The 122,998-nt window shown below is 40.2% G+C and overlaps 5 protein-coding genes across 7 annotated transcripts; 3 read left to right on the top strand and 2 right to left on the bottom strand.

Moving 5' to 3' along the window:
• Positions 1 to 1,409: 1,409 nt before the first annotated feature.
• Positions 1,410 to 13,089, bottom strand: LOC128381157 (WD repeat-containing protein 49). Its single transcript, XM_053341108.1, has 16 exons — positions 13,003 to 13,089; positions 12,710 to 12,856; positions 11,353 to 11,416; positions 11,036 to 11,266; positions 10,888 to 10,934; positions 10,650 to 10,787; positions 10,362 to 10,550; positions 9,036 to 9,227; positions 8,380 to 8,853; positions 8,091 to 8,240; positions 6,454 to 6,638; positions 5,757 to 5,896; positions 4,955 to 5,103; positions 4,657 to 4,868; positions 2,387 to 2,523; positions 1,410 to 1,701 (listed from the first exon to the last, which is right to left on the bottom strand). Exons 1-16 carry the CDS (start codon positions 13,087 to 13,089, stop codon positions 1,544 to 1,546), a joined length of 2,700 nt encoding a protein of 899 aa, XP_053197083.1. The 3' UTR covers positions 1,410 to 1,543.
• A 4,199-nt stretch (positions 13,090 to 17,288) lies between these two features.
• Positions 17,289 to 42,052, top strand: LOC128381903 (myoferlin-like). Its single transcript, XM_053341921.1, has 53 exons — positions 17,289 to 17,468; positions 18,399 to 18,454; positions 19,046 to 19,137; positions 24,226 to 24,334; positions 24,462 to 24,555; positions 24,724 to 24,890; positions 25,594 to 25,722; positions 25,882 to 25,944; positions 26,037 to 26,087; positions 26,190 to 26,220; positions 26,377 to 26,492; positions 26,673 to 26,799; positions 26,989 to 27,092; positions 27,198 to 27,266; positions 27,371 to 27,414; positions 27,959 to 28,041; positions 28,299 to 28,337; positions 28,678 to 28,802; positions 28,887 to 29,000; positions 29,238 to 29,415; positions 29,514 to 29,638; positions 29,807 to 29,916; positions 30,169 to 30,361; positions 30,564 to 30,719; positions 30,898 to 31,029; positions 31,220 to 31,383; positions 32,250 to 32,364; positions 32,561 to 32,663; positions 32,936 to 33,078; positions 33,302 to 33,472; positions 33,707 to 33,800; positions 33,939 to 34,016; positions 34,187 to 34,368; positions 34,740 to 34,898; positions 35,146 to 35,247; positions 35,336 to 35,497; positions 35,911 to 36,076; positions 36,149 to 36,225; positions 37,411 to 37,509; positions 37,692 to 37,820; positions 38,037 to 38,192; positions 38,286 to 38,377; positions 38,494 to 38,664; positions 38,786 to 38,934; positions 39,568 to 39,707; positions 39,801 to 39,889; positions 39,975 to 40,070; positions 40,311 to 40,452; positions 40,591 to 40,690; positions 40,788 to 40,981; positions 41,255 to 41,364; positions 41,550 to 41,697; positions 41,834 to 42,052. Exons 1-53 carry the CDS (start codon positions 17,381 to 17,383, stop codon positions 41,870 to 41,872), a joined length of 6,165 nt encoding a protein of 2,054 aa, XP_053197896.1. The 5' UTR covers positions 17,289 to 17,380; the 3' UTR covers positions 41,873 to 42,052.
• A 431-nt stretch (positions 42,053 to 42,483) lies between these two features.
• On the bottom strand, positions 42,484 to 49,261 carry LOC128381268 (alanyl-tRNA editing protein Aarsd1-like). Of its 3 annotated transcripts, XM_053341229.1 has the most exons (17): positions 49,141 to 49,261; positions 48,878 to 48,991; positions 48,649 to 48,715; positions 48,437 to 48,535; positions 48,073 to 48,162; positions 47,866 to 47,925; positions 45,549 to 45,677; positions 45,216 to 45,375; positions 44,890 to 44,947; positions 44,617 to 44,773; positions 44,395 to 44,511; positions 44,127 to 44,257; positions 43,962 to 44,028; positions 43,395 to 43,486; positions 43,181 to 43,235; positions 43,007 to 43,101; positions 42,484 to 42,924 (listed from the first exon to the last, which is right to left on the bottom strand). In XM_053341229.1, exons 1-17 carry the CDS (start codon positions 49,248 to 49,250, stop codon positions 42,786 to 42,788), a joined length of 1,740 nt encoding a protein of 579 aa, XP_053197204.1. In that variant the 5' UTR covers positions 49,251 to 49,261; the 3' UTR covers positions 42,484 to 42,785. The 3 variants fall into 3 exon arrangements, with proteins under 3 accessions (XP_053197204.1, XP_053197202.1, XP_053197203.1); XM_053341227.1 differs by lacking the exons at positions 47,866 to 47,925; positions 48,073 to 48,162; positions 48,437 to 48,535; ... (1 more) ...; positions 48,878 to 48,991; positions 49,141 to 49,261 and adding an exon at positions 46,154 to 46,251; XM_053341228.1 differs by lacking the exons at positions 42,484 to 42,924; positions 43,007 to 43,101; positions 43,181 to 43,235; ... (6 more) ...; positions 45,216 to 45,375; positions 45,549 to 45,677 and adding an exon at positions 47,530 to 47,703.
• A 2,686-nt stretch (positions 49,262 to 51,947) lies between these two features.
• kat7b (K(lysine) acetyltransferase 7b) lies at positions 51,948 to 59,153 on the top strand. The gene is made up of 14 exons (XM_053341167.1): positions 51,948 to 52,118; positions 53,078 to 53,228; positions 53,330 to 53,578; positions 53,743 to 53,825; positions 54,421 to 54,504; positions 54,694 to 54,792; positions 54,932 to 55,042; positions 55,246 to 55,437; positions 55,672 to 55,761; positions 55,967 to 56,107; positions 56,230 to 56,323; positions 57,138 to 57,284; positions 57,474 to 57,580; positions 58,053 to 59,153. The coding sequence occupies exons 1-14, from the start codon at positions 52,101 to 52,103 to the stop codon at positions 58,152 to 58,154; spliced, it is 1,668 nt and encodes a 555-aa protein (XP_053197142.1). The 5' UTR covers positions 51,948 to 52,100; the 3' UTR covers positions 58,155 to 59,153.
• Positions 59,154 to 113,459: 54,306 nt separating this feature from the next.
• dlx4b (distal-less homeobox 4b) lies at positions 113,460 to 116,673 on the top strand. Its single transcript, XM_053341519.1, has 3 exons — positions 113,460 to 113,781; positions 114,718 to 114,911; positions 116,419 to 116,673. The coding sequence occupies exons 1-3, from the start codon at positions 113,460 to 113,462 to the stop codon at positions 116,671 to 116,673; spliced, it is 771 nt and encodes a 256-aa protein (XP_053197494.1).
• Positions 116,674 to 122,998: the final 6,325 nt, after the last annotated feature.

Here is a 122,998-nt window from a genome sequence, read left to right as displayed (position 1 = left end):
TAGAATTCTTCCTTCTTTTATCCCTCTTTCATTATCCCATCCCATCAATCATGTTTTTTTTTCTGGGGTAACTTCAGCTTGAAGTCGAAGTGGATGGCTGCAGCCACGAAAGGAAGCCGTCACATTCCTTCACAATTGTTTGAGCCTTTTATAGTCGCCTGCACTGACCAGTGTTTTTTTGCTGGACGTCCAAAAGAACAGAATTACCACAAACGACAATTAACACTCCCACTACAGAAGGATTTACATAATACGTTAAAAATAAAATTGTTGTGACCAGAACGAAGCAGAACGCACCAGCATGACGGACTGTTTCCTATCAAGTTGAAGGCTGAGCTATGTTGAGCGTTGGCGGCTTTGCACGTTTTACATTTGTTTGCAGTTAACACTACTGTGATACACTTCTCAGACTTATTTTAGTGGTTTTACTTTAGACCCTGGCTTTATGGCCCATGCAGGCAATCTGTTGAGACCTGTGAAACTATGATAGCAGTTTGTGCTATTAGTTGCATATATATGACCGTCATGCCTTACACACCCTAACCCTAATCCTAACCCAAATAGTCTATAAGTAGTAATGAAAGTTAAAATCATAGTGATGTAACAGTTCAACTTTAAACACATTACCTGACTCATCTTGTTGTCTCTGTCCCTGCCCTTTGTCTGTTATGTTTTAGTATTTGTGTAAGTTGTCAATATGTTTTTTTTCTCTAACATGTTGTATATTGTGAATTAAATGTATACAAAAACATGAATGGAAAAAAAATAAAAGACATGGGTCATTGGATTTGTATTGCATTCCTGGGCAGTGATTAGACATGGTGGCTTAAAATGTTACTTTGAAAACACACCAAATATTTAAAATCAGCATTTAAAAATGAAAGAATTATGTGGGGAAAATTGGTACAATTACACACAAACAATATAATTAACCTGTCACGTGAGAACAAGAGTGAATATATTGAAAATAACCAAAACAGACCCACACAAGCTGCTGTCAGTGGAGGTGGGTTTTGTCTGTCCAGAGCTCACAGGGTGATGGGAACATCCAAAAAGAGATGGCTAACTTCTTTCAGGAATATGAAAGGTGATGGAGAACTTTAAAATGTACAAGTTTATGTAATGCACAAACAGATGAGGAGTGGACCGCGCTCACATGTATCCTCATGTAGTTTGAGATGCAGGTCTTATTCCCATTGGCGTTTGGTGCAATCAAGACACACACACCCTTTCTATATGGATTAGTTCATTTCACAATAACAAAAGAGATAAGTGCTATGAAAATAAAGAGTCATAATTAATTATATGTTATTACAGTCCTGCGGGCAGTGAGGGAGCACACAAAACAAGTTTTCATCTGCACAGCCAGAAGGAGGAAGAGAGGAGGGGAAGGATCCAGAAAGTCTTTATGAAACTCACCTGCAGAACCTGTGTCTTAATCCTCAACAGTGATCGCAGTGGTCAATGTCATCAAACAGACATCTCCTCTGACAACATGCAGCTACTGTCTGGCGGAAGTCCTCGCACAAATACTGATGCACAGTTAATGGTTAGATGGATGTGCGTGCATGGAAGGAAAGAAAGAAGACAAATGAGATGAGAAAGACAAATATGTTTGTGTATGTGTTATTGTGTGTTTGCAGGTTACCATGGGCTGCTGAGGCTGGTGGAGGTCACTCTCTACTGTGCTGGCAGACGAAGCTAAAGTTGGTGACAGGAGACAATGAAATGAGTGTGTGTGTGTGTTTGTGAATGTGTGTGTGTGTGTGTGTGTGTGTGTGTGTGTGTGTGTGTGTGTGTGTTTGTCTGCATGGGTGTGGTTGCAGAGACAGCACAGCTAATCGCTTATTTTGGCATATGCTGAGTAACAGGCAGACAGTGAAAGGAAAGTGTAGGAAATGTCTTGCAGATTCACACACATCCACACTCACATAAACCTTGAGCATTTCTGCACTTTTAAGAATCTGGCCTGTGTCTTTGGAGCAGAACATTGCCCAAATGTTCCCGAGCTAAGCTCCAGACTTCAGAGGAGGAGAATGTGAAGAATGCTCTGACTCCTTTCTTCATAACGTGGTGAAATTGGACATGATTGAATCAGAGTATCGGGTTTAATTAACTTGGAAGTCCATCCTGACCTCCAGATTTAACTCATTCCCATGAACATCATGAACAGCAGCAGCTACACACACCTGTACACACATGCAGTGGGGTTCTGACAAAAGGGGCAATTACTGGAGGGGACATTGCCAGTGCACAGCCAAATGTGACTGAAGCAGGTCTGGGTCAGGGAGAGACCATTGTTGTGTGTGTGTGTGTGTGTGAGTGTGCGTGCGTGCGTGCGTGTGCGTGCGGCACCTCAAAACACCTGTTTGCACTTAATAGTTACCTTGAGAACAGCATTCTTCCTGTAAAATCTTGCCACAGCTGGTGAGGTCAGGTGCTTTACTTTTGACCTTGTTGGATCCCACTTCATCACTTTCAGCCCTCTCTACAGTGTCCTCTCTGCGGTTACTCTGTGTCTCTCTGTGGGTGTCAGAACCAAAAAATGAGAGGATACATTTGTGCAAACAGACAGCTGTTTACTTTAGATATAGTTTTCTCTTTGTTTCTCATCATGGTTCTGAAACTAGACAGTGACCTCTGTTGGATGAGAGTTTGTCAGAGAGTGTGAAATTTGTGAGGATGTTTGTTGTTAGATTTGATTTAAACCAGAACTGTAACTGTTCTCCATCTCTGTGGTGTAGTTGGCGTGCGCACGAGTACTCTGTGTACTTTTTCATTCCTGTGTGTGTGTGTGCGTGCATGCCTGTGTGTGCTTTTCAGGCCTGCTTCATTGGCTAAATTGAAACTGACAAACTTTAAACATATGCAAGATCTCAACTCCATGAATGTACAAGCTAATAAGAGATCCCAGAGCAATTATACACAGCTTAGTTGCTTGAAAGACATCTGAATAGTTCAAGACTTTTGTGGTAAAATGAGGCAACAAAGAATTTAAAAGTTAAAATATTTAGTCATCTTGTACATGTGGAATTCTTTGATGACAATTTGGGATGTTTACTCTGGTTTATGCATCATTAAATATCTGACAGTATACAGTTTTGAATACTTGGTTAAAAAACAGGTATTTGAGTTTTGGAATAAATTAAATTTTGACCTGATATTGGCACTAAGTGAAAAGTCAGGGAATCAGCATATTAATAAAAATTCATCCGTCAGCTGTACCAAATTCTGTGGCAAGCCTTCCACTATTTGTCGAGACATTCCACTCAAAACCACAAATATCAACCTCATGGTGGCACTAAAAAAAATGTCAGGGGATCTCCAAAGTCAGTAGGATACTTTGTGTGTGTTTGACCTAAATTTTGTGCCAATCCGTTAAATAGATTTTGAGATATTGGACAGGACAAGTGAACATTTTGACCTTCTGGTGAAGCTAAATGAAAAGTAAGTACAGAGCCACGAATGGCTGCACTAAATTTAAGGGTAATGGTTGATGAGATATTTCAGTCTTCGGCCAATTGACCAACCAACATTGCCATCCCTAAAAAAGAAATCCAAATTATCCAAAACTCAGCTACAGCAGAGACATTCATATGTTGATTTGCACTCTGTGTTTGGTTGAACAATCAGAAGTCACAAAGGCAGTGAGTGGCAGATAGTGGGGAGATTGAGGCAGAGGATTTGATTAACAATATAATCAACTTTAAAACCACTAAATTGGACTTTTTCTCACTCACTCTCTTCCTTAAACATATACACTAAATCACTCCCCATAACCAGTAATTGAAGTCTCAATTAAATCATGTATGTGGTATGTTTTCATTTAGAAACCACAAGAAGCCACCAGCTGCACGTCTTGACAATAGTTAAACCATACTGTTCAACTGCGCTATGATTTTTCTTCTCACTGAGCTTGATCCATGCAGATGTATATTTATATATCAAAGCTATGTGGCGACTTCATCTTTCACTTTAACTGCACTTTTTCATCCTCTTCAATTGCTTCAGACAGCTCTCTCCTTTATGTCCCATGTTACCCAATATGTGACAGAAATACAGACAAGCAGACGGCAAAGAGGACTGAGCCAAGCCAGAGTTTGTGACCTTCAACCAAACTGAGCTTTCTATTAAAGACTCAAGCGTCTGTGGAAAGAGCGAGCGGGAGCTTTTCTTTTGGAAGAAGCGCTCAACCATGACGCATTCTTCTGGAGTACATTCTCTATATTAGATTTGGCACATGTAAGTTAGTCATCAGTACTTCATGTCCTGTATCTGATACTGGCAGTCTTGGTAAGCTAGGTGTTTGTTCTATTTGTGTGCAGAATTTAATGATCTAATCCTGAAAAGTCTGCCATTTTTATGCACGTCATACTTAAAATTTGGACCGTATAATCCAATATGCTTCACAGCACCATGTGGGTAGTCAATTTTAGCATTTATGGCCTCCATGGTCATATTGCACTATCCATGGAAGAGTTAGCACACCACGAGAGACACAAGGAGTTCTTAACTCAGTGGGCTCAGAGGGGTTGTCCGCTTAAAAAAAATGGCCCTTGACATATATATTTTTGTTGTTTCTCTACTGACATTATTTGATGCATTGAAATACTGTATAGTAGATGTGCTATTGTAACATATAGTAGACAACCTCACCTCTGGTATGTAGCTGGGTCAAAGATACTCCACATCGCTTGTTGCCCAAAAGAACCCACATGATCTCCTTCATTTGTCCAAAGTCCAGCAGAGCCATCAGCTGAACCTGTGAGGACAAACAGTCTGTCTGCCACCTCGAGGACTTCTACACTTACCAAAGCCCTCTTATGAGCCTTCCAACAGTGCAGCAAAGGAGGACATTCACAAACTGGCTGCGTAGAAAGAGAATACCTCAGATACATGGCGATATTTCATTTCACACCAACCCACACATAAAAACATGCATACAGCTATTTACCTCGTGTTGGATGTCCAAAGCATAATGAGAGATGTCCCAGATCTGAAGCTGGCCTGTTGTGTCTCCTGAGACCAGGATGGTGTTTTTAAGCTGATCTGAGCTCAGACTCAGCACACGCTCACCCGGCTGCTCTGGAGCATAGAACTGGCCTGTGATAAGGAGGGGGACACTGAATTGTACACTTGCAGTTCAGCAAACTCAAAGAAACCGATCACTCCTATCATGTAAAATCTAGATCAGTTTTACCAATATGCTCTTGTGGATTTGTGGAGAAGATCGATAGGGAGTGCAACTGGTTCATGCAGGAAAATCAGATTGTGTGCCAATTTAAAGAATACTGTTTTGACTCAAATGTCAAATGTACTTTTGAGACAAATTGCTACCCTTTAATGCTCTCTGTTATGTCACATTGTCGAATTCCTCTCTGCTAGAAAAATGCATGGCAACATATACAGACTAGTACACACACAAGTGCACACTGACTCGCTCAGACATGCACACATATGCAGCGGTCAAAGTGCATGAATCCCACACCACTAAACACAGATGGGATCTGGAAAGAGACATAGCTGTGGGCTGCCAGGAATGGTACAGGCGGGAGGCCAAGGCGACAGTTCAGCCTGACTGTCACTGCTCTTGCTGTTTGTAAATCCATCTTACGAGAGGATAATTAAAACTGACGGCTGCTTGTCAACCGGCCATACAATGTTGTGCTTATCCTCCCTCATACATGTATTTGAAATCCAAATCTTTTTATTTTTTCTGAATGACATTCTCTGGATCCTTCTTTACTTTCATTTACCATGAATGTGTGCCTGTCCAGTGATGCTCCAAAAGCAGAGACAGCCGGCCTGTGATGACACCAGGACACCTCTGTTTCTATATGTCCTGTTTCCAGCACGATGCTGCAGGAACAAGAGGCTGTCCACACGAAGCGCCGCTCTGCATAGAAGCAGAAAAAAACATGTAAAAAAGGACATTCAGAATTCTTGATATAAACGTTTGGTGACCACCAGATTATGATGGAAAACATGAAAGTGGAAGCTTACCACTCTGGTCAAAACATTTTTTAGGATGTTTGACATGGACTGGATTTTACTGATCGTAATATTGGTAATTAATGTGCTTTGTTGCCAGTGTAATGTCGCCCAGTCCAGCCTAGACTCTTGTATGGCATCAAGTTTCATCATATCTGCTCAAAAGTGTCGACACTACGATAATACTGTGCAGGTCTTTTTAACCTTCAGAGGTTCACAAATGTTGTCCTAGGTCACTTTTGGGGACATTACACATTACCCAAACCCTCATAACCACAACTTACCCAACCCTAAACCTTTCTTTAACCTTAACCACTGACCCAAAAATCTGCCTTTTCACAATTTTGTCCCTAGTTGGACAATCTGTCCTCAGTCAACTGGTCTGAAATTTGTCCCCAAAAGTAGCTACACACACACACACACACACACACACACACACACCACACACACACATCCTCTTACCCTGCCTGTGTCTCTCTGTGTAGGTGGAGCAGTGGTCCTTGTGTCTCCAACCTCCAGATAATGACCTCTCCGTCATGGCTCGCTGTGGCAATGACCCCCAAGGAAGAACACTGACCCACAGCCAGGATGTCAGATTTGTGGACGCCGTTGGATTTCCATGACATATCTGCTCTCACATACAAATCCTACATTTACACAGATTGAGATAATAAAGATCACTCTTAACCTACAGGCTTGCCTAGCTACAACAGCACCTGAGCTCCATTCTAAGACCAGTGTTTTACATTCTTACCAGATGTTGAAAACAACGTGGAAAATGCTTCCTTACAAGCATTTGTTTTATGTTGTGGTATTATTTATACAATATATCCAAGGGACATTTGTATGCAGTAATAAGATTGAATTTCAGCAGCTACAGCAAATAAAATACAAACTTTAGGCCTTATCATGTGCACAGGCTTGTTGTTGAAATTGTGAAACTCTTTGCACATGGCTTCTCACTGTGTGACAGTTTACAAATGGTCTAAACCAACATATAATTGTTTGTGTTGCCTTGCGGAAAAGCTGCTCCATTTCCTCCCCTGGTTTACTGATTTTGTTTATACCTCTGGGCTAAAAGGTTGTGGTCAGCTCTTTAAAATGGACTATCAGGACGCCATAGGAACACTGGTGCAGATGTATTGCAAGGCACAGGCTCATTTTAGGTCACCAGATGCATGTATACATATATTTGAAATTTACGTCATTGGCTGATATCATTTACTACTAAAGCTATTCATCAGCAGCTTTTTTAGACATTAAATGTTTAATTTTTTCTAAAAAAGCCGAGTGGTTCTGCTGAACCAGGAGACTTCACAATGAGAGGCATTATGACTGAAGAAAACCAGGGTTCAGAATTTGCTGGAGAAGCATGAACGCTGAATGTTACTACTGTAGTCTTCAGGAATGAATGTACCCACAGAACAGATGATAGTTTTAGGTTGAGATGTAAAAGGTAACAGAAGAGTTTGAGGTTGAAAAACCTGCACGTCTGCACACCCAGACTTTTGTCTCACTTTGCAGTTCATGTGTTTATACTGGCAAATAATTCATCTAAACTTCTTTAGACCTTAGTCAGTGTGTATAACTGTGTAGGTGGATACGGCTGTCTGATTCTAGACAATTTTGAAACCACAATAAAAACATATAAGGGGTCTGATTTAGTGATATCACATATTTAGCTCTGAATTTACTGGATATTTTTTGACAATTGCAGGTAACATTTTCCGAGTCTAATTTGGGATAAAGTTTTCTTGTTAAGTGTTTTAAGTCCTTATCAGATTAGTCACTCCCGTGACAGTGTGGGACTCCATCCATCCTGTATTCAACATCTGTGGAGGAACTTGTGGAAAAGTAAAAAATGTAAGGACTACGATTCTTCACCTTTCATGTATGTATCATTTACGCTTTTTGCAACATTGCTTTTTTGGTCTTGAGTTGAATGTTTTAATGGGTGGCACTATTCTTGTCTTTCCTGTAATAAACTCCGTCACAGTTAATGTCCCATAATTATTCCTCTATTTTTCCACAGAGAGACATTTATTTGTATATACGTGTATATGTTCTGAATTCATAATCTAAGGAATCTTTGGTTTTACCTTGGCACCAGTAATGTTGTACTGAGCGATTTGTCGGCTCCACCCCACAGCCAGCAGCTGGTTGCCATGAAGACAAGTCACCGCTGTAACTTCAGAATTGGTGACAGGCTCCAGTTTGTGCAGGTTAAGGCCGTTAAGTAAGCTCCACACCTGCTCAGTAGAGGTCAACAAGAGGCTCTTCTCATTACCAAACACTTTTTAAACTTTCTCCTAGATATAAAATAAAGATGTATGCCACTTAATGTGTCTAAGGTGAAAGTTTTTGTGCAAACAAAACGTGCTGTTAAACCTTAATAGTGCCGTTGCAGGCCCCAGTGATCAGTCTTCTGTGGGAGGAGTCCAGTGCCATGCAGGTGAGTTCATCTTCTCCATGAACATTGCAGATTTGAAGCCGTCTCCTCCCTGTCCCAACATCCCACAGAGACACTGATGAGTCTGCATGTCCAGTCACCACCTGTCTCAGGGTGGGGTTGTATAGTGCACAGGACAGTGCTGGACCATTGAGGATCTTTGGCTCAAGTTCCCTTGCTTCATCTGTCAACCATCCTCCCCCTCCCCTCTGTCTTTCAACTAGATCAAGCAGTGCCAGATAATCCTTACATCCCACCACTAAATGAGGCTGAGTCTGTTCAGGAAGAGGAGGGCTGAGCAGCAGGAAAGGGAAGTTGCCATGCTCTGGGATTCGGCCTGGCTGCAGGCAGGGGAACGGCAGGCCGATAGTTTTCAGACAGTGATGGGTGGAAATGTCCCAAACCCTCAGCTCCTGATAGAGGAACAAATATTGATCTATTAGTAGTAATTTGTCATGATTCATAAAAATCCCACAGTATGAACTAAATTGATAAACAATAAATGATAGATAACAATTTGGTGGTTTCAAAGCTCTACATAGACCCATTATCAGTCCAGTTTCCTGTCTTTAAGGCTTCATGTTTCATGACTTACAGCATCTCTGGAGTAGCTGAAGATCTGCCCAACGACTTGATAAATTGCAATATCCAACACAGCGGTGCGGTGACCCACCAGCGTAGCGACAGGACTTGTAGTCACGAAACGGGTCCACAGTCTAACCATTCGGTCACAACCACCTGTGACCATCAACTGCAGAGATGCGTTGTAGTCAAAACATTTGGCCCCCTGCAAAAAGAGACAAAAAGATGGCACACAAAACTAAAAACAACATGCTTTAGTGTAGACAGAAGTGTACTGTTTCAATTGTCCTTTGGAAAAAAAGACATGACTACTTTAAATGCTACAAATCAAGTTACAGTAGCTGGCCTCATTAGTTTAACACTGGGGACTTTTTAAGGGTGGTTTTATTGTAAAATTGTCAGACATTTAATTGGCCCTTAAAATGAGTTTGCCTGTTAAAAAAAATACCATAATAAATAACAGGAAGCATCACCACCCAGTTTAATAGTGTTTTGAGCAACAGTAGTCATGAGGCTGTCTTCACTGCATGGAATGAAAGTAACTTACATCACATCTGATATTTGTTCTTGTGGCTAAAGTATAATTCAATCAAAAGGTTACATAATATGGCAAGTGAGGACATTCCATGCTGTATAAACCGATTCTCTACAACTACACAGATTTAATGGAATGAAAGTTGATTTTAAGACCTTGACCCCCACAGTTGGGACAGGGTCACCCAGACAAGAGCACAGTGATAGAGCGTTGTGTCCGTCTGACCTCAATATTATTCAGAAGTGGTGTAATGTCCCTGAATAAAAATACAGCGGATGAGGGGAGTAACAGCGATGTTATCCAGGGAAAGACAAAAAAAACAAGGTAAACGAAATTGGATAAACACAAAATGATTTTTTATTTAAACAGATAAACAAGGTCACAGTAATGCCAAAATAACTACTTTCTCAAAAAAGAGAAAAACAGTAGATATGTACCTCTTGCTCTTTTTGAATTCTACTTCTCATACTACTGTTTTATTTGATTGTATTTAACAATTTATGGTCATTTCAAATATTTATATTCCATACTAGTGTTAATCTAGTTTTCATTTCATTTAGTTAATTTTCTAATTAAATGGGTTTCATTATTAGACTTCATATCTTTTTCTTCCCATGTGCATTAGTCTCAATTTGTTTTACTGTTTATATTTGTACTGTCTTATTATCAGATTTCTGGTCATCTGTGAGGCACTTTGTATAGCACTAACCTGCATAAAGGTACAATACATATATTGGTATGTTATCCAAAACTATGATGGACAGTAATCTTTACTAATGTCAGCAAATTAAACAAAATAATTACCTGCTTAAATTTCCAGATGTAAGGCTCCTGCTTCAGTGACACGCTCATAAAGACCACAGAGGTGTTGTCACTCTCTGATGATGACATGATGACGTTGGTACTGGGCTCGAACATCAGTCTGTTGACTGGTTCCTGGTGGATGTTGGGGATGTAACGGAAGGACACCATGCTGGAGTGTTCACCAAGGTCCTGATGTCAAGACGGATAACAACAAATTAAAGTGTTATTGGAAACTGGACTGTAGCCAGACATTGAGCTCAGTAATTTAACAGAGAAAGTCAGGCTTGCCGGGAAGAAGATCCTCTGTGGCCCGTTCTCCTTCTTGGTGGGATTCTTAAAAAGCCCTTTAGATGAGTTCAGGAACCACATCAGGTGGATTCCTCCTTTTTCATCCCCTAGTAGCAGTAAAGGTGGTCGCTCTGGAAACTTGGAGAATAACCACATGGATTAAAGCGATTCACTTATTGCTTTCTGAGTAATTTCATCCAGTTCAAACAACAACATCCCGATAGAGACAGGTCAATACCTGAATATCATGCCAGTAACAAAGTGCAGTCGGCACACTCCGAAACCCTTGGAGGAATGATGAGAAAAAAAGTGAACATTTAAATTTTTTTTAAATCATTATACACTTATTTTCTTTAAATAGGCTACACTTAAGAAACGTAGTGTACCAAACAGGTGGACATCTTCAAATACACTTGTTGTGGAGACATCTACAAAATGCAGGTCCCTGCAGTCAGTTGATATGGCAACCTTGTGGACATTGCTCATGTAGACAGCATCAGTGGTCCAGCCTCTGAACCGCCTTGTGTTGGCTACTTCCTCTGTTGGGTCTCCGGCAAGCTGCAGATTATTGTAAAAAGAGTGAGAGTGTGTGTGTGTTATACTTGAACAGTACCATGTGTATTAAATATCATGATGTCACTCACCCCTACAGTTTTGAGTATGTGTAGGCTGCTGTTCCAGACAGTGATCTGACCCCCCTTACTGACACTAATATAGCGGAGTGGAGGAGGATGGGAAACAGCAACCACACGCACTGTTGGCTCCCGCTGCAGAGCAATGAGCACAAATATAATTAATACAAAAGGTTATTTGATGATTAAAAGTACTAAAAAATAACATAAGGAGAATACAGAATAGAAATATGCGGAGTGCTAAAAGCTGAAATGTTTCAATCTTCATTATAACATTTAGTATCATTTGTAAGAACTGTATATGTATAATCATACACCATTCACTTGTTAAAACTTATGTGAAGGATTTGCCCAAAATTAATGGGTTATACAGCTACTATATAAAATAAATGGGCTCAACCACTATCCCACATTGAATATCAACTGCAGTATAGTCCCTAGATATCTCTCAGATATTTAACCTGGGGACAATGAATAGACAGAGCATTTCTGATTTTTAGACAACTTTACCCCTTCAGTAGATAGAAGTGACAACAGCCTTTAAGTGTATATCATCATTCTGCACAGTGAAACTCAAACATCCAACTCAACGTACAAGAAGAAAAACACATTTTCAGGGGAGAGGGGACAAACAGTAAAGTAAACCTTTTAAACTAAAGTTTTAGATATGAGCTAAAATAAAAAATAAAACTCTCTGGAGCTGATGGTTGACAAGTTGCGAATAAGACCTTAGTAATATGATTCAGTGTTATTTGACATTCAGCTTTAGTGTTTGAGATGGTTGAGGTTAAAGGTTTTGTTTTGTTTTATTACAATTCATTGTCAGGAATGGCGCTTTCTGACAGTTCCAGGAACTGCTGCAGGAAGTACCCCCTTTTTATCGTGTCCACACTGAAAGGAACTGGGAAAGATCGTAGTTCTTCCACTGCCATTTTGAGGGACTTTTTAACTCCTACATCAGGGTACTTTCCCGCCTCAAGAGGAAGTTTGAGTGACATAAGTGTATGGTGACTGGTCCAGGCGTAAGTGTATGTTGATTGGTCACACATGAGTCAGCACTGATGCAGCACCAGAAACCACCACTTAAAAAAAACAAAAACCTGTATAAACAATAGCTCTTAATACTAGCGTTTTCCTTCAAACATTGCAACAAAACACATCTCCTTTCCGACATCATTATGAACATATGAACACTCAGCTCCGATGACAGAATAGTCCATCTTGTTGTCCAAAAACTTTAGAAAAAAATCCCTTTAAGGAATCTCAGGGGAGTGAGTAGGTCCTCTCAGGGAGTTGCTGGAACAGTTTGGTCTGAAAGCACCTAAAAGTATGAGGTTTTTGACTGTAATTCAGTGTAATTGTTTAGACATCCTACAAAGATGCACCAAACTTATACAATAGACCAGAGTTATACCAGTGGATTCCTACCTTGTTGTGAGAGCAGTGTCTGATTTGTAGCTTTGAGTCCAAAAGAGCAGCTCTGGGGATGGAAGCACTCTCTCTCTCTGTGTATTCAAGAAGCAGGTATGAACACAGCTGCTGCCACTTTATCTGTCCTGTACAGCAGATATCTACCTGAATACGGAGAAATTAAGAGAGTCACAGTGGCCCTACAACAGCATCTAGAAGCCATCTTTATGCCGATGGGATGTGCTGTATCATGTTTATTTTTATTTTTTAAATCAACAGTGTCACAAAAACACCTCAGAATTTGTCTATACCTCACTGAAGAACCTCTCAACCCAAGCACCCTCAACATCTGGACCAATAACAGACTGTAGAACTTCCCGAAACTCTTTGAACCCCATTCCACGTTCTTCACTTCTTCCTCGGTTTCTTCCACTCTTCTGTGTCTGTAGTCCAGCTTTTGAACAGGTAAATGCATTTCTCAACAACTGCAGGTGTTCTGGACTCAGTTTCTCTGCAGGACTGACTCCAATAGCTGGATCACTGCACAGAAATGAAAGAAAATATTTGCAGAAATTGCAAGGTTTCCAACTTGCTCAGTAAGTGAACACCAATTAAAGACGACATAGCTGCATTTTCCCAAAGGTCAAGTAGTCTTTGGTGTTATTACATTGTTTCTGTTAGCTGGTGAGATGTTTGCAGATGTTTTTCTCCTTTACTCAGTTGAGTAAACTGGATTCAGACAGACCTCTCACAGATGCAGATGTTGGTGCTTTTACTTAAATGTTAGTAATAAAATTAGGACTAAAATTCACATTATTCTTTGGAGTTGGAATATTTGATGGCAGCCTCTGATCCCAATCCTCAGGAGCCATTTTTTATTTTTTAAAAGAGTTTTAACTGCTCCATCCAGTCTTTGGCATCTGATAAAGGGTTCATTGCAGAATGAATGCAGCGCTCTCAAGTGGCCGCTTTGGGAAAACACACTGCTTATGTAAACAAAAGTTTAAAATCACATTATGAATAATAATGCATATTTATCTGGAACAAATAAATAAGAACAAGCAGTAGGAGGTACTTGTAAATTCAACTGTACTTCTCAATGTTTGTACTTGGTAAATGTTGGGGGTGGGAGAATAAGTTTGGTTTGGGGGATGCATTGGAAAGATCAAGGAGTTTCTCACCACCAGCAGCTCCTGTGTGGCCCTGTTGCTCAGGGAGACTACAGGCGGACAACAATGAGTCACATGTCCCAGCATTGTGAGCTCTTTTCCAGGTCCATTAGGACATGGATGAGTGGTCCCTTACATAATGTACATTTCTAACAATCAAACAATACTAAATGAACCATAAAATAATTAAGTAATAAAAGTGCATTACTTTGGTGAACAAGAACTTTAAAAGGCCATTTCCTCTAAAAGAGGCTGGAACTGTGTGAGGAGGAGGATTCCTGTTAATGTTTGGTATGCTTCAAGTGGAGAAAATGTGTAATCAAAAAGGGTCACTGAACCATAGAGAAGCAAATGTATCATAGAACACTTGACAAGTTATTTTAATTTTACACATATATGGATAGAGGATGACAAGAGTACATGTGAACATCTCGACCATAACGTACAAAAAATAAATAAATAAAAAAACAAGCTTTTGTGTGCTCTAACAGGTCATAAAAAAGTTAATTATTCATCATGATCAAATGCATAAGAGCAAACTGAAGAAAACTCACCAAAACCTACTGTGGGGAACCTCTGTCTCATAATACATCCATGGATTTTTGTTGTTTCTCAAGGTATCCATATTGATAACATGAGCTTCACTATTTGAAACCCTCTTTACATTCTTCCAAATACCAGATACTGCTCCAGATGTTAAAATTTTAAATCCATATTTAATCCAGACTGGTCAGTGGTTCATGCTCTTTAAGTCCAAGATACGGCATCCACAATTTCCTCTCACAAATGCTGAGGCAAACCTGAGATCTTCACTCCGAGCTTAACATGCTGGGCTTTTGTTTCCTTCTCATCCTCGGCCTTTTCAAGCAAACACAATTTGCTCAAACAAAGCTTGTTGTCTCCACACAGGGAAGGAATGTCCAGGTCGATGGATCGAGAAGCCACCCGTCACAAGTGTGAGAAAGCAAAGTCAACGCATAACTGATGACAAGACCATGGTGAGATGAGAGTTTCCAAAATAACTGCAAGTCTGCTGGGGGTAACAGAGTGTCAAACCCCACAGACAAGCCCTCAGAGGGTTAATCATTTAAAGAGGCAAGGTTGGTCAGGACCCAGTGGAGTTAAGATTGGTAACTTTTGCTCAGGGACAGTTCAACTATCCACACACAATGAGGATTATACAGAATTATTGGGCAGTTAATTACAAACTAACATATGCCATGTGCAAATAAATTATAAAGTAAAAAAAGCAACAAGCAATGATACTGTCATATTTTAATAGCCTTACAAAACTCTGTAACTAATGCAGTTTCATTACTGCCAGGCAACCCACAGCAGTTCTGCTTACCACTTCAATGAGCATGAGCTATCCAGAGTGGCCTTACACTGTGTTTAATGAAGATACCTATGTCCCAGTGGATTCTGGCCTGCTGGGCAATATCTTCCACCTTAAAGAATCAGCTCTAATATTAGCCCTATCCACATCAGTAACAGTAGTACTGTCTGCAACTGTCTACATAATTCATCTGATATATGATGAAATGACATGAAATTTACAACAATAACTTCTGGCTCAAAGTGAAATACCTTTTTTGACTTATCACAGAAACTAAAGCACAGGTTGTCATGGGTAGCAGAGCAGTTGGTCCCAAATGCTGAGACCAAAGGCAAAAGCTGAGCTGAAGAAAAAGGTGTTTATTCTTGGAATTGAAGAAAAAACACACACAAAAAAGCTAGCTGAGCAAAACTAAATGCAAGGCAAAACAGGGCTGAACAGAGGATACAACAAACCTGAACTGCAAACCAAAACTTAAATACAGACAGAACTAATAAGTCGATGGGGAACAGGTGACTAGTTATGGCCAGGCTGGGATTTGATTTGTTGGGAGGACATTGGGGACAGGACAGGGCTCATGAGACTGATACAGGACAGGTGTGAAAACTGGGGAAAAACAGTGAGGGCAGGGCAGGTGTGGAGGGGAAGAGGGGCTGGGGATGAGTGCACTCCTACACAACTGAGCATACATTAAACCATCCAAGAGAACCCATAAACCCAATTTAACATCAGCTAACCAGTGCAGTGCAGTGCTTCAATCAACTCAACCCTAAATAAGCAAAACCAAATGACCAAAAGAACTGAACAGAAGTAGGCTGTTCACATTGGAAACCAAGAGAACACAACAACCATGAGGCAATGGCATACATGGAAGTAGTAACAATAATAATCAATTTCAGTAATTAGTGTATTAATTACGCCTAGGCTTTTCCTGCTTTCGACTATGTGGAGAGGGTTTTTGATTGGCTGGCAGACATCTTTTAATATGTGGACACCTCAAATAGTTACCAGCAACAGTTTAATCAATGGTGTAATCATAAAACCATAATCACAGTACTACTTAACATTTATAATTAATGTGTTAAATTATTAATTATTAATTTGTAAGAAAAAAAAAAAGAAATATATATATATATATTCCTTTTTTTGTTTTTATAAATTCACAAATGTATCTGAATTATCATAAATAGGTCAGCATTGTATAAACATACTAGTTTTCAGATGTTGTTTAACTGTTTCTGAGATGATCAAATACCAAGCAAAATAATCTATAAAGATTCATCTTATACAAATCCCAGATTTGGATCCTGATCCTGGTTCCTGTCCTTAAAACATTGAAAGTTGTCTCTCTTGGTTAATTTCAGTCACCTGGACACCCAGGTGTAAACAGCTTCTTGATTTCATGATTAGAGGAAAAACAACAGAGCTGCAGGACTGAGGAGAACCACTGATATAAAGCAGCAACAAGACAATGCAGGGTAATATAAGATCATATTTCAGGATATATTACATTCAGTGTGGGTAGTCCTAATGTTTGGTACTAAATGAAATGTGTAACTAACAACATGATACATGTTGTTGCGGTGCACTGCCACTAGATAGAGCCACAGCAAACTATGACATAAATGCTCACACCAACTGAAATATAGTGAGCCAGTCAATAATTAACATTTAGCAATAAACATTTGATGACATTAAGGCCCACTAAATTAAACAACATTAACTTTATCAATAATTTTCAATGATTTTTTTTTTTTTTTTTTTTTTTTTTTATTTATGTTTGGTCAATATATAATGAAAAATCACGGTTGCCATCATCGCCATTCTTGTATTTCAAGTATAAACTATCCCGTGGAGTCAATATACTCGTTAAGTTATATAATTTGGTCATTTAGGCCATGCAAACTATTTTCTTCGCTGATGTTGCTGCAGTTCATGTTAATCCAGTCAACCCCTCGCAGGATGGCAGCAGCAGCTCGCGGGTTTTCATTCAGTATAATTACACACCCATGATCCGCCCTCAACTCCCCTCATTCCCAACAAAAGAGACTTTGGGAAATATCTTTCCTCCGCTCTGCCTTGACTGCTTCAGTGATGGGGTGGTAAGGGAGAGGATGCCAGAGTGCCACAGTCCAGTTGAAACAAATTCATTTCACTGATTTGCTTTTTATTTTGATTGTCACCATGTTGCGGGTTGTGGTAGAATCGGCTCAAGGTCTGCCTAAAAAGAAGGTTGGAAGTCCTGATCCGATTACAACAGTGGTTTTTAAAGGTCAGTAACTTTTTTTATGAAGTCTTGCAGCTCAGGGAGAAAACTTACAGGCTAATATTAATTCATATCATGATGTAAAGTCTATGTCTATGCCGCTAAATTATTTTATAGTCACTTAATTGGTACTTTTATCCGGAATGACGTCACCAGACTTGATCGTTTTTGCAGTAACATTTATTATGGCAGCTTGTGCTAAAAGAAAGTATTGCTCTTCTAAACATGTGCGTTCATAAGATGTGTTTCCCCTAATTTTCTGATAGTTTGCTGAGTATTCAGAAGGTCTAGGTCTAAATGCAGCATTCTTTTTAAAAACTGGAGATTTTACTATCCTGTCATGACATTTCCAGATGCCAAAACAGCTGGGTAAGGATCTTACTGGATTCTGTAGGATATATGCACATGAATGACCTCAGACAGAAAAATGGGGAGAAAAGTTTGAAATTGGCCTATAGCTACTGAAATCCAATTATATCAGACACAGGGTCCTGTCAGATTGGCTGATCCTGGCAATCAGCCCTAGTTGTTGGCAGCTGTTGTGTTTGTACCCTTGTCGTCATGGCATACAGGTGTGGCAGCTTCCCTTTCTCTCTTTTTTCCATCTTCCCATTAAAAGTCAAAAGTGCAGCCTGCTGGCACCACTGTCCACTTGGGAGAAATATGCCAGTTTAAACAAAACACAGGAAACCCCAGTTTGTTAGGGAAAGGACTGCTAAACTAGCATGTAACATAAAAAAATGATTGTCCTCTGAATTCCATGTACCTCAGCAAAAACAAGTAGGAAAATGTTTTTCAATACACATTAACTTATTGGCTGATCTATGTGAGTCCTTGTCTTAACAAGCCATTAGTTTCTTCATTTTGAGAATAAATGGGTGATTTATTTACAGATTGGTGTCAATCAGTATTCACATCAAACTGTTTCACTTTCAGATGAAAAGAAGAAAACAAAATCGATTGACAGTGAGCTGAATCCTGTATGGAATGAGGTAAATCTCTATTACACACAAACACATGCAAAAAGCTAAAATCCAGCCTTATTCTGCAGATCCTTGCAGTTGTACATATTTTAATCGCCACAGTATAGCAACAGCCGGCAAAATACTCATGTATATACTTGCATGCATTACATTCCATTAAGATGAATAAAATGTGGAACACGGATAAAATGTAGTACATCTAGAACAACATGTGATCAGTGTAATTCTGCTTGACTGTTCTACTTTGATTTTTTCATCAAAGATAGTTTACAGCAGCTGCCTAGGAATGCGGGAGTAATTGATTTTGTACTAGATATGTCCACTTTTAATACAGTACTGGACATCGTGTGGTAATGTGATAATCACCACATGACTGTCAGTATGCGTTCACCATGTCAATAGATTATTCATGTAAAGAAAGAGTTATTGTGTCTGTCTTGCAGTATATTATGTCATACAGGCTGAGTTGTCAAATCATTGTAACCCAGCTGATATTGAATGAAAGGCTCTGCTCTCAGATAAAATGTTGCTTCTTCTGGACAAAACAGTAGTTGCATCATCATATCTGCTGGACTGCGTGTCCAACTTCTTGTCTTGTAGGTGCTTGAGTTTGATCTGAAGGGCAACACACTGGACTCCAGCTCCTACCTAGATGTGATTGTGAAAGACTATGAGACGATTGGGAAAGATAAGTAAGTACAGTAAAGCTCCAGGAATTTAGCTCCCTGTTAGCTTTGGCTTCATGCTCTGTGCAACCGCAGGATCATAGTGACAACAGGCAAGCTGTTTGCCTCACCTCACTTCAGTGAATCACAGTGCAAACCTCTTCTTGTCTGAACGTAGACCTTCTTGAAAGTAAGTCTGTTTAGTCAAACAGCAGATTTGCTAATAGGAACTGAGTTGCGTGTGTGTCTTTGTTTTACATTAAAAGGTGACGTCCATGACATTCAGGCTTGGCTGCAAAATAAGCATTTGCACATGACATTGCTACCACCAGCTGGTTAGAACAGACCTTATCAACACTGACACAGTAGTATACAAGGAAGCAAAGTCGGATGCCTTCATAGTAACCCACTGTTTGAGTTATGCTGCTGACTCTATCTACCCCTTCACACCCTGCTTGCCATGCTGAGACTTGCTAGGATGTGTGGGATGACTGATCCTGCTTGGGCAACAATGGATAGATGAATCGTTGTTTGTGTTCTCTCTCTCCCTCTCTCTCCCTCTCTCTCCCTCTCTCTCCCTCTCTCTCCCTCTGGGACTTGTGTGGCAATGTATCAATGAGGAAAGGGGAAATTCTTGAATATAGTCAAATTTTGTTACGCTGATGGAGTGATTGCAGTGCACATTGTGTGTACGAATAGCTTTAATACTGTGTGGGGAAAAAACAAGTGCTGTAATGTTTCTACATTGCTCCAAAACGCCTCAAGATTGTTACTAGAATCACATATGGGACCAATTTAGACCAACCACAAAGAATGTCTCCTCAACATCACTAATTACTGCGATCAAAGTCTCATCTAAAAATGAAGCATATGAAGTGGTTCTATCTTATGAAATATGTCAAGCAAACTACATACTGTGATTTGTTTCTGTTCATATGCTTAACCTAGTAAAAGTTTCCCCTGTGCATCGAACAGTCATAACTGAGGGAGGAGCTTTTAAAATGTGTGTCTCCAGCACATGAGTCCATATTAAACTGAGTAAAGTTTTCCACTGGGCTGGCCTGTCTGACACACTCTCTCAAGATCCCTACACAGTGGGAGCAGTGAGGGGACTTCTTCTCTTGTTTAAATAGTTTCCCAGATTTTGTTATGGGAAATTTGTCATGGCAACCAAAAATTAGTGGGGGGGGGGGGTCTGTGTCTCCACGACTGATTCAATTTTACACAGGAATCAGATGATTGCTGCCTTCATAGGAGTACAGTCTGAATCATAACATGTGGGAATCACATTTCTGTCTGCAGTGATTTTTATGAGTTTAAACACTGACAAAATGCTGCATTTCTTTATACTGTGTAACAATAGATGGTGGTGGAATGACAAATTATTTAGGTAGATTTTTAAGTCTTCTGCTCTAATTTCAGTGTTTCAGAGACTATTTTGAAAAGATAAAGCTGTACGTATTTGGACAGGCCAAAACTAGAGTGTTTACAGCAACACTTGCAGATTTGTGAGATTTTACTGGTACAGTCACACAGAGAAGTTACAGTCTTGTGTGCTTTTAGCTAAATGGTAACACCAGCATGCTAACATTTACAGTGGCAAAGTACAACTGATGCTAATGGCAATTACATTAGTTCAGCAGGTATTTAGTCATAAACCAAAGTACTGAACAAATTAAAACTTTAGCCTGATGATGGTGCTTGACAAAAGATGGAAATGATAAATTACAATTAACACAATTAATCATCTGGGGATGTTGAATCTGTAGCAAATTTCTACGCAACCACTGCAAAAGTTGCTGAGATGTCTGTACCAATGTGGTGGACCAACAGAATGACATTTCCATTCATGGAGCCAAAGCACAAGTATGGCTAAAATGAATACAGTCAGAAGTATCTTGATAGGCGATTTATTAAAACTAGCTCATGGTTGAAAATTAACCTTTGTTAAACCTGTTTGAAACTGGTTTTGCCTGGTCTGCACCTGCTTTGCATGTCAGAACTTTTTTATCCTACAAATTTAAACATTAACTAGAGAGATGCACAGTCGAGATCTAAAACAGAACAGCAGACTTTTAGAAATCATATTGCGATGACACTACAATAACAATGGAATGGCCACTATATTAAATAATATCTTGTTTTACACGAACAGACTTGGGAATTTGAACTGAGGGGGGGAAAAATTGCTCTTGCTTCACATCAAATCAAATTGGCTCTCTACCCAGAGTGTATTGTTCCATTTCCAGTCTTACAGTATAAACATAGCAGAGTCAGATGTCAGTGGGTCTGTCCAAATATTTCACCTACTTTCAACTATCTTGTCTGTGAAAACATATTTCTGGACTCCATAACTTTGCAGTGCTGAAAACACGGATGCAACCAAAATAATCATGGAACTCTACAACCCCAAATTTCACACTTTAATCATCCAAGATTAGCTGTATCACTTCAGTGCTGCAGTAAACACAATCAACAATTCTAACAATTGTGTGAAAGGAAATGGCAGGAGAACGAGGAGTTAATGTTTTGAGCTGAAACGCAGCCATGGACACTCAGAGCTGCTTGTGTCATTTGTTCCCCTTCAAGGATAAGTGATCACTGATGGAGATATGTGAAAATTTTATTATACCATGTAATGTTGAAAGACCAGAACAAGTCTGGTAACAAGGAGCACCACCATCTGTTGTTACACTGGTTATTGAATACTCAAAAATCCTGACAAAAGGCAAAAAACTATCTGCATTCAATAATAGCTCCATACGCATTATATCACAATGTTTGTGGGTAATTATAATGGCATGGGGGATGTTTCGCTGTGACTCACCAGTCACAGCAAAATATGTTTTGGTCATTCAGCTTTTTGTTTACATGGAAAACAATGGGAAGGTTGTCAGTGAATGCATGTCTTTCCTATTCTGTTCACAAGATGGACAATACCATTGCTAGTCATGGTTTGATACCATATAATCACACAGTGTGACTTAATCTGTTTTATATTTGAATGCACATATCAGAATGTAGTCAAACATAAAACTGAGAGATGCAAATATTCTTGAAAAAGTTTGAAGTAGTTGGTAGAATTTTATGAGGAAAAACTCTACACACACTCCCATCACATTTCATGGAAGTGTTGGATAATGGTTGCATCCTTTCTGAAGCTAGTCTTTCATCAAGTCCAAATCCTGTTCACATTATTGTTGAGATTCCATTAGAAAAAAACACATAATGATTGTTGGGCACTGTTGGGTTTGAGGCTACATACCGGGTTTATGGAGTCACTGAATCCCTGGAGAATCCCTGGAGAATCCCTTGTCAGCCTCCTCCCTGATGAAGAGCCCAGAGTCCTGCTGAAATAATAACACACTATCCCTCCCATTTCTGTCAGACCATTTGTGTGGTGACCTAAGTGGTGTAAACCTGATATATAGCCATTTAAAACAATATTGCCTAAGTGATAGAGTACAACATGCAATTTGTTTTGTTACTTTGCTCTGTTTTTTGGAGAACAGTATAACTGCATTTAGTTTTAATATATTGAAAGTTTTTTGATTAGTTTTTAGTGCTTTTTATGTTTTAATACTTACACATTTCTGACTTTGTCTCTCACAGCACATCAGTCAACATTTCCTACATCTTAGCCCAATGATATACTCCATCCAGATTAATGAAAGTTATCAAAGGATATACAGTTGCAGATCCATTTTAAAGCTGTACTTTTTTTTGCCCTTGGTGTTGTCATTGGATAGAGCGTCTATAGTGAATAAGTGTTACACCCTATCTTGAGGAAATTCCTTCTCTTAGGAATGCTGCCAAGATAATATTACTAAATTCACCCCAAATAAAGATATTAGACATTTTACATGATGTACTGCATTCCATTACCAAGTTGTTATTACTTTGTGCATGATGCATTGTGGACTATTTCATCCAGCCAAATAATGGTTGACCTTATCTCAACCTCTGTAGGTGTTGTAAAATTGATCCTCCCCCTTCCTACAGCTAATAGTGTTATGTTGTAGCATAAACAAGCGGCACATTAAGCTGTGTGGTTATTGGCAACACACCAAGCACACCACAAGCAATAACAAACTGCTTCCGAGTGTTTTTTTCACTGAAGTAAACATAATCTGATGCGTTGTTGTTATTCACTCAGTTCAACTCACACACATTCTTCCTTGATGACTGCATTTAATCATAGCTCCAAAAATTATTCAAACATAGTCGGCCAGTTTTCCACATTTGGTTTCCCTTCATTTCGTCCATGAGTTCTCTACATGCCAAACCTAAAGCCATGCAGCCCTCTCACCAACTCTAGCTTAAATTTATTTGCATCCTTTAACCATAGACTGTATAAAAGAAACCTTATCTTGACAACCATTTGATTGATTAGACAGTTGTCTTGGCTTAATTATTAATATGTTAAATGATCACATCATTTCTAAGGGCAATGTTGTCATTAAAGTTCCATACAGAACATGTTTGACTTGTTTGCAAATTACTTAATAGAAAAACTGGTTCAAGGGCACATATAACAAATTGGATGTTTTTTTTCAAGGTAGCAGTAGACTATAGAGTTTACTGGGTTACTGTGTGTTTACTATCCTTTTATTTGACCACTGACAAAGTAGAGATTGGACCAGTTTGAAAGTCTCCAATATCATCCTGGTTCATAGCTGATATGCAATAAATCAAATGGAAGAATTATTTCAATTCAGTTTGCTGTGTAGGACATCATAAGTGATGTAAACACTGTGATTCACTGCTTAGTAGCTTCCGTGTGGTGTTGACTGTGTGCTGGCTCATGGGGTGCGTTTATTTGTCTGAGCAAGGCAGGGTTTGTTAGCTCTTGGTGGTAACCTTCATTATTCCCATATTGTGAATGTGACGTCACTGAACATACATAACGCAATTCATTTCTGGGTGGACTGTAACTGATATGTTGGCTAACTTGAATGGCAGCCTGAGTTTTGGTTGACATAAGTCAGGAAATCAGTGCATAATTGTCAGAGGAAATTTCCCCCAATGTGTATCCCTGTCATATGTTGTATGATGTATAAAATTATAGATCTGTTGTTGAATTGAATGGTTTCCTGCTGTGTTTTTTCCTGACAGATTCCTTGGGTCAACCAAAATCTCTTTGAGAGACCTTGCCTCAGGTCAAGTTAAATCACTACCATCTAAAAATGTGCCTTTGGTCAATGAAAGTGGACAGAGTATAGGAGTAAGCTTTTTTTTCTGTCAGTATTAAGATTTACAGCAACACTACCTTCATGTTGCTCAGGTTAAATATGGCTACATTTCAAAGAAGTTAAAAGGAATTCATAGAATGACTAATCATTTTCTTCCAGGCTACAATCAACCTTGTAATTGCCTACGATCCTCCAGCCAATGCTGTACCAAACCCTAATGACCCTCAAGCAGGAGATGCCACAGTGGATGCTGGTATGTTTTGTATAATTCTTAATCATGCAGTTATTATAGCCAGCTGGTATAGTCAGCTGCACAGGCTTTTTACCCTGCGCTGAGCATGTCAAATTCTGTGGAACGAGACAGATTCCTACAAACACTTGCTGTAATAAGTAAGGTGTTTCATCATCATCTTCTGAATAGGTGGTGATGGTGATGGGGGTGATGAGACCACACTTGATGGGGCCCAGAGTGGCTCTGCAGGGGTCGCCTCATCCCCTGGTAAGACCGGTAAACCTGCTAACCTACGCCAGCGGCTGGCCAGGGCACAGAATCGCCACAGGCTAGTCAATAAACCTCAGGACTTCCAGGTCAGTGTGTGTTTCTTCTTCAGTGCTACATAGTTCCTGTTTAGATGTAAATCAAGCCACTATGTGTTGGACTTGTTATGTGATTTAAGTATCTTTTTAAAGGACTCTAATGGCATACATTTTTGCTTGTTGAAAGATGAGTCAGTCCTTGTGAAAAAATATGCAGTCTGAATTGCTTCCAGCCCATTCTTCTTGTTTGTGAGGGAAATGGATTGGTGGCATGGATCGCTGTCTGCCACTGTGTCATTTTTTAATACCACTGGATAGTTAGAAATCTTCAAATCATACACATAGTGGCTTTCACAAGGAGTACAAAGTCTAACATTAATATTAGTACAGATCTGAAGTTGAGCTTTGTAAATGTAAGTATTGTAACAGGAATATGTTTCCTCTGCTCCTGCTGACATTAACTGGAAACAAATGAATTTCATACACTGGTAGCCCACTAAAAACATTTGAAATCATACAATAAATATTGACATTTGAAATGAAATCATGAATGAAATGATAATAATCAAGCAAAATCTCCATTCTTAATGAAGCAATAATAGTTTCTGTTGGTGTAGCTACATCATTACCCAGTATTTGGTGTGTCTAAGGTTCCCAAGTATTCAAATAAAATATTGACACTGTTGGTCTGAATTAGATGTTCACCTACAGATTTAAATACATTCATTCATGCTAACTGATCCTGTGCTGTCAGATCCGTGTCCGGATCATTGAGGCACGTCAGTTGCCCGGCAACAACATCAAACCAGTGGTGAAGGTCAATGTGTGTGGACAGACCCACAGGACCCGGATCAAGAGGGGAAACAACCCTTTCTTTGATGAGGTACTCTTATTTGTGTGTTCCTCTGTGTCTGCAGACCGCACAGAGTTTAAATCTAATAAAAGTCTTTCTTCTTTTTCCATGACACAAGTTCTGGTTGAGCTGTAATTGTCTCCTATTTTCATTTAAGCTTTGTATAACTTTTTTTTTGTATTTTTGCAGATGTTCTTCTACAATGTCCACATGCTACCATCAGATCTGTTTGAACAGAACCTCAGCTTTCGGGTAAATGCAGTAAATGTCAATTATGAGGTCCTGTCGTCTGTCAATATGTGTGAACGTACGAAAAAATGAATTTGCTTCCTTCCTCCCTGCAGGTGTATAACTCCTATTCACTGAGGGCTGACAGTCTCATGGGAGCATTCAAGGTACCGTGTGTAATATCTACCCCACATTGTCGGAAATGTGTGATAGTATGAGGTAAATGTGTTTGTCAACAGTCTGACTGATCTCTTTGTTCTCTCATACAGCTGGACGTTGGTTATGTGTATGATGAGCCAGGTAAGCTTATCACAAACCACAGATTTGTGTGTCATTTACATTTGTTCAGAGAATGCCATTGTTTATTTTGTAGAACCATACACTGGGTTTGCATTATTGCAATTAGTTTTCATTTTACATTATGGCATTTAAAAGGGTGTGTGTTTCTTATTGCAGCCCACTGTATCATGAGGAAGTGGCTTCTCTTAAATGACCCAGATGACTCCAGCTCTGGGGCTAAAGGCTACCTCAAAGTCAGCCTCTTTGTGGTTGGGGCTGGGGACGAGCCTCCGGTATGACTGACAAACTTACTGACAGATTTTTACTGGCTCTGGCTGCTTCTCTTTCTTCATGTAAATCTTCATGTAAATATGTTGTGTGTCTCTCTCTCACACTCTCTCATTCTCACACACACACACACACACACACACACACACACACACACACACACACACACACACACACACACACAGGAGGAGAAAAGGGGATCTAATGACGACCAGGATGACATAGAGAGTAACCTGCTGATGCCAGCTGGTGTCACGCTGCGATGGGCTACCCTGTCACTGAAGGTGTTCAGAGCTGAAGACATTCCCCAGAGTAAGACACACTGTAGTATAATCATGGTTTTGTATTTATAACAGTAATATGATGTTTAATTTACACAGTGTGTACATTTATTATTTCCTATTTAATGGCTGGAAAAACGGATACAGACAAGAAACATATATAACCATACTCCTAAATAAAATATGACTGATTGATTCCTCCATTGTTTGCTCATTTTAGTGGATGATGCATTCGTCACAACAATGAAGGAAATCTTTGGAGGAGATGGAAACAAGAAGAACCTGGTGGATCCCTTCTTAGAAGCTCGTTTCGCAGGCAAAAAGGTTTCTGTTAATCTTCACAGCATTTGCATTAGCAGCATTGACTGTAAGCAGTCTGATTGCTAATTATTATATAGGACAGGCTGACATATGTTGCTGTCTCTCCAGCTGTGCACTCAGATCATCGAGAAGAATGCAAACCCTGAGTGGAACCAATTATTGAACCTCCAAGTGAAGGTAACAGATCCTACGGCTTGATACTGTTGCTGTATTCTGACCTAGCACACAAATTACTTTCAGTCTGACTCTGATTAACCTGTTCCTTGTATTTTCTGCCGTAGTTCCCCTCTATGTGTGAGCGTGTCAAACTGACCGTCTTTGATTGGTAAGTCGAACAATTGCAATTTATATTCAATAGCTGAAGTATCTAGTGTCATTTTGTGGTCAAGAAGGAAGGAATGTAAAGAAGTAGTGTTCATCCTCAGATTTACTTGTGGTTTTGAGAGTGAAGCACAGTAGTCCTGCAGATGGTCAGCTGTATTTGTGTGCATGTGTCCATGCCACATCATCAACCATATGAGAATAATGTGGCAGTCTGACTCAAACTGTGCTGGCCCCTCCCTTCCCCTCAATAACACACTCTGGGATCCTGTTGGCACCGTGTCTCAGCTAATATTCATTACTGCATGCCTCTGGGAGTATGAGTCAGGCAGATAAGTCAAGTCCAGGAAGGCTGGTGGGAAATGAGTGTAAGAGGAAAAGGTCAGAAAAACTGTGTCACCTTAGTAGGTGTTGAATAGATCCTTGGGTCCCAGAGCCAAAAGATGCATTGTTTCTGCTCCACATCTTTCCACCACTAGGTAGTGTAAAAGCAGAGCACACCAATTCAACTACACTATATGATTTGCATGTTAATCACATGATTGCAGGGATCGTTTGACTGGAAATGATGCTATTGGTACCACATATCTGAACCTGGCCAGGATAGCCTCCTCTGGTGGAGAGATAGAAGGTATGCTAATTGTTTTGTGGTTTTAAAAAACAATGAAACATTAGAAAATATAATTACGCCCAATAAAAATGCCCAATAAGTCTGTCTTATGTGAAAACTCCAGTGCTGGAGTTGACAGCCTTTGCATCTCAGCTAGATATACAATAATTGTTGCTATATTAAAGTCAAAAGAAAAATACAGTTGAAAAATATTGTTATGTGTCTGTTTGTACTCACTTCTAAATGGTACTTGAATTGTCTTTTTTTTCCTGGTATAGAGGAACATGCGGGAAATGGGGAAATACCATCGTATGAAGGTTCAGCTGTGCTTTTTTTGCTCTGTGTTGCATGAGATGTGACGTGTCAAGCATGTTTTGCGCTATAGATTGCTGAATAAGTCTGAGTGCTGTGCATATAACAAGTAAAGCTGTGTTGTGTTCTGCTGTGACACTAGTATTAGGATTTAAATGTCATTGTCAATGTTTTTTTTTTTTTTTTGTGTCTGTCACTCTCTTAACCAGCCTTCCCTATTTTCACCTTGGTCTATGCATAACCACCACCTCAAATACAGCAACACTTGCATACTAACCTGAAAGCTTTGCTCAGATGAACACGCATTGATTGAAAAGAGGTTAAGCCGTTTCCATTTCCCCACAGCAAACACAGGAGAGTCTGAAGTGGGTTTTCTGCCCGTCTTTGGGCCTAGCTATATCAACCTGTATGGCAGCCCCAGAGAGTTCAGCGGCCTGCCAGATCCCTACGAAGATCTCAATTATGGAAAGGTAGTGGTGTAGACATGATTGGACTTGTTAGACTCTAATAAGTAGCCTACAATGTTAAACTTCCTGGTTGTGGTCTTTGCACAGGGAGAAGGTGTGGCCTACAGGGGCAGGATCCTTGTCGAGATGTCCACTAAGCTGGAGGGGAAAATGGACAAAACAGTAGACAGCATCCACAGTGATGACATCCTGGTGGTACAGGTAATTTTGACTGTTTATCCACTGTGTGGTATCTGGCAGTGTGGTTCAATTCACTCTTATTGTGGATTTATGGAGACAGGTTGAGACAAGAAGCCCTTTAGGGAAGTTTGTTAATGAATACAAATGAGCTAGTAGGTGCTGGATCACAGGATATGATCAGCATAAAACTTGTCCATGAACTTCAACATGATGTTGTTCAGTTAAAACTTCTCTCCTCTGTTTCCTTCCCTCCATTAGAAGTACCAGAGGAGGAGGAAGTACTGTCTGTGTGCAGTCTTCCACAGCGCCACCATGATACAAGAACCTGGAGAACCAATCCAATTTGAAGTCAGCATTGGTAACTACGGTAACAAACTGGACACCACCTGCAAACCACTGGCCTCCACGACTCAGTATAGCTGTGCTATGTTTGATGGTGAGCGATGCTACAATCTCATGTGATGCTTGGTCTGTACACTTCCGAGGCGCTTTCGTGTCAAAAGAATTTGTTCAAATAGTGTGTTATTTTTCAAGGTAACCACTACTACTACCTTCCCTGGGCTGGCACCAAGCCGGTTGTTGCGGTTATGTCATTCTGGGAGGACATCAGCCACCGTCTGGACACAATGAATATCATCCTCTACATTACTCACCACCTGGTAATACAGCATAATTCTCTGTAATCCTCATAAACATAGATTGATTGCTTTCATTTGAATACGAGTTTGTTTTATTGCCTGTGGTGTTTGTGGCTATAAAAACATAGTCCATTGTGCAGATGTTTGGAATGTGTGCGTACATAATCTTTTTTTTTTTTCTTGTTGCAGCAATCCAACCTGGAGGCATTTAAAACTGCTCTCTCAGCCAAAGTGTCTGACAACCGACTTACAGAGGTGTGGCTTACGTTGCTCAATCAGCTGATTGAAGACTTAGAAAGGTAAGCAGAGGATATGGTGTTGCAGAAAAAACTGCTCAATTGGATCAGTGCATTTTAAATGTAATAAATGAACCCATGGGAGTCAGGGAAAGGGCAAGGAAAAGTTCCACTGAATAACAAATAAACCAAAAATGGCTATATGTAGTAAGCCCATAAAGATGTAAGAGTTTACAGGGTAATTCCTTGGTATAATCCAAGTTTGTGTATAATTTAGATTTAAAAGAGTGTCATTATGTCTCATCTGTCCCTCAGTTACCCAACACCTGAGCTGGAGGGCCGACCCAACCTGACATCTCTGGACATCCAGTTAAAGAAGATGCGAGACAGCGCCTTGACCACCATCAAGGAAGGAGCCAGACGCATGAGGGACGAGGCCAGAGAGATCAGAGACACACTCACTGACATTGAAACCTGGTTGAACAAACTTAAACTGCTGGCTGAGGAGGTACAAACACAGCAAGCAAACGCTCTCACTTCAAACTGCTTTTCAGTAACAATTATTTGTAGTTGAATGTAGAAAAGTATATTTTCACTGACTGACGCTGGCAGGACGTTGAATCTCAATTAATGGATCTTATTACTATTGCTAATAATGTTACATTATGGATAAATTATGTTTTTTTGCACTTTTTATTCTCATCCTCCAGCCTCAGAACAGCATGCCTGATGTGATCATCTGGATGCTGCGGGGTGAGAAGAGGGTGGCCTACAGTCGCATCCCTGCTCACCAAATCCTCTTCTCCACATACAGTGAACAGGCTTGTGGACGAGACTGTGGCAAGACCCAGACTGTCTTTTTACAGGTACAGGCCCATAGTTCAGTAAATAGAACTGAAAAATGTATTATGTTTTTAGATTTTGTCCGAACATGTTATAGTGTATGTCAGCTAAGTTGCAGTTGGGTATTTTGCTGAAAGTTACCGCAAAAGACTCCATTTATCTGGACTCAAAATGCTCCTGGTGATATTTTGTCTCCCTCAGTACCCCATGGATAAGACCAAGGGCTTGAAGGTGCCAGTTCAGATTAGAGTGAACATGTGGCTGGGTCTGTCTACACATGAGAAAAAGTTCAACTCCTTTTCTGAGGGAACCTTCAGTGTGTTCGCTGAGCTGGTATGTTACTCCAAAATATAATGGTCATAACAAAGTATGAAATCACTTTTTGTATTTAAGTATTTTTGGAAATTGTTGAGGCATGTATTAAAGTTAAAAGAAAATGCTCTAATTATAAATCTCTTTGTTGTTGAAAGCCAGTAAGTCACGTCAGCACCTAAAATTAAACATGTCATTGTTTGCGTTACAGTATGAGAACCAGGCCCAGGTATTTGGGAAGTGGGGAACCACAGGACTGGTGGGACGCTACAAATACTCAGATGTAACAGGCAAACTGAAGCTGAAACAACAGTACTTCATTCCCCCCAGAGGATGGGAGTGGGAGGGCGACTGGTTCATTGACCCAGAGAAAGCGTGAGTATAATTAGTATAATTGGAGACGACCTAACCATTTGGCATTCGTCTCCTTGCAAAATGTAAAACATTTGACCAAGGAGAAGACCTTGTGACTTGTTATATTAGGATTTAGACCAGTTATAACTTTTGTTTCGCTAGTTGAAGTGCTGGTTATAGTGGTTGAACATAATTCTTACATTCTTTGTACTGTGTGCACTTAAGTAGAGGAAGTGGACTAATTCTGCCTTGTGTGTGTTTACATTCCTCTCATGCCATAGACCACAATTTAATGACAAAGTGCCAGGGTGTGCTGGGAAGCTGGAAGTTATGTACACTTACTTTTCAAATCTACCTTTGTCAACTTAAGAACAACCACTCTCTGCTCTTCAATCCTGGCTCTGCATTTACATCTATAATGGCTGGGTTTACCATGCCAACATTGTCAGTACATTTCTGGGAGCAAGTAACTGCAGACAAGTGACAAAATAAGGAACAAGTTGAATAAATAACATTTTTTTGTTGTTTTTTTCCATTTAAGTTGTATAACATAGTTGAACCATTATAGTCAAGAGGAACACAGACCATAAAAATGCCCCTCAACAGTTTTATTTCAACAAAGTTTTAGCTGGAGTGCAGCCAGTAGTTGGGTTACTCCCAACTTGTAAACATGAAAATTGTCACTTCTCTTTGGTTCATCAACTTTATCCTGGAAAAGTACGTTTGTTTGCCAGGGTGTTTTTGATACGACCACTGGGGAATGCCAAAGTGTAGAATTTCAAATTCTGCACATTGTGGGTTTAAGTGGGCTTTGTGAAATAAATGTTTTCATATTTCTCTCACACACACACACACAAATATAACATATGTTTGACTTTATGTTTTAGTCTGTTGACAGAGGCAGATGCAGGACACACTGAATTCATGGATGAGGTGTTCCAAAATGAGACTCGGTTCCCTGGTGGAGAATGGAAATCTGCCTCCGAGCCCTTCACCGATGTGGTGAGAACAGCACGCTTATATGCCAATAATTTGTAGGGTGGCTGCAAGTAAAACACGCCTCTGATGGAATTGCAACACATAACCTATCGTATTGTATGAGTTGTAATAAACCTCTATGGTAAAAACATGTTAAATGAGAACATCAATAAATGAGTGAATGAATGTGTGCAGTTAACTGAGATTTTATATTGTACAGAATGGGGAAAAGAGCTACAACCCTGGCGAGTTTGATTGTCCTCCAGGTTGGCAGTGGGAGGACAAATGGACTGTTGATGTCAACAGGGCCGTGGATGATCAAGGTGCGGACATTGATCTAACCAGCTGAAATCTAGGGAGGAGCTATTTGTTTTTCAAGCTGGCATTATGTAGTTACTCAAAAAGGCAGCATCTCTTAATGGTTCTTGTTTATTTTCCTCCTGTTCTGATGCAATGTGATAATAGTTACAATACATTTGATTGTAATTTTTAAACTCACAGGGTGGACTTCAAACCAAATGTTCTTGTATCTGAACTAAAGTGAAACAAAGTAAAACTCATTGTGTGTGCTTGTGTCTGTTTGTGTATTCTACAGGCTGGGAGTACGGGGTGACCATTCCTCCTGATGACAAGCCTCGGTCATGGGTCCCTGCAGAGAAGATGTACCATGTCCACCGCAGGAGAAGGCTGGTTCGACCTCGCAAGAGAGCTGCAGTCCCTGCAGGAGCAGGTGTAGAGGTCGGTGTGCTATACTGCACTGTAGTGTCATTCCTAGTTTGATTTCACCTAAACGTTCTTTTAATGTGATACTGATATTTGCAAAACTCTATTTTGTTCATGTTACAAAGACTGATATCCACGTGTCTCTGGATACCAGTTTTATTCTTCTCTAGCTAATTGTACACCATTTTTAGCTTCAAGTTAGAAAAAGTTTGAGCTAAATGTTTCTCTTTGCACACAGAGGCGAGACCAAGGAGACCCCGAGGGCTGGGAATTCTCCTCACTGATTGGCTGGAAGTTCCACAAGATGGAGCGTTCTTCAGATACGTTTCGTCGAAGGCGCTGGAGGAGGAAGATGGCACCAGAGGACCGCCTTGGAGCATCAGCCATCTTCCAGCTGGAAGGGGCAGTGGTGAGTATGGACAAAGAGATTATTGTTATCCTTCCATGTATACATGTATAAGTAGATGTCATGTCATATCATGTCATAAATCATGAACCGGACCTGAGCTGACTGAGTCACCAAACATCAAATATTTTCAAATATTTACTTGTGTATTAAATGAATCTTCAGTGCTACAGTGTGTGTTCATCTTGCTGTGTGGGAAGCATGAACATGTAAAAGCTCTGTTGGTTCCCTCTGCAGGGTGTTGATACTGAAGAGAAAGAGAAAGGCTCCAAGGGCGACGCCACAAAGATGTTTGGTGCCAACACACCCACTGTGTCCTGCTCCTTTGACAGTAAGTGATGTGAAAGCAAATACTCACACATACTGTATGCATGAATAAATGTGACATCTAGATGACTAGATAACAAGATAACTGTACCCAACATGCACCATGATATTGTTATATTTTAATGTTTTTTCCTCTGTGTAGGGTCGTATATGTACCATCTGCGTGTCTACGTCTATCAGGCGAGAAACATGGCATCTTTGGACAAAGATAGCTTCTCTGGTAGGGTGCTACCCTGTGCTCAAGCACTTCTTCAGATGCTTAGCTTGAAAGCTCAATATTAAAACTGCCAATGGTTTTCAAGTTTGAAGCAAGGTGTCAATGCAGTTACAACAGTTGCTTTCTCTAAATGCAAAATAATAACCATTAAAGCACCTGTTTTTCCCTTATAGATCCGTATACACACGTGTCCTTCCTGCATGTTAGTAAGACAACAGAGAAGCTGCGAGCAACACTGAATCCAACCTGGGACCAAACTATGATTTTCAATGATGTGGAGATTCATGGAGACCCACAGACTATTGCTCAACGCCCCCCTGATGTTGTACTGGAGTTCTACGACTACGACCAAGTGGTGAGCAAATGAACATAGAGAAAATGTTTTTGTAAAGCCAATTTACGCTGTATGAGTGCTGGTTTTTTAGCAATATAATAATAATAATAATTGCTGTAGGAAATTCACTGAAAAACACTTGAGACAAAGTTATGTCCTCTTGTTCTCTATCTTTAAATTTCCACTTGCACCCAAACTTGTTTTTCTTAAGCTTATTTGGTTTATTCATTTCCTTCAACTTGGCATTGTTATTCCAAGGAATATTTGCCCCATTTTTATCTAAATGGTCTGGATTTGTATCTTGCTCTTCTTAATATGTGCATAATGTAGAAAGTAAAGTTATCAGTTAAAAGACTTGATATGTAATTCTCAGCATGTTATTCTCTGCACAGGGAAATGATGAGTTGCTGGGCCGCAGTGTTTGCACCCCACTGGTGAAGTTGAATCCAGGAATAGATCATACACCGAAACTGCTGTGGCACCCCATCTTCCAGAAGGGGCGTCAGGCAGGGGAGGCACTGGTGACTGCTGAACTCATCCTTAAAGACAAGGTATTTCCTGAAAGTAATGTACTTTCTTTCTTTTTCTTTTTTTCTTTTTTTTTTTACTGATGGTGACTACTTAAAGCAAAGTATTACCTACTTTAAAAACCTCCATCATTTGCAGACTGATATGGACCTTTTCAGTTTGTTTGCAGTAGAAAGGTTTTGTGCATATTAAAATATCTCATGATATATAAAGCATTTCCAAGATACGGCAGGTAAGGTAATCCCTTCTCTCCTGTCTCTGTCTCTGCAGTCAGGTGAGTCAGATCTTCCCCTGGTTCCCCCAAAGAGAGCAGAGAACCTCTACATGGTTCCCCAGGGCATCCGGCCTGTTGTGCAGCTCACTGCAATAGAGGTAGTAAAACAACCTTAAATGCTGTTTCTCTCTGAGCTGACATACATGATATTTCTAATGCCTCATCTGTTTTTATTGCTGTGTCCAGATTCTGGCGTGGGGTCTGAGGAACATGAAGCCATATCAGCTGGCTGCGGTGTCCTCACCCAGCCTGGTAGTGGAGTGTGGAGGGCAGAGAGTGGAATCAGCTGTCATCAAGAACATTAAAAAGAGCCCCAACTTCCCCAGCTCTGTCCTCTTCATCAAAGTGGTACGTGTGTGTGTGTGTGTGTGAGTGTGACTGTGAGTGTGTGAATATCTTTCTATCTGGGACAGAACCAATTTCAGTCGAAAACCAGCATTGTGAGAAGAAGTCTGCGCTGTAAGGACATTTTGACCAGTCCTTACAACTTCAAAGGGGTTCTTGAGGGTTAATAGATAGGTTTAGGTTCAGTTTAAGGTAAAAATTGGATTTTAGGCAGTTAGTTTTGATGGTTAAAGGTATGGTAAGGGGCAAGGGAATGTATTATATCAATGGGATATAAAGACAAACATCTGTGTGCTCCTCATACATGGAATAGTACAAGTGCCCTACAAAAATTTACAACTGGTTACAACTTATGGATACAGTATTTCCATAGAATTTATTGATTTTCGGACATCTTCTCTGCATCCTATTTCCAGCTCCTCCCAAAAGATGAGATGTACACACCTCCCATTGTGCTGAAGGTGATTGACCACCGTCCATTTGGCAGGAAGCCCGTGGTGGGTCAGTGCACCATCACGTCTGTGGAGCAGTTCAGATGTGACCCCTACATCATCACTGCCGAGGGAGCCATGTCTTCTAAAAGTAAGGAAGGGACGCAGGATAAGCATCCAAACAGAATTAACACAAAGGCCTAACTCATGTTTCCTCCCACAGTGCATCTCATGATGGCAACTCCGGTCAAAGATGTCTCTATTAACATGGAAGAAAGCAGACCACTGCTAGAAGCTCAGGTAAACTTCTTTAGACTGACTAATTCCTCATTTAGATTATAACAAGTAAGTGTACTTGGTTATGTCTTTCTAAAAACACATTACGTTTTCGTCATGAAGGAGTGCTGAATTTGACTTTGCAGTCAAATTTGACAAGCTTTATTACTCTGGCTTACAGTTTATGTACAGCATGTCAGCTGCCGTCAACAAAATGGCTTCACCCACCTCCCACTTTGTATGTATGGTCAATTGTTATAGCTTTCTAATTTACAAGGCTGGGCACCAATGACACTGGGAGGCTGAGATCACTAAATCCACGGCAAGCTCGACGAAGTCCTCATAATAATGTCACAATGCCATTAATCTACGTGTGTATGTTCACAATAACTGCGACTGAATGTAATTGAATCATCTCTGATTTAATGAGCACATTAAATTCATGCAACTTTTCACAGCAGGGGCGTAACATATAAATAGGACCTGGAACAAATCAGACCTAACTTGCATAGAATCTAATTTAGCTATTGAACAATCACCACCCATGATGTAGCTCGAAATACAATTTTAAATATTCTGTTTTAAGAAAGACAGAAAACACATTGTTGGTTTGAAATTAAACCGAAGTCTCAAAGTTGAGATATCAAACCCTCTACTACCAATGCTATGTTGTGGTTGAGAGGAGATTTGTTCTGCTCTATTGTTACTGAAAATGAGATGGAAAACATAACATTGGTCATGTGTAAACGCTAGGCCTCACTCAGGCAGCCAAGAATGCCAATTAACCACCAATACCATATTGCAAGTGAAGGGGAACAGTTGTTGTAAGTGGGCCCCCTAGTGGGCTTCTTGGTACAATTGCACATTTGCAGGTACATTTGCAGCACTCTTTGTTACGCCCTTGTCTCACAGATTTGTGACCACCTGTGACGTTGCAGCTGTGATCTCTTCTCTTTAATTTACTAGCTTCTTCTTACTTTACTATTTTCACTGTCTTGTCAATATTCATAGCCTACTGTACTGTGTGTGTGTGTGTGTGCGCGCGCATGTTTGCACTTATAACTGCTCTGTTTTATCTGTAACTTTTTGCCTATTTTCTTCCCCAAAGCATGTGGAGAAGGTGAGAGAATCGGACATCAGATTTATTTATTTTATCAAACGCAACAAATTATGTTTGCAAAAATTAAAATCATGCAATTCAATCATCAGGAAAAAGAGACCGTTGATTGGTGGAGTAAATTCTACGCGTCAACTGGAGACCAGGAGAAATGTGGCCCATACCTCAAGAAAGGATATGACACTCTTAAAGTAAGTTTACTTCCTCCCGCAGCACACACTCAGTACGAATTCACTTGTGTCTTGTTGTAAATGGTAGTAATCACAATTTGTGATATGTATACTCAAATATTTTCATTACTAAATGTCACAAATTGAAAAGATGCTTCTCTTTAGGAGCTGTAGATAAGTTATATGTGACTGTGTGTTTGCAGGTTTACGATTGTGAACTGGAGGATGTCCTAGACTTCAAAGGGCTAACTGATTTCTGCGACACTTTCAAACTGCAGCGAGGCAAGAATGAAAATGGGGATGATGACCCCTCTGTGGTCGGAGAGCTCAAGGTAGATTGACGCCAATTTTATTAGTGCCTTCTATGTTTTTATTACAACATACTTTACTACTGGAGGATCAACATGTAGAAAGTAAAGCTTTAAAATGAGTCTCCTCTGCTCAGGATCAAGCCCAGTTCTTAAGATTTACTGTTCCAGACACTCAAATAAGAACAATATAGAAAAATTAAACTCTGGTTGTGTTTGGATGTGTTCTTGCACCTGCAGGGTTCATTCAAGGTCTACCCTCTGTCAGACGACCCAAGTATTGCTCCTCCTCCTCGTCAATTCAGAGAGCTGCCAGAAAGCGGGCCTCAACAGTGTTCGGTCAGGATTTACGTGGTCCGGGCCATAGACCTGCAACCCAAAGACAATAACGGCAGTGTGAGGATGAATCTATATTACCAGTAATAAATTCACCACATATGGACCAGTCAGCACTGTCTGTTTGAACTTGTTTTTCTCTCTCCTGCTCAGTGTGATCCATACATAAAAATATCACTGGGAAAGAACACGGTTGAAGACAGAGACCATTACTTGCCCAACACTACCAACCCTTTGTTTGGAAGGTATTTGCTGTGATTGAATGGAATAATTTAAACAATGTGGATTATATACCTTATCATCTTTACAGGGTAGATGGAAAATCTATTGCACCTTCTCACTTTTCCTTTGTTTTGTTTAGGATGTTTGAGATGACGTGTTTCCTGCCCCAGGACAAGGACCTTAAAATCTCTGTGTATGATTATGATCTCCTGACACGCGATGAGAAGGTTGGTGAGACCGTGATTGACCTGGAGAACCGCTTCCTGTCCCGGTATAACGCCTACTGTGGTCTGCCCCAAACCTACTGCATGTAAGGAAACTGTTGGCTAATCTTAAGGCTGAGGGGAAAATGCCCTTGAATGCCAAAAATCATTAATGCTTAAGAAAAACATGCAGTCAGGATATTTACTCTCATTTTCTTTTGATCTCAGTTCTGGTATTAACCAATGGCGTGACCAGATGAAGCCATCCCAGATCCTGGAGAACCTGGCTCGTCTAAAAGGCCTGTCCAAGCCCAGGACTGAAGACAATGGCACATCACTCACCTTCAATGGCAAACAATACACGCTGGCTCAGTTTGGTAATGTCAATGAGTATAATAGTGTAAATGAGTGTGAATGAACCTTATATGATTTGACTGTTGGTTAGTGACAGTTTAATGAATTGCAAATGGACTGCTTTTATGCAGTATGTTTCTAGTCTTCTGACCACTCAAACACGCCAACATTCATCCATTCACACTCACGCTCACACTCACATACTAATGGCTCAGCCTTACACCAACTCGAGGTTCAGTATCTAGTCCAAGGACACTTTGACATGCAGACTGGAGGAGTGGGGGATCGATTTCACATATCTTCCAATTAGTGGATAACGTACTCCACCTACTGAGCTACAGCTACTCCCCCTCCTATACCAATTACAATGTTGCTTTTCTCCTTTTCATACAAACCTTTTCACAACTTTGTTTTTAGAAAGGCATTAAGTTTCTTTTCTTTAATATTATTAGCAAGCCTATTAAAATAGGTATTAACAAAATGTGAGAATGTTTAGGGACTGGAGCATCTCGAACTTATAATATGCAGTTTTTGTTCTATGTTCAGAGTGTGCTACACAGTAAAAGTATGTATTGCACTTTTCAAGTAGTAATATGTTGACTGCTTGACATTACCGGACTGTGTCTTATTAAGGTGTAACATGTTTTCCCATCTAGAGGACAACAAGGAAATTCATCAGCACTTGGGTCCCGCCCGGGAACGCCTCTGTCTGCATGTGCTTAGAACACAGGGACTTGTACCTGAACATGTGGAGACCAGGACCCTTTACAGCAGCTTCCAGCCAAATCTCTCTCAGGTTAGATGTCACAGACAAACAAACTATAGCTATACAATCAATGCATGGCTCCTTCTACCCTGTGTAACTAACTTGTATGTTATATCAATACAGGGAAAGCTTCAGATGTGGGTGGATGTTTTCCCTAAAAGCATCGGCTTGCCTGGACCTCCCTTTGACATCACACCACGTAAAGCTAAGAAGTAAGTGCTGTGCAGATCCTCAGTGCTTCATCACCGGTCATATCATATGCCACTGAGCTGACATCCACTGTGTCTGAATGTTCAGGTATTTCTTGCGTGCCGTCATCTGGAATACCACAGATGTGATTCTAGATGAGACCAGCATCACCGGAGAAGAAATGAGTGACATCTATGTCAAAGGGTATGCTTTAATTGTTCATTCAAATTAACGTTGGCATCTGAATTTTATATGTACTGTTTCTTCAATGTGTTGGTGGAACTGTGACGTGAAGCTGACACTGTAGTCTAAACTATTTCTAAAATTCGTTTTAGCGGTTATATGGATTTTAATTAAATTTTTTATTGAGTACCTGCAGAGGCAAAACTGTATAGTAGACACTAGTACCAGGACAGTGACTGATGACTTGTCTTTTTATGCCAGCTGGATGCCAGGCATGGAGGAGGACAAGCAGAAGACTGATGTCCACTACAGGTCTCTGGACGGGGATGGCAACTTTAATTGGAGGTTTGTCTTTGACTTCGACTACCTGCCAGCAGAACAGCTCTGCCTGGTGTCCAAGAAGGTGAGGCTTAGCTGATGTATCTGCCATTGGTTAATAGAAAAAGGAGAATTTTAATGTTGTACAGATATAAATAAATACGACCACTTTTGCTGAAATTTATAATCTATAACATGGTTTCACATGTTCTTTATTTAACAGGAGCATTTCTGGAGTCTTGACAAAACAGAGTTCAGGATCCCCCCCAAGCTGATTGTTCAGATATGGGATAACGACAAATTCTCACTGGATGATTACCTTGGTAAGACTCTATAAGAACACTTTTTCCCACTAGTTTGATTTGATCTTTAAAACACCAAATCTGACAGTTGTAATGTAACCCTGTGCTTTGATCCCAGGCACACTAGAGTTGGATTTGCGTCACCTGGTTCCTCCTGCAAAAACCCCAGAGAAGTGTTCTCTGAATATGATGGATGTTTTGGAAATGGAGGTTCCACAGAAGATGGAGAATGCTAAGTCTCTGTTTGCTCAACAGTCAGTCAGAGGCTGGTGGCCCTGCTCCATTGAAAAGAATGGGAAGGCGTCCCTGGGTGTAAGTTGAAAGTTCATCTATAGGTAGATGGATGCTTTTGTTAATTAATACTGGCTTGTTCAAACTTAAATGAGCAAATAAATTAACAATAATATGGTTGGAATCAGTTTAAACCCACAAAAAGAATGACACACCCCTATTTTAGGATCCAGCTTAAAAAGTAACTTGTTCTCACTGGTCAATCACATTTCTACAACATTAAAATATTGTAAAATTAAAAAAGGATTTCATTGTTAATGCTTTATTGTTATAACATGGTAATTGTGTTTAAAGGGCAAAGTGGAGATGACATTGGAGATTGTCAGTGAAACAGATGTAGATGAGAGACCTGCAGGAAAAGGCAGGGACGAACCCAACATGAACCCAAAACTGGACCCTCCAAAGTAAGATCCCACAATGACAAACACAAATTGATACATAGTCAGTCAGCAAAACATGTCGTCTTGTGCATTTTTGTAGATGGGACCTCTTTTTTCATATCTGCATATTAAATTCATCCCTTTAGTGGAAGGTAGAAATTAAAAATGTGTCTGCTATTAAGAAATACCTTATTCTTCGTAACCAACAGGCGCCCAGAAACATCCTTCTTTTGGTTTACCAACCCCTGTAAAACCATGAAGTTCATTGTGTGGCGAAGGTTCAGGTGCCTCTTCATCGGACTCATCATTCTCTTCATAGTGATTCTTTTCCTCGCTATCTTACTGTACTCTTTACCGGTAAGGGTCATCTGGGAATATTATCCTTTTCACAATCTGAATAAGTTTTAAGTCCGTAAAACCCAAAGTGCATGCAGTACTGTTTTGCACGACTAGAGAGAAGCAGTGTTTTGATTGTTCTTTTCCCTTTTTCCAGAACTACATCTCCATGAAGATAGTGAATCCACTAGGATAACTCAACAGTGGAGGAGAAGCCATTGACCCATTAAGGAAAATGAAAATATCGACAGGATCACAATAACTGGGCACAACTACTGCTTAACAGTCAATATGTTTTTATACTGCCTATAGTGTTTTATAAAGGTATAACTGGATGGGACAGACTTGTGAGCAATACAATAGAAAATAGGACCACACACACACACACACACACACACACACACACACACACACAGTGGTCAGAAAATAGAAACTTCTTATACACTGTGATGCAATCTAATATGTGCACATTATTGTAAGGGGTTTCTATAAGCACACTTTATATAAATGAGGTGACAAATGACTGACAGGTTTCACAAACTCAAAGTAATCCAGCAAATACCAGTAAAAGATTTAAACATCCAAGTAAGACTATTTTTGTATATTTTCATGTATTTTATATTTAAATAAAATATTAAATGTCATGTGTTGATACTCTTAATTACTTTGCAGGATGTTTAATATGTTAAATAAAGGAGTTGTATTAACAATATGAGCAGTAGGAATATTACTTGGATTTTCTCCAATAAGAACTTTATTTGTGCAGATTGCAGACTGATGTGTTCTTGAGCCAGGCAGTTAAATCAACTCTCTCAGATGTAATTTTATTCCTCTTCTTTTCACAGAAAATATACATTTTTAAAAGTGGTGATTTTTAATTTAAAAACATGAAAATCATATGTACAGCCCATGTTGTACAGAAGTATCAATTATATACAATTTCACATACATGTAATTTCTCTGGGGAACAATTTATGCATTTAAACATGTAGTGACAAAACATGATTCTTTAGGACAATCATTAGGTAAACTCTCCCTACTGGCTTTTAAATGTATTGATTCCCTTTGGAAATATGAAATATTTACTTGTATTGAAACATTTGCTGGCTTTATTCTTCCCCTGTGGTGGGTTGTTTGCAGTGTTGCTGCAGTAAAGCCTCCACCTCCCCTCTTTTTGCCATATTGTTAGCTTTGCCTTGGAAACGTCCATTTTTTCCTGCCCCCTTGCCTTGGAGCAGCTCTAAAACCCTGGAAAACACAGATACATACAGTAACTTACACAAATGTTTGTTCAGTACAGTTTTAAAAAGAAAAAGGTGGCGTCTCTTACCGTGGTCCCATCTCAGTCACTGTTTGACTTGGTCCAACCAGCAGAAACAAACCAGGTCCCTTCTCCTCTCCAACAGTCAGGAAAACCAAAGTTTCCTAAGAAAACACAAAACAAGGCTTTTGAAAAATATTCAACTGCTAATACTAAGAACTAATCACTCAGGTATATTATTACCTCGGTATTTATTTCATTGGCGATGATGTTCATGAACTCATTGTCTCCCTCTTTTCTGTCAGGAGGAGAAAAAACATTTTTATCTCAAACACTCTAATTGATACTCGTCTTTAAATCTGACATGGTCTCCCTTGTGGTGTCTGTCACGGAAATGTGTTTTCTTCAAGATGCTTAACAGCAAACCAGACCTTTACCTTGAAGAAGCGTCTCTTACTTGTAAAAACTGAAGAAGTTGCCTCTCTGGGGGTCATTCTTGAAGCTCTGCGCGATGAGGACAGCCATGTCTCGTAGCAGGCTCAAGTTAGTCTGCCAAACACATTTTTATGTATTTTATGCGTGTACCTGAAATATGTTCCAGTACTTTGCAGCATGTATGTGATAACAAAAAGTCTGATTTGAAGGAGGCTCTTTGTAATTAATGATAGCTAATGGGAATTACAATGTAGACCAATGAAGCCCGACTTTCTGCAATAACTGCTGTCCTGGTCTAATTTCAAAAGAATTAAAAGCTCTTTAAATGGTTAGAAAAACATGACAGTAATATAGGAATAGGAAAATAGAAAGAAAAGTGCTCATTAATGAGCATCTGAAGAAGAGCCAGTATGGCTCGAAACGTCATGCTGTTATGCTTCATTAAATTCTAACTGCAAGGGAGCTCCTATGGTGTGCAGACTTTTTTCTATTTTCCTATAATTGTTTTTTTTTTGGTCCAGCACCCACCCCCAAGTGGGTAGCAGATGTGCGTGTTGTTTTTTGTTAGCAATATAAGAATAACACTTACTTTCTGTAGTAGCTTAACAGATTTCTGCAACTTGTCAACTGCCTCAACATGCTCATCAGGTCCAGTTCTGTTTAACAATGGCAAAGGAAGGTTATTTTATTTTCAGCTCTGTGAATAAGTGGAATTGACAATGGTGATATTTGATGATTCAGACCACTGACTCACTTCAGAAGAGAAACTAAAGACCGTTCTGTGCTGAAACTTTTCTCAGCATACTTCCGCACTCTATTTCCTGCCAGGAATATCAGGTTGGTTTTGTTTTTCTTTCCTTTCTCAGTGCCAAGAAGCTTTATCATCTAAAATCCAGATAAGAGAAAATGAAAACACACTGATTCATTTCTTTCAAATCATTTGAATTTTCATGACATCAGAAGTGTTTAAAATGATACAAAAGTCATGAGACACTTGTGTGTTTATGTGAGTGAAGTTGTACCTGTAAATGACTGAGGTTGGACACATGGGTTCCACAACACATGTTGGCATCGATACCCTCTATATCAATAATCCGAATGGGCCCCGCAAGGTCATCTGGCAGCCCGCGACTCCTCACCTGGTTCACAGACACAACTCATGTCACATATTGCACATGTAAAATCTTTAAATATTTTATTTACTTGTTTAGCACCAGTATGTTCAATATCTACAGTACACAAACCTTTTCCACAGCAGGATCATCGATTGAGAGGAGTTGAACAGTAACAGGGACGTGGGCTCGGATCTTCTCATTTATGACTTCTTCCAGTTCCTGGAGCTGGGCAGGTTTTACACAGGGAATGTCCAGTTCAATGGTGCTTCTCTGACGTCCCAGCTCCCTGAAAAAAAACAAAACAAATAAGATGGGTGAGTCCAGGAGTTTTTATGTTGACAGAGGGCGGTGAAATAATTTTGGTGAGGTGTAAAGTATATAATCTGTGCAGTGGGGATGTACCAGGATGTGGTCTTGTATCCAAACATCGTTTCAGCCAAAGCTGAGATCAGATGTTGACCTAAAAGTAACGAGGAGAGCAATCATAGTTGACGGCCAAAACAAAACAGATTTTTAGATGTATCGACTGTCAGATGACGATCACGCTTTCATGGTTCAGTTTTGAAAACAAGTCACTTCGTACTGGACACACACACACACACACACACACACACACACACACACACACACACACACACACACACACACACACACACACACACACACACACACACACACACACACACACAAGCCTGACCTCAACGGATCCTCAAGGAAATGGTTCTCACCGGAGTGTTGCTGCATATGGTCGAATCTTCTCTCCCAGTCCACCTTCACAAGCACCTCCTGACCCACCTCCAAGGATGAGCACACAAAGTGTATGGCGTCTGGCCCCTGCCTCGTCACCCTCAAAGCTTGGACATCTCCAATCAGCCCGTGGTCATCTGGCTGATGGACAAAACAGCAAACAGAGTATGACAAACAACACAATACTTCTGTGCCCCTCCTGATGCACAAGTGCCTCATGCAAATATACTGGTGGATTGGATTTATAAATTAATTGCAAAAATTAAATATGGAAACTGAAAATAGATGAGTAACATTTTGAAAATCCAACTCACTTGGCCACCTCCCTCAGGAAACAAGATGGTGTCTTGGAGCTTCACATTAAAGCCTTTAAGAGTTTCTTTCTTTCCATTGATTTCACGTTTGAGCTCAGCTGGGCTGCAGGAAACTACAGAGGTAACAAACTGAAAGGAAAAGAGGAGAAGGAGGGGGAGGAGTGGGAGTAGCATGCAGCTGTTTAAGGGTTTAGGATTTCAGTCTCACATAGATCTGTACTGCGTTCTGAAAAATGTGTCAAAGTGATAATCTATACATATCTTACTGTGTAAAGTGTAGTCAAATGTTGTTTCCACAACTTGACTCAACTGTTAAAACGCTGTATTTTAACTGTATCTTAACTCTAGTTTCAGACTGGCAACGTGAATATCAGTATGTGGCTAGAAAATACAAATTCTGCTATTGTATTTGTCACAACATTAAAAAAAGCAGAGAACTCCACACATATTAAACAATATAGTCCTTTAATGTGACAGTGAGTAGCCCGTACTTTAGCAACCATGCTAACCACTTCTGCAGAGAAACAATGTTACATTTCCGTTAGATGTTTCCGCGGGCTGTTGAACAGTTAAACATTGCAAAACTGACCGAAACACTTTCATACCTCTTTCAGATAGCATTCCCGCTGACACTGAAAAGCCATGCTGGAGGATTTCTCTTCTAAAGCCTGAAGTCTGTCACACGAGAATAGCTCTGCTTCTCTTCTTCTTCGTCTTCTTTTTTCTGGGTTTTACCCTACCAGCGAAAAACAAACCAGGCGCCACCTACCGTTGTATAATATATGGTGCATCCCAGCATCGTAAACTATCTTTCAACACCAGATTTTAGACCCTTTTTATGGGTGTTCAAGCACCCGTAAATTTGATCTAAGCACCCTAAAATAATTTTTTACAACTTTAATTATTTCGCGAGCCTGTCTGTTAGAGATGGAACAAACACTTATCCTGAATTGAACACTTGCAGGGCATTGTATGTCAAATTCTCATTAAGAGCTGATCCTAGAATCGACCTTGCTCAACACATTTTAAGACAACACCTTCAAACTATTTACTATTTACTTTATTGCTTGAGCTCCGTTCTCTGCTTTGGGTTTTGAATTTCGTTGTATTCTATACAATGACAATAATGGAATCTACCTATCTATCTATGATCTGAACTCCTCTTCTGCTACTTTTCTCCAAAATCATCTCCAGTGAACCACAAGTCAAACTAGCAATAGAACCACCAGCATTTTCATTTAAAAGCGTGTTCATCCTGTTCCTATCAGTGACAGCCATGCTACCTCAGCATTCCACAGCATCAAACAAGACACTGGCCACAAAACTCTGAAAGGGAAATTGTAATGCACATATAGACACACATACTACACTTACACATCTGTATACAAATCACACACACACACACACACTGTCTGTTAAACAAACAAATAGATGCTTATATCTATACATAATTAAACAGAGAGTCCACTTTTAAATATCTGCTTACAGTATCTGGTTTGCTCTTGAAGTGAATATCTGCCCTAAAAGGTGTTTTTAAAGCCAACAAAATTAAAGATTAAATTTGGCAGCAGTCATATCTGCCTCCACTGACGAAACATCCACTGGCCCTGTACCAATGGACCTGAATGACGCTGTTTCAGCTGACCAAGGTTCAGCATTCACCATCATAGTAGCCAAAGTAGTGAGTGACTGTAATAAATAGTAGCTTTATAGTAGTTTTTCTCCTTTAATAGGCTGCATAAAACAATAAAATACAGGAAATATAGTATAAAAGTACTATACTTACTACCTACATAGGCCTACATACATATATCATTATAAAAAACCACCACCTACCAACTGTTTGTTGACACAGTTGACAGTACAATACACTTACACATCTGCACAGACAAGCCAGTGACAAAAAAACTGCACCCAAGCTTTATAATATTATGACTGTCAGACCATGGTTGATAAAGGTTAGTTTTTATTTGTTAGTGTACAATGGATAATAATGTGTAAATAAATAATCACATAGAAAATATTACATGTCTAAAATATTTTGGACAATAACACGTTGAATCATCAGCAAATATTACAAACATTCAGCAAACATAGCATTGTCTGCAGTAGTGGCCTGGCCTCCAACACAGAGATACTGTGAGTCTCAGTCAGACTGTAGGGGAAGAAAGAAGAAAGTGGTCAGTGTCCATATTTAGATTATCAATAAATGTTTTCCCCTGTGCATAGAGCCATACATCAAAGTAAACCAATATTGTCAGTAATAATCTAGAGGCAATAATCCATATTAAATTTTAACATGGGACACTGCACTTACATCACTGAGATCACCCATATCTGGTGCTCCTCCTTTATTATTAGACATGTCTAGGATCATCTGAAAAAGGTAAGCCACATATTCATACACTCAAATTCAAACCCTCAGAGAAATCCTTTTAATATTACAAAAGTACAAATATTGTGCACAGTTTCCAAAGCTCTTGAATTGAATGTCAGCATTTAATGGTTCAGGGACTTGACTCACATCTGCGTATCTATCGAACTCTTCCTTTCCTTCGTCTTCTTCATGCTCCCAGTCCCTCCAGTTATCAAAGTCCACAGCAAGCCAACTTGGCTAAACAAGGAAGGAGAAACAACACAGTTAAAGATTTTATTTACCAAGGTAAAACTGAGAGGTGTTGCAGTAGAACCTTGCTTCATAATTATACAGTTACACACCTCCACACCTTTTTAGCTGATGTGGGGGATTAGTTGAGCTGCCTGGGTGATTTAATAGCTCTGGAAGTATATGTCAGGCCATCTTAAAACTCTGATGTTTCTGACATGATGAGCATTTTCAGAACTTCACTGTACATCATTAAAACTGTGTGACTGACATACAGACTTACCTTAGCGGGATCCTTCTGGAGACGAGGCCACGCAAAATCAGGCGTCACCTTCCTTAGCAAAACATTGATGGTGCGGTCATAGACTCTTTCTCTGGAGTCCTTTTAAGTGATGAAAGAATACGAACACACTTGTATTTAACAACACGATGACTGCATATTTCATCATACAGCACAATTCATTGGTCTCATCATGCCTGAAAAGTGGAGCTTACGTAAATTTGGATTTTATCGTAGAAGTACAGTTCATTATAGAACACATCATCCTCGTCGTTTTTGCAGCTGTTGTAAAGAAAGAACAAGGCTGTCAAGGGAACATTTTAGTACACACACAAATTGCAACACTAAGCCTATATAGAGATTTTCTACAAACTCCGTTATATGTTACAAAAGACAGAGATACAGAGCTAGTGAGATTTAAGAAAAAACATTTTGTAAACTCACCATAAAATCATTTTGTCTGGCTGGATGTCAACCTGGACATCTTTAGGTTTTTGAACCTTGAAGTTCATAGTGACATATTTCTTTCTGTCAAACCACACCGCATGTGCTGGCTGGCTATTAAGAAAAAGCCAAAGACAAACTGTTATACTTTTAAATCAAATATACAATCATTTACATGAGTTTTTTGTAATCAAAAGGATTAGTAAAAAGCATGTGTTGGTCACTTTTAGTAATGTTACCCTGAATAAACTGGCACCACTTACCATTCCTCTGGTCGAACAATTTTGGGTTTGTTCATTCTGATTCTTGGGTAAAAGCTAGAACAGAAACTACTATATCTTAGTCCTTTAACAGAGAGAAGGTAAAAAATCATGCAGCAGTCGAATGGTCTGTGTGCCCTAATGGAGTACACATGGCTGTGTATGCTATTTATAGAACAGTTGGTATCAGCTGCTCAGGGTACTTGCCTTCCACAGCCCCCTCCCCTGCCCTTTACGGACTGTCCTCGGAAGTCTCTGGAAAACAGATGCTTTTTCTGGGTTCTGCAAAACTTCAGCCTCCCCCAGATGGTTGCTTTACAGGGTGGAGGTGGGGGCAGGGACATAGAAAACAGAAAAGTATATTTCAACAAATGGGACATATGAAAGAGTAGAAACTTCGAGGTTGGAACAATGACAGTCAGTAATCACCAATAGTTAATTCAACTTAGAGCATTTGTTTTGTTATTTTCACTTTTTCATGTTTGTGGAGGAGGCTGAACTTTTTTCATCAAATAGATCATTGTGTCCCCAAGTAGTTGAAATATAGTTACAGTCCCCCCCCCCCCCCCCCCATTAAACAGATCTTGTAAGACTTGTACAATATTGATAATTAGGAACGTACAAATAATCCACTGGATCATTTGGTAGTAGTAGTAGCGGTGGTAGTAGTAGTAGCTTTATTATCATTACATTGAGGGTTAGACAATATAACACAATTTAGATAGCACTCCCTGAGCCATAAAACATTTAAGAAAATTAAAAACAATTTAAGATATAAATAAAACATTGATAATCTATAAGAGCAATAAAGTGCAATTTAAAAAAGTGCAACCACAGCAAACACTAGCAATGCTTGTTGTAACAGTAGGCCACACTCCAGTGAGTGTGGGTGAGTGGGATGAGGGGATCAGGCCGTGTTCATTATTTTAACAGCTTGGGGGAAGAAGATGTTTTTCAGTATTGTAGTGTGTGACTGAATTGTCCTGTATCGCCTGCCAGAGGGAAGTAGTTGGAAGTGGTGGTGGTCAGGATGTGTCGGGTCACGGATGATATTTAAGGCCCTGCCCTGACAGTGAGTTTGGTAAATGTCCCTGATTGCAGGAAGCTGGGTCCCAGTGATGTATTGTGCCATCTTGATGAGTCTTTGCAGAGCCCTCTGGTCCTTCTTGGTGCAGCTGGTAAACCATGCTGTGATGCAGTATGTGATGATACTCTCCACAGTGCACCGGTAGCAGTTAACCAGCAGGTTCTGTGGCAGACCGGCTCTCCTCAGCTTTCGCAGGAAGAAGACAGGCTGTTGTGCCTTCCCAATGATGGTGGATGTATGTGCAGCCCAGGAGAGGTCCTCAGAGATGTTTATCCCTTGATATCGTTTCCTACGATAACCGAATAGAAAATTGGTTTTAGACAAAATTTTGTTGTAAAAAATAAATTAAAAAAATAAAAATCTCACGGCCTCATGGTCCATCTCACGGTCTTCCTAATCAAATGGAATTCACACTGTAAACATAAACATTTAAACTTAATCCCCTGAGAACTTCAAGATGTGGTTAGAAGTTTAAAAAAAAATTGGATTAAAAAAACTTTCTCTTCATGAGTGTTATAGTGGTATTAAGTAATAAAGCTCAATTGGATTTTTAATGTAGTTATATCTTCAAGTAGCGCCAATGTTTAGGTCTAATTAAACTCACAGTAAATAAATTAACTTTGAGACACACACACACACACACACACACACACACACACACACACACACACACACACACATACACGCACACACAGGCACACACACACATACACAGTACACTATACAAGTTAAGAATATCTTGTCTATAGGTAGTAAAGATAGTAAACCAGATGTGATAGTAAAGCTTGCATGTTTTCACAGCTTGTTTGTTAGTCATGTACATTCAGCTAAAGAAAACATGTAATGTTTAATTTAAATAATCAACTCAGATATGTTATATTAATTTTGATTCATAAATAGCCTATAAATTTAGACAAAATATCTAGCAAGTTATAATGGAATAAAATTGTGAAAAGAATTTTCTGTCAGATTCAGTGAAAGAAACAATACATTATTAGCAAAACAATGTGACAAATTACTTCACTCTTGTTTTTTAATTAAGACCAAAATGCACCAGGGTTTCTCTGAGCTCCCCGCAGAAGGTTGCCTACTGCTCACATTGCCTAACTAATAAGCTGAATTAAGTTAATCAATAGGTCATATAAAACCCCAAGAAAACTCAAACTTATGAAACTGTATAATAATTAAATTGGAAAAATACAGTAAATGTAAATTAGGGCTAATTCTATGTTGCACACTTGCACTTTTGAAAAACCTTCTATATTTTGACCTGGACTAAATAAGAATAAGACAGTCATTAAAAAACAGCTCTAGATTTGTGAAACTATTATTCTATGTGTGAAAACAGAAAAAAGTCTCATGTGGTCTGGATGGGAAAAAAACTGTGAAACATTGTAGGAGGGCAGCAGTGAAAACCATAAGCAAAATAAAGTTTTCACAAATCTGAAAGTGGGTTTAAGCAACGTTAAGGCTTTTGCTACGACGTCTTACACTTTTTTTCTAAGTGTAATTAATGAAAAGCTGAGAATCCACCGCTAAATATCGTTATTTATATTTCCAATAACTTTTCTAAACCGAATAAGAAGCTAACTTCAGCGTCGTATTGGTTACCATGGCCGTAGTGGTTACCATGGATATAATGGTTGCTAAGGATGTATTGACGGCTCACTCGACTTCTCACCGGAAATGCAATTCACTCTACTGTCTGTTTGGGGAATGTGGCGCGATAGATCCAGGCAAAGCTGTGTACATACAAACTTCTGCCTGGATCAAGATCAATACATTGCTTTCTTTCGTCACTGTATATAAAGTTTGTTTGAGTTTTGCCCGCTTCGTCTCTTCAAACGCACATGAATCGGGGCCCGTCAAGCTGAAAATGCCTCGTAGACGACAGGTAGGAACAAATGTAGGTCGCATGATAGGGTAAGGTTAGCTAGGCGAAGTTAGCACCGATGTGTTCATTCTCCGGGTGATGACCGTGATCCTACATGCACATTCACATTGCTAATAATTCAACACGCCAAAACACGGCATTAGTAGTGCATATGTGCAGCAATTAATTATTTCACTGGTTTTCAATTGTATTAGTTGTCTTATTTTGCTTTGGTGGATAGTAAGAAGCGCCTGTACCAAATCTACAACTTTACCTGACATATACTTGAAACAAAACAGTATTTTGTGGATCATGTTTGAGCCGAACTCACCATAAGACCACAACTTGTATTATGTCAAGAATATTTGAATAAATACAGGCTGGAATGATCATTAATAAGCACAACTCTTAAACTGTGAGATTTGCTAATGTAGTTTGGGTTAAGACGATTAGCCGCTTAAAAAAGGGGCAGCGTAGCTAACGTTAAATGCTAACAACACTAGCTTGGCTACTTCGTCGTGTAGCCCCATATAATACTAGCAGCCATTACGTTATTTAACTGAATACTCTTGCAAAAGTACCAAATGCTGGTTAACTTTGGTAAAATATGCTTTTTTGGTAAGCCGGTAGTCTCAGCTGTATAGCCTAATCAGGCTGAAAACGCAGCGAGCAGCAAGCTAACAGCTGTCTGTGGCCTTTCTCTTAAAGCATGATTACAGAGGAGGTGGCTGGATAAAAATAGTGGGTAAACTCTTAAACGGCGTTTGTTACCCAATCGTATCTGTGTACCAGATTTTGGTTTACTGGTATTATGAATTAAAAATCCAGTTATTTGTAAGCTAACCTCATTGATTGTGCTTAAGACTCACCCCTATTGTTGTCATATCAAAGTGACACCACTTGCAAGGGCACATCAACTGTTAACTTTTTGTACCATGATTAAGGATGCCTCTCATTGCACTTGCTTGTTTCCATGATAGAGACATATGGCTGGGAGTGGTTCAGATGGGACAGAAGACTCTGACTCTTCTGCTGAAAGAGAGCAGACCAACAGTTCAGAGAGTGATGGGAACATGTCCAAGAGGCAGCGCCTCACCAGAGCCTCCACTCGCCTTAGCCAAAGCTCACAAGGTTGGCCTATTCATTCAATACAATATATTATTTACAATATTGACAGTGTTTATTGTCTCAGGTATTTAATCAGAGTGGCGGTTTGTCTCCATTTGGTTCAGATACTCCTGACTTGAAGCGAGCTGCGGACCATGATGAATCTCCACCACTGACACCCACAGGAAATGCCCCCTCCTCTGAGTCTGAGCTGGACATCTCTAGCCCCAATGCCTCTCATGATGAGAGCCAGGCCAAAGATCAAGCCAGCAGAGATTCAGATAAGGACCTCTCCCATCGACCCAAGCGCCGTCGCTGCCATGAGACCTACAACTTTAACATGAAATGCCCCACCCCTGGGTGTAATTCACTCGGTAAAATCACTGACCTTTTGCATATTTTACACATATGCTCATCAAGGGCCATCCTTATTGGTTATTTGAACGTTTTGGAATTTGATCTATATTCAGTGACGTCTTCTCCCATAAGATATGACAGTATTAATTCATAAATGACTTGCTTCTCTTTATTTACCCAGGTCACCTCACAGGAAAACACGAACGTCATTTTGCTGTATCAGGTTGTCCTCTTTACCACAATCTCTCTGCTGATGAGTGCAAAGTGAGTGTATTCAAAAACATCTTAGATCTTTTTTAACTACTAGTTGATGTTCTGATGATGTGCGTCACTTTCTTGTCTACTTCCATTGGCTTGCATGAGGATTGCCAACACTGTTTATTGTATAGTCATTATATAGTATGTAATGTATTTTTATTGTTGCGCTTGGCTACCCTACACATTTGTCCTTCATCTTCCATGATTTATTTTTCCCTTCATGATGCAAACCCTTCTAATATGTGCCATATCTACATAGATTTTACATGATGTTTTGAGCTGTCTGCATTAAGGTTACATCAGTCAGTTTTATTGGTTTCATTGAGTATTTAATATAATTGTCAGACACAACAGTGTAAAACTTCTGGTCAACTAACACTGCACATATTACAGCAATATTGATTTTAATGTCTCTGTCAACACTTTTTTTGTTTAAATTGAACCTTTATTGTAGCAGGAGGTCCTGCAACATATGAAAAAAAATAGTTGTCATTTTGAATCACATCTCATCTCTCTCTGACTTATTCCAGTGAGTTGTTTTTGTAGTTTTTTTTTTTTTTTACTGTAAATTATAATCCATTTATAATTCTTCTATTTTCAGGTGAAAGCCATCAGCCGCGAGAAACAAGAAGAGGAGATGAAGGTGCAGGAAGAAAGCAACTCGCGCCATGCAACTCGACACCAGGTAGTCTCTTTTTGCAATGATTGATGTCACATTAATTGGTATAACATTGCATGGATGTTATCTATGGATGCAGAATTAATTGTGTACAAAGTTTCCACCGGGTCTGGTGGCCCACCTCCACAGACCTGCTGATAATGAATATCTTATTGCCAGTAAGATGTAACAATGTATTTCCATTTTGTTTTTCAGACACCAACATCAAAACAGAGCAGATACAAAGAGCAGGTGGCTGAGATTAGGAAGGGGCGTAACTCTGGACTGCAGAAAGAGCAGAAAGAAAAGCATATGGTACATCACTGGCACTCCACTGGCCCTTGTTCACCTGACACTGCACACTCTTTCTCCATGTGTCACCATTACAAGTGGCTCTGCATTACGTAGCTGAAGTGTTGTCTTATCCCTGTTTCTCATTCTGTCTGATCCACAGGAGCATCGGCAGGCACACAGCAACACCAGAGAACCTTTGCTCGAGAACATCACCAGTGATTATGACCTGGAGCTTTTCAGGAAAGCCCAGGCCCGTGCATCTGAAGACCTGGTAATGTGCTATTTCACATCCTTAAGATAATGAGCTATAAACACCACTTTATGGAATAGGAGTATCATGCTTTTAAAACTAAACTCAACTATAAATAATGACAAAGATAATAAGCAGTGGAGCTCTTTTCTCATTTGTTACCTCATTAGGTGTCGGTTGTGAGGTGATAAGATCAGCTGTGATATTATGTTTTCCTCCTTTAGGAGAAGCTGCGTATCCAGGGTCAGATCACTGAGGGCAGTAACATGATCAAAACCATACTGTTTGGCCGCTACGAGTTGGACACCTGGTACCACTCACCCTATCCTGAAGAGTACGCCCGCCTTGGTCGCCTCTACGTCTGTGAATTCTGCCTGAAATATATGAAGAGCCAGACCATCCTGAGGCGACACATGGTGAGAGTCTCAAAACCTGTGATACACCACTAATGTTATGCCAAATACTGTTAATTATTAACTACAGTTTCTTCTATAGTATATTTGTTGTTGTTTTTTGAGCTTTTAAGATATCCACTATTTGAAAAAGTCTCATACCTGACAGACGTACTAATGAAAGAGTAATGTTAAAGAAATGTGGTGTAATTATGTTTTTATATATTGGGAATAACATGGATATGTGTGTGTTTTCAGGCCAAGTGTGTGTGGAAGCATCCCCCAGGAGATGAGGTGTACAGAAAAGGGGCTATTTCTGTGTTTGAAGTTGATGGTAAAAAGAACAAGGTAGGGGGACTTGTAATTTTAATTTAAAAAAAAGTGGAGAAAAAAAGCAAGTTAATATTATTTTGTGTCTTTATAACATTAGCTCATGTAGTTATTTGGCAGTTGTTTACCTATAAATCTGTAAAGCAAGTATCACAGTGACATCTGAATTTGAAGGAAATCACATAATGCACAAAATAGAGTAAAGATGACATGTTATCCCCAGATCTACTGCCAGAACCTGTGTTTACTTGCAAAGCTCTTCTTGGACCACAAAACGCTGTACTATGACGTGGAGCCTTTCCTCTTTTATGTCATGACTGAGGCTGACAACACCGGCTGCCATTTAGTGGGATACTTTTCAAAGGTAATTAAAGAATACACTTAGATTCATGGTGTATTTATACACTAAATACAGATCTTGTTTTGTAGAAAAATTTTTTTGCTCTTAATACAGAAATAAATAATGTTTTCTTTTATTATTTAAAGGAAAAGAATTCCTTCCTCAACTACAATGTTTCCTGTATTCTGACGATGCCGCAGTACATGAGGCAGGGCTTTGGCAAGATGCTCATTGACTTCAGTATGTATATATTCACTCATTTTCTCATTTGGTCAATTTGTTGCTATGCAAAATTGCTGTTGTCTGTTCTAACAGTAGGATTTATCAGTTAATCAGAACATATAATTCTATAACATTTCCCTGCTCTAGAAAAAGACCAGGTAAAATACATGAATTTAAAAAACAATTAAAATCCCAACTATGAAGGATTTAAATGTAAGTTACTGTTATTGAAATACGGTTGAATCATAAGCAGTTCTAAGATGGCTAAGGTAAAAAATCAGATTGTTTGCCCAGTCTGAAAAAACCCTGTTAATATTTGAGCAGTTAATAGAAAATAAAAATGATGGTATGGTTTGGACCTCTGTAATATCGTTCCTTTTAATGAAAATGATTGTAGCTCCATAATCACTGAATATAAAGTTGGCTGCTTTAAACTCAGCATCCTTTTTCATTCATCAGTTATGCAAATTCAGCCTAATTTTGGAGTCATTTTGTAGTGCCATAATTACCCTGTGAATAAAGTAGATTGTTATTACTTGTTGTTTAGTCAACAAAATGTAAAATATTTGAAATACATGATTCATTAAGTAGTATTCATGCAGGGATATTGCATTTGATTATAAAACGATCATGAGCCATTTCATTCCAGTTCTATTCTTGATGAAATTATCGGTTTTAATTTAAAACACTGATCTGTTTTTAAATGGAATAAATCAAAATTATTGAATTAATATTTTGGTCTATTTGCAAATGATAATAAAACAAAGATTCTTAAAAATATTGATAGTTCTTTTAAACTACCCCTGCTGACTGTCCCCTGTGCTGTGTTAAGGCTATCTGCTGTCCAAAGTGGAGGAGAAGGTGGGCTCACCAGAGAGGCCTTTGTCTGACTTGGGCCTCATAAGCTACCGCAGCTACTGGAAAGAAGTGTTACTCAGATACATGTGCAACTTCCAAGGCAAAGAGATCTCCATCAAAGGTGAGTGACGGCACAGAATTCATATACAAGTTATCCACTTTTCTTTTCTTTTTTTTTTTTAAATTACCATTCAGATAAAATACAAAATGTTTTTTTAAGACACTTTAACACTTGAAAAAATGGTCTTCAACAATTTCAACAAAGTAGACAAATATATTTACATTTGTAATATATTTACTTGATGCACAGAGATCAGTCAGGAAACTGCTGTCAATCCAGTGGACATCGTGAGCACCCTGCAGTCTCTACAGATGCTCAAGTACTGGAAGGGAAAGCACTTGGTGTTGAAGCGACAGGTAAGATGTCTGTCCATTGACCTGTTTAGTTACTATTTCAATCACTGCTTAGTGTGCTACAGTCTCTAAGTCTAATTGATTTTTTTTGTATCGTGTATGTTTTATTTATATACTTATTTTAATTGATTTTCTTTTACCTTGTGTTACCTTGTGTCTTTTATTATTATATTATACTAAACATGATGCCCAGCCCTCAATGATTTTTAAATAATAGTAATAATAATTATACTAATAATAGTGTAATTTTGCATCTCTCAATATGATTATATTAACATTTCTTGTTAATATAATTAATTTCAAATAATGTATGTTTAAGATAATGCTGCAATAATTAGTTTTCCATAGCTTTCAGTACCAATGCATTTTCTCCCTGTTGAAAAATGACAGTAATTGAGCTTCCATTAAAATGTAATCATCAGCATCAATCATCATCATTTGACAGTGTGGTTTGTTACTTTTCTCTTCCTCATAGGATCTGATTGATGAGTGGAAAGCAAAGGAGATCAAGCGAGGCAACAGCAACAAAACCATCGACCCGAGCTCACTGAAATGGACCCCCCCCAAAGGGACATAAGCACTAAGATCCTCAGGCTACTGAATGAACTCACCTCCAGCCTCACCAGCCACAAGTAGCCTAGACCTACTAACTGTCAATAAAGATCAGTGTTCTACATTTCTTTCATTTTTTTTTAACCCTGCTTATTTGTGTCATGGAACCATTTTTTAAAAAACTTTTTATATTTTACTTTCGTTTATATTTTAAACACCATACATTCTACGTCAAAGTGATTCTTGACTAAAACATTCTCAAAAAAAAGAAAAGAAGAACGGTAGAGAATCTGTTTGTCCTTTTTTTATTTGACATCTACTAAGCTTTGAATGTTAAATGATACATGGTCCAGTGTGGTGGATAACATGAATGTTTCGCTTTGCTCATGCAAAAGAAAAAAAAAGAAAAGACATACCTACATTTGGCAGCATTTGCAGGCTGTTATTTTTATTTCGTTCAAGAAATGTGTATTTTGAAGATAATAGTTTTTCTTTTTTTTTCTTTTTTTTTGGGGATAAATACAGTAATTGTCAGCATGAATTGAAACTGTAAGCAGAGTGTATTGAGGACTATGATTTATGGTCATGTATTCTTTGGTTGGTGTAAAATTGTATAGATCATGATATAATGTGTGCTTCTTTTTGTAGCTCCATCAATACAGGATTTGGACCCATTCTTCTGGTAAACCTGCCAAATAATGGAACAATAAATTGAGATATTTTTCAATTTGCTGCAGATATAAAAACTGACAATACCACTGTAAGAATGCACATAAAAATAAAACAACCTCAGGTTTTTATACTGATACAATCATACCTTGCTTGTGTGGTTTCTCTGAAACATCGATTGCAGTGGTCGTTGCAGGTGGAAATATTCTGGTTAAAGATTCTGTTGATGAACAGAAAACATTTTAACTCAACATTTTAAATGGGACTGTGTCTGCCTTGTACGCCTTGTACTTTTTAATCATAGTTGTTAAATGTGTATTAGCAATTGGATATTTTTAATATCAATAAAGCTGCCTTGATATTTTCAAATGATAAATATTGTTTCTTGGTATTTGTGCTCACCACCACTGGAAGTACTTCTTCCCATCAGGCCCACAAACATTTCTCCTTTGTTTCCTGAAAATGGAAAGAAATCAGATGTTGATTAAAATGTGATGATGAATATGCTGTAAAAGAAACTGAAATGATTTAGATTGAAAAGTTTATTTTTTATTTTTTATCAAGCTACTTACGTCTATTTACTTTAAAAGGTGTCTTTATTCCTATGAGTGAAGAAAGCAGTATATTCACACACCAGTCTATTCATTTTCATTAACACAGATACAGATATAGTGGTACATACTGAGAAAAAAATGAATTATAAACACAAGCAAACAAAAAAACAATAGTTGTATGCTATGTTTTTTAAGTGAATAAGATGTTAAAGGCCACCTGAGCGTTTCCCCATGAGTCCGTAGAAGCGAAGGGCTTTAGATCTTTTCATCAAAGTGGCAATGGGTCGGCTCAGATCTGTCTCCAATGATTCATCCTGCCAGAAAAATGACACATTACACATTTGATTTGTTGTGGTAAAATCAAGATCATCAATTGAATGTGTTTTTTTAAATGTATAAATAATCCCTACACATATGCCCTAATTCGTTGATATTTAAGGTTGACACATTAATAAAACAGAGGGAGATTTGAGAATATGTTTTGCAATAAAACAAACAGCTGTATTCTCTCTCATTTCTGATGCTCACCTGCCAGTCTCTGGATAATGCTCTCTCCTCTTCCACACTGGAAGACAGTCCCTGATGCACCAAAGCAAAAAAAGTAACAACCACAAATTGAATCTTCCAATTATCCATTTCTAGGTCACAGAGAAATATTTCAGTTTGTATCTCTGTAATAAAAACAATAGTTTCAAGCAGAAAAAGCTAGAAAAAAAGTTTGAAACAATGTCAAGCAGATGGGATGCAGCATTAATGTGTCTGCTCCAAACTGCATCCAGGCGGCATTTATACCTCTATACCCCATGCTGCCAGACCCCTCCCCTCTAAACATGATTACGCACTTGCCTCCAGCAAATTTGAATTCTGTCAAATTTCAGTCACATAAAAATTTACAATTATAATTAATATTTGTTCCAACTTTTCACCTCAGTGATGAAGTGTTTTGTAGTCATTTCTTGTTAAAGATATGCTGAGTCCAAGATTCTGCTTTCAGTTGAACAGACTGTAATTTAAACCAGACATTAAATCATGTTAAAGCTTAAATATTTACATTTGAGATGGTCAGCTTTCATTTCCATTTTTATTAGACATCTGAATTGCTTTTGGTCTAAAAATATTCTCTTGTTGATCATTTGTGACCTTGTGATGTGCACATGCTTCTTTGATATCACAGAGGAAGGAGGCAGGACATGCAGGCGCATTGGGTCTTTGAGCAATGCTCGGCAAATAAAACCCTCTCCTTTGAAGGTAGTACTTTATAGGTTAGCCATTTGACTTGGTGAACTACCGGTAGACCTGAATTAATTTAGTGGGACAACACAGATGTGACCTCTAAGATCAAGTGAACTTCATGAGATGTGCACTGATTTATAACGATTTAATATGAAATACAGATGTACTGAAGGTTGTATGAACTTGTAATCATCAGAAGTCAAGCAGAGAATGATGAAAAAAGTACTCAAGTAGACAGTTGACATTTCAAGTGTAATGAAATATGAATGAATCATGCTGCATCTTATAAATATACTAGAACACTGTGGTGAATCATGTCAATATTTGTAACTTTTTGATTATGTGATACGTCAGTAGGGTCATTTATTTTCCATTTCCTGAGATAATTACACTGTTATTAAGCCTTTTCATGATCTTTACTTACTTAGCCATTTAAATGCTCTGTTTTAATGAAAGGTGAGCTCTTTTTTCAACACTCTGGCCATAGAAATTTCTGGAGAGGCAATTAATTGACAATCTGTGCGCTGTAAGGACACCCACTTGAAACAAAGCTGACACATCAAATGCTTTGATCCATGCACAGGTGCTTCTTAAAGCAAGAAAAGCCTGGGACAATTAGGCCTGAAAGGCAATTACACCTGAACAGCCCTCATGTGCACATAGTCTAACCTACTGCTAACGTGGAGTACTGAATCAAAAGAAATCAGAGGCACAACATTTGCATATGAAATGGTGAAACCACAAAGAGCTCCCGTAATGACAGAACACTGCATTTCCATGTGACGCAGGGTAGCAGTCGGGCAGACTGTTTCAGGATTTTGGACCGATCGCTGTTTGTGACTCATTGCCAGTACTGAGACTCAGATGTTAACATCCATTTCACCTTCAAATACAAGATTCTTCAAGTGTAACCTGTTAAATTATTAACAGTTTGTCTTGTTACAATATAAACATGCATTACCTGGAGAGGTTTGAATCTGATAAGACAAGAACCTTGCTACCTTGATTTGTATTAATGTTGTTCATACAGCTGCATCATGGGATACAGTATATAATTGTTAAAATGTAGTGAAATTAAGTCAAGTTAAGGAATCATTTTATTTCATGTCTTTATGTAGCATGAATGGTAAAAAAGTAAAACTGTGCTTAATTTCACATTGCAGATTGTGCCCATATGAACAACATTAGGAGTTGTATTATATTGTATCGTATGGTTTTTATTGGGTTAGGATATAGTCTAAAGTCAAGCTCATGTCCCCTGCTTTCATACAATTGTATAACAGGTTGTGTTCTGATCTAGGTGGCTCTGTTTTGAGATGCTGGAGGTTTTAATGCAGGCTTCAAGTGGTTCACCCAGTAATTCCAAGGGAATCCCCCTTTATCTGCTTCATCTCCGTGAGTTATTACTTGTGTCCAAACATCTTTCATGAACAACAGCCTTTTACCTTGATCCAGTGTGTTAGATTTAGTGGCATTTAACTTTGAGGTTGCAGGTTGAAACCATATGAATACCACTCCACACACACACACACACACACACACACACACACACACAGACAGACATACACATTGTTCTCCTACACAACGGAGAACAACGGTGGCTGTGAAACTCACAGAAAACATAAAAAACAAGTAAGCCCTCTCTAGAGCCAGTGTTTGGTTTGTCTATCCTGGGCTATTGTAAGAACATGACCATGCAACATCTCCTTGTGTAGATATAAAAGGCTCATTGTAAGGTGATGAAAACATAACTATTCTTACTTTCAGGGGATTATACACTAATGAAAACATACTCATAATTATTATATTCAATTTCTGCCATCAGATCCCCCTCAAATCTTACACATTGTTCCTTTATAGGCCTGACTGAACCAATACAACTGGGTATTATTTGCCACTGAGATGCAGTATTACACTGATCATCATCCCGGGGGAAATTGTACATGGCAGATACAGTACACAGTATCTGTGTATAATTTCTTTGTGGTCTGAAGTAATAAAAAACATCATCTTGTCTGTTCTTGTGAGTCATGTGAATAAATGCTTTCATATGGTGTTTGCTATGCACCACCATATTGTCAGTGTATCAGTCTCACTGCTTTTCTTTAAAAAACTGTTACATGAATTAGTCTAAAATGATCTAAATTTCATATTATCTTTTACCTCACCTAAGAAAAGTTACACGTATAGATAAATGACACAGGGTGGCGCTACTTCATTGTTACAGCTGAGGGCTATAATCTCCTGTTGACAGATACTGTGTTATCAGATGAGTCAAACCCCAAGTATGCTCCAGTGTGGTGAGTTTAGTCTAGCGGACTGATATCATCACCTCTTTAGCCTGACAGAGCAGCTTTAAGGCCGACTTTTAAACCTGCTATCTCCACACAATCTGGATCCATCTTAACACTGACAAATTAGTCCATTCATTGAACTAAGTGGGCTTTACTGGAGCTGGTCAATCAAGTGCGCAGCAGAAGAAAAGTGACAAAGGGTAGCCACTGTGCTATGTAAATTTATTGTAATATGCTGTAAAGGCTATTAGGCACTTAAAGATCCCCTTCAGGCATGTTTTAAGACTTTGTGTCTGACGTGGCTTTATTAAAAAGTGAAATAGATACAATTACTTAAATCATATTATTAGTACTTCTCCTTTATTGGAAAATCCAGAATCTATGACGCATTTTTCATGCTAGACCAAGATGTGTCATGTTTCACTGAAGTCCATTCTCAGTGTTTGTGCACTGGAGCTTCAAGTTTCAACATCACACTTTTACAAACTGCAAATTTGTCCATTATTGGCTTCCAATCTTTTGTGATATCATAAATCATGTCCTTAGGTACTCATGTTAACTCTGATTTAAGCTGAACAGAGAATGTGAAACTACCCTTCTAATGTCAAACTCTGTATATACATCATTCCACACAGGTAAGCTCAAAGATCTAAGGTGCACAACAAAATAAGAGGGAGCTGGCCATTAATATAAGTGTTCTTGCTATCTTGTGAGTCAGATGTATGATTCCAGTTTTATCTGCTGTAATCTTGTTGAGTGTTAATGCGAGTGGATACAATGTGTATCTTGTCCAGCAGGTGGCAGTGTTCACCAACAGATGTATTCACAGTACCAAAACCTGAACAGCTACTGTCTCACCGTTTAAATGTTGCCACCACCTCACTGGAGGCATTGCATGAAGACTTTTAAGTTCTCATGATGCATTTGTTAATTAATTTTCTTATTATTACATGGGCTTTTTTTGTCTGCATGATTCTGCCACATCCAGAGAGGACAGAATGTGCAAGTATTGTCTTGGTAAGGGACAATGTGACACGTATGATTTTTTTTGGACCATTTGTGTTCACTTTGTAAGTATGAATGGACAAAGTCAATTGTCAGCACACAACATTATTGAGACCACAAAGAAATCTGGATATTTGTTCTTGCAAACAGCAGTAAATTATGTCAGTTGAAACCTTGTTTTTGTAAAATGCTTTTTGCATGAATCAATAAAAACTTGTGTAACAACAAATGCTCAGAACACACTGATTTACAATATAATGACTTTAATGTGGCATCATAATACCATCACTCTGCTAAATATTGTCATCCACAGCATTTCTTCACAGTGCCATTATAGCACAGAACAAAGGCTAATCTAGATAATAAATCTATATTTATTTATGCAGTATATTACAATCACATATCAAATAGTGCTGCCTTAAGACAGCTACTGCCCATATTACCTTAAGTAGAGTGACACTAATAGTTTTCCATGTTTGAAGTATGACACACCAGAATAGATCAGACCTTATATGATGAAGACTCCATCCATACAATGGTAGGCGGTATAACCATACACTACTACATGAAAGTATAAATTATCTTAGGAGTTTTCACTGTTGCAGTTAGCCTGAATGCCTCCTAACTCTCTTGTTCTCTAAGTTGTTTTTCCCGTTTGGTGCCCTGTGGCACTTTAGTGTGGTTTCTCTACAGAGGCATAAATTTGGCTCTTCAAGGCTCTCTGAGAATGAAATACCACTGTCTGCCTTTGCATGCTTAGACTGGGTGCTTTAGGCTGGTACTGCAGTGGTTCTGTCTCCATGTATCCAGAAGCGTGAGACAGGCTGGTGGGATTGGCTATACCAGTCATAAACCAAGAAGAGCATGTATTTTGTGTATATATGTGGGTTTGTATCTCCCCACCAAACACCAAAACAACGCCATGTCGACTTTCTCTTTGAGAATGGCTGATGAAATGCAGCCATGCTCGATGGCAGCATTTCATGCCACCAGCACAGTGAGTGGGTTCCAGTGTAAACACACTGTAAAGAACAGATGTCATCACTGATAGATGATAAAGGCATTCCCCCACCTGCACACTCAGACATCGGCAGGTTGTGTGGATGTCTTATCACAGCGGCACTGGTCACGCTTTTTAGAGGTGATGTCAGGTGGCGGAGGTTCAGTGGAGCATCCTTAAACAAAAACAGCAGCAATCAGATTCACCTTCAGATTTCTGTGTTAGAAGCAGCTGAGTCTTGGCTTTGAAGTCATTTAGAGTCACTGTGAAGGGTCTGTGTTACCCCATGATTGTGATGAAATGTAAAATACCTTAAATACATTTCCTTGTCATTTTTACTTTGTTGGCATCATTCTCAGTAAGAATTCCTTTATAAGCAAATGGCTCGAAGCTGTTAAAAATCTGCATATAGCTAGGTCTACCATCTCAAAGTCACATTACAGGTTATGTTAGCTGCTTGCACGATTAGTATTTTATCACCATTGAGTGGTTGTGTAATTACTTGTGGTATTCATTTGCTGGTAAGAAACAAGCATTAGCTGACCTTAAAATATTTAGGTTGTGTTAAACATTTAGCTTCAATCAAAATGATTGTGTTGTAAGTCCCTGTTTATTGAGGTGGCTAAACATCTTTTGGCATCAAAGAGTAGTTTAGTGTTTGGGTAGATGCACTTATTCACTTTATTACCAAGAGTTATTGAGAATATTGATGCCATGTGTGTACAGTAAATTTGAAGCTAGTTTAGTTTTGCATAAAGACCGCATGGAAATGAGGAAACAGCTAGCCTGGGTCTGTCCAAAAGTGACAAAATCCACTTACCAGCTCCTGTAAAGCTCACAAATTAACACATTATATTGTTTGTTATTTCAGTAACTTCCTAGAGTCTAATTGGCAGGACATAACTTCCCATAAAACAGCTAATTATTTTTTAGACTTTAGTTTTTGTACAGATTTAAAAAAAATATAGAGCATGTCCATTTGTTAGTTTTAGAGGTCCTGGTAGAGTCAGACTACTTGTTTTCTTGTTTCCAGGCTTTTTGCTTAGCTGAGCTAACGAGCTGCTTGTAGTAGCTTGATATTTATTGTACAGACATTTGAATGGTGTCAAGCTTTTCCTTGAATCTGGACATATATGTATATAATATGTTGAATCTCTCTGTCTCGGTATGATTGTTTGTTTTCTTTTCCCAGCCTTACTACAGTGCTCATCTGTTGGTTCTTAGGTCAGAACCCACGGGTCCCCAGAGGCCCATAATTGGCCCTGTTACTGATGTTCTTGTTTGCTGGGCTCTTGTGGCTTCTTCGACACTCTCAGCCTATGGCAAGGCCTCCTTCGGTCAGATGTGCTTACTTTGTCGAGGAGCCAATCACCAATTCATTCCCAAAGCCTCAGAGGTTCAAAAGCCAAGTGCATAATTGCTCCTTAAATCAATCTGCAAATTTCGTGGTATCCAAGCTGCAAACAGTTGGCCTGGAATCGTTTATTCATAAGAAATGACTGTCCATGGTATGTATTTAGAGTCAGAGAAAATACTACAGTATCATGGAGAAAATCACATTTGAATCAGAGAAGATACGTTCAATTATGGGCCTGTGGTTTTCATACATTTTAGCTCGGTACAGCTCATCCCATTTGTTCAACCTTTATGGTTATCATTGTGTTTTTTGTGGTTCTGATAGGAGAGAGGCCACACAGCTAGAACTGTATCCCAGCTCTTCGTGTAGGAGGTTTTCCCCATAGTTTGAGAAATGTTCCCTCAATCCCTCTTCCTAAACTTCAGTCAGCTGCTGTGAGTCTGCTTGTGTGTGAGACAGAGAGACGTAAGAGGCAGACAGTGTGGTTGCAGCAGTGTCACTTTAAAAACAGACAGGACTCATCTCTCTTAGTCTCTCCACCTTAATAACAGCTCCTCTCCACACACACTTTGATGCCCAGGGCTTTACAAGTATTGTTTAATGCACACCGTCCTGTTCACTGCCTCTCACTCTGTCTCTCTTTGGACTTTTCTGTCTCTATCTCCTTCTTCCTCCTTCCCTCCCTCCCTCCTGTCTTTTTCTCTCTGTCTCTTCACTCCTCCTCCCCCTCCCCCTCCCTCTCCTCCTTCTCCTCCTCCTCCTCTCCCTGCTGTATTTGCAGGCAGCTTTAGTGCCAGACACCCTGAGGCAGCGGTAGCGCCAGCGAGTCTTCCCACCTCTGTTTTTGTGGTGGGAGATGACATGTCGAAGCTTTGAAGGGCAGGAGGGGAGGGAGAGGGGGAGGAACGGGAAGGGAGGGAGGGAGCACATCACTCGGCGCAGAGGAAAAGCAAGGGACCCAGAGAGAATGTCATGTGGCCTGCAGTCCGCCCAGATATTCTCTTTCTCTTGCTCTTTCTCTGGCTGTCTATGTGGGCAGGCAGGAATGGCGACAGGAAGCAACCCCCCTCCCCTCTCCTTCCTCCCTTCATCCCCTCCTACCCTCCTTCAGCGCTTCATTCACTCACTCCTCACGTCCCCCCTTCCTCTCCACTACCCCGTTTTCCTCTTCCCCTCCGTCACCCTCCGTCACCCACCATCCCACCTTCCACCCCTCTGCTCAAACTTCATTGCTCCCTCTCTGGGCCCAGTTTCAGAATTTCCTTAACTGTGTTTTTCTTTTTTCCCCCCTTCTTTCCCCTCATTTTCTTCCTCCCTCACCCACAGGCGTGCCTGTGAATCATAACTCACTTGGTGTTGAAGTGTGCTGAGGTGAGATGAGGTGTGCTGAGGTGTAAACTGTGACTGACTTGCAGACAAAACATGTTTGATTTCAGATCCTCGGGCATTACTCATCCTCTTATGATAGAGAGGGAAGAGGCAGTACTTTTCCAAAAGTGTATGTTCCCGAATTATTTCCTATGCTTCATATATTGTTGTGCAGGAACCTGCCACTAAAACAATGATAAATGTCTCTTATAAACACTCTATGACAGAGGTAGTCTGATATAATACCTGGAAGTGTGTGCTGCTCTTTTTGGTATTTAGGTGTTTATATTTCCACTGGGAGAATGCTGGGTCTGTGAACTAATTTGTGTATCAGAGCAGCGGGATTAGCATTGAGGCAGACAGGATGGGACCACACAGAAATGATCAAACACACTCTCTCAGATATGCTTTGTTGAATGTATGGGGCAGTCTGAGCTTTGTTTGGCATACAGAGAAAACCCAAGACGTTCACAGTGATTTTTCCCAGTCAGGCAAATAAAATGATGAAAGGCAAATAGGAGCTTCCACTGGGGTATAAAAAAAGTTTCCACTGACTTTGATATGGGCCTCTGATGGTACTTCAACCGTACCTGCCTGTTCTTATGTGGCTGCCTTCTCACCTTGTTCTTTCAAAGTGAAAACACTTTGTATCCATCCTCAGAAACAGAGACTGGGACTTTTTAGGTGGGTATTTTTCAAAGTAGAGACTGAAGATATACAAGTCAGTATACAAATCCTTTTTAATTTTATCTTACTCTTGCACTGCCAAATCACCTAAGGCAATATCGGACTGTTTGTAGGCAAATAATGTGAAGATAAAAAAACAAAAGACCTGTCTCTTGTTGACCAAAGTAAGTCACCCTTTCTGGCAAAGGTGAGCTCACTGGAAGCCGTATGTTTTGGTGCCCAAAGATGTACGCAGTTGTATTTGTGTCACCATATGACAGACTATTTGTGTTTGTGTAGATTGTATCATGGAGGCTAGTTTGATATTTCAAGTCATTACCAGCGTCAGAAAGGGAAGAGATTACAGGGTACAGCAGCAATAACACACACTATTAGTAAGACAAGGTATTATTATGCCTCTGGTGTCAGGTGAGATGTCAGAGCAACTAGTCTATGTCATGCTTACAATTGCTGGATCAGCAGGCTTAGACAGTAACAAGTGAGTAATATAAACACAAGAGGAAAAGTATATAAATCTTTTCTGGATGGAAGGGCATATGATCCTCTGCTTTATATTGTATTTTTTTGCATTACCGTACAAGTTAATGATTTTAACTGAAAAAAATAAAAAAAAACCCACACACATTAAATTTAGTAACATTTTCAAACATCTGGTTGTGTAACTAGTCATCATATTGCGACATAAAACATAACTTTTGTTTGGATACTTTCACAAACTACAGTTACAGTGCAGTTTTTTCTTTCACTTTCAGATTTCTCTGAGAGTCCTTTACAGTAAGTGTGTTAAAAGCATTAAGAAAAATGCTCACGGCCGCAGATGTGAATGAGCACATAAATTTCAACTGCCTGGTTTTTTTTTTCCTCTGTCTTTCTTGTTGCGTCTAAATTTTCCGTGCCTGGCCTTCCTACTGCTGAGAGTGCTGTTCCTCGAAGCCGCAGTATATTTTGAAGCAAGGTCGGGAGAGAGCCAGAGGCTCCAAAATCAGGCACAAGACTCCCAGTGTTCCACTGTTCGGCTTGCTCTTGGCACCAGTTCCTGACCAGAGAGGTCTAGCTAACCACAGCCACTGTGTGTGTGTGTGTGTGTGTGTGTGTGTGTGTGTGTGTGTGTGTGTGTGTATGTGTGTGTGTGTGTGTGTGTGTTTGTGTGTGAACATATATAGCCCTCCCCCCTCCTAGCTTCTAAGCCTATATAGAAATAGCTTTGGTTGACTCATTTATGAGCTCTCCCACACAGAAACAGTACCTAGGTGTGAGTCAGAGAGGCGCGTGAACAGTTTCTATTGGAAGAATTTTGTCGGTTTTCAGTTTTTGTTTTAACCCCCCCAATCCTAACCCCTCACACTCCATCTCCCCAACAGTAACATGTAACAGAAGTGGATGTGGGCCCAAATGTCCTTGTTTTGACAAATCTGAACACACAAGCGATTCAGGGGAGCTCCTCTAAATTGGTTCCATACCTTGGCTGACAGTGATGAGGTCATCTCCCAAAGAAAAAGAGCCTGAGCCGGTGATTTTGACAATGCTCAAATTTCATACTTTCCCTGCTGCTGTCATTATAGACCATCGTATGAAATGTCAAGTCTTAGCAGGAGGATAGTCTGTCTTCAACCATAACCTGTTCTGAGAGATAGACCTACAGGATTTTGTTTTAAAAAAGAAAAAAAGAAGGTGGTTGGGGGATGGGGGTGGACCACACATCAAAACCTCACACTCGATTAACACATATGGATCTGACATTAATCCTGAAGGTTCCTTTAAGTATGTCAATGGAAAGCCATCCATCTGTCTTCGTCCTCAGACGGAATATCCACCCGGGGTCTGGAAGTCTAGGACGCAACACGCAAAACCACAGCGAATATAAATAAATGGCTGTATTTCTCTCCCTGCTTTTGTCTGGTCAGGACACTCCGTGGAGAGCCTGCCAAGTTGAGCATCTACATTTGGGTTTGGCTGTTCCCCTCTCCCGACAGCTCAGCCCGGGCCAAACCACAGGAAAAGGAAGCGAAAGGTCCTCTCTGAAGGGCTTATAAAATATTGTCCTGGGTAAAAATGGCCGACGTGAATGGCAACATTCAGTCCCTCCACTACAAACAAAAGGCCTTTGAAGGAAAGACATGGGGCAGTCTCTGTTGTTTTTGCTGCCCAAACCCTTGTGTTTTACTGTTTCTCATAGTTCATTTGTGTTTCTAGTAAGTGCTTTGTGTTTCCTGGCAAAGATTTTGTGCATGATATGGTGTAATAACCTTTGAGAACAGTACTTTAACTGTTTATTGGCACTGCTGTGGCATAGTCATGGCTTCAAATTACCTGGAAACATCGTTTAATACATACTATAGGCTAATCTAATACTGAAAACTAAAATCTAATATCTTCAAATCAGATTTAATGTCTTGGAAATGTGGATGATAAAATGTTCTATATCTGTGAGTATGTTTGAATAATCTTCCCAACCAAAGATTCTTGTTACCTACTATTTTAACTACCACAGTTTAATTTGATATCTGTCAAGTGGGATAGGAACTTCCTTGGTTCAATTCCACAAACCGCTTGGGAAAATCTTAGTTAGGGAGAGGAGATAGAAATACACGACCCGGTATCAACTTTACGCTGATGTGCCTTAAAGCATGTATTCAACCCCCCAACTTCTCCAGTAGAGCTGCTCAGTTGTCAAACGTTTAATTACTGTGTGGCTGCCTTGGGAGTTCTAAGTGTGGAAATGTGTGAGAATCGACAGAAGAAACTTGAGATTCTATGTGTCTATCTTTCAAAAGGAAAATGTATTATTCTAAAAAACTATATTTTAAATATTACTGCAATAGTCCTAAGCTAATTCATTACACTAAATACTCATTTTTAGCTCCACATTAATATTATAAACTATCACCACAGTCATATTTTGAGTAACAGATCATTTTGAAACTGTTGGAAGACACTTCAGCATTTAAGTGCCAGTAATCTGAGCTCTTCGATTTGTTCCACAACAACTGCAAATGGCTCAGTTACAATTTAACCAATGTGCTGTATACCTGCAGTGCAAATGCTTAGCCGTGAAATTGAACTGATATGTGGTGGTGGTGGTAAGAACCTCTTCCATTTCAGTGTTTTTCCATCTCTCATCTGTTGAGTTTTGCCCTCCTGACAAACACACAAACACACATACTGTATATAATACAAACCAATGTCACAAATACTTAAAGTCAGACAGTAAAGCAAACTAATCACCTCCCACACATACACATACACACCGCACACATCCTCCCATCTTCCCACCCACTGTCTCACTCCTTGACAATGTCTGTGACAGACTATAGTTGCATGGTTCATGGAAGTCTGTGGTGTTCTCATGCATTCGGCTCCTTGTACGCACAAAAACTCATTACAGTACAAGAATGTGAAGAGATGCATGAATGCATGGCGAAATGCACCGGTGCATGCGGTGTACGCACGCATGAGGTGTGTGTTAGGGCTCGGTGTGTGCATGCGATGGTGTACTGAGGGCCATCTGGTCACCCATGCCATGCCGTGGTCCCTGTGAAGTGCTGTCAGCGTGGCCGTTGTGGTCTCCCGTGGCGACTGGAGGTTTGCTGCACAGCACTTCCAGCCCAGGCAGCCGACCTCAGAAAAGGAAATTTGGGTCGCTTAAATGGAGGGGTTGCTCCAGAGCTATTTACAGAGCCCTCTACCGGTCCAGCGCCACCCACGATATTCCATATGAGAACTAGTGTGTGTGTGGTGCCTGCGGTGTGGTGTGTGTGAGTATTGGGGGTAAAGGGGTGGAGGGGTGGTGAGGGAGGGGGAGGACAAGGAAAAGGGGGTGGTGGGGTTTCTGTGTGCCTATGTACATGTGTGTGTAAAATGCAACTGCTTTTATGAGGAAATGCATAAAAGAACTTTATACTTCAGCCTGCAGGCATGTGTGATGTGTCCTGGCATATAAATGCAGGTACATTTAATCATTATTGAAACAATTCTTTATCATATTATCAGAAACTATCTACTTTACACTTCAATTATAATCTGCTGCAACAAAAATCCAAAAGCCACCTGTATATTCACCCATATGCATTGACTCACTTGTCACATGCCATAGATGAAATACTTCTCATTCATATACGATCGCACTATAAGAATATAAAACCACAAGTCATATTCCATGAAACACAAATCGTAAATCACTGTCAGATTTACGGGTATTGTATCTATAGAGTGCATACCGGAGCTGAGATTAAGCCAATCCTTTTCTAACCTTGTCTGTGTAAACATCTAGGGCGTCATGGTTGCTGATGATGGAAATACGATGAGGATACATAGACTAGCGGAGCCTCACATTAATGAGAAACCTGCCTGTAGGAAACTTTGGTTCAAGTGAGATCATGGGCACTTCTCTTTTGATGCCCATCAATTGGGTTTAGTGGTTTTCTGGTTGAGCTCTGTAGACTTGGGGAATAATGCTGAAACAGGACTGCGGATATGTGTGCCAAGACGCCAAAAATCTGCTGTGCATTCACAGTATTTCAGTGATAAACCACATCACGCCTACTGGAAGCAAATGTGACTTGTATTGAAGATTGAGAAAAATCAGTTGACCAGATCTGCAGTGGGTACATTGAACATGTTTACAGCCATATCACAAGCTGTGGGAGGGTACGTTTCATGCACAGGAGCTCAAATGAGTACCTCGCCTACATGCTCTTGATGTATCTAAGAGAGGTAAGCAAGTAAACAATCTCTTAAACGCCTACAGCCCGAGGACAGTCCACCGCCACCCAAGGGGAGACCTCCAGCGTCTCTCAAAGTCTCCCTATGTTGTGAATATTAGGTTAAGGTTATTTTAGGCCGACCCGCTCCAGAAGCAAATTACAGTGCAAGAAAGGGGGTGAAAAACCAAGTGGGCTGTCCACCGTGTAATTTTCCTGTTTCTCTTTCAAAGGATGAGGTATTCCTCGAGGAAGCCCTGTTAAATTTACAAGCCATGACCCCACATCAGCGGGGAAGGAGGCTTCTCTGGCGGGGAAGAGGAGGCATGGATGGAGCTTGGTTCAATTTTATGTCTAGCACTTGATGGAGCTGTGACGCTGTTTTTCAAAGTCTTTCCCCTCAGTAGAAGTGGTTTTAGACTGACAGATTCAGGACAAGCAATCAAAAGTTGGAAATCTCCCTGAATGTTCTGATAGCTTTGTGTTTGGCTCGGTATTCAAAAGAAGCGAACATGATAAATCATTTCACTTCTGTCACTGTTTAGCTCTAACGCGCATGCATACCAAACTTGGTTGGTATAAGATTCCTGAATAAGACCCTCTGGCTGATTTTAAAGAAACCTCACCCTGAATAAAGGTCTTTCCTGCCTGAACAAGAGAGCAGCCTTAGAAGAATGAGGATGATCACTGCTTACTCCCCAAGTGTACCTCCAGACGTCTCAACCATAATTATGCCAGTCTGGGAGAATTACAGGTACCCTGGCATTACTTCTAATACACACTAAGATGCATACACACACACTTACCTCTTCTTTATCAAAGGGTACTATACTTTTGTTTTCTCGTGCTTCAAGTTCATAAACTCTGTGGAAAACCATTCAGCTTTGCGACTTTGCCAAAAAGGCCTTCCTGGGGTGTAATTATGTGTTAAACATCACATGCTAAATGGCAACCAGGGAACTCATGACAGTTAAAACCAGATTATTGAGAGTGTTGACACACAGTGCTGTTAATACATATATATACATCATCAATATCTTCCAGAGCATCCGTATCTACAAGCTGCTGTATGAGGCTTTATATTCTCTCTCTGTGTTCCGAAAGGGGGCCCTGCAATAGTGAGGGGAGGGGGAGGGGATGTGCGCTGCAGTGCGGCTTGCTGGTTAATTATGGGTCGCGAGCTGCAGCTCGGCTGGCCTGGGCGGGTGTTGGAGCCAGTGGGTCTGGCACAGGGAGGTCTGGCCACAGACCCCGGCGGTGACGGCATGAAGTCTGGGACGAGTCAGAACACCAGCCCGGGGTTTGGAGCATTCCTCGCATTCCCTCCTCCCATGGCTGCCTGCCTGTATGTGTATATCTGCAAGAGCAAGAGGAAGAAATGTGTGAAAGATACAATGTGTGCATGTTCATAAAGGCATGTATACAGCATGTATGCATGTTTTACATCCTGGCTGTATGGATACTGCATCCAGGCTTTAAAACAGGGCAGCATCAATGCAGAACCCAACAAGAGTTATCTGTCATGATATCTGAGCTGAGAGTGAGCATGGTAGATAAGTCCTTGATGAAACTGCTGTCACTGAAAATACAGATTTCTTTGGCACACTTATATAAGTGACTCTTTAATGATTTTGACACACAACCAATATGATATCTTGTAGACTTGTTTAATGCAGTGAAGCACAGCAATCTTGAAGTCTGTCCTGCCAAAAAACGAGTGTAAAATATGTAATTTTCAAAAAAAGCAATAACAAACTTCTTCTTCTTCTTAGAAGGGAGAATCTTTCTCTGAAACTGGAACTTGATTTAATAAGAGATCTATCAAAACAGAGAACAGAGAAGCACCCATATGCCTAAAAATTAATCTTTTTGCAGTTACACAATCTCCATGTTTTCAAGTTTCTTGGAAGTTTACTTTAATGTGACATGGCTGACATGAAGCAGGACAGGACATGCTAGTTATAAAAGACAGCAGAAAAATTCATTTTCATCATGCAAGAGTCACAAGTTTACTTTAAATTCAGACGTATCCTTCTTTTGAATGCTTTTGTCTTTCACACTGAACATACATTTTTTCTTTTTTTTTTGCAATAATATGCAAAAATCTAATTGAATTAACATGAGGCATTCTATTTACAACCAATATTCTAAACATTATGACATCACTGTGTTTGGTAACACATTTTTACCAATTTGTTTATAATTTCTTGAAAGTTTCCTGGAAAGAACTATGTGATTTGGTTCTACTTACAGGGAAAACAGTGAAGTCTTGGAAAGTAAAGCGGTGTAGACCCAATTAAGTATTCATACGTTACTCATTGAAAACTTTTCCTGCTCTTGACTAGCTAGAAACCTCTTTAAATGAATTGATTGCCAGTGTACCAGTTGTACACTGTCTCTATTTTCACTTTCATTAGCATCAGATGATGTAGTTCTTTCCCTTAAACTTCTAGGAAATCAGTAAGACGTCAAATATCCATAAATAACAGAATAACAGGGAAAAAATCCCTCTGTTCTCCAATCTCAGTGTGAACTGTACTGTATGTGTATTGCAGTGATAGAAAATGCTGTATTCATAGAGGGTTAGGGTTATGAATAAGTCCCAATACAATCTTTTCTCATGACACACTTCTTTCACTTCAGAGCAAGAATTCTAAGTCTTACTTTGAAGTGTAGCCAGTTTCAATCATTCAGATGAGGTAATTAAGAGAGGAAGTTTTAGTTGTCAGTCTGGTCAGAGGCTCCGCTCAGCAGGTGACAAAAGCGTTTTTAAAGCATTTTTGTGTGTGCTCAGAGGAGACAAGGTGCACTGTAGACACAGACAGGTGAGTGGGCTGCAAAGAAAATGAGGAAGTCTCCACACACTGAAAACACAGATCAAAGCAGGCTGCATGTCAACAGGCTGCCATGTGTACATAGCTCAGGCAATTCTTTACACATCTTACAGATCTCTGCAATTCTTCCTCTATTCCCATGTCAAAAGGATGTAAGCCTCTTTCTACCCAGCCGTATCAGCTCACCTGTGTGTTGTAATACAGTCTTCTGTGTCAAATATGCTACAGTGTCTGTGTCAACATATTGACATGTAGTAACTGTACTCATTCAGCTGCTGAAGTTTCACAACTTTAAAAAAGAAGGCCGCTGACTTATTTTTAGCTCTCTTAGATGTTGAACTATGCTGAAAAAGAAAAAACTCTAACAAGGAAGGAACCTCCTCAAAATTTGTCTTCATGTATCATACTCAAATCTTTGCAGCTTCACCCAAAGGTAAAGGGTTAGCTTGCACAAAAATAGCTCCAGAGTGGGGGAGAGGGCCACCAAAAAAGCCCTATTTCTTTCTCCCCACACAACCTTTATTTTGACAAGGCTGGGAGAATGGTGTATTTATATATGGGGCTGTGTGCTGTGGTTTCTCCACAATTACAGAGTGGCAGTGCATAGACTGGGAGGCGTGCTCGAGGTTTATGGAGGGGGACATGAGGGAGCGGGGACATGATGGGACCAGCCCTCCTTAGCCTCTTACAACCTGACATATAGACTCACTCAAACACATTTGTACGAATAACGCAACGTATAAACCTAAATACAGTCAAGCACCCATAGGAAATAAACTGCACAATCATCAGAGGTTCTGGTAAAAAAAAAGAAGAATAGGTCTGTTAATATGAAATTATATTTTATGCAAAGTATGAACAGAATTTTTCTAGGCTGAGCCAAACCTCCGTAGCCTCAAACCTTTACATTGCAATGAGGCTCAATTTCAGTGTTTAGAAGGTGGTCAGTAATGTTTTGAGTGGTTCTGGCGTGGGCTGGAACTTCTCTTTGTAGATCTACTGTATTATGGTTGCGATATAAACAAGGATTTTCTACCAAACGTCTTGCACAACTGCTGCAAGCCACGTAGAGGAGAACAGTGGGAGTTTGTGTTTGTTTCGTGGATGCTGTGTTGAATCTGGCATTGGCCTCTGCAGGGGTGAGTGAGAGGGGGGAAGCAGGGTTTGTGGTTTTTCCGGGGAGCCTGGAAGTCAGTCAGGGCGGTGGCTGAACCACCTTCCCTCCACAAGCCGACATCCACCCCACTCCCCAAATGTAGACACACACACACACACACACACACGCACACACACGCACACACACGCACACACACACACACGCACACACACACACACACACACACACACACACACACACACACACACATATGTGAACACATATTGACTTAGGCACATGTATGTAGCTCCACACAGATATTCACAGACTTAATCTCTTTCTATTTTCTTTTAGATGTCTCAGCACAGTGGATCCAGGGAGAAGGCGTGTCAGGCAGGCAACAGGAAATACAAGATAGCCTTGTTTTCAAGGACAGCATGTGATACAGCAGCAACATACACCAGAGAGACTGGTGCCACAAGAGAGTAAAATGAATTAAACACCTCTTTAACAGTCTGCAGCAAACCAAACAGGTCCTTCTTTTGATGAGGATAGAGACTTTTTCCCTCACCACTGAACTTTATATTGCTTCAGACTTGCTCTTGCCTGTCTGTATGTCAAGCTTGCCTTTGAAATGTAATACATCTCCAGGGGTGTGAACGTTCTCAAGAACAGGCTGTGAGCTTGTTGTGTCTCAGCACTAGAATGATAGATACCTGCAAATGGAAAGCAAACATGTGGAGCTGGTGCTGATAGGTATACCTTCAGTATGTGAAGTGTACTGACATAAATCTTCTTGTTTGGCACAGTGGGCACTATATGTGTCAGTAATGTGCTATGTGATGATGGCATCCTGTTGGTTTTATATAAATGGCAAACTGACAAACTGATCATCTGAGTCGCCTCGTTCTTGTTCCTAGGCTTGTTCTAGTTCCCTCCTACGCCTGGATTTAGTCACCATGGCGGCAAAACAAACACTTGCATCAAATATAGCATTTTCTATCACAAAACCTGCATTTTCTACCCACATTAAAGGATATCATGGTTCCAGAGCAGAGACAATAGTGCATTGAGGTGTGTAGGGTGCATTGTGGCATTGTTTGCATTTGTGGTTGGTAGTCTTAGGTTATGTTGTGATATAGACAGTGTGGTTTTATGCATAACTGAGAATAAATAGGAGAGTTTTGTGATGTCACAGTTACAGAGAAATGTTAAGATGCCGCTGGCTGAGCCTTTTTGAAATACGAGCTGACTGTAACCCTACCCACATGTGTAGCTAAATGTTTTCAAGGAAATATGATTGTTGGGTCCCCTCCAAGAATCGTTTCAGTGTTGTTGTCCAGCTTGATAAAGCACAATAGGACATTATTTAAATATCTCCCACTTGCACTTTCAATCACAACTGTGGTAGAACACATATTCAGACCTGGAAATAGCAATACGACCAATAAAAATACTCCATTAGAAATAGATGGAAAAGTCAAGCATGCCAAAGCGTAAAGTATATAAAGTATATAAGCGTTAGAAGTAAAAATGTAATTCAGTATCATAACATAGTAACATAGAAATATTGTGTCATATTATTATTACTGTTATTATTATATACATTATATTAAGAGATTGTTATTATTGATGCATTTACATGTATGAAACATTTTATTATTGTAGAGAGCTGACGTGGAGGTAATTTAAATAATAAAGTAATTATAAAGCATTGGAATAGAAGTATAAAAAGTGCCAAAAAATAAAAAATGTACATCTAAACACCTTATGTAGAGTAGGCTACTTGACTGAATGTACTTAATTACTTTTCCTTGCTGATTGCTAACATCTTATTGAAATATTTCACATATCTATCAGCATATTCATCACCAGCTACTGTGGATCTAGACCATACCACCTCACAGGTTCATCAGCAGAGGTGTATGTAGGGAAATTTTATTTTCTCTGGTTCTTCCTCTTCTCTCGGCACTCAGTGGCAGATCAAATAGGAGCACGCCCCATCACCTGTCAGAGGAATGTGCCAGCACTCCCATCCATCAGCAGCTCAACTAGAACAGGCATAACTGTGACTCGATGTTGGCTCCAGAAAGCCCCAGGGCAGTAGCGCCATACCTGGTGAATTGGTGAGGTGGCGTGCATGTGTTCATGCGCGTGTACGTTTGGTGTGCGAGTAAAGATGAACACACAAGTTTGAACTCACGCATGTTTATGAGGCATCGACGCAACCAGTGGTTCTATCACGTGACTCGACATGTCCTACCCTGCTCAGCGGCCTATGTGATGTCTGCGGTTTAGACAGGGCGTTCCAGCGTGTTCACCACCATCCTGGGAGAAAGAGGGGGATTTGGCATGTGTCAACAGGAATACCTGTAACCTGGGAGATGTGCCCCGGAGGCACCTAGTGATTTTCTCATGATTGTGATGGCCAGACGCAGACGACAGGGCTTGCAAAAGTAGACTCCTCAGCAGGACTGAGGTGGCTTAGAGTGGCGTCAGACGCACACACCACTACATTCCATTGGGATGCTCTTTATGCAAAGGGAGGGGTGTTACACTGAGTCTGTGTGTGCGTGTGTGCATGTGTGCATTTGTGCTTATATGCCTGTTTGTGTGAGTCTATCACAATTACTGTTTGTGTCTGTGGCCACGAGGGCCAGTGTCATGGTAGCGCTCAGAGAACAGAACACAGGTCCAACCCTGAGAACCTGAGGAACCTGAGTAGACGTCAGGGGACTAACGGAGTCTAAGGGGCTTAGGCCTGGCCCGACACAAACACTTACCTACTGTGTCTGCTGTCTCCGTCACTGTGTACTGGAAAACAAGAGCTTTGGTGGAGACACTGGATCCGAGGTGTACCCCTGGGCTGCTACCCAGGCCTGAGCTTTTTGTTACATATCTCCTGTTTATTTTCAGTTTTGTTCATGTTGAAACGACACTGTATCACTCACAATATTCCTTTTTGTGTTTTTTCTCTCCCATGTCATCCTCCTGTCTTTTCTCTGAAGTGGTTCCCAACCCCAAGCAAAAACAAGGTGGCCCTATATAGGTAGAGGTGTGTGAAGGGTATTAATCCACTTCTGTCAGTTTTCAGACAAAAGAAGGTCGTTGTGATAAAAGAAAAACCTTGCGTGTGAGAACACGGGGGGCCTTTAAGTGACGGCTAGCATTGCATGACAAACAGAGGTAAATGATTGGCATCAGCTGTCATGAGGCACAAGATGAAACACTTACTCAAGACAGATGAAGATAGTAACACCTACTGTGGCATTTCTAGTATCACCACACCTAAAAAGGCAGTTCTCTATTTGATCTCAATTGTCAGTGTTAACTTTGTGAGCTAAATGAAAAGACAAAGAGAGATACTGGCATATTTTCATTGTCAATCATGGGGTGCCTGTGCGTGCATGTGCACATACTTGTGTATATTTGTAGGTAACATACACACTTAATATACCTGTCCTCAAGTGTGTGTTATTTTAATTTAAGTGTGTGTCAATTAGCCTTACATATTCACGTGCCCACGTTCCTTGTGTCATTATGCTGTAATTGGTCCACTTTCTCTTGTCAGTAATTTACATTAGTGTTGCATTAGTAGTCCTTGCATATTGGCTCAGGCAAAACCCTAACTGAGGCAAGCTGATATGATAATTAAGATAAGCTGATTGTAGACCCTGAGGTGAGTCTTCCTGGTTGAGTTGTGTAATAGTAATAGCAGGGTTCCTCCATGACCAGGGATAGTGAAGCAGGGGAATCTCTAATTGCCCCAATTATCAAGGGAAACCTGCATTCCAGCAGGTGCTGCAGCTAGCAGAGATCTACTCAGTGTTATGCCATTAGCTGCTCATTAGATTACAACATTACCAATAATTGCACCTTGTGTGTACTTGCAAAAAGACTCATCACTTGATTTAAAAATGATCTATCTTTGTTATAGCAGTGATCTATCTATCTATCTATCTATCTATCTATCTATCTATCTATCTATCTATCTATCTATCTATCTATCTATCTATCTATCTATCTATCATTTAATCTATCATCACTTATCATTTATCAACAAATAAGGATTAGGTCTCATTAAGTGTCTAATTTGACCACATTTTTTTATGGGTGTGGTGATTTGTGTGTTCTCTATCGACGGCGTCATCGCCACTGGCAGAGAACAGGGTGGCACTGGATCCCAACCAACACATTGACACAATGTAATCAAATATTCTTCTCAGATGAACCGCAGTCATTAAGTTCACAGACTGCCTGAGGTCATGTTCCAATTAGAGTTTTTTTCTCTGTTGTGCTGCCAGCGTGTTACTCTAGATGGACACAACTGGTTTTCAACTTTTAAATGCAAAACAAATTGAAAATGCTATTTGTGGTGTCATCATAGAAATGTAGAGAAGCTTTTTTTAAATAAATTATTCTTTCCAGTGTACATATTGAACACATACACGCAAACACACACAATCACACTTACCGGACACCTCCAAGGCCAAGTGGTGCCAGAGCACAAGAAGTGTTAAGGCTGATGTCGTAGCCAAGACATCTCGTGTCAAGAGGTTTGGATTAGTCACTCTGAAGTGTACTGTGTGCATTATTCATCAGCAGGCTCCCTTGTCACTTCCAGTACCCCCCCCCCCCCCCACACACACACACACACCTGCCAGCTAGGATTTATACCCTTGGTCTGGCTGGTAGAGAAAGAAACACGCATTAATTAAGGAAATGGAGACAAAGTGTAAACAGACTGCACTGTCACCTATTTAATATAACTGTCATTCTCTCACTGCAAATGTGCAGTATGTGAGGTTACAGTTGCCAGTCAGACAGTTTGAGTGCATGTAAAAGCTGATGTTAGTCACTGTCACTTTGAGAGAGCAGTGACAGGCATTAGTGGAGGCAGCAGGAAGACACGCTCTCTTGTGTTCAAGAAGATACAAAGTAGTGTTAGGCCAGAGGTCTTAGAGAAACTAATGGACAGAGGTGGAGAGGTTTCAGAGTTGTCGTGAATTATTAAAATATGATCAGGTTTCTCGTGCTCTTGTATATATACAAATGTTCACGCACATGGGAGTGGGACCCTGGTTCCTCTTGCACAGTGGAAAGAAAACCAACACCTGTAATCCTTACAAGGTGTAGAAGAGCAGTGGATCAGACTGCTGAGACCCGAGCGTGTTTTTGGGATGTTTGTTCCTTCACGTGCAAAGACATGTGTGTATCTGGGCCTGTAGTTCAGGAGTGAAGTGGTTTTGGATAACATTCAAAGATTTTTAAAAAAGTATATAAAAAGCTTTACAATATATATTTTAATTTAGTGTTTATTTCAATTATATATAGGGTTTCTCTTAGCAAAAAAACAAAAAAGATGAAAAACATACAAAATATCCCCAAAATTATGACAAAGTTTGAATTTTACATTGAACAATATTTTCTCTTTCCACTCACAATTTCAGGTTCTTTGTGTTCTTTCCTTGTGTTAGGGTGGTAATACATCTTCCGTGAGTATTAATTTAATATGATTCATTTTATGAAAAAAAAATAGTTTTAGGGGAAAGACAATTGACTCTTCTTGCATTCCAGCATTTATTTTGGCCACTATATAAGCTGAGAATTTCAAATTAATGTTGTCAAATGTTAATTTAATAAGGTGATATCAAGGTGAAGTCATACACATATTTGAAAGTGACTGTTTGTTTTTGCACTGGATGTATAGTTCTGACCCCATCCTCAGCTAAAAGGCGGGAAGCAGCAGCTTTACCGCAGTACTCAGTGAATAATTCAACTTTACCTACAGTATCACAAATCTCCAGGAGGTGTGATGAGCTCCCTCAGCTCCTGTTTCCTCCCCATCACTAATTACAGCTATGTTTTGATGGCCTGCCCGTCTTCTCAGGAGAAGCACTAAAGAGGTGCTGTCTATTAGGATAATAGCAGAAGATGCACTAAAAGGGGACATGAACATTTTGCTAATGTCCTCTGAATGACTTTCATGTCTAATTTAGTTTACTGTGTCTGTCCAAAGTTGAGGATTTAAGCTGATAATTACCCTAAAAAATGTTTTTTTAATTTTAATTTAATAATTATCATACACGTGTAAAAGTTTGTTTTTGCTTTGGATGGACGTTAATGACTCAGCAAGGTTTGACACACTTGTCTGGTGAGTTTGTCTTTTTTGTCAACACATCAAAGAAACAAATACAAACTTTCTGATGCTAGCGCCTGTGATGGCTCACTTTGTTCATACAGATCACAGTTGGCACGGAGACACAACCCTCTCTCTGTATTTAGGAATGAATTGAAGACCTGTGCGGGGAGAGGAGACAGCTTTACATCCACTGTCTACCTTGCTTTTGGCATTTATGATGACAGAAAAAAGAACCCCCTGATGACCAAGTCCATTATAAGGAAATCAGAGCAGCTTCAATAAAGGAAGCAAACTCTGGACCATAAATCACATTTTCAGACATTCATTGGTGTCCACTGCAGACTTTTCTGACTATGTCAAGCACTTGTCTTTGTTGGCTCATAGTGTTAGGAGGGAGGGGGTGGGGGTCTAGGCATACTCCCTCCAGGGTGCAATGGAAAATCCCATCTCATCGTGTCCTATGTATTTCCCTGGCAGTGAGGTCATGTTGTCTACCTAACCACAGGCCTCAGGACTGAAGCCTGAAGACTGGCTGAGTGGTGTTATTTCGCCGGATGAGATCACTGGGTGGCAGTGTTGAGCCAGAGAGTAGAGAGAAGATGAGGGAGGGAACAGAGTGAATTCTGTCCCTATGCACATACAGTACAACATACCCACACAACACAAACACAACACAAATATAATGACTATCAAGCCTCTCTGATGATGTGAAAACTACAGTTTTTCATTGCATCTTTGTGCAGATTTCTCTTCCCGGGAGCCTGAAGGGAGGGTCAACCATCACCCACCTGTCAGTTTCAGGTGTAAAGGCAGTCAGTATGCAGCATGCCCCACACACCCCAACCTTTTCTGCCTGAGTGACCCCATTGTCCCCTCGGGTGCACGAGAGACTGAGGGCATTGTGAGCTGTTGCTGATTCAAGGGACTTACCTGTCACCAGCTATAGCCCAAAGGACAAGCCCCTGTCTCTACTTTGTTATAGCAGTGATGGGGGGACAAGGAGATACTTCCAAGGGAACCTTGTTTCAGTGATCAGATGATGATTAAGTGACCTCCTCTGGATTCACAAGTGCCGATGGCGGCTGTCAGCGCTTGTTGATGGGTGGCTGTACCTCAAAAAGGCCGGAGGATTGATGAGCATTAGAAATCAGAGACAGAAGAAGACCTTTATGTGTGGCAGTTTTGCAAGATTCTATAAACAATGCATTGCTATAATAAGAATGTGAAAGATCAGTGTATTCTTTTTTTTTAAAAACCTCAAATGTCCAAGGCTTCTTCAGTCTAAGGTCCTGACCCTTTGCACACTCTCTGTAAACCTCTCTGTCTCAGTCGTTTTGGAGTGGAGACATGCCCAGCTCTCCTTAATGGCCCTTTGTTCAACCTGCAGGCTCAGAGGTCAGGGGTCAACTGCACCTGAGGCCGATTCCCACAAACAAAAGCTCTGTGTTTACTGGCACCAGGCGACCACTTCCCTGTCTCCTAAAGGGGAGAACACACAGAAACACACAGAACAACATAATAGAGTGGCTACTGCAAGATAACATGAGAGCACTGGTTAATTTAACTGTCTATCTCCTTTGGCACAATATTGTGGTATAATACTGATTTATTCCTGGTTTTAATTATAATGGTTCAGTTCTCTGGGATATTACCTGTTATAAAAGATGATTTTGATTATTTTGTGTGGACGAAATGTTTAAGGGATCAAAACCTCCAAATACATGCACAAACAGGAGCTCAATATGCTGCAATATTAGCAGATTGCATCAGCTAATAGGACAATTGTGTAATAAGCAGACTGTGTGTGCTCAACCAGGGTGGTATTTTACAGTGAAGAAAGTGAAACCATGGCTAAAACCTCACCATAACCTTTAACCAACCAAAACACAAACAAGGAATCAAAACCAAAAGTGAATTGGTGGGCTGGCATTTTCAAAACTTATTTGATACCTAAGCAATCTCACTAACATCTCTGAACATGAAAAATAATTTGTTGTTTCAACAGTGAAGTAAGAGTATCAATACTTCCAGCTGCATCTAACACAAATGTCCTATAATGCTCTCTAACCCTGAGCACTGAAATCAACCAGGAAGCAAAGCCTCAATTCTCCATACTTCTTGCTATTTCCAGCACCTCCGGCACCGAGTCAAGGACAGCAGATGGGAATCTTTAAGCTGCCACACATCCGCCCCAGAACTGGGAGCATAAGGGGCTGCACTGGACATATTGATGGAATAAAAGAATCTGTTGGGTGCTGAGGGACTGGGTGGGGGTGGGGGTGGGGGTGGGGGTCGTTGGCAGAAGGGGGGGATCCTACCTGTCAGAACATGAATGGAACAGGTGAACCCCTGTCCCCAAGGACCTGCTCTCATTTGCCTGCACTCTCACAAACACACACACACACACACACACACACACACACACACACACACATACAGGGTTCAGCCCCCTCCACCTGTCACTCTGTCACTTGGACTGGGAAACAGCAGGGTGCATCCTTCCACCCCTCCCACACTCTTTCACCCCCTCCACCTCTGTTACACCCCCTCTTCCCGTCCCTTCCCATTAGCTCGAGGCTGTACCTGTACCTACTGTACCTCATTCTTTGCCACCCTTTTAACTTATCTGCATTAAACTGTCACTTCATTACATACTATTACTTATAGTTGTCCATTTTGTCATAGTTGTCCAAGTTGTCCATTCTATCACCATTATCATCTAATAAAGACCCAACACATAAAAGCTTTTACATTTGCTGCTCAAAACTGTCAGTGGTCTGCACAATAAGTGTTGCATTTTTCGATTTCCAGCAACAACAGCGGCGGTTTGTTTGGAGTGAAGAGAAGAACTGCGTAGTTAGCGTGAGCAGCAACATCTGTCACTTTCAAACAGACAAATAAAAGAAACACAAACAACATTAACAGAAAATCCAGAAAAGACACCACAGTTCTGCCCACACTCTCTGATTAACAAGTGATCTCTTGGGAAGTGCAACACAGTAAACATCACAACTGCTTAGCACCAAAAATGGGACCAAAATGTGGTATTAATGAAGAATCTGACAACATGTGAACACAGCAAAGCTCTGCTGCGTTCTCCTGAAGTTGGGTATTTTGTGATATTTTACTTCAAATTTCAGCCTATCACCCTGCAGCTGCTCAAAATCCTTGATACATCAGATTCCTTAAGGATTTTTTCATTTATTTTGAATGTTTTCTATCCAAAAAACTTTCTATAGATTTTATAGATTCTATAGGTTTTTTTTAGAGTTTTCATGTGAATATTGCTTTAAACCATCTTCATTATAAATGTCATTATTATCACTGTTGGCTTTACCGACTCTGTTGCTTGCAGTATGTAGAAACTCAGACTGGTTTAAATTCCCCGCCCAGCTTTGTTAAATTTAAGGAAACCAAGCTGGTAACTCCTTCTCTTTCCTTAGCAAAAAAAGTCTTCGTGGTAACTTCCAGCAACACTTAACCCTCAGCTGTTTCAAAGAAGCCACTCTGCAGCCAGGAGCGGATGACTATGGTTATACGGGAAAGCCTCAAGGTGTAAATTTGTGTTACTATGTCACTGTGCAGAAGCTAGGAAGGAGAATGCACGCTTGGTTAAGTTTCACAAAATAAATACTAGTTAAAATAATAAATAATGTTTTCGTGGAGCGATGACAGGCATTGAGTCACCCTAGACAGCACAGTCTGACTCACCTCGCCTGCACAGTGTAGCAGAAGGTTGCTCAAACCTGTTGTGAGGAGTTGAGAGACAGAGACTGTAAGCTGCACGCAAAGCTCTCCTCTTTAACATTTTAAACTCAACTCACCAATACAGCGTGCAGAACATTAACCCAAAGAAAGATACTGTCTTTTCACTTATTTGACATGGCGGCTCAGAGGCTTTGTGGGAACTGTAGTGTTCACACGTGTTAACATTATGATAATGCCTGTGTGTACTGTGCAACTACCTGAGGGGCTTTGCTGTTTTACATGGCCTTTTAAAAGTTTCTGTGGGATTAAAAGAGGTTAGATGCACACAACACACTGCTATTTCCCTTAGGCAGGAGAGGAACCTTTCCACTCTGTTCACACTCCACACTAGTCACGCAAGCCCCGTCAGAAAAAGGTGCACACTCACACACACACACACACAAGCAGTCACAGGAAAACACACAGACGAAAAACATCACACTTTAACAGAATGAGTCAGAAAAGCAACCCAGGATGGTACATTCACATGTTGTGTAAGTTCATGTTTGTGGTTTATGTGGTTATTTGAAAATCTAACAAATCTTGTTACAGTTAGGAGTGAACCGTGATCTTTGTTTTATTGCTTTGCAGTCTGTCAGTGTCATTTAGTCAGTATTGTTTGCATTTAGACATTTCTGACAACTAGCAGCATCGTGACAATGATAGAGAAGTTTGTATTTTTTATGGCAAAATTACAGTAAATTATGTTGTACTGAATTCTGTTGACATGATGTTCGAGTTGAAATATACAAAAACAAAACAAGAACAAAGTAACAATGACCCTCTACTACTGTGATGCTACTTTGGTTATATAGTAGAGCATGTGATCATGTTGCATAGCTTTAGTGCAGTGTGTGTTTGTGTGTGAGACTGAGACAAAAAGCACGAGAGAGGGAGGCCAATTCAGCCTGGCTGCATGCTTTAGAACAGGCTGCAGGGCATCGCTGAATGACTGATAGCAAAGACCTTTAAAATAAAGCTCCTGACGCATACACATACACAAACATACATATACCAACACATACCACTACACACAATTCAAAATGAATGCAAGCGAAACGTCTATAAATCCTTCCTTGTCTGTGTCCTCATCTTGTGATGACACTTTTTTTCAAAGCACTCCATGACACACACGATCTGCTGTAGCAACTTTGATTCAAGCTTTTGTCACTCAGAGACAAAAGCTTTCATGCTTTGTCTTTCATCGCTGCATCCACCCACTGGCACATAAAAACCAAGTGGCAACTGCCACAGCCTGTGTGCTTCTATAAAGGCGGGAGATGTGTGCTTTTCAGCATGTCATGGATTTTTGTCTTTGTGTGTGTGTGTTTATAGCATTTGTTGTGTTTTTTGCTAGCTCAGTGTGAGCCAGACATTGAGTAGAGGTTACGTGGAGGTCAGGCACTGTCTTATTTAAGTCAGAGAGTCCTTGGTGGCAGATCTAAATTTCAGTTGCCAGGTGTGGGGTTTAGACCCTCTAAATTCCAAAGCTGTATAAATGCTCTCAGATGCTTGGGGGTTGAAATAGTGCAGGGGTTAGGTGTGTAGCATGAGGATTTGCTCCTGAGGTGTGTGTGCATCTGTGAGAGAGCAAGACACACTGATAGAAAGAAAGAGACATGGAGATGGAAAGCAAACCCAGACAACAGTCTGAAAATTATAAGCGAGAGAAATGTTGAGTTTCCCCTCATGTGATCAGTGGCATTTAGAGTTGGGTTGACTTTTGTGACACCGGCAGGGATTTTGAGTTATAATGACCACAAACTGTCACTACCACTTCAAACCACATGGTGTGGTAGATGCACATTAGGGCCTCATGAGTTTGGAGTGTGGCAGCTTTACTGTAACTCTCTGTGCTTGCTGTTCCTGGAAGTCCCATGCAATGTGTCTAATGGAATTTCATGTCAAAAGACAATTAGCCCAATCTGAACTTTAATATATTTGGTTCACTGTGGTAAGAGCGTTCATTGCACAATAATTCAAAGGAGCCAGATAGTACTGGCATTATATAACATCACTGTGTACAAATTGCAACAGAAACTCTTTCAACTGTTCTGGTCTTATAAATGTGTAATTTATAGCATATCAACAGCCCTAAGAAATCCAACTGAAAAATATTGAAATTGGTGAGGCCACAATTTCCCACTGCCACACATGCTAAAAAAATGATTTATGCATGTCTTCTTGTCTGATATCCAAACCAAGGGTTCAGTACTGTCCATAATGACCAGAAACTCTGTTTTACATAAGTCATGGAGTTCCTGCAACCAGAATGTGCAAAAGGAAAGTGGGTCAAAATGACTCATTTTACATTCCAGTTATACCTCAACAAACTTGTTTATGATAGCAGACCATTTAGATTTTTTATTTAATTGACCTTTTATACTTGCTGTGTGAAAATTATTTCACACAGCAAGTTCTGATACATGTATTATCTTGATTTTACCACAAAAATGATTTGATGTGATGATTTATTTATTTCAACAACATATTTGTGCAGTCAGACTTTGTATTATCATGTACCATAAAATAATGCTACTTTATAGTTAGCTAAAACTAGCTACCTAACTAAACTAGCTAACATTACGTGTGTTATGTGTTGTGGTTGTATTGTTGACATTACAGAGTAGCTTGATGTGCCTAACAGGTAGATACGGACTCTTTCTCTGATATTTCTAGCCTGCTTGTAATAGTCTCTTAAAAAGGGAAAAATAAACATATTTCAAAAATTATATAATTCTTATGTGGAACACAATACAAAACATTATTCTTAACCAACATTATGAAAATGTCATATTTTTATTCTGTAGGGTTAGGGTTAGGGTTAGATCTCATCATTAAGCAGTTGCTGATGAGAGGTATAAAAGTCAATGATGGCGAGGGATGGAATAGCTATAACGTTTGACAGGGCTGCGTTCCATGTCATATTGCTCTGAAATCATGCCATGCAAGAGCTGACATGGGTGAACCACAACTAGGGCATGCAGAACAAGGACATGACAGATGCAAGACAAGCATGAAACATGGAAGACACACTCACATTTCTACCCTACTGTAAATGTTGATAAGGCAAAGGCCATTGGAAACGCCATCTTGGCCAGCATGGCATTTCAGAAGAGGGATCAGGGAATCACCATGACTACAAAATCCTCAGTGAAGGTTGATGGTGAAGCAGTGCAGGTGGATCCTCATGTACTTTTCCAGTGACTCACAATTGTTGCAAAAGCTTCACAAGACCTGGCATCAATGTTCAAGTATGAGCTGTGTAGTCATCCTCCAGTGCTGTTTGACACTTACTTGCTGCTTTGTTAACCACAGAAGCCAATGCTAGCAGCACCTGACCATCCAGGAGTCACAGGCCGTGTTCAGTATGTGCTGGAGGGTGGAGTGCTTGCTCAGCATATCCTTTGACACGTGGATCCACATACACACGATTTAAGACCATGCTTAAAAAGTTTTCTCAACTAGCATTTTTTATCAACTTTATCCTGGCTCAGCAGTCTTCAAGCTAACGTGTTTCACATATAAATTTGACTTGACCTGATAGTCTGGAAAGGCAGTTGTGGTGTTCGGCACATCCTCCAAAGACATGACACAACGCAGGCGAGCAGGTGGGAGGACTGGAGTAACCGTAACCATGGATGCGGACACACCACAACAAATACTGTGCTCATTGGTGATGATACAGATCTGCTCATCCTCCTCTACCACACCAAATTCAAGTCACATGACGTCTTCTTCAAACCTGAACCGAAGAGGAGTACAAAGTTTGGAATCTCAAGGCCGTCAAGCAGTAGCAGGGTCCCAGTGTGTGCAGTCACATCCACTTCAACCATACAATAGCTGGCTGTGACACTACCTTCTCTCTTTATGACCCTGGGAAAGAAGCTCCCTTCAAGAAATTCACAACCAGCGGTGACTTCCACGAGCAAGCTACAGTGTTTGATACAAAGTCAGCTTCCACAGCAGATTTTTCATCAGCAGGAGAGAATGCTTAGCTGTGCCTGTATAATGGGAAGCCTGGGGAGGGACTCCACTCACTACTACAACATAAGCGATTTTGTGAGAGGGCTGCTACTAGCACTTCTAATGTACAGCCACAGAGTATGCCTCCTACGTCAGCAGCAACAAAGTAACAGTCTTCTTTGTACTACCAGGTATAGAACAAGAATGAGGATAGAAAGAGAGAGATGGGGGCTTGTTCCTGTCCAAAATGACTTTCCCTCAGCTCCACAGAAACTCCTATGAGTCATCAGATGTGCCTGCAAGACGGACTAAAGCCGCCTGAGGTGCACATGCAAGAATTCAACTCTGCCTGCATGTGATGATGATGATGATGATGATGATGATGATGAAGAACATGATGAAGACAAGCTAGATAACTTACACTGATGATGACCAAGTTAACACGTTTAAACTTATGTTCATCACTGCAAACATTTATGTTGATTAGTGCCAATTTGGCAGTCTTGAATATTTTGAATATAAAAAGTGCTATTTTAAGTGATATCTAAATAATTTTGTTTTAAATTCATGTTAATTAATGCCAACATTTATATGGAGTAGTGGTGATTTATGTTTCCTTATATACAACTATAGTAATATAGAGATAAAATATTACTTGTGGAAGTGGTACCAGGGTATGGTTAAGAAAAACTTTCCACCACTAGGATTTTTTAGGACTTTTTTAATATGTTTATAGAGGAGACTTTTATGAGTAATAAACATTTGTCAGATTTTCTGTTGCAATTTGTGCGTGGTTCACCCCTTTTTTCTCACAAACTGCTTGTACAAACAGAGAGCCTGATTTTACTCTTCAACGTGTGTGTCTCTCTGTTAAGAGAATCCAAAATGGCTTCCCCTCCTGTTCCTTTCCCAGTGTCACCGGCGGCCCGGCACTAAGCAGAGCTGCTTAGTTCATATACAATGTGCAGGAAGTTATTAACAGTAAAAGATCAAAGGCGGTGGACAGGATAAACATTCTTCCCTGGGACCTTACTCCTCCGGGGTATACACCACCACTTCCTCTTTTTACAGACTGACTGCTGCCTCCACTGCCACAGCACAGCGCACACATTGTCACCACATGAGGCACTGACCCACAATTCACACTGTGTGTGTGTGTGTGAGACAGCCAGAAAGAGAGATAGGGAGATAGAGAGGGAAAAAGGGGCAGGGGGGTTGATGTGTTTATGTGTTTGGAGGGGTGGGGGGTCAGGGCTTGAGAGTTGAGGCAACAACCAGGCTTCATTCGGAGTTTGAAAATTATTATGTTGCTATGTTTTGCAGATGCACCAATCAGTTGAGAGGCTCATCTTATGCTAATTTCCCACATGATGCTCTCACTGGTGCACAGCTGTTGCACTAAAGGACTACCATTGGGAGTTGATTATGTGACCCAACCAGCTGCAGGTGTAGAAGAGGGGAGTAAAGGCAGGAAGGGAAGGAAACCCTCTCTGATGTCATTAACACTGGATATGTAATTCAAATTCAAGCCAAATATGTTACTATACTGAGCATTTTTGCTGCACGTGTGTGTTGGGGAAGGACCAGAGGGGATTAAGTATGTGTGTGTATGTATGTTTAGCAAGGAACCATAATCCCTATTTAATACCAGAAACCACAAACATTTGCACATCATCTTTTATACAACATTGCGTAATGATGACCTTTAAACTGAAATACCTGCATGAATCATCCCAGTCTTAACCTTCATATTAAAATGTCAGGCATTGCACAATACGCACAACACAATACGACTGCTCCTCATGAGACCTGTTTTAACCGTTTGATGTTAAATATGCGTTTATATCACTATTAAAGAATTCCTTGTTGAATCTGGGACAATCTTTGCCACTCCCACCCAACCTTAGGTGAAATTTAACCTCCTTTTGGGCTCAATGGATGGCAGATCACAGGCCCTCAAGATCTAAAAGAGACAATTATCCTCAATTGAAGGCTGACAGGAAGAACAAACGCTTCATAAGTGGTGCAGGGGTCTTTCTTCTCTTGGGGTAGAGGGGGGTTTAATCCACTGACAGGGGCCACAGGAATAGCCAGGTGAAGGACCCCACTGCCTGAGTAACCTATTTTCTAAATAACAAGCCAATGGCTGACTGATCATAGGTCTGTGCATGTACTGTATGTATATAGAGAAAATGTTCCAGACATACCATTACATGTCCAGCTTGTGAGACAGTGTGGCCGAGAACCAGAAACTAAAAATATACTGTTTGACCATTTTGTTTCTTTGAAGCTCGAGTCTCAGGGACAATGTCTTTGTGTTGGGTTCGATGATGGCTCGAGCAGCCTTTGCTGTGGTAGGCACAGAGCGCTGAATCCAAATGTGGGTTTAAAAATAGAGAGTGCTCTGGATGTGCGGCTTGCTCACACTGTTTCTGTTGGCAGATTGAGGTCAGAACATATCGCCCAAATCCGCTTCATATGCAAAGCTATATAACATGATCCTATGTCGTTACAGCCTGCCAGTTATTCTCATAGTCAATCAAGTTTGAGTACAAATCCACAATGGAGCGATATTGACATAAGGAAATAAATTGTTACACTGCTGAATGTGTGTTGTCCCTGAGGTAACAAACAAGAAATTTTCCTCCTCATCTCTGCCAGAGCTTAGCCTTTCATTCACATATTGGTTACAAATGAGCGTCATTTGGAATGATAACCAGAGAAATACACATATGGCTTCTAGTGAAAGACCCGCATTTGGCCTCTCTGCCTGCCATTAAAAAACATTTAATCTGATAGAATCATTTGTCTTTGTGTCTGGGGCCAGGCAAGTCCAAGGGCAGCTTCCAGCATCTAATTGGTCGAGAGGATCATTGACATCACAAGAGGTGAAAGGTCAATCCGGGACAACCTTGCAGGTTCTTTGGTGCCAAGTTCTGTTTGAGAGTTGCCAGGTGTGAAAAGCTTTTCTTGTTGTTCTTGGGCTGACGTGAACATCTGCGCTGGACTACTAGCCAGTGCAGAGAAACAGATTCATGCTGAAACTCAGGACTTTGCCTTCCCCTCAAACACAGGGTAATTTTAGAAAAAAAACACACTTATGGGTGTGGTGGGGGATTGGGAATTAAACATCTCTGTGCTACGCTTCAAAGCTTTTGTATTTCCTCAGCAACATACTTTCTGAACATTTCTAACACAGAGACTGACTAAAATGTTGCTGGGCTACAAAAGAGAGACTCCCTGATTAGATTGGTTTCAGGTTCATTATAAAGTTTGTGTTTAAAGTTCTTTCTTTGTTCTTAGTAACTAGGGAGTGTCACGCTGTCTGATCAAAAACATCACAAACTGTAACAAAGCATCCAAAAGTAACAGTTTCAGGTATATTAAACTTATATCTGTTGCTTGCTTACAATGCTTTATAAATGAAAGTATGACTGTGTAATTTATACAGACATACATCCATAAATATGTGTATTAGATTTAATAGTCCTCATGCAGTTTAGAAGGTGTAAAATATCAGATAACACTAACCTAGCCGATGGTATTTGTCCATTTGGTCTGATATTAATGTTATCAGCACAGTGTCTTGTAATTTGAGTTATACTGTGTTACTTTTATATAAAGTTTTTTATTATTAAATCTTTATTTAAACATTTAGTGTCAGGTATTTCTTTTACTTTCCAGCCTGGTTAAAAAAATAAACTGTACATAATGACTATTGTTTTAAATGTAGGGATGTGTAAATGTCCATCTTGTAAACACGTGGTTATTACTAAGCAAAGTTTGAATTCACGAACAGCTGGTGCTAGTGTCAAATCTTGGATGCAAAACACAGCACCTCTTATGATATAAATAGACAGTGTTTACTTACACATCTAGTTTACCGTACAAAGGCCTACATCTGCGCCTGACCCCTAACATAAACACAACATGGCTCCTTTCCCCCAGTGACCCAGAGGGGTGCAGGTGGTCCACATGGACACCTCTATATAGGTTCTGACCTGGGTTCAGAGGTCAGACCCCTCAAATGACGGCCTTCCTTGCCGCCCCTAATTGCCCTGTTTATTTTTAGTCCACACCGGGTTGTGTTGAGCTATTAAAAGAAACATGAACATGAGGCCGTCTGCTAATTACTGTTGGGCCAGCAGACCCTCACTTTCCCTGATTGCTACCACATGGTAACCCACTCAGAGAGCAGTCTCATCTGTCACCTTCACTGTCTTTCAGTCGTGTTGCTATTTGTGCAGCACAGCGGGATGTCACTTTGCTGCAAGTGTGTTCATAGAAACTTCTGTCGTAATGAGTTATAAGTGTAAAAGCTGAATTTGATGAAAAAATCCAGATAAAAGCCTTCTAAACATGAAATTGTGGTTTAATATAAGTTTGAAAGTGAATATCTGCTGGATTGATTTGACTTAAATGGAAATGAATGAATGAATTTCTATCACCCATCAGTTTAATGTGTAACAATGTCCTGAAAGTCCCAGCACAAATACTCATAAGCAAACAACAAATGAAACATAGAAATCACACAGCCAATCCTGGGAAGTATCAGTAAAGCTGGTTCGAGCATTTAAGGAAGCAGTAAGTAATTGGGTCGATTTAGACCTATTTGTGGTCAGAAGGAGGTTGAAATAAAGCAGCAGAGGCGGCCATCTTGCTGAAGTTGTGAAGTTTACAAAGGTTTGATTGCAATAGGAAGCTGGTTGTGTGGATTAGCAGATGGGCCTGGACAAAGAGAGTACACCATTCTGTTTAGCCTTGGAGACTGTTAGAGGTGCTGCAGACATTTGATCTGACAATTAGAGTTGGAGATCCGTTAGCAGAGGAAGAGTAAACAGTTTTGCTTCAAACAAAATTATAGTTAACATTGTAGAGATATTGAATGACAACACTTATTTGTAATGTTTCCAATGTTTATCTGTTGATGTAGATCCTCTGTTTGATAAAAAACATCGGCTCATTCATTTCAACATCTATTTTCAGGTGATATGTAGATACTTATTTCTTGGTGCTGTATTGTCCTTCAATGCCAGCTTATGTTGCTGGTAACGTGTGTCAGCAGTGAAGCTGGAGCTGTCAGGAAGGTGTCTGGATAATGTCAGAAAGCACAGGCCCACCCGCCTCGCTCTGCCCTGATGGATTGGGTTTCCGCCGCACCTAGATGCACACAAACCTGCAACTTCCTGCTGAAATGAATCACTGAGCGGGAGAAAATAGATATTCACAAGAGAGCAATGCATTATACTACTTAGACTTGTTAGTTAGCTATGATGTGATGTTATGTTTCCTGAGCAAATGACTCTGGAAATGTCAAAGTGAGCCCAAAGGCAAGCCTGTTCATGGTCAATATCCAAAAGAAATGCTTTAACATGAGGATGGTTTGGATCTGGCATGTTTAGGAAATATTGATTATGATGTTATAATTTGTTTGGCATGTATATATCATATAAGTCTCAATTGATTAAACATGAATCATGCTATATGGGGGAAATGTTATTGAACCTGACATTGAATCTGTTTTGTTGGATCTGAAACATGAACCCTTAGCACATAGGTGAATATGTGAATCCTTGGATTAACAGTGATATTTGATAACAGGCAACAACAGTAGGCTATTTGTTTTTTTAAAAGGTAATAGAAATGTAGACATTAACTTCCTAAATAATGAACTAAATAACTAACCTAACCCTCCTAGCATATACAGATGCAGGGAAAGGAAGGCTACATTGGACAGACAGGTAATATTTACAATTATACATACTGCCCAGTATCTTGTTTACAGGCTTAGTTCAATTGTCCTTGATTACCTCTTTCCTGACAGTTTAAGACAGTGTAAAGTGGTTTAATATAGAGCTAAATATTTGGAGCTGCTACACCTCTGTTCAACCCCATCCCACCTTCACCAAACAGAAACAGGAGCCTCTCCCTCACTGCTACTGGTCACTCACATATGCTCTCATCAAACATGTTCTGCATCAAGGTTCACTAAAATTAATATCTTATACAAAATGTTATAAATATGATCTGAAACATGAAGGATCTGTAATTGGTTGTCATATTACCTATACACTTAAACAAAGCTGGTACCAATTGTATAGAATAGGACATGAGGAAAATGTGATATAAAGAAACTAAAGAGCAATGATGCGATAACCTGGAGACTGATGATTATGTTGTGGCAGCATCTGGTAACACTTTGTAATAATGGCAGCTAACCCTGGTTATCAGGACCGAGCGCTCTGGATCACTCTTTTATCTCAGCGTTGGAATTTCAAACTTTCTGCTTTGTGAAAGCCTTAATTGTGGAAAACTTGGAGGTTTTTCTCTTTGGTTTGGTCTACTGAGGTAACACCCAGCTGTTGCAGAGATGTTAACTTTCTGGAGTGTGTCAGGAGCTTTTCCTGCCACTATTGCTGTTGTTTGTCTTTTCACTCCTGTGTAACATGGTGTGATTTTATATGGTTGAGGTAATCCTTAAATGTGCCGTGCAGATGTACAGTAGATTTCATTACAGCCCCTTTTCTCTTTTTGCTTAGAGACATTTTGTTTTGCCATGCACCACTCCTCAAAACATTTTTTTTTAAAATTTTAGCAATATGTTGATGGTGTATTTGAACATAGACATACAGTAAAGAGTATTTTTGTAATATATAGTCACACACATAAAAGAACAATCCCTGCTAAAACATCTACAAATTAAGAAGTAATATTGTAATAATAAGTACTGATGTGTTATTTTTGTAAAATATGCATGCTGTGATGTCAGCAATCGGAGGATCACAGTTGCCACCCAGACAGCTGTTGTAGAGCGCCAGGCCACCTGATGAGCACCTCGGCAGGATGAGCGCACCTGATGGCACTCCCTCTGGTTCGTTTCTCTTGGGAGCCTCGCAGACGGCAGGAACGTCGGTTTTGGGCAACGCTCCAACAACAACATGGAAGTCAACGGAAACCAAGTTTGAAAGCAAAGCTCATAAAATCACCAATCACACTTTTATGTTTGCTAACAGTCTGCTGCCACTGAGGAGAAGCCCCTTTAATGAGGCTGCATTCAGTTATTCATAATGGAAGGCCCAGTAATAGAAAACTGCTGTGTTGCTGTTTAAATTGGTTTCACATTTTTGAATAATAGCCAAACCAGCAAAGCATAAAAATCCTACAAGGTTGTTGCAATACAGCATGAAATTCAAGACCTGCATGTTCCAAACCCAGTATTTGTTCCCTCTCCAAAAAAACGGGAACACTCCCCAACAAGGATAGACAGCTAGCTCCATCAGACACTCCCAGTTCCTCTACCACCTCCTAATCTTCCTGAGAAACCAAGGTGGGACTTTTGGGTGAAAAGGTCGCTGTCCCCCAGCATTCCTGACTTGGCAGGGGGGCGAGGGTTGGGTTGAAATAGAGGGGCAGGGTGAGCATTGAGGTAAGCAGGGGCATTGTATGTCCAGGGGAGGTAACTAAGTCGGGTTTGGCCCTTCGGCTTTTGTTGATGTTTTTTGTTGTCATTCATTGTTGGGCCAGACTTAGCATTCCTCCTGGCTCTGCAGCGAGTGCGTACTGGAGAAAAGTAGCAGTAAAAGGGGAAAGACAACAAAACAGATGGGTTTTTAAATCGTATGGGAAACAATAGAAGGTGAACCCTAGAGCCATATTGGGTCTTCATGGCCTTCAGGGCCCTGAGAAGAAAACAGCATGACAAAACAAGCAGAGGATGACTGACCTGAGGAAAGTCACCTGTAGAAGACTTACTAAATACACAATTCACCTCTAAAACCAACTACAGATTGTTTTTTTAAGCAAAATGTGAGGTTTCATTGTTCATGTAAATACCTGATTTTATGGCTGCTTTATTGTTGTAAACAGTTTAAGCTCTGCACTTCACACTTCTCTTACATAAACCCATAATTCAAACAGTTGATCTGCTCATCGTAAAGGCTTAGCTCGCCATGAATCTTTCAAATCTTCCTTTCAATTTTCTTGTATCAAAACAATATGTTGTTACTTTGCCTGAAGCGATTTAGCTAAAGCTAATGGGGTCAAGCTCTGGTCAATTGGAGCATCACCTACCTCCCCGTCTATCTATTTTTCAACTCTTGACAAGCTCTCTCCAGGCAGATCTTCTCCCATCGTTACAGGCCTGCTTCACTCCTCCTAGGCTGCTTTTAAGACAGATTACAGGTAAATGGGTTGTTTTACCCTGGAGCCTCCTGTCACTGAAATATGGATGTGTTTGAAGTGTTGGCCCCTACACAGCCTACGAGGAGGTTACATGTTTGGGTATGAGCAGGATCAGTCATTCTGCTGGCGTTATCACTACTTTTTCGTCATGTCTGCTAAAGCTCGGCCAAATTCCTCAGCCCAAGATTGCTATCCTCATGTCATTGCTTGCTCCTCAGTTTCTCTGTGTAACGCTTTGAAAATGTTCTCTCGAAGCGGCCACAAATAAATATGCTAACAGTGGATTTACGTTGTTTTTGGACGCATGGTTTTCTTGGTTTTGTGGTTGTGAAAAAAGTAAGCTCTCATAGCCAAAACAGACGCACACAGCAGTTTGAAACAGAGCAGTTACTCAGCTTGCCCGCCTACCACAAGGCATATTTGTCAACACATGCAGATTTTAAGAAGTAGCTATTTCTGTTATCTGAAGTTCCACACTGACTGAGAGAAAGAGACTTTCGTTGCTGCCTCATTCAAACAGGAGAACTGCCAAAGCTCCATCCATCAGATAAGAGATTTTTTTTTTCCTGTTTTTTTCGTCTTTGGGTCAGGCACATAAGAAGAACATTTTGCTTGGAGCATTTCTATGTAGTTTCCAGGCAGAGGTTTTTCAAGGCTGGCCCTGGGGAGCAGATTATGCCTAATGAGGTCCAAGTTAACGTGACCAGAAGAGGCAGCTGGCAAGAAATGGAACCTTTATCGTGAGATCTCTCCGTGGGCCAGACTGGGGGACAAACCCACAGGAAGTACATCACTGCCGACGCCGGTCACGTCCGCCACAAAGCGTTATGAGCCTCAGTGACTTATAAGGAAATCTTGGAGAGGACAAGCCATATGGGTCTGAATGCTTATTCAAAAAGATTTTATTGTGATTTTATTGTGCTTTTGTGCATAAATGTATGATGTATTATTTCTCGCAGCGTGCTTACAGCTGTACGAGGTGATACATGTTATGGGATTATGACAGATGGTGTGGTTTCATTTATCTCAACTGATGAAGCAACATCATCATTCAGTTTATCCAACACACCTGTTGTCTGGTCCCCTGCGTCGTAGGTATTGTTTTTGTGCTCATGTTTAAACAAGACAGTACATTATTCACAAGGGATGATCAGTGATGATGGTTCATATGCATAAACATATTCATTTCAAATTTTAAGATCAATTATAAAATGAACTGCAAAAAATAACTGAATTGCATTTTCTTCTATGTCGTGTGTAGACAAGCTGATTGACAATTACAGTTTTGCAGAGTGAGGTCTGGCCCCCTGTGAATAGTTTTGTTTTCCCCTCCTGCTGGTTTATTGAGGCCCCTGTTGTCATAGCTGACAAACAGATATAAGTAATCAGTAATTGTTTTGTGGTTCTGGGCCCTCAGAATCAATTATTATGCCCCCCTCAAGCAATAATTGCTGTGGTTGATTTAAACACGAGCTCCCCCTACGTAAGTAATCATCAGAGCTAATTGAGACCTGGGGAGCTCCACTACAAGATAATGTTGAGTTTCAAGCGGCTCTGTGCTGTGGCGCAGCATGGTTCCCGTTGAATGTTTTATCAGTGGAAATAATGTAGCTATTTCTAAGGGACTGTGATTGTGCAGGAAACAGGAGACTATAAGATCTAAGATGTTAAGGCAACACATTATGTGATCGAGTTCGTACATGATTCATGAAAAAATCCCAACTACACCTTAAGCCAAGGTGAGAGCAGCAGGTGTGAGAATAATCTAAGACCCACCCAGTTCGCTAGGGCCACTATTCACACTCCGCCTAAGCTGCCACCCATTGTGTCCCAATGGCTGAAGAGGAGCAGAGGAACAGGACAATTATGACATTATGGCTGGGTGGCTGAGCAGCAGCCCCAGCTGGTGAGAAACAGAAGGGAGGAATGGGCAACCAGAGAGTAACTATTCCCACAGGAAAGCAATCCACCACATAGAGAGACTATGTTCAGTCTTCATTGGGGGTGTCTGCGATGCTGGACCGCTCCACTGGGAGTACAAGGAAATAAAGATTTAATCCAACAGTGATTTGATTTCAGTTCTCTTCGCAAAGATTCAGTTTGGTATAAAATCTCACATTCTGCGGATGATTTGATTCAGTTTGTTTCCCTTTCTCAAAACACCCAAGTCATAATCTGGCACACTGTCAGTACATAACACTACTTTAAATATCCATTGCAATATTCCACTCTAATGGTGAATGTATCCTGGTAACATACATTTTTAAGGGCATTTACTTTCTATCTTAAATTGAGTAGTTGCATTATAGACATGTTGAGTCTCCTGACAGCAAATTAATCTGATAGGTTTGACTTGTGTCAACTGGAATAGACAAGTGAGCTACATGACAAATCAAAATCAATGCTTAGTTTCAGATGAATCTACCTGTGCCAAGTCTGTATAGCGCTTGAAATATTTATTTCTGTGACTTTGAATTCTGTTTTAAGCAATCCTAACTTTTATGATTGATGCATCTAACTGTAAAGCAACCCTAACCCTAACCCTGACCCACACATACATGAACAGACTCAACATGGTTCCTGGTTACTTTACAGTTCTGTTGATTTACACTCTCTTGATTTATACACTCTATACAGTATACTCCAATTGCAGATATGCTCCTCTCCCATCTAAGATGCATTCCTGTTTAGTTCCACTCCATCCAGGTGTTTGTGTCGTGTCATTGCCTCATCCTCTAAACCTGACCACTTTGACATCAAAGCAGAGGTGTGTTGTTCCCTCTCCACGCTGAGGAGAATGTCATGGGAGAATGACCCTGCGAGAGGCCGCTGCAGCCCCAGGACGGTGTGGAGCCACCTGAGAGGAGCGGTCAATGCATTCCTCCGTGCCTTTGCACTGTAAAGGCTGAGTGGCCTGGTGCTTGGACAAAAAGCCATCACATGTCTCAGAGAGAACTCCTTTCATGGTCACATCTGAGCTGTAGACCGTGGCTGGGTGTGTCACGGGAGAATAAAATGCCATATCAGCTAGACACATAAAGACCGATTATAAAAACAATCTTATCCGTTAAAAACATTTGCATCATCTTCAGTTCTATGGTGTTTCTGTTTATTGAATTTGAATTGAGTCAGTTATAGTAGTGATCATTGCTCATATCAGCTACCTGTTATTTCATTTGTCTATTCAAACTGATGTATAATCCTCTATTGTTGCATCCAGGAACATCACATGACAACTTCACTCTCTATGGGTTTTATCAACATAGATGGACCCACCTGCCTAAACAGCAACAAGCTTTAATTTACTAGGTTCAGGCTTTGGATGATGGAATATTATAAAAAAACATTTAGCTCTACTATAAAGTCTATCACAAATAATTTGTTGACAAAAGCTATTAGTCCTGTGCAGACTCTTGGATTGCAATAACAAATAACTCAGGACAGTCCCTGCAAGTCTTTTTTTCAGGGTCAGTGTTTCTGCCCTCTGCTCTGTCCAGTTTGCATACCTGAACTGACGCTGTAAGTAATAAAGTAGGACCTCCTTTGATCTGATGTCCCACCCAGAGGCTTCTCCCTCCAAGCAGACAATACTCTAATTCATTACTGGACCCTGCCTCTTCAAAGCTCATCCACTCTTCACCGGGAAACTCTAAACTTAGGCCCCAGACAGACTCTTTTAAACACCCACTCACCCCCCTGGGCACTGAGGTGGCGGCTGGATGAGTCCACATAAGTCACGGTAGCCTGCACATATCTCCTCCTCAACCCTGCAGCACCACACCTATCCCCCTCAGGTGACAGGTGGATTATTGGGCACTGGTATTTGTGCATTCTCCTGCCCATTTTTGAGCACGCCCATTGACCGTGGGAAAACATCACTTAGGATCTGCATCTTTAAATTTCTATCAGGTTGTTAGATTGAGGTGATTATTGCTTCTGTCAGGTGTTGATATTTGATAGCGCAAATTCCACACCGGTTTGTTGCTTATAAAATGTTGAAAACTGATATGAGAGAACTTGCACACACACAAAAAATCAAAGTAAATTCATAGCATCCTTTCCCCTTTAGTCGTGTGTTCAAAATATCACTTTACACAGGGATGTGTTTGTTGTTTTTGTGTAATCCCTTGTTATGACCACAAATGGACTTAATGGCTGGTTGGGCACTCAAGAGACCATCGAGCCACTTGAGGAGAACAAAGTTATAAGGAGAGGGGATAAAGTTATAAAGTCTATGTGTTTGTTGCTGATCTGTAAAATGATTTTTGCTTGTGTATTGTGCTAGAGATTTACAATGTGGGTGTTATTATGCAGCCCGTTAAGACCTTCACAAATGACTGACTTAACATGCTTTCATTTCCATTACTTGACTCAATACGCAGTAATGCTAGAGATTAATTAAAGTACTGTGCACCATCATGTAAACAGCTCTTACATAACTTGATATGCTGAGGAGCAGTTGGCCCCTTGGGTGGTAAAAACCTGCACATCTCATTTTTCCTTCTCTCTCCCTTTCTGTTTCTTTCTCTCTGACCCTGTTTACCCACTACTTGCCAAGTCTGATGTCAGCCCAGTGCACGCAGGGTCCCTGAGCGAGTGTACAGTTTCTGTTTTGACACCCGTTCCTAATTACACATGTAAATGATTGATCACCTGGACTTGGCAGCTGGAGGAGAGGATGGAAGTCCCTGTTACATGATGGCTCTGCGATTATGTCCAAGTTCAGGACAGTTTGTGCTGCTGGGAACAGTGGAAACAGATACCTGCTGTGGCCCGAGAGCTGAGAGATTAAGTTCTGAGCGCCCGCCATTTGGACCAAAGACTCTCCCTATTAGCGGTCCTTGAGGAGCAAGTTGCACAGGTGCGGCTAGATATCTATGGCTCTTTGTTTGGTCTAATCCCACACAACTTAAACCAAAGCTCATTGCCCGCACCTTTAAGCTGACTCCCTGACACCTGAGGGGCCTGGACACTGAATGCAGAACTGAGCTACTTTTGTGAAATGTGATTTGGCTAATTGATTTTGGAGTGGCCAGTTTAAAATGCCTAAGGTAAAGCACAAGCATGCACTGTGATGGAAGCTTCTTTTGGTTTTCTTTATGAATAAAAAGGTACAGGTGGTGAAATGAACCTGCTGCTACAAAAGCCTTTCAGGCACAAAATTGGGCTGAATACGAAATACAGACACCTTAGCTCAAATCGTTAGGAAAATAAACAGTGAGCCAAAGCCAGAGACCATGTAATGCTTTTACAGATGGGGTGAGAACCTCTGTTTCCCTGCTCTGCCTGGCAACAGCTGCTGGTTCGCCTGTGCTTTGACTCAGGTATGGAGCCAATCTGAGGGCCAGGAGGGTTTTAACCCCAATCTTCTCCTCTGTCTCACAGCCTGGCACACATGGACCGTGCAGCTGCACTTCCCATTGATCTACCGGGCTGCCTAGATGGCTGGCTGGAGGGAGATAGATTGGAGGGGAAATGGCTTAATTGTCCTCACTCTCGCTGCTGGAATGCAAATAGCCCTCCACCACTGGTCTCCACAGCGAGGAGAGCCCCACGTTGAGAAACCTAAAAGCTCTAGTTTATGGTCATGAAGCAAAGAATTTAGAATCACCACACCGTTTTCCTTCCTGTCATTTTTGTCAACAATATTCACATCAGTTTGAAAAACCCATTTCAGTTTTTATTTTATCTTATTTTGCCTGTATTGTCCGCCCCCAATAAACTAAAAATGGCCGCCTCTCAGTGCCAATACCATTCATCAGCTAGAGGTCAAACAGATAGACAGGTGAAGGGTCATGACTCACATAAGAAAAGCGTAAGAGATGAAAGAGTTAAACGCTGAGGCATATGTATCCTGTCTGACTTTGATCTCTGCCTCAGGTAGCTCTTTCATAGCCATCAATCTTGGCCAGGAGCTGATGGGAGGCTGCTCCCTCTGTGAGCGGGCTTGCTCAGACTGAGACTGTCTCCTTGCCTTGACAGAAGGCTGGCATGACATGTCAGACATCCACACAAAGCTGCAACAACTTCACAAAGGTGTTCCTAGTTTAATTTATATTTGGTCCGCTTTTATTCTCCTGTCAATCTATGTAGGCATCTTTTTAAATAATCAATAGGTTATATAGGGCAAGAATGCAGGCAGGGTGCACAAGCAGAGGGCATGTTATGGTGAGGTTCAAAGATGATATGAGCGCGTTTGTAGCTTTGATGTTTCTTGGCAGGCTTCAGACAGCCTCTGACAATCTGATGATCTGGGAGTGCAGGCCTTTTTAAAATCCCCGGCCCATCCTGGCCCCAGTCGTCTAGCCCTCCAGTGACAAACGCTTTAATATGACAAGGTTAAACACCTGAAGCACTGCAGCAAAATGGTCACAACGAAGCCAGGGTCAGGGGAGCAAACTTTAAACACTGCTTGGTTTACTGTGACTGCTCACTTATTCATGGTTGCTTAACACAACAGGTCTTTATTGTTCATTTGTGTCTAAAGACTTTTTTTTAATATAATGCTCATTAAAACAGCTATTTAATATTTTCTCACCTCACACTTTATTCTGCTTTTTAAAAATATATGTAAATTAAATTTGTAAAAAGAAGAAACGGGGGTTAAATACTCTCTCGACATTGAAATAACCAAATAATAATTACTTGATCCATCAATTTGTATTAAATGTTTACCTGTTCAAATTAAAGAGTAAAAGGTTCAAATATTGACAAGCCTATATATTTGCCATAGTGTTTATTTGGTGGATGTCTACATATACAAAATATCAAAAATAAGACTAAATCAACTGTAGAAAAGAAACAATACTGCACACTAAAAATACTAAAAGTGTCAGCAGCAAAATACAAGCTTCCTGAATGATATTCCAAAAATGTCAAAAATGTACTTCAAGTATCAAAAGTAAAACTAATCATTATGTAGAGTTGCCTCTGTGAGCATATTATATTATTTGATCATTATTGATGAATATTTTAGAGGTACTTTCGTGTTATATCTGTTCAAAGCCGAGCTACATTTAATTACTTCATGTACTCAAAATCTTAATTTGAGAAGTATGGGTGCCTGAATGTGACATAAATTAGTAAAAAAGTATCCGATGAGTTAAAAATATACACCAAAACATGTAAGAATTATAACTAAATAATTAATACAAAGCTTAATATGTTTCTTTTCATTTCCAACAATTTGTTAAAAAAAGAACATAATTTTGTTGTTGTTGCTTTATCTTCAATTATTCACATATTTTATTTTGAAACTAAAAAAAAAGTCACATGCTGCATAATGCAAAAGAAAACAAATGACACATACAACAGACACATATCTTAATATCAGTTTGCCAGCTTTTCCTCTGAGAGACGCTGTCATTTGATAGGCAGCGTGGTGCAGGCTGGGTGCTGTGGGGCCATTGTGTCCCATTGTAGGTCACAATGGAACTTAACACTTGACAGAGCTGGGGCTTGTTGTCAGGAGATGAACTTGATCCTGTCAAGTTGTTCCCATTGAAGAGCTATAAAGAAAGGGCTTTGACCTCACGGGCTGTGGGGGCTCTCTATCAGGACACATTTTAATTCTCTATTCAGAAGACATTTGGGAGAGCTGCTGTAGGTCTCTGTGCTTGTTAGGTCACTTGTTGCTTTTCTAGACTTCTCACAAGGTCCATTCTTGATGTCAGATAAGAGGATTTAATGGTGGATGATTGTGTGCCCTGCTGTTCCTCAGAGCTGTCACTTAACCTGGCAACCTCTGTCCTGCTGCCCAGAAAGATGTCCCATCCTCTAAGGCTTGTCATCCTCGTCACCTCTGGCATTTCAAACTGACGCTCGTCTCGCACACTGTTGCCCTGCAGACCACAAAAGGGGGTTCACGTTACCCAGAGGGGGCAGGTAACTTCAGATGGATAATCCTTGGACCTGGTAAACCGGTCTTCAACAGGACCTACTGTCTAAGCCTGGCAACCACAAGCCCTGTGTCTTTGTGTGTTGATTGGGTGTGCATGTGTGACTCCCCTGGGCAAAATCATTGTCCGGTATGTTCAGTATTTCCACCTCCGTCTGTCAGCTCATCTGCTCTCCCTGCAAAACAACAGAGAGAAATTATAAAAGCAGCACTTCTTTATTTTCTTGTCTTAACATCTGCAGCTTGTTAAACCTATAGGCCTTTTTTTACTGACTTTATGGGCATTGTTGATCCTTTTAATGTTTCTAGAGGAGATGTGGCATGAACATATTGTCTCTGCACTCTTCATGCTTCATTTTCTTCAAAAAAAAAGGGCCTCAATAGATGTTCTGTGAAATACTGCTACATGGAATGTAACATTAGATGTCTCTTCAGATGCTTGTAAACAGACAGTTAACAAACCCAGCAGCCCTGGCAGCTCCTGATGCCACTCCTCCCAGCTGTTTTGACCTCAGCTGAACTCATATGCCATCTCAGCCACCAGGCCAGGCAGGATATGCACACAGAGACAACTGTCTGTCTCTCTCTGTAACTCCCGGATCTGCTGCCACTCTCTCTCTCTCTCTCTCTCGCTGTCTCCTCACTGATCCATGCCAGCTTCCAAGCTTTTGTTTAGTTTTTTTTTACCCGCCTCCCCTGGTACTGGGGGCAAGATTTACAGTGGAAAAATATAGTATATATTTTCCCCCCATGTTGAGCTGGTGAGCCTGGAATGTGTGTTTGGGCAAGATTTTGCGAGGAGTGTGAAAAAACAACAGAGCTGTAAACACCAAGTGTAGACCCAGACTGGCTTCTTTGTTCCAGATGTGGAGCAGGCATAGACTATTAGAGCAGCTACAGCCAAGCACTGTAACCCAATACACTGCCACTACTGTCCCACTGCCTGTCCATCAGCTGGGCTCTCACTGGATTTATATAGACAGGTTACTGCATGATTTTGCAATATTTTGAATGAGAGTAAATTTTGCCTCTGTGTGCCAGCGCCCACAGTCAGAATTGGTACCAAATGCGCATTTGAGCCACGACCACGACGACTGTGGAAGGTTAGAGGGGGAAAAAATCAACAATGTATAATTTAGACATATGACCGCCGTCCTCAAATGAAGCCATTTAAAGCAGATGCCCCGTGTGACACCTTGCTGCAAGAATGGCTTACATGCGTATTACGGTTAACGGATTCCAGACGTTTTTTCCCTTCCCGACTTGCCAAGGCCTCTATATTCAACCAATCAATTAAAAGTTTAAGTCCAACAGTCAGCGGCAGTGGGCGATGTTGCTGTCATCCGCTGTCTGGCAACAATTATGCCAGTGATGAATTCAAAGCTTGAGCCAAAAGACCAGACACACTCCGGCATTTCCCACGCAACGGTATTCACTTTAAGTCACTTCAGTTTTAGGAGGCAAATGTAAATGTGTTTTGCTTTTTTTTCCTCCTTACTGATTAATTGTGTTATTTATGTGTTTTCTCTTTGTTCCTGGGTAGCCTACAGGCGCTCCATCTGATTTTCTTTTTAATTGTGCCAGAGTGGTGACAAATAACGCACCTAATAATGAGCTCAATTTAATTTTGTTTTTAAATCTATCATTTTTCTTTCATTTGTAATTGGCCGATAATTAGCGCGCTTTGAAGATAAGTCCAAAGAAATTCAGGTAAACGTCTTAAACACTTGCTGCGTTCACGGCCATGCATGGGAAGCTGATTTTATACCGTCGAAATGAATATATTTAAACTCGAGCTAAAACAAGGAAGAATTACCAAAAAAAAAAACCCAAAAAATAACTTCAGTTTTTCCAGCTGTCAAATGTAATAAGCAAAATTCTGCTAAAGTAGGCCTACAGTGTAGAATTTTTTTTTATTTTTTTTTATGCTTTGCATTTTCATTTTATTGTAGACATAGTTGTAGAGACAAATGTAGTTTAATTATTTAAAATGAACCGTGCGCTCATCAAATGTTATTTTTGTTTATAGTATATATTGCCAATGAAGTTAAATAGAAAATAAATCATTAGAGCTGCCAATCACAATTATTAATTATTTGTCAACACCAACTGAACAAAAACTGGGGCATTGTTTCACAAGAAAACAGCAGTTGGGCATGAATATTTTAATTATTTACAGGCAAAATTGTGTAAATACCATACCTCTATTTTACGATAAATTGAGACGAATTGAGAAATCTTAATTAGATTCAATCTTAATTTAGTCAATTAAAAATAGAAAAAAGCAAAAACAAATTGTAGTTGTCAGCACAAATAAATCACAATTATATTCACTGACACGTAATTATACATTTTTATTGTAATGACTAAATTTTAAACATAAATCCATGAACAGAGTAAGTAATAAATCAGTCAGGTCCATGATATTTCAGAGACAGCGTCGATATAGGAGAAATAAATTACGTTACATAAATTACTAAAAGAAAATGACAAGATAAGAAATGATCCAATAAACAGGCCTGCTCTTTTTTTTTGATCAGCTGTGTGTGAAACATTTGATCTGTAGGTGCCAAGAAAGTTCACACAAGAGAGGTGCTGATCATGTAACACCAGTGAACTCTCCGGACCCTTAGAGGCACAACACACACACACACACACACACACACACACGCACACACACACACACACACACACACACACACACACACACACACACACACACACACACACACACATCAACAGCAACGTGGCTGCACTTGAGGAATGAGACGCGGGGCCGTGCAGATATTAGTGCTCCTGCATGATGGCGCCTGGAGGAAAGATTAGGCCCTTCATCCTCTCTGTAGTGCCCCGCCTCCTCCTCCTCTGCCTCTCCTTCTCTTTTCCTGAGGCAGAAAACAGCCAGAGAAAAACATGGATCCTTGTTGTTTGCATTGGCTTTTGTTGGTCTAAAACGGATTGAGAAAAACAGTCGCCATGTACAGTGGAAGGTTTTTTAGGATAGTGTGAGACAATCACAGACACCAGCGAAGTGCAAAGGAAGGATGATGGATTTTCATAAGAAGAAAAGTAGGGAGGCATTGGGTGCAGGTGAGCCCATATGGACAAAATAATAATATCCAATAGTGTAAAGTCATACAGAAAAAACAAATAAGCATGATACATATATTTGGTTTTCATTTTGGTAGAAATAGGCATCATGGGGTTATTATTATTATTATTATTATTATTATTATTATTATTATTATTATTATTATTATTATTAAAGAAAATATTTTCATGTTTCTCACATCTTGTCTACACTTTGGTTTGAGTGATGCCCTTCTGGTGGGATAAATGTGTCCAAACCACACCTCAGCTTCAAGCCCATCATCAGAGTGTGCAGCTGATGTGGGACATGTGGGGCCTTTATTCGTGTCTATTATGTGGTGAGTCGAGCCTGTGATAATAAATTCTGGCATTCTGTCGAGGTCATATACTGTCAGCCCGAGTAGGCCTCAGCTCAGCTCAGCTCCAGCAACAGAAGGTTACTTGTAAAACATGACGTGCCAGTAGGGAAGATCACAGCTGCAGCAGTTGCCTGAGAATGCGCTCTTGGTTTGTACACAAAGAATGCTGTCACTCTGCATCAGAGCTGCGTGATGGACAAACTCAACTGGTATGTGTGTGTATGTGTATGTATGTGTGCGTGTGCGCGCGCGCGTGTGTGTGTGTGCGAGAACATACACATCTATGTCAAACACACCTCTGCAGACGTTTGCCCATGTGCACTGTTGCAGCAGAGTTAGACGCCAGTGAGTCTGGGCTGCATTCAGGAGTGTGACTGTTTTAAACATCATCCCTTTGCGTGTATTAAAAGAGTCACGGCGAGGATCCATCCCTACCCTATATAGCTGCAGGGCTTGCCTTTGTTCTGCACCCGTAATACAGACATAATTACAAGCCTGAAAGAGCCTCCTCCCCTTGCTTTCTCTCTATGTCATACACCTTATACATGCCCACACCTTGGCTCTGCACGGTTTTGACAGATATTCACATCCAAGGCTCAAATCCCTCTGCATTCAGCTTGTGAAGTGCCTCACAAGAGAGTGTGTCGTGCGTGTCTCCAAAGCCTTGGGTAATGTTTTGTTTTTTCTTCATTTGGCCTCCTTGATCCCATTCAAGTGTCAAAAATGTGCCACAAAGGTTGTTTTTTCCACTCAAAAAGGCCGAGCTCTAAAATGCAACACCTGCTCTTATACTGCAGCAAAAAGCAATCTCTCACAGTCCCCTACAAATACATGATTGCCACCAGAATCCAACACCAATAAATTCCTACAGCAGATATAGCCACAGTATTACATTCTCTAGTGATATCGTTTCCCAGTGAGGATTTACAGCTGTAAGGCCTCATGTGTGAAGTCAGAAACTTGTCCCAACAATATGAAACTGGCCTCTCAGCAGCTCTTTTGTTTTATTGTGACTGAAATTTTACTATGATAATAATTTGTGGCTTTGTTCTGGCTGGCTGCTTGGCTGAGGCATGTGGGGATCGGGAAGCGGTCCAGCCCCCAGCAGGCCTTCTAGTACTGCCGGATTCCCAGTAGTTGCAGGCAGGGTAGGACATGACCAAAATGACGGGGTTGGACAGCAGCTCAGCACCACGCTCAACCCACCAAACACACTGTTTATAATTTGACCGTAGCTTACATGTGATTTAGCTGAGGCTGCACATGGCGACTACCATCAGATTGGATGGAAAAATACACACTTTCCAAATTTTTTAAAATATAGACTCAGAAGCAGGATGTTCACACTTTCCTCGCCCCCCCGCCCCCCCTCCCACCTACAACCAAGTATGTTTGTCTCCACCTGTGGAAAGCGAGTCAATACACAGGGTTGCTCTTTGAGCCTGTGGTCACCATTTTCTCTCCCCACTCCCCACACTGTATCCACATGCACCTTGTGAGTTTTGCTGACTCTGCAGTCTGAACCACGATCCCGCCCTCTTTTGGCAGGTTTGTGTTTTCCTCTCATTTCTCTTCTTTACTTCATGGACTCTGACGTTGAGTTAGAAATACTATGAGTGACATGTAAGCTGGGTATGTTTATTTAATATAAATATGCAATCAAACATCCTTTTGGAGCCAAATTTTGTCATTCTAGTGACAAGTTAATGATGAACTCATTCATATTTTAGAGCAGTCATACAGATTATATTAATAACTAAAATAGCTTTGCATTAAAACTCAATTTGGTAGTTTTTTGTTTGCTTTAATAATCATTTGATGTACTCTGATTCAATCATTTAAATTACTGTATATTATTAAAAGTATATAAAATCGCCAGAACTCAGAAAGCTTGGGTCATTAATAGATTGAAGCTAAGAATGCAAAGTATTAAATGTGCAGTAAAATATGCAGTTTGTCCTTCAAACACAGGCCTGAGTCAGCCTGGCCTCTCACTTAACAGCCACAATGGAGCTGTTGTGAAGGTGTGAAGTAAACGTCTTGTACCTGTAGAAAACATATTATTTATGTCTTTGATTTTCCCGCCTGAAAATGTATGTAACTTGTATTATACGCTGAATTGCTGCAGAATTAAATGACCTAAATTCCAGGTCATTATCCCGAAGTTATTAAAGTTACTGCAGTCTCAGAAACTCTTTATGGCGCATGAATTCTTAATTAGTCTGTGTTACTGTGCATTGTTTATGAATTAAATATTAATCTCTGTCCTCCATTCGATTCTGCTGATAATACGTTTTCAATAAATTTAACGAATTATTTCACTGTTAAAACTATTCATTAAATAGAATGACAAGAAAAAAAGTTACGGTATGTTTGGTATAAATAATGCCGCATTGTATTTATCTCTTCTGCACCAGATGAGGCTAACACGTCTAACTTTTGCTTGATTCTCTTATTTTAACTATTGGGTTTGTTTTTTATTCATGAAAGAGAATCATACATGTTTTGGGGTAATTATTACGCTTTGCTTTTTAAAACGCTACATTTTAAAAGGTACAAAATAAAACTGTAGAAAGCTATTCCTCTGTAATCAATGGCCAAATATTCCACGTTATAATATCTTCTGAAGGAAATATAGTAATATTAATTCTACTCTTCATGCATTGTTATTTGATGGCATTAATTCATGAATTTCATTGTGAGATACACTAGAATGACATTTCACACTGTAAGAAAATGCTTATTATTTCATAATCTATAGAAGGAGGTTCCTCCTGGCTGAAGAGCTGCATCCAGTATCATATGGTAATGAAGTTAATGGTGGAGCTCCGGTGACAGCTGGCTGCTGAAGACCAATCAGAGAGCTCGCAGATGGAAGGCAGTATGTTTGAGGCTCTGCAGGCAGGAGGTGTTTGAAGAACCATGTCAGCTCCTCCAGTGATGTAAAGAAGGATCGCTTTCGCTTTTATTCGATTTTCGCCTCGAAAACGGTTGTGAACATGCACACTGTAACTTATAACCGCGGGATACTTTTTGTCACGACCAATGCATTGGACATAAGTGTGGATTGGCTCCAGCTTTTTCTCGCTGTCCGACAGAACTCATGAAACCCTCTTCAGAGCGACGGGTTTATGGACTCGCGTATTAGCTAATGATGTCTGTGGGTTTCATACCTGACAGTCTGAATGCCTCAGATCCCTCCAAATCGGCATTTCTAGAGTTTGGTCACGGACATCCGGCACACCAGCAGCACTCCCCCGGACTCTCTCACATTTATCCCGTCCATGGCTTGCATGCTGCTGGCCATTCCCAGCATGAAAGTCCTTTTCCTGCCAGCGCGTCCTATGGCCGCTCTTTGGGCTACGCCTACCCCGGCTCGGTGAACACTCATCCCCAGTCTGCTTACATGGCCTACCAGCACAGCAATCACAGCAACAGCAGCAGTCTGACCCACAGCAGATTAGAGCAGACAGGTATGTGAGAAAGTCAAATCAAGCTGTCTAAATGGTTGTGGCTGTAAAATTCAGATTCTACATCATTCTCACGCGCAATTACGCACCGATCGCGCAATTCCATGACGAGAAAAATCTTTCATGTTCTAATAGGTTAACAAAAAATACAAATGCATAAAATGTTATATTGAACGTGTAAGGCATAGACGTTATACACACACTCTCATAATGTCCAAACAAGGCCCAGTATTCTACTACTAGTATATCACTCATGTTATATAATGAAGGCAGATGGTGCCATTAATTTTATTGACCATAATTTTCTGTGGGTAAGTCCAATTATGGCCCGTGTAGACATGGGCCTACCTCAAGAACCAAATTTTACCCTCATTGTTAGTGCACATTAAAAAAACGATTCCAGAAAATCAAAAATCATTGGTGGGTCTGCTGTTTGAAAATGATGCTTCTTGCATTCAGTGCTGCTGCGTTAAAGTATAATCAGGACTGGCTTGTTGTCATGTGAATCCCTCAGTAAAAACATGAAACCTAATTTAAGATAGACTTAAGTCCATCATTTAAAAAAACAAACAATTATAACCATGACGATATCATGATCATAAAGTAAAATATGGATGAGTTACGTTAGTTTTAGTGTTCAGGATCTTTAGTGTTTACAGTATGCAGTGTAAGGCCTGTGAGTTGCAATATCCAAGTATCACATTTCCTGTTTTTCTATTGCATCTGAAAAATTGAGTCTTTCGTCAGGGTTCTCCTGTTGTTTAAGATGACATATGGTGTTATCAACAGTTATCAACATATGGTGTTATTAACAGGAGAGCTATGTGTTGTAAACATCTTCAAATGTGGCATTTGTGACTTTTTACGTACAGCCTGAAGATGAAAAGTTATAAATCAAAACTCCTCTTAAATCATTTCGCTCTCTGTTACACCTCACAGACCGTGACAAGTCCACGATCATTGACAGCAGAGACATTCGTCTAAACGGCAAGGTGAAGAAAATCCGAAAACCTCGGACCATCTACTCCAGTCTGCAGCTGCAGGCTCTGCACCAGCGCTTCCAGCAGACCCAATACCTGGCCTTACCGGAGCGCGCCGACCTGGCGGCAAAACTGGGCCTCACTCAGACTCAGGTGGGCCTTCAACTCACCCAGCAGACCTGAGAGAATACAGGGAATGCATAAAGTCCATATGCACCATATTATTATTTATGGTTTAGGCTAATTAGCCTCAGTATTATATTGAGCCTAAAATGCCTGCAACATTTATTATTTAGTGGCTCATTAGAATCATTGTCTATAAGCTTGTATTTTATCTTCAAATGTATTGAATTAATTTATCTTAAAGCTGAGTGAAAACATACATTCTATGAGATAGAGGGTGTTGTTGGTTAATTGCCCAACACGGTTGAAAAGGAAATCTGTTATTTGCTCTATTATTAAAGATCACAGCAGTTCTGTAGATCAAATGAAAAACCCAAATTGTTGTGATTTGTAACTTAATCCTTTAATGCATGCCTTATTTACCCGACTTAATTTCGTGGATATGTTTCTTTAGTCAACCCTGGTGCATGAAGTGTTCTCTTTGAATGAAGCATGACCACAGCTAAATACATTTTTATCAAAGGTTAAAAAAGAACAAGAAGAAGAAGAAGAAGAAAGCCATTACAGGGCTGCAAAATCACAGCTGAATCAGGCATGAGTGTATACAGTATTCACCATATCTTAATTAAATCAGTTTTGTTTATTTATTTCACGCATTATCTGAAGTAAATGTGGGGAAAATGCGGCTGAAATATGGCTCCACTGCTAATATTTTAAACATATCTCGGAGGCCAAACAGGTGAAAGTGTCGCTGTGTCATCCTCAAATGCGACAAAAATGAAGTCTTTACGGTTTTTTATCTTCTTTATATTCTCGCTCTTTATCTTCCCCCACAAGAAAAACCATAAAGTCGCCTGGGTTTTGTTTATAGTTTCAAAATATGAGATAAACAAAAGAATTCACTCTGTCATCTGAGCTCCCTCCTGCACATTTTTCTTAATCCCTCAAGAGTTATCTCAGCAATTACCTCCCATTTTATGCCGCCTTGCTGTTGCTCGGATGTTTACAGCTTGAGTCAGTTGGGGCTCTTTGATGATGATATTTTTTTTAATGAATCTTCACACCATTGTTCTCGTTTTAAAAATAACCGTTTGAATCAGCAGAAATGTCAATGACCCACCACAGCGCGGACTTATTATCCAAGCCCTCTTTTGGCTGTTTTCATTTCACAACAATACTCTTTTAGTCTCGGCTTGTTGCTGTCACACTCATGCACCATTGGACTCATAAAACAGCGAACAATAAGAGAGCTCAGCTTTAATGAAGTACAAGTGCCACTCAACCAGCTGCCTGAATGGGCTGACAATGCTCCAATAGCAGGCCTAAGATTTACCAAAAAAACACAGAAAATATGCGAGTTATGAGGAGTTGATCCTTTTTTATTGTTTATAATATTCACTTCAGGCCAATTCTGAATTGTCAATTGAGTTAAATTTGGTTAAATGTGCTAATAAAAAGCCAATCACAGTATTATTTCCTTTATATAACCGTTGATTGTTAACCACAATGACAATTAAGCTCATTTTTCTCTTTTTAGGTGAAAATATGGTTTCAGAATAAGCGGTCCAAGTATAAAAAGATCATGAAGCATTCCAGCGGATCAGAGGGGGAACATCTCCACAGCACCAACTCCATCTCTCCCTGCTCGCCCGGATTGCCTCAGCTTTGGGAGGTCTCCATGGCGAACAAAGGAGCACCAATGCACCCAAACAATTACATGAACAGTTTTGGTCCCTGGTATCCAAACCACCATCCTCATCAGGACGCGATGCCCAGGCATCAGATGATGTGAGTGGATTGTTTTTCGTGTCACGCAGGCCAGGTGTGCGGCCTTTGAGCGCACTCAGGCAACACTGAACTCGCCCTGTAGGCCTCCTCTCTGTCACGTCCGACACCAATGAAACGTGTGTTTAATAGAACTTGTTCATATTCATTGTATTTCGTGTGTGTTTTAATATTTTCTCTTGACTATCCGCAAAATTCAACTAGCCATCAAATATGTTCTGTTTTTTAGATTTGTTATAATGTTCAACTTCTGTTGTACGGCCACAACTCATTGCAATGTGGACTTAAAGTGTGTGCAGTTTAACAAGGCACTCTGGATAAAGGCTTTTTTTAAAAGTGTGTGTGTGCATGGGTTTACTTCAGTTGCATGGTCCAACACGTGCTATAAGCTTTATGCAAATAAATAGCTGTTGGATTGACGTCATTATGATATTCTTGTTTCACTTAACTGTTTAGATAACTGCTTCATCGGTTAAAATACAAATAATAGGGCACATAGTTGAGTGTTGATTCTTTGTTTTCTGTGGAAGAAACAGTGTCTGCTTACAGAAGTCTTAATTAATGGCAGCCGGATGCAACTGTGAGACATAATAGTTTAATGAACAAAAGCTGGTAAAGGCGTTCTCGATCTGCAGAGAAAATATTATGATAAAATATATAAAGGTTTATTAACTACAGCTCAGCATGTGTGATAATTCATAGCTGGGATATCAACTGTCTTTTGCCCATCAGCACTCAGTTCGCTGCGATGGATGAAAAAACCTCCACATCTGTTTGAATTTTGGCTGTCAAAGAGACAAAGCACAGTGGATTGATGCTTGATTAGAAAAAAAAAATCTTTTTCTGGTTATTTAATCGAATTTTAGTTTTAGTTTTCAGAATTGTGGGATAAGTTAGAGTCGGCAGAATACCGTGTCCATAAAGGAAAACATAATTCTCAGTATAGGTGAACCAAAGGGATGCGGCGCGACACCTTTACGCATGGTGGTTGTGTTGAGTGTTTAATTTTTACGCACTGGATAAATTAGCTCCGGTGATACATGCCTTTCAACTTGTGTCTTTGAATTAGGGAAGTCAGTGTTACAAAAAGAATACATTGTGACATTTTAAAAAAAAAACGAGAACCCCCCCCCCCCCCCCAAAAAAAAGTCTTTGTTTCGTGCTTTCTTTAAGACAAGGTTTATATTTTACACCGAAATTAAAACGGCATTTGAAACAGAATCCCTCTTCCTGCTATACACCCCCCCCCACCCCCTTCCCGCCCCCCCTTTTCTTACCAGAGATGCACGTGCACTGAGAAGAGAAGAGTGCCCGTGCAAGCCAGCATTTTAACGATATTTTCCTCCACTTTCTTCTCAAGTGAGCTCAAACTGCAAACTCGCCGTTGTCATAATAAAATGATAAATGTCCGTGCTATTCCTCCAATAAACTGCGGCTGATATATAGTCGTTTGCACTGATTTGCACATTCTGGCGCTTATACTGTTTAAACACAGAAAATTAGTTATTTATATCCTCGCAAACAGTTCGCCGCAATGTGGCCTGATGCTCTTGATTAACAGAGGGGTTGAGCTCTGATTAATGAAACTGAGTAGCGCTTTAAAGACACATCCAACGACTTCTTTTATCCTTTTCATTCATCATCCTTCTGTCTTGGCTGTCTGGTAGACATTAGATACAATTTGTCTGATGTCACACGCGGGCATTAGAAAAATAACAAACCAATCATATATGCAGTTTTCATGAAACGCTTCTTCTTCACTGAGTTAAGCAACTGACAATGACTAAGAGTGTACATTATATTTTTATCACAGGTGTAGCTATTTCTGTGTGATGTCATTTTAAAGGGTAATGACATACAATAACCTTTTAAAGGGTTTTTAGCACATCTTCCATCAACACTTTACAATCATAAAACATGAAGGTTAAACTACTTTTAACAATAAATACATATGAATATATTAGAGATCAATGTGGCTTTGATTGCACAATTTTCCGAGCTCACATCTGTTTAATTACACAGCCTCGTGCATATTAGCTGCTTTACTGCACTGATAAATAACATGCTTAAAGGTTCCATCCTCACCATGCTACCAGAGCTCTCAGTCACTCATGCAGGGTACATAGCTTACTGTCCTGTCTTACCTCCGTCAGAGATTCTGCAGTCTTGTCCAGGAGGTGGAGACCCTACAGTGGTGTTGCTCTGAAGAACAAAGACACATCAGAGCCCTGTGTTTTCACTCCTCCAAGCTGATTTTCTCACATACTGTAACGACACACATTGTGTTACATTAACATCTCCTTCTTTATATATACACCCTCAGTGCCCTCTTGCCTCATTCCTGATCATTATGTGCCTTGTTAAACATATGCGGGCCTGGGTAAGAAGAACCAATTGACGGGGCATCAGGGAAAATTATAGGCAATCTCACATCTCCAGATTAGAATAATGGCTTGTGGAGTTGGACAGACAGAGTAGGACCTTTCAAATGGTGGGGCCAATTATCATGCAGGCAGATTGAAGAGAAAGTGAAAAGGCTCCTCTTGTATAATAGACAAGATGAGAGGAGGGTACGGAAATGGGTTGAAGGGTAATGATAAAGACGAGTCTGACTGTATCTATGCTGTGTATGGCCTGGGTGATCAGATACGAGGTGTCTGATTGGTTTTAATTGCAGGATAGCAACAAGAGGGTGAAATAGCTTGTTATTAAATACCAGTTGCTTTGAATGAGCGAATGGCAACGCAGGTCTCTGGGGTGATTATTGTTATTAACTTGAGTGATCTGACATCTCGGGTAATTGTGAGCAGCTTCCCCCGTTAGAGAGAATGGATGCATGATTTGGTTTCATCATCTGAAGGAAGGTTTGACTTGGCTTGGGGCAAAATGCACACTTCTGGAGGGATTCAAATGGAATACAGTTTGGCAGGCAGGAAAGGCACGTTGGAGGACACAAACACACACACACACACACACACACACACACACACACACACACACACACACACACACACACACACATATACACACTCACACACACTCACACACACACACTGAGGTTGGATTCAAAACACCATATTTCCAAGCCAGGCATACCACAAACACAAAAACATGACAATGCAGGAATAACACACTGCCATATATCTCTTCATCATTTGTTTTCTCTTATCCTGTTACATTTTATTGCCTGTTTTTTGGCTGAAACACGTGTCCAAAGACCACATTGTCAGATTTTAGGTCAAGGTGAGTTTATGCCGGAAAAACAACCATTATCATTTTATCAGGATGTGATGACACACACTGGCTATAACTCTTTATCATTTGTTTTCTCTTATTGTGTTACATTTTAATGCCTGTTTTGGTTTTTTTGCTCAAGCTCATGTCTGGAGGCCACATTTTTAGTATTTAGGTCAAGGTGAGCTTATGCTGGAGCAACCATCGCCATATTATCAGGATGTGATGAGATTGACTGGCTGTGAAGCATCAGCACACAGCCCAGCCCAGGCCTGAGGTCAGCCAGGGTTCTCCAGTCCACAGCTGTCAAGGATGCCTTTCTCTCTTCATTTCATCTGAGTTTACAGCAAAATGGAGACAGTGAGTGATCCTAATGCAGCCGAGACTCGGCCCAGGCCCGGGCTATGTGTTGGACAGCTGCTGGAAGTCTTTCCATGGGTGCATTTTGCCTCGCTGACGAGCCCCCGACCTCCATCTCAACCCATATCGCTGCACCCCCAGAGACAAGTGCTGACACCATGCTGCTGACTGTTGGATGGGGGGGGGGGGCTTATAGGGGCTGGGGCTCTATTTAGGATGATGTGATGTTGTACCATGCAGGATCACATTCAAGTTCAACAGTTCACCACCCCACCTCTATGGCTACTTACACTTGTTAATGTTTAGAGATGACATATATGGACATATCTAACAGCCCCCCGCACACAAGTGCAGCCCGCAGCGAGCACACGTTTGTCTTCAGCACAAATGTTTCCCCTGACAACCGCAGCCGAGGGCCACACATGCTGAGGGAGCCACCGAAGGGAGATCACATGAACTCTTGATGAGATTTCATTGATATTAAAAGGCAATAGTAATCATTCTGCTTTTGTCACATCAGCAAGTTGAAGTGCAGTGCAGTGACATGATGACTGATACTGTAGACAACTGGTGTTGAGTTCAGGGATATAAACCAAAGGGAAAACATTGAGGAAACAAGATTAGAGCTTGTAACAGATTCTTTTGACAAAATGATGAAAGAATGTTTTTGAAGTTTGGTAGAAATACTTTTAGGAATAAATGAAATGTTAGGGGTGTCAAAATCTGACAGAGAAATATCTTTGTTTTGGTCAAAAAGCTTTTATTGTAAATTTCTCATAATTTAAATAATAAGATCAGTAAATATATAATACTGTCATGTGATCAGATGAGTGAAATTATGTGAAAATGTTTTGAAATCTTTTAATAGCAGATCAAATTATGACAATCAGTTGAAATTGTCTTAAAATAAATGTAATAATTCAAAAATATGAGTTGATATCAGTTAATGTGGAATTATATATTATATTATGATATAGGGCCCAATGCTCCCATAAGATGCCTTAAAATCCCTAAAATCTATACTGGCTTTGTCAACATTTGTTATCTATATGTGCCAATAAAATATCCACTCAGATTAATCAAAGTGAAATATTCTTCCTGAGAAATTATTTAACTGTATAAATATGTTTTATAATTAAATAGATTTAAAAACCCTCTTCAAATAGGTATGTCTACCAAAAGTATAAAAGTATAAAATGTGAATATTACATTTATTCTAATGTGAATGAGTCTGTATGCAGATATTATTACTAGATCATTAATAGCGATGATAATAATGCACTAATGCGTCTGAATGTAACATATTTTTCTCTTGATGCTAATAAATCCAACATTGACACAAGTGACAATATCCAGTGTAATAAAAAAACAGTTAAAAAAATCTTAATGGCTTCAGAGGAACAATTTAAAATGTTAGGTATAAAAATGTTCGCTATACATCTAAAGTTTTAGGGCTCTTATAGGCTACATTATCGTAATGACACGATGTTGCAATAAAGTTTCATACAGTAACACCTCCAGTCCCGCGCGCATACCATTCCACTTACAAAAAAGCGGTAGAAAAGGTAATAAAACCGCTAAGGCCGCGGGTACATTTTCTTTCAATGCGTAATGGCGCCTTGGTGGTCCATGTGGATATGGTCGCCATTAGCAGTTTCTCCATCATGTCACGATTTTATGCAGCATATTTAATAATGCGTGGTGTGTATGTGTGTGTGGCGTGTGTGTGTGTGTGTGTGTGTGTACGTGTTTGTGTGTGTATGTGTGTGAGTGTGTGTGTGGCCAAACCCAGTGGCTTGTCCAGTATAGCAATGAAGACACAGAAAGCCTGTTTTTTCTGCTGTGACGGTCTCATTGTCTCTAGCATAACAGTCATTATGGGGGTAATTGTCGTGTTTATTTAGCATCTCTCACTTAATTCATTTCACTTCATTAGCCTACCCTGGTTGCGTGTGTGCGAAAGTCACTCCCATGAGGCTTCATCACCTTTGGCCTTACTTGATAAAAAAACTGCCAAAATAAAGAAAAGGTGTATTTTTATCACAGAGTAGCATATTTGCTTAAATGCTGGGTAAAATGCACATTGCGTGATGAATTAATAAAAAAAACCCTTCTTATCTGGAATCTTGATTTTTTTTTTTCTCACGAGAACTATTTGTAAAATAAAATAAAATTAAACCCTGTGTCTAAATTGAAACAGTAAAAAAATACAAAGGGGTTGTGTTTTCTTATACCTTCAATTCTTGCCAGAGCTTTTATCCATCATGATGTGCGTGAGATCCCCCACGGCAACAGACCTATTCCACCCCTCCTCCCCCTCCCCGTCTCTCTCCCCCCCACACACACCCTCCCCTCTCTCTGCAACATGCTGAATTCCCTCTTGTTATCAGCTGGCAACGGAGTCGTAATAAAACCGAGAGACTCCAACATGTCTGCTTGTCTGTCGCCTCTTGCTGCAGCGCTTTGCACGCAGATCACTGCACCAAAACAGAGGGAGCGCATTCACCGAGCTGTGACTAATATTACCTATACTTCTGAGAACAAAGTGGAGCATTAACCGTCCTTTAGTCAATGAGATAGATAACAGTTTTGATCGTTAGATAATGAGGTTAACAAAGTCCCAACAGATTACTAAACTGGCTGTATCATATGATCTTTTAGTGTCCAGTGAGACTCTGGCTAGATCTCTACCACTCATCTAATGAGAAAATGTTTAAATGAATGCATTTTTAATGAAT

The sequence above is a fragment of the Scomber japonicus genome, chromosome 20 (assembly GCF_027409825.1).
Source record: "Scomber japonicus isolate fScoJap1 chromosome 20, fScoJap1.pri, whole genome shotgun sequence".
Lineage (NCBI taxonomy): Eukaryota > Metazoa > Chordata > Actinopteri > Scombriformes > Scombridae > Scomber > Scomber japonicus.
Note: the sequence above shows the minus strand (reverse complement) of the source record. Positions and strands in the feature narration are given on the sequence as shown.

What these genes read in the sequence shown, in the direction of transcription:
- kat7b (XM_053341167.1), top strand. An exon ending in AGCAGAAAGAAAAGCATATG is followed by an intron (nt 54,793 to 54,931) that starts GTACATCACTGG and finishes TCTGATCCACAG; the next exon opens with GAGCATCGGCAGGCACACAG. An exon ending in CCCGTGCATCTGAAGACCTG is followed by an intron (nt 55,043 to 55,245) that starts GTAATGTGCTAT and finishes TTCCTCCTTTAG; the next exon opens with GAGAAGCTGCGTATCCAGGG.
- LOC128381157 (XM_053341108.1), bottom strand. Translation starts at nt 13,089, where the DNA reads ATGGGGTTCAAAGAGTTTCGGGAAGTTCTACAGTCTGTTATTGGTCCA. An exon ending in ACTCCGCTATATTAGTGTCA is followed by an intron (nt 11,267 to 11,352) that starts GTAAGGGGGGTC and finishes ATATTTAATACA; the next exon opens with CATGGTACTGTTCAAGTATA. An exon ending in ACAACATTACTGGTGCCAAG is followed by an intron (nt 6,639 to 8,090) that starts GTAAAACCAAAG and finishes GTGTAAATGTAG; the next exon opens with GATTTGTATGTGAGAGCAGA.
- LOC128381903 (XM_053341921.1), top strand. Translation starts at nt 17,381, where the DNA reads ATGTTGCGGGTTGTGGTAGAATCGGCTCAAGGTCTGCCTAAAAAGAAG. An exon ending in AAACTGACCGTCTTTGATTG is followed by an intron (nt 27,415 to 27,958) that starts GTAAGTCGAACA and finishes ACATGATTGCAG; the next exon opens with GGATCGTTTGACTGGAAATG. An exon ending in CTGCAGGAGCAGGTGTAGAG is followed by an intron (nt 33,079 to 33,301) that starts GTCGGTGTGCTA and finishes CTTTGCACACAG; the next exon opens with AGGCGAGACCAAGGAGACCC.
- dlx4b (XM_053341519.1), top strand. Translation starts at nt 113,460, where the DNA reads ATGATGTCTGTGGGTTTCATACCTGACAGTCTGAATGCCTCAGATCCC. An exon ending in CAGCAGATTAGAGCAGACAG is followed by an intron (nt 113,782 to 114,717) that starts GTATGTGAGAAA and finishes TACACCTCACAG; the next exon opens with ACCGTGACAAGTCCACGATC. An exon ending in TGGGCCTCACTCAGACTCAG is followed by an intron (nt 114,912 to 116,418) that starts GTGGGCCTTCAA and finishes TTCTCTTTTTAG; the next exon opens with GTGAAAATATGGTTTCAGAA.
- LOC128381268 (XM_053341229.1), bottom strand. Translation starts at nt 49,250, where the DNA reads ATGATTTTTTACCTTCTCTCTGTTAAAGGACTAAGATATAGTAGTTTC. An exon ending in AGTTCGATAGATACGCAGAT is followed by an intron (nt 47,926 to 48,072) that starts GTGAGTCAAGTC and finishes TACCTTTTTCAG; the next exon opens with ATGATCCTAGACATGTCTAA. An exon ending in AACTTCTTCAGTTTTTACAA is followed by an intron (nt 43,236 to 43,394) that starts GTAAGAGACGCT and finishes TCCTCCTGACAG; the next exon opens with AAAAGAGGGAGACAATGAGT.